The sequence below is a fragment of the Aythya fuligula genome, chromosome 1 (genome assembly GCF_009819795.1).
Source record: "Aythya fuligula isolate bAytFul2 chromosome 1, bAytFul2.pri, whole genome shotgun sequence".
Taxonomy (NCBI): domain Eukaryota; kingdom Metazoa; phylum Chordata; class Aves; order Anseriformes; family Anatidae; genus Aythya; species Aythya fuligula.
This window is the reverse complement of record NC_045559.1, coordinates 195,969,990-196,114,168: the sequence shown is the minus strand read 5'-3', so window position 1 is coordinate 196,114,168 and position 144,179 is coordinate 195,969,990. Positions and strand designations below refer to the sequence as shown.

At 39.8% G+C, this 144,179-nt stretch overlaps 2 protein-coding genes across 2 annotated transcripts; one reads left to right on the top strand and one right to left on the bottom strand.

The window, feature by feature from the left end:
• The first annotated feature begins 42,303 nt into the window (after positions 1 to 42,303).
• DEUP1 (deuterosome assembly protein 1) lies at positions 42,304 to 83,600 on the top strand. Its single transcript, XM_032207552.1, has 14 exons — positions 42,304 to 42,453; positions 43,694 to 43,758; positions 49,778 to 49,949; positions 51,325 to 51,420; positions 56,221 to 56,355; positions 59,274 to 59,387; positions 61,789 to 62,001; positions 66,065 to 66,201; positions 66,840 to 66,945; positions 68,497 to 68,694; positions 69,664 to 69,750; positions 71,725 to 71,924; positions 77,577 to 77,874; positions 83,430 to 83,600. Exons 1-14 carry the CDS (start codon positions 42,304 to 42,306, stop codon positions 83,598 to 83,600), a joined length of 2,142 nt encoding a protein of 713 aa, XP_032063443.1.
• A 7,601-nt stretch (positions 83,601 to 91,201) lies between these two features.
• On the bottom strand, positions 91,202 to 117,065 carry SMCO4 (single-pass membrane protein with coiled-coil domains 4). Its single transcript, XM_032202990.1, has 2 exons — positions 116,970 to 117,065; positions 91,202 to 92,311 (listed from the first exon to the last, which is right to left on the bottom strand). The coding sequence occupies exon 2, from the start codon at positions 92,177 to 92,179 to the stop codon at positions 92,000 to 92,002; it is 180 nt and encodes a 59-aa protein (XP_032058881.1). The 5' UTR covers positions 92,180 to 92,311; positions 116,970 to 117,065; the 3' UTR covers positions 91,202 to 91,999.
• Positions 117,066 to 144,179: the final 27,114 nt, after the last annotated feature.

Here is a 144,179-nt window from a genome sequence, read left to right as displayed (position 1 = left end):
ACTATTGCCATTAGTCAGAGCTACTCTCATCTTGCCTTGTCCCATTTCATTGCTTGTTCCCTGAGACAGCAGGGATATACAGTCTGGATTTCAGTCTGCATTAGGCATTGGTGTTTGTATTGCTCTATTTATCACCCATTTACAGGTCCTATCGAGCAACTGAGGAGGTAAAGAGTCTCTTCCCCTTTTATTCTTGAATTGCTCTAGCAGTAAAGCTGAATTGTGTGACTGATAGTTTGAGATTGCCACATTTCCATACACTATATTCTTCTTCCAACTCCTCAAGACTCCTTATTTCTGTTCAGTTCACTCAGAGGGAAAGAGAATTTGTTTTGCCCTCATCTTGCTTAATTAACACAATGAGATAAGACAGAGCTGGCTTAGAAGTTAAACTGCAGAGCAGAAGAAATATTTAAGGTAAAGAAAGGATGTGTAGCTGTAACTGGTTGTGAATAAGTTTTAGTCTTCAGATTGAAAGAATGTTGGAGGCTGTAAAAACCCACAGTTAGGATTAATAATGGAAGGAAAGGAAAACGAGCCTTTGGTTTTGCCAGGTACAACCAGGATGGTGCTTGATGGCTTCCTGTGCTATGAGAACTTGGACCCAGAGATCCAGGGCAGCCTCTCCCAGTTCCCGAGCTGAATTTAAATTCCTCTACTGAATTTAGGGAAAAACAAACAAACAAAAAAACCTCTCAATATATTTTTGCAAATTTGAAAACCATAAAACACCGTACAAGGTTTAAGAGACCTGAGTGTTTAATGTGGAAAAAAAAAGTTGTGGATTTATTGTATGTATTTAAAATATATATATAAGATTTTCTTTAGTCATTAGAAGAGCAGCATCTAACCTGAATGCCTCGGCATTTCCAATTCATGCCAGAATTTCAAATCTTTGTGAGTAACAGTAACTAAAATCTAGCCATGCTACTGACTGCTGCCACTCTATAAATAATATCAAAGATCACATAAATGCCTGAATGAAGATACAGAAGGGTCTAATTAAATTAATGACTGCAATAATATATAAGGAGAAATAATTATGTTTAAAGCACCCTGTTCTAAATAACAAAGGGAAGCTTTAATATATCATTCTTTTGATTTAAATAACAGTCAGATTATTCCCAGGAAAAACTCTTAAATGCCTTAACGCGTAATTAAACTTATAACAATAGGATGGTATTCACCAATTAGCAAGAGATATTCATGTGAGAGGAACACTTCAATAGAGCCAGCAGCATTAAAAAATCATTTATATACAACAGACCAAGCCAGGCAGTGGAGCAGAGGAGAAAAACATGTCTTTTCCAGGTATAACCCTTTGGAACACACCACCAGCTTTCCTTCAAAGGTGAACGCCTCTCACTGCTCCAGGGGATAGTTTGTTAGAAAAACCCATTACTCTACAGCCAGCACAGCTGCCTAACGAGCACAGCCTTCTGCAGTCTCACATTAATTTTGTTAATACTTCTTGTATTAATACTTCCTCATGCAAAGTTTCACAGCAGCTGTTACCAAGAAAGTTCAGGCTTTAAAAGCTAAACCTGGATCAAACTTGCCTGCAAAGCATGGCTGTAAAAGTTACTACGTGTGTAATAAATTTCCCAATAACTGGTTATTTCAGCCAAAAGGGAGGGGGTTTTGTGACTCCAGTAGGTGAACAGCTTGTCCATGACTACAGGATATAAGCAATTTTGATGTGCCTGTGCTCGATTTACAGCTGTAATATATTTGTAGCAATTAATAATGTATTAACCCTTTAATAAGCCCTCAATTAAGAGAATCTGAAGCCCTAGGCAAGTTTAAAACTCAGACACTCTTGGCTATGATAGTCACGCCAAAGGCTTGTAACATATTTTCCAGATTCCCCAAAGACTGAAATAAATCATGATTCATGGAATTTTAAAAATTCATCGTGCGCTGCAGTCATAGAATACTTTTAGGTCAAAAAACTGTGTCCAAGAGACCACGGACAGATTTTCTCACACAGAAACCTATTCATAACCCTGTCTCAACGGAGTGAATAAGCAATTCAGAGTTACTGGTGACTAGCACAGCAGGTACCTTCAGAGTGCTGAAGTTACTAAACCACAAATAAACATTAAAAAAAATAAAAGTAAAAATAATTTAAAAAATAAAGACCTTAAAAGCAAATAATTCACAGTCCTGAATGTCACTGCTATTCCTGTTAATTCCCTCTGTGGCCCTTACAACAGGTGAAACACCAAAGACCTGCTACAAACAGAGGTATAACTGGACAAGGAGTTATATGCCCATCTATTTACTTCATTGATTTCCTTAAGAAAGTCCTTTTTATTTTAGCTTTATTTCCTAGGTTTTGGGTGTTTTTGAAAAAATGCAAGATAATAGAGAGGCATATTGAATCTAACTTCACAAGGAGTAAGCATCTTCAAAAATTGGCTTGCCATGGAAAACAGTAGATGGGCTTTCTGGGAAGGGCTGATTTTGTCCACCAGGATGTTTCTGTCCTGAAAAGGTGACATCAGAGTGCGTCAAGCAGAGACCAGTGCAGCTGACATTTTGTCCTTTTCTTTCAGTTCACAAGAATAGACATATTTACAATGAAGACTAAGTCCATCTTTTTAAAAACTATCCTTTAGCCTGGCAAGAAAACAGAGAGCACCTAATTAGCAAGAGCAAACATTTCCAAGAAGATGACACTAATGCTTACATGTAAGTCCCATTTTCAGATGGGTGTCTGACAAGACTTGAAAACACTTACACTACTTCTCTTACCAAAACCTTGGAACAAAGGCAGAAGGGCAGCCTCCACTGCAGCTCTTGCAGCGTGCCAGGTCAGTTCTGTCCACACCATGGCTGCCGGGTGACCTGCAGGTGCTGAGCAGGAGATGGGGCTGAAAAAGTCACGGCAGCTGGTAGAACTGCTCTGGTTTACAACAGATAATGTTTTCTTCCAAAAGCTGACTTGTCTCTTAGGAAACACCTGCAAATATAGACCTAATCAAAGCACCGGCTTGCATACAGAGCAGTGATTATCTTTCAGAAAATACTGCTTCTGCACTTCTCTGTTTATTCTCTCAGAAATGATAAACATTTGGCTATTCTCTATTTACAATAGCATATAGGAATTCAAAGCAAATCATTTGTACTGAATCATTTGTACATATCATTTGTACTGAAAACAGGCAAAATTCACCTGAAATCTGAAATATTTCCTCAAGCCATTTTTTTTTTTTAAGAACATGGGCTTGAGTTAGCATAAATCTGGTCTCATGTGTCAGTGGTGGAGATTTCATCACCTGTAAAAGACATTATATTTGTGTGTCCCAGTCTGGGAAACAGGACTCTGGTGCTTGAGCCTGAAATATATTTACACTATATTATTCTTCTTAAAAGCCATTTCATCGCTGTGAGGCCTAATTTGTTTCCATTCTGTCATCAGTAATGAACAGAAAACTGTAGTATCAAAATTAAGATAATTCTGAGCGTGTGTAATAGAGGAGAGCTGTGGGATGCCCACCGGAGCGGCCCCCGCCGTTCCCGTGCTGCGGGCTCTGCTGCCATCAAGTGGAAATCAGAGCAAACGTGAAGGCTCAGAACTCATCACCCTTACCCAGCCTCAGTTGTGGGACAGTGGTCCTAAGAATGGAGACCCCGCAGGGTGCAGTCAGCAGATGTCCTTTGTGGCTGATGTTGAATCCAGCTCGCCAGAAACGCTGCACCTAAGGGCAAAGGGTGTCATCATCAGAGAGAAGTTCAAGTCGGGAGGGTCATTCCTTATGTGTACGTATGAACACACCTAAAATTGCCTATAGATTGAGATAGCCATCTGGTGTCAGTCTAGGAGCAGCTGTGGGGTGATGGTGGTGGGTTGAAGCTGAGCTGCTTTGCAGCAACGTGTTCATGGGTGCTCGAACCAGCAGTACCAAGTGTTTCATCTTCTTTGTCTCCCTCTGGGCACATGGATTTCTGCTACCTCACCTTGTTCGTGCAGAGTGCAACTTCTCTGCTCGTTTGTACCATGTGGAGACCTGCCTGGCTGGTTTCTGTGTGCTACAAGAGTTACATTCACCCCAAATCTGTGAATTAGCAAATATAATAATAATAATAATAATAATAATAATAATAATAATAATTATTATTATTATTATTATTATTATTATTATTATTATTATTATTATTATTATTATTATTTAATAATGATTCTGGTTTTTAGACTTTTGATACTATTATTTATTATATATTGCCACTACTGAAGAAGAAAACATGGTTTTAAGGACTGAAAATTGCATGAAGATCTTTTCTGGACATCAGCCAACGTGTGCAAGTAGACCAGAACAGCTTTTCTGCTTCATATTTGTCCTGGATTCAATTCATCAGGGATTCAGTCCAGCATAAATATACATTTCAGCAAAATACTCATACATACCATTACTGACATGCTGCATGGCAGTACTGCTATGATCATTTGACCCATTCAATGCTGGCTTTGTAGCAAATGTTGAGCACCGAGAGAATTGAACCCTTACACCTCCTTGAAATGGGTACAAGGCACAAAAAAGTTACCAAATTCTGCTTTTATGTATATATTATATATATAAAGTTATATATATATCATTAGATATATCTAATTCTGCTATGTATCATATAACAGCTTTTTGGGCTGCTATATCATAAATCCTAAATCTTTCATAAACTGGTCAGCTTCCATCGTAAATTCACTTCTCTCTGTTCCCTTTAGTTTCCATAAATTTGCTTCTCCAATACTTAGAAACTTTCCTCCCTAAATTATTTCATATTATGTTTGTTGGTTTGTTGGGTTTTTTTATTTTGTCAAGTTTGTCTTTCAGTTTAAATCATCTGCACTCAGTGAATATTTCTCCCTTCTCTCACATGTTTGTCCTGATGTACTTATTCACAGTAATTGCATTTCTTGTTGACCTTTGGTTTATAAGATTAAAGAAGCCAAATTCTTCAGTCTTACCACATCTTTCTCCATTAGTAATATAAAACCAGAATGTACTTACCTTCCATTGCACACACATAAATCAGATATAAAAAATGATAGTTGAAAATAAGGATCAGAGTTACTGGGAAAAAAGGAAAGCCACCGAGAGCCCTGTAAATAGAGATGGGCATATGGCAAACTTCTCTGTTCCGGAGCCATATGAAAAAATCACAACTATAATTTAGTCTGAAACAAAATATAACAGCATTTCTGTCCAACTGGTTTTACTACATAAAATGGGAAGAAAAGTTTTGGTCTAAGTGGGAATCTTATTAAAGAAGTGTTTAATTTGATTATGAATTAATCAAATTAATTCATAATTTGATTAATTATGAATTAATTATTCATAATTAATTATGAATTAAATGAAGTGTTTAATTTGATTATTTTTTATTATTTTTTATTATTATTAAGTCTTTTTATAGGTCTTGTTATCTACTTTTCATAAGCTCTTGTTTGGAAAAAGAAGGACTTTTTTAATGCCATTTAAAAAATCCAAAACTTTGTAGGTTTCAGATAGATAATGTCAAAACAGAGTATTTCAGCAATACACAATATTTAATTCTGATGATGTTAAAACAAAATGTTTTGGCATTTCCAGAATTTATCCTTTTTTTTTTTTTTCTCTCCCAGTCGCAACTATTTATCAGATTTGATGTGACCTCACAGTTTGCTTAACTGAAATTTTCTATTTTCACAAAGTTTCTAATCCTCAGAGAAAAAAGTGGCCAGTATCTACCTACTGGATCTGCTGCATAGAATCACAGAATCATCTAGTTGGAAGAGACCTCTAAGATCACCTAGTCCAACCTCTGACCTAACACTAACAAGTCCTCCACTAAACCATATCGCTAAGTTCAACCTCTAAACGTCTTTTAAAGACCTCCAGGGATGGTGACTCCACCACTTCCCTGGGCAGCCCATTCCAATGCCTCACAACCCTCTCAGTAAAGAAGTTCTTCCTAATATCCAACCTAAAACACCCCTGGCACAACTTTAGCCCGTTCCCCCTCATCCTGTCACCAGGCACGTGGGAGAATAGACCAACCCCCACCTTGCTACAGCCTCTTTAATGTACTTAAAGAGAGCAATAAGGTCACCCCTGAGCCTCCTCTTCTCCAGGCTGAACAAACCCAGCTCCCTCAGCCGCTCCTTGTAAGACTTGTTCTCCAGGCCCCTCACCAGCTTCGTTGCCCTTCTCTGGACTCAGTTGAGCACCTCCATGTCCTTCTTGTAAGAAGGGGCCCTGGCAAAAAAAAAAAAAAAAAAAAAAAAAGGGAGTGATACAGGTTTCTGCAAAATGAGGAGTAAAATGGAGGTTGTGAACTGGGTTCAGTTGTCCTCTGATTCTGATAATATTAGAGCCAATAAATATCAAATGCAGGTAGCAGGTTCAAAACAAAAAAAAATTGTTTCACTGCAAAATTCCTTTCTAGAATATTTTTGAAGGCTTACATGGACTTGACGGATACAATTATGGAAAAGAAGCCTTAGAGGATGACTTAAAACTTAGATATCATTGCTGGCTCAGGAAGTCCCCAAGCTGCAAACTGCTGTCAACCAGAAGAATATTTCGGCAAATAATCATCGTGCTTTCTCCACTCCCTGTGGATGTACTTCTGGAAATGTTATGAGGAAGGATACTGAGCGCCATGGACCTTTGATCTGACCAACTCATCTGCTCAGCAAGTAGTGCAAAGAAGCAGACTTAATGAAAGAACCAAGCCTGGCTGCTCTGCCTGTTGAGCACAGCTGTGCTTCAGTGGTGCAAGCTCTACTAAAAACGTCACATTTGATGTCTGAAATGCTCTTTTGAGTTCCTACTGAAAAGCAAGTAGCTGCCCTTCTGAGAGGCTTTAACAGGCCAGATATTACCTATTTTATTTCCCTTGAGGTAAGCTTATGATAGCTTGTCCTATCAAGCTGTTTACTGTACCATAGTAGTCAATTTTATTTCCTTTTGTCTTGTGTAGGGATTCAGATTTGCTGAAAACATGGCATCAATAAATAAGCAAAAGGCAACATGAAAAGATCTTAAAGCAAAAGAACAGACATGGAGAGGGGAAAAAAACGACATAACTTTGTTTAGACATTAGCTCAATTGCTTCAAGCCCATCAAACCCAACAGCTTATATTTCCCTTCATTCTGCACAAACACGTAGCACAGCATGGGGGAGAAGCTGCTCCTCAAGTGCAGCTTTCCCCACTCAATCTTGATTTCAGTGAATCCATTACAGAATGCTCTGGCAGCATTATTCTGCTTTCTCTTTTAAGATGAGAGGAGCAATTAAACTGATTAAACTTTTTCGGAAGCCTCAGTCCTTTAGATGGGTTCTTAAACGTCACCGTGACAGCTGCTGGTCTCATGCAGCCTTGGAAAAGTACTTGAAAATCTGCTCTGTTATATATAAGCACCATGTGGGTATAGCTATGTTGGTGGATTTGAAGAGCCAACGCATGGAGCACTGCAAGAAGAGTCAGGCTAAGCAAGGGAATCTCTGTTTTTTAATCTTATGAGAGATTCTTCATTAATTATTATTCAAAAGAATAATTATTTTTGCCACTTTCAGGAGCATATTAAGAGTCTTTCCAAATAAAAAGCTGATAACGTCATAAGTAAAAAAGTGAAAGAGTTTCTCAAGCCTTGGTTCATGGACCACTTGTTAGAAGATTGTAGAGGTAAAATGGCAACATTGGTACCTTCTGATTCCCAGTTGCATTAAATACTGCAAATATTTTCCAAATATTCCAAATATTTCTAAACAGCTGCTGATGTTGTGAATGGAATTATAGGGTACTTTAACTGGGAGTTTTTTGACTATGATGGTAAAGGGAGTGACAGAGTTCCCAAGAGATTACATGAACCACATGACAAAAGCAGGGTAAGGCTACAAAAGAAAGGCTGTGCAATGACTTGTGGCTTAAGGACTGTGTTATTACAATATTAATCAGGGGCTGAGATGTCATAGAGAGAGATGCTAAGCTCACTGAAATTTGTGGCCTCATTTATAGCTATGAACCACTTGTGAATGTGCCCAGTGAGACAGAAAACATGGCACTGAAGGACCTGGGCATAGTTCTTCAACTCAGTGCATGCTACTGCATGGAGGGAGAGAAAATGAGAAAACAAAGTCAGAGTGGAGAAAAATGGAAAAGAACAATATACATCCGTAAGCATTTATTTCTTGGGAAAATGCTACTGTTAAATGAATAGTGAGAGAGGGAGAGATGTGGGAAAAGGAGAAAGGTGACCACTGTTAGTAGGGAAGTGCCAGGGAAGGGTGAACTCAAGGCAAGGCAGCCCACTATTGCCCTGTCCACCTGCAGGCTATCCCTGCCTCTACACAATCATTCTCCTGCCATGCCAGCCACCTGGGCTGGGCTTCCCCCAGTAAGGCTGGGATTTGTTTTCATGCTGAAGAAAAGGTCTAAAATAAGTTGGGTGTTGGAGGAACAACTCTTGAGCCTGTCCTGGTGGTTTGTTCAAAGGCAGAGGGCTGTGTTGATAAGGCTTGCCGGAGGTGTTCAGAAAGTCCTACCTGGGTCCCTTGTTTCACCAGGCCCCTTCTCTCCTCTCTGGTCCTCAGTTCTCATTCGGGAAAATGCAAACAGCACTCCACCTTCCTAAGACTTTTGTGTCTAAAAAAAACACATGGACATTTGGAAATGACTGAATGACATGAAGCAGTATACATGTAAAATGCAACACGGAAAATCTCAAAAGGAAACTAATGGTTTTTCTTTTTAGAGCAGGTTTTTCATGTTTTACAGTAATAGGGAATAAGGATCACTCACTGAATGAGGGAAAATCAAGGTGAGGTTGCACCTGGAGTACTATCTTCAGCTCTGAGCCACCCAGTACAAGAGAGACAGGGACATACTGGAAAGAGTCCAGTGCAGGGCCACCAAGAAGATGAAGGGTCTGGAGCACCTCTCCTGTGAGGGAAAGCTGAGAGAGCTGGGACGGATCTGCCTGGAGAAGATCGATGCTCATCAATGTCTACAAATACCTGGAGGGAGAGTACAAAGAGGACAGAACCAGGCTCTGTTGGTGATGCCCAGCAATGGAACAGGAGACAATGGGCACAACCAGGCACACAGGAGGCTCCCTCTGAGCACCAGGCAACACTGCTGTGGCAGAACATGTGCACAGGTTGCCCAGGGAGGATGTGGGGTCTCCTCCTTAGAGATCTTCAAAAGCCACCTGGACGTGGTGCTGGGCAGCCTGCTCTGGGTGTCCCTGCTTGGCCAGATGACCTCCAGAAGTCCCTTCCAACCTCAGGCGTTCTGTGATTTTGTGATATTGTATTGCTGATGTTGAAGTCCTGCAGAGAAAGAAAAAAAATTATTTGATAATACATGTGATAATTTAAAACTATGTAGCAATGCAGGTGGACAAGGTCTGACTTATGATTGCATTGTTTTATTTTTTTAGTGCTATTGTAGCAATTTTAATAACATTCATTTACTTCTGGCTGTGTAACACACATTAAAGAGAACTCAGATCACTGAATAACAGAGCGTTCACTGCTTAATTGATCTAAAATATGCAGAAGGTCTTCACATGTGGTAAGATGTGAAAGAAAGCACTGCATATTTCCAACCACATACGAAAAAAAAAAAAATGTTTCAAAGACAGGAAAGAGTTTGCTTCAATAGTAGAGAAGAGTTGCCACTGAGGACCACAGTGATCAGCAGCAGGATGGTCAATCTTCAACTGCAAACAGCAGAACAGGGTAGGCAAGGCTGGTGCCATATAACTGGTCAGAACAGCCAAAGCAAGGACCAGCTGCAAAGTCACTGAGGTCCTTACGGCCCTGAGTGGCTGGCAATGTAAAAAACCTTTTTTTGAAGCACATAGAAAATTAGCCATTAGCAGAGGTCAGTGGTGCCTGTAAGACAGATATATTCTAATCAGTGAAAACACAAAGGTCATGGTTGGGTATGACGCTTTTATTTTTTAAGGTACTATCAAATACTTCAGAGATTTTTTACAGCACTGAAATTACTGGTTGCTTCACTGTAGTTTTGTACACCGGCTTTCTCACGAGTAAAAGGGTAGAGTTGACAATTCCATCTCAATTTTTCTCCTATGTATGCATATGTATACAGGCTCACAAACACGTACATGCATGTGCACGCACACACACATACACACACCCTGAACAGTGAGCACTCTGTCATTGTAACAATTTGCCAGAGTCTCTCTTGTTGGGAGTATTTCATAGTTTCAAAAGAATCCCAGTGATGTCCTCCTGCACTTTAATTCTCCTTAAAAAAAATGTTTGCCTTTGCCACTTACCCCAGTTTGGTGGCATCTGTAAATCTGTCAAGAAGGGACATTCCATCACCTCCTCCAAATGCTGGTAAAGATGCAGAACTTGACAGATGTCACCCTTCAAGCCAGTCACACAACCAGCTTCATACCCATGCAGTTTTACAGGCATCCAAACCACTCTGCTGTGACTTGAATCACGTGTTTCTGCTGTACACGCTCCTATGTACTGACATCAAAAGTCTTGTGTAACGAAGGTGTGCATAGGAATTTGTGTTCTCCTAAGAGACAAAGTGTGTTGCATCCTGAAAATTGTCCTTATGTTAACCATAAGTAGTCCTATTAATGAGATGATTATAAGAATGCTGCGAGATGGAAAAAACAAAAACATATCCAAGTTCACACACACACACACACACACACACACACACACACACAAAAAAAAAAAAAAAAAAAAAAAGGAATATAAGAGGATGACAGTCATTAACAGAGACACTGAAATAAAAAGATTACTGAGGAAAAATAAAAAAAAAAAGCAGTAAATGCTAAATCTCTGCTGCCCATCATTATTTCAGGGAAACTGGACTCTTTCCAAAAGCAGGCACTTTGTGCCTAGCTATGCAGCAATGAAAGAGCCATTTGGGGTCAGCACTAACTGTAAAATAAATGGACAGCCAAGGAGCCCCTCATTAGTCAGCTTGACTGGAGACAGAAGAATATTTGATGATCACTTTTATATGCTGTCCCTGAAGGTGAGCACAATTAAGGCAAGCCAAAACGGTGATGGCTAATGGGATGCCACTGAGATTCAAACATTGTGTAGATTCCCATGGCATGTGAAATCAGAGCCAGTAACGCAATTCTGTGGCCTAATTAAAAACAACAGTGGAAATTTAATGAACACTGTGTTAGTGCAATGAGAAACATTTATATTTTTTTAAAAAAATTGTCCTAACAAGAGGAGATTGAACGTTTGTGAGATCTGAAAAAAGCCCAGGTGGCCAAAGGATCAGAAGGTCAAACATATTTCACTAGTGCTTTTAGCTGCCTGTAGGAATTATAAACAGAAGGATCTCTGAGAAACTTGGTGCAAGAAAAATAGCTTTAGCAGCACCTGAACTATAGCGAGCAAAGGTATTTCAATGGCATTCATTGTAGCCTGAAAGAAGAAATTGCTCACTTCTCTGGGTGAAACGTATTAACCTCCAGCAGGCAATGAGTCAATAAAAATGACTTAAGACTCCTTTCTGGCCTTAAAGTCTGTGAATCTACGAATACCAGAACAACACCTGTGCGACACCAACTGCTTGTCATTCATACCGTGAGCTCCTTTATGTTTCCTGTCATATTAAAAGGACAATGTTCTTCACTATTTTCTCACTTGCACACCTTAAAAGACTTTGTAATCATATGCCAGAGACTTGGTGAGTTGCTTCTACCCTCTGGATGACCTGTTTGGAAGCTGGGGACTTGGGATACGTGTGCAGAATTGCAGCTACCAGCACCTGATGAATGTGATGAGACAAATAGGCCCAGGCTTTTTTTGTTTGCTTATTTTTACCAAATCATATCCTCCAACCTAGAGATTTCACGTAAATCCTGAATGCAGGTCTGTAGCTCCCACAGCTCTGTCAGTAGCGACTGCAGAAGGAGAGCCCTATTTTTACTCATCACAAGACACAACAAGGCAAGAGCGTCTTCTAATGCAACAATTCCTTAACCACAAAGTTTTGAGCACGTGCTAACATAAAAAGCTCTTCTGTGAGGTAGGGAGCAAAACATCAGTGCCCCTTAGGGAGGCTGTAGGAGAAGAAATGGTTTTCCAAAAGCCAAGGCAGATGGGAAGGGAGATGAGCAGAGAGAGGAGGTGGCTGAAACATCCTCTCTTGGTGCTCAGGCATCACTGTCAGGGAAAGCAGCCCAGGTCTCTCCCTGACCGCAGCAAGCAGAAAGAGTCAGGGCAAGAAGGGGTTCACTGTTCTGCTGCTGCCCCACTCACAGGAATGCCACAGCTTGTGCAACACCAAGGGCTCTCTGGTTGCAACTCCACAGCCTGTCCCTTGCAATGCTGCAGTCTGCCAGCCACTTTTCTGGATGGCCAGTCACCTTCTTACCTGCTAGGGCAGAGCTTCATACCCCTGTATCCAAAGCGCTGACATCCTCCTGGCTTTGCGCTCCCTGTTCTGGACCACAGTCGTGGCTGTTGTATTGGATTTCTTATGAGAAGCCATTGCCAACACTGTGTGAACCACCTTTTCTGGCATTCTTTCCCTCTTCACCCTTTGTAGGTTTTTTGCCTTGCCTGAAATGTCTGTTCCCACATGAGCTGATGCCCCTCAGTTCTTTATATCATCATATCCTCAGTCATGTCCAGACATACTCTTCATAAAACATCCACGTGAACGGTGTTGGATAGAACAGTGAGGTAATCATTCACTTTGGTGATTTATTACTCGTGCATAGGGTGCCTAGGGCTTCCGTATTTTAAGTTTGTAATGATTTCCTCTGAATTAATGGCTACCAAGCCTAAAAGATCTTGATTCTTGTTGTCTCTTCTTTTTGCATTTCATCCACAAGATGCTGTGTCTTTATCTCTAAGACAGATATTTCTACTTTCAAAAACATGGCTTCTCTGCCTCTCTCGCTTTCATCTAGCAGCCTGGAGGATACCTGGGGGATCACCACTGTCTCAGGAGTGCTACCCTTCTTCTCTGCAAACTGTTTTATTACCCAAAATCCCTTAAGCACATGGTTTTAGAATAATTCCTTATAGCATATTTGGGCGATGAAAAATGTGGCAAGAGTCTTTCTTTATTAAGCATGCTTGTAAAACTGCAATATTTTTAATATCATCTCCAGCCTCTACTGTACTTTACCAAGGCTACAGTGGGAAGCAGCATGCAGCAGTAGACAAGGCACTATACCTTGATTCAGGACTGCTGGGGTCTTTTCTGTCTGCACATCTCCCCGTCCTGTGGTTTGGGGCAAGATATTCTTCCTCTGTGCCTCAAGTTCTTTATCAACGATAAAGAGTGTTGATACCAGCTTCCCACTGCAGTCTGTCAGGTACAGATGCAAAGAGTATGTCATATGGTCTTTTTTTTTGTTAAATCCATCCTTTTGACAATCCATATGAATAAATAGGTGCTAAAATTAGATCACTGTGATGCCAGTTTATTTTATTTCATGAAATTTAGGAACTTGGTGAAAGCAGAGGAGGGAATCTGCTGGAAGATATGTGGAGCAGTATCCAGTCAGGTTCTGTTCCTGTTCTTTTATACGTTTGATGTGAATGGAGCATTTCTGATTCCCAAATAATTATTATGAGTGTGATTTATTTCACCTGTTTTATCCATCTATAAAGTCTAAATTCCCACTATAGTTGAGAGAGAGATTCCTTGAAGAGCAGTTCATCCAACAGTTAGGACGCTACACATGTACAAGGCATTTTTATTTGCTACTTTATCTACTAAAGACACTACATCTTTATCTACTAAGGCTGATCAGGGTAATTAAGGCAATTAAGGCCTTATATCCTAGAATTGTATTTTTAGAATTGCATTTCTTTGGTTATTCATAGTCTTTCTGTGAAAAAGTAGTCTGCTAAACCCCTTCTTCTAAGTTGTTTTCAAGTGATGTACTCTTGGGTAACAGCAGAAAATCTTTTTATTATTCTTTAAATACATGACTTGGCATTTTAGGCTGTTGATTTTTTTCCCCCACTTCTAGTACTTTGAATATAAAGATCATCCACTTGCTTCTTGTTTTATGTCTTCTGACTCCTTTATATTGATCACTTCTCATAACACAATATCATAGGTAGATTTTGTCACCACATTTCCACATTTAATCCCCAAATGAAGTGAAAATATTTTTAAAATCAGTCACTAGGCTACTTTCCTCTAGACAGTGCATTCCCTTTCAGAAGTACTTACTGCTGTTTATTCTCTAACTAATTCCTTATTCACCTGAAATTTCCTCTGGTAATTTCCATCCTCTGCAATTTCCCACATGGTATGGAAGACCAGACAGATGACATCTGTGGCATTTCTTTTATCTAGAAAATCAGCTAGCAAAGAACAGTCAGGTTATTTAAAAGCAATTTACATTCAGTAAACCCGAGCTGCAATTTATCTCATTCTCCATTTTTTCATTCTCTCAGGTTTCTTTTTCCATTAAGATGTCAGTGTCCTGAGGGCACTAATAGGCCTTAATTGCCCTGATCAGCCTTGCCTGAGCCTCCACCCATCCTTTCCAGCTCCTTCAGGAACTGCCAGCCTTCCCTGTTCCCTGACAATAGGTCCTTAAATTTCTCATACTTCTGAGACCATAATAATGGGCCTGTAGTTACATAAATAACACTTTTAACCATCCTTAAATACCATCACTGCATTTTCATGATTTCCCTGACTTGAGATATGTGTTGGAAGCACTGCTATTAGACCAATAACTTCAGGACTTTGAGAAATCTTTAATGGAGATGACGCACTCTCCCGGATCTGAACTCGTCAATCTCTCTGATGTTTTTGTGTGTACCACACTTTTGGTAATTTTTATTTCTGTATTCTTAATCACAGAGCTGTTCTGCCTTTGCCCATATGCTCAGCAACAGCATCTTTGCTAATGACTAAGAAGTACAACAACCGTGTTTCATCAGAAAAGATCTTTCTGTAGATCCTTATTCAGTTAGGTTGTTAAGTACATGCACAATTTAGTTAGTGGCCAGCGGGAGAATTTGCATGTTTAAACACTTCACTATATTGGACACTTGCACCCAATTGCCAAGCTCGCTGTCACAAGATTAGTGACTTCTGCACTTTAACTCACATCATGTAGTCTTCAAGCATTTCAAGGAGCTGACACAGGTGTCAAGAGACACTTGCTAAGGCTAAATATTGGAGCCTGCATTTTAATAGGGTACTTTATTACAGGCAAGTATTCCCCTCCAGCAGCCATGCACCATATGGTTATCTAGTTTCACACAGATTGCTAACCCCAGACTGCCTTAATGCAAATAAATCATGGCATTCTCCTAATATATTGGCGACTGCATCTGTTATCCTGCACCTGTCACTGCTGCGGCAACAGAATGATTTATGGTTCTTAACTTCGGCTCGTTACCAAACAGCACATGGATAGACACACATGCCACCAACAGGTTGGGGGACAGGTGGAAGTGGCAGTGTCATAGACTTCACGCATTATTTCCTGACAATGTCAGTGCTCTCTGATGGACAGTTCATCTGAAAATCTCATCTAGAAACTGGTTACTCACCAACATCTGTATGCTTCTTTGATAACTGGAGCAAAGCTTAAGGTCTACTTGTTTAACTTGTTATATGTTACATGAGCATCATCCAAAATATTTGTCTGCACTGGAGAAATGAAGGTCAGTACATGGGTTTAGAGTACAAAAGAAAATAAGTCTTCTAAATCTTTTTTTTTTCTTCTTTTCAACTTAATTTAAAGATGAATTTAAAATATTTAATTGCATATATATATAGTGTATATATATATATACTATAGTGTGTGTGTGTATATATATAGCTGTGGTGATTTCACACTGATGGCCAGCTCAGCTCCACCATGCCACTCTCTCATTCTCCCCTCGAAAAGTACAGGGGGAGAAAATGCAATGAAAAAGGCTCATGGCCTGAGGAAAGGACAGGGAGATCACTCAGCAATTATTGTTATGGGCAAAATAGACAGCACAGGGACATTAATATAATTTATGACCTATTACTAACAAACTAGAGCAGAGAGAAACAAAAACCAAACTAAAAACACATTCCCACCATTCACCCTCTTCCACAGTCCCTCTCTGCCCCTGCTCCCCATGGGGTCCCTCCCACGGGATGCCATCCTTCCCAAACTGAGCCTGCGGCAGCTGCCCACAGGCTGCAGCTCTTCAGGAACTGCTCCCACATGGCTCCGTCCCACGGGGTCCATCCCCCAGGAGCAAACTGCTCCAGCACGGGTCCCCCATGGGTGGGCGGCAGCTCCCCCCAGACCCCCTGCTCCTGCGTGGGCTCCTCTCCACGGGCTGCAGCTCCGGCTCGGGGCCTGCTCCTGCGGGGGCTCTCCATGGGCCGCAGCCTCCTCCAGGCCACATCCACCTGCCCCACCGGGGACTCCTCCACCCATGGGGGGGCTGCAGCGTGGAGATCTGCTCCATGTGGGACCCATGGGCTGCAGGGGGACAGCCTGCTCCACCAGGGGCCTCTCCAGGGGCCGCAGAGGAACTTGTGCTGTGTGCCTGGAGCACCTCCTGCCCTCCTGCTGCACTGACCTTGGGGGCTGCAGGGCTGCTTCTCTCTCAGCTCTCACCCCTCTCTCCCAGCTGCTGTAGCACAGCAGATTTCCCCTTCCTTAACTCTGCTCTCCCAGAGGCTCACAAAGCATCTCTCACGGCTCGGCTCCGGCCAGCAGTGGGTCCCTTTTGGAGATGTCTGGATTTGGCTCTGATCTGACCTGGGGCAGCTGCTGGGCTCTGCTCACAGAGGCCACCCCTGCAGCCTCCTGCTACCAAAATCTTGCTACATAAGCCTAATAAAATAGCTTAGAGAAAACAGACCTACTACTTGTGTAAGAACCAGTAAAGAAATATATTCATAAGTTGATGAATAAAAAATGACTGCAATCTTGTTTTCACAGTGCTCTTTTTTAGACAGGATGAATTTCACCTAACCTTATCAATGTCGTACACATGTATGTCTCTTGTGGCCCTGTGGACATTGAAAAGCAATTCCTCATATTTTAAAAATAGATGTCAGAGATAACTGCCTCTTAAGGAAGTGTGGAAGATCTTTTTACATTATATGCCCAAATTTAATCATGTACAAGGAGATCAGTCCAAAAACTTTTCTCAACAATGAAGTTAGCAATTAGCAGGCTTGCTCAGATGAAATGAATGATCTGTCTGCCTTCCACATTTTTTTTTCACAAGCTCCTTGCCCTAGCTGCCACCTACCAGCTGACTGTACTGTTGCATGTTACTAAGAAACTCTTATTGGTATCTGGTCATTTCAAAGTGTTTAAATAGAACAGTAAATACTTTCACTTACAAACTGTTTGAAGGCTATGAAAACAATTCAAACAGCCTGTAATGTTAGCAATCACCTTGAAGATATTTGCTTGGGAAAGTCTTCTGTTTTGTCCTGTTATTCCATTTCAGCTTTCAGAATTATCACACTACATGCTTGGAGGCCAGCAGAACGTGGTTTCCTTCATTAGCACATAACTATAGCACCTTGGACAGCAAGATGAGCTGGACCAGAAGTGCATTTCTGCAGTCTTTCTCCTCTTTGGTCTTCTCTGACCAAATTGGAGCAACTGAATTTCTAGTGTCTAATAGTTTTATACGTCACTACAGGAGTAAAGTCTCACTAAAGGGAGACTGTCTTTAAATGTGCTATTCATTCATACCAAGACTACATAAATACACCTGATCTGATCTGAAATTTTCCGTAACAAATTGTTGTTGTAGAGTCTTTCATTCGCATCACTTTCATAATTGCCTGGTTACATGCCAGCTTGCCTGCTTCCACAGCACTCCCACCAAGAGAACCAAACTTCAGAGGCTTCAGTTTCTTCTACTCTTGAGCTCTGTGACTATGGAGGATTAAACATGACAGCTAAACTCACTTTCTTCAAAAAATGGCTAGCTGTCTAATTAAAGCACACACACTTGAGTAGTTACCTCTCCAATCAGATTCTTAGCAGCTCTGTCCTGTCCCAAATAAGAAGTCGTGCTGGATCTCCAACTCCAGAGCTCTTAGACTCTTTCATAGGTCACCAAGCTGCATATTGTGAAGTGGGATCCCTGGAGTGTGCCTACAATTAAACATCGAGGAATTTTGGCTCCATGAAAATATCTTCGGTATTAACTTTATGTCCCAGTTCTCAAAACATATTTATTTTATTTTTTTAATGAATGTAGAATTTGCTTTTTCAGCAAACTGGGTGAAATAGGCACCTTGCACAAACAGTTCACTAGAGTTTTTATATTTCTTTGATGCTGTACTAAAAGATTTTCAAGTTTTTTAGATTTGCAAAATTGCAAGTAGGACACTTAATAGGATTTTAAAAAAGGCCTGTAGACACCTAATTCCACTGATTTCAAAGGTGTTTTCTCACTCTGCATATTGAAAACAAACATTTATGAAGTTAATTTCTTATCTCTGTGAATAAAATGATCTGTAACAAAGGACAGCAGTCCCTAGATTAGGGTTTTTGTAGTCTATATACTATGAGAATTAATGATGTTCCAAGGTTGTGCCTTAGAGCCTAGAAGGCATTTAAAATGTAAAATCATTGTCAAATAGTTAGCAAAATATTACCATTCCCTAAAAATTGCAAATGTAGATTTCCATGTATGAATGGAACTGGTCTTTGAGAATATGCATAAATAATCCTTCAGATATTGGGCCAAATTCTGCCTTCACATAAACACAGTAAAATCTCAATATTTTAATGAGAAATCATAAATTGTAAATCAAGACAGTTTGGCTAATGCTTGGCAAAATAAATTTTAAGAGCTTTTCTTGGAGGAGCTGTAAGTCACAAATTCCATTTTTCTATTAAAATTGAGCTGGCTTAGACAAACTGCAATTCTCAGTCAACTGCTTCTCCCATATGAGAAACAAAAAATACTACGCCAACCTTATGCTTTCAAGTGAAAACACCTCATCAGCATTATTAGTTATTTAAGAATGGATCCAAAGCCTGTGGAAGTGTGCCATTTATTTTAATAGACTTTTGAACAAGTTTTTTCAGAATGATAAACAGATTAACAGTAAATAGAAAATACCACAAAAAGCAATCTCAATCTTCCTTCATTGGTTTAGATCTCCTACAGTTGGAAAACTACCCTGTACAAGCTATGAACATTTTTCTGATGAATGAAACTACATATGCAGTTGAATCTGCATATAGAAATCAACATTTTTCATGTTTTATCCTTTCTTTTTTTTTTAACCTGCTTTTTATATATAGGCTATTTCAACTTGAAACATAGCAGGCTGAAAGGAATTGGGAGAGTTGGTAAAAAATGTGTCTTATTGTTTCAATACTCTGAATGAAATACAAAAGACAAAGAAATCATTGTTGTCTATAAGAGAGAAAGCTATCTGTGGTTGATTTTAAAATGTTTCTGTAGATTACTAACATTTGTATAAAAATAGACTTATTTAACAAATCAACAGCTGTCAGATTAATATTCTTTAGGAAAATGAATAATGTTACCAGTTTTCTAAATTTGATCATAAATTTTATGAAATTTAATGCTTTCCTTAGAGCTCCGGATGCTTTAAAGACCGTAATAACATAGCCATTCCAGCCAAACTAAGTTTCTAATCCTTAGAGCTAAAGAGAAAGGAGTGTGCCAAAAGACTAAATAAATAAATAAATAAATAAATTAAGCCTGTAGGGATTTTTATCCTACATCATTATTATTGGAACTACTAGGATTTACCAGCAATGAACTACTGTTAAGGTTACTGTTAAGGTTGTGTGCATCACTTTAGGTTTTATTATACTCTCTTTATATTACGGAGTCACAAAATGCTTGGGTTGGAAGGGACCTTAAAGCCCACCCAGCTCCAACCCCCTGCCATGGGCAGGGACACCTCCCACCAGACCAGGTTGCCCAAAGCCCCATCCAGCCTGGCCTTGAGCACCTGCAGGGATGGGGCATCCACAGCTTCTCTGGGCAGAGCCTGTTTCGGTGCCTCACCACTCTCTTAGTAAAGAATATCTTCCTTATATCTAATCTAAACCTATCTTCTTTTGGTTTAAACCATTACTCCCTGACAAAGAGTTCCCTCTCCTGCTTTCTCACAGGCCCCCTTTTGGTACTGTAATATTTTATAATGGCTCTTTGACCTGTGCATCACAATCCTAGCATTGAATGTGCATTAAGGGAAAAAGAGGATGAGCACGAAGATTTTCTTCATATTCTTGATAGCAGGGGAAAAAAAAAAAAAAAAAAAGAAAAACAAAGATAAAGATAAAAAAAAAAACAAGTCAGTGCAAATTTGAATAATTACCTAGACTCTTTGATTTGCCAGGAGTGAAAAGACCAAGAAAGCAGAAAAGCAGAAATTAACTGGTGACTTGCAGTTGCTTTTTCCATAACCTTCAAGTGTGCATTTTGTCATAACCCATCTGTAACGCAGAAGCTCCCACATCCTAGAGGAATTAACCCACAACTTCCATTCAATTAAAAAAAAATAATAATAATCACTCTCTTTTTGAACCACACTGATCCTGTCCCCTTCTAGACACTAATATCTAATTTATACACTCATTCAGAAGTTTCACATAAACAGTTGCATTACAAGACTTTAAAATAAAGGGTTCATTATGCCAAGTGCCTAGCCTATAAATAAACTTCTGCCAATTGTAACTCCCCTTTTCAGTGCAACCTCAGAAAAATCATGGAGTTGTACGCTCATTTATACGCTCCTTTTACCTGCAGATATCAAAGTGCTTGCGAAACTTGAATTATCCTCACAACAGTCCAATAGAGTAGTAAAATGTTAGTGTGATCTGTTTAAACCACAAGAAAAATGAATGGCAAAGATTAAACCACTTTCCTGAGATCATGTATCAAATAATTCTTTTCTACTCACTAGGTATTGCTTCCTCTTTAACTGTGATGACACCATCATTACCAACCAGTCAGCCTCACCTCAGTGCCCAGGAAGATCGTGGAACAGATCTTCCTGCAAGTCAAGTCAAAGACATGGCTTCACCAAGGGCAAATCATGCTTGACCGATCTGGTGGCCTACTACAGTGCAGTGACTGCACCAGTGGACAATGGAAGAACAACAGATGTCACCTACCTGGACTTCTGTAACACCTTTGAGATGGTCCCTCACATCATCCTTGCCTCTAAATTGGAGAGAGATGGATTTGATGGATGGACTTTTAGATGGATAACAAATTGGCTGGATGGCCACTTCAAAAGAGTTTCAGTGGCTCAGTGTGCAAATGGAAACCAGTAATGAGTGAGAGTCATTACTCAAGGGTCCATACTGTGACCAGTACTATTTAATACCTTCATTAATTACATTGATAGCAGGATTGAGAACACCCTCAGCAAGTTTGCAAATGACACCAAGCTCAGTGGTATAGTTGACATGAGAGATGGAAAGGATGCCATCCAAAAGGACTTGGGCAGGCTTGAGAGGTAGGCCTACGTGAACCTCATGAAGTTCAACAAGGCCAAGTGCAAGGTGCTGCACCTGGGTCAGGGCAATCTCAGACATCTGTACAGCCTGGGGGATGAATGGATTGAGAGCAGCCCTGTGGAGAAGGACTTGGGGGTTCTGGGGGGTGAAAAACTCAATGTGAGCTGGCAATGTGAGCTTGCAGCCCAGAGATTCAACTGTACCTGGAGCTGCACCAAAAGAAGGCATGGCCAGAAGGTCAAGGGAGATGATTGTCCCTCTCTACCTTGCTCTTATGAGGTTGTACCTGGAGTACTGCATTCAGCTCTGGGTTTCCCAGCACAAGAAGGACATGGACCTGTTCGAACAAACCCAGAGTAGGTCCCCAAGGATGATCAAGGCTGGAGCACCTCTCCTGTGAAGACAGGCTGAGGGAGTTGGTGTTCTTCAGCCTGGAGAAGAGAAGGCCCCAAGGAAACTTTATTGGGGGCTTTCAATATAGAAAGAGGGTTTTAAGAAAGATGGAGAAAGACACGGCCTGCAGTAACAGAGGTAGATTTCAACTGGACATGAAGAAAAAAAATCTTCACTATCAGGGTGTTAAAGCATCAGAACAGGTTGCCCAGAGAAGCTGTGGATGCCCCATCCCTGGAAGGGTTCAAGGCCAGGTTGGATGAGGCTTTGAGAAACCTGATCTAGTGAGAGATGACAGGGAGGTTATAACTAGGTGATTTTTAAGGGTCTCTTCCAACCCCAACCATTCTATTATTTTGTAGTTATTCGTTTATGTCAGAACTGTGCTGAAATAATTCCACTGCCTTGCAATAAATGATGAAATAAAATGAGAATGTAGTCCATCAAGAGTGGCATTTCTATTTCTGTTGCCATTTGCCCTTTGTCACAATTATAACACACAAATGTGGTGTTTCATATACGTCTTATCAGATTGAGCTTCCAGACCGTAGGGTTCACTGAAGCTGAAAGTAGAATGCCTCACTAGGGAGACCCAGACTCAATGGAAACAGTAAAAGGTCACCTGAAAGGTATTTTACTTTCTAAACTGCATGTGGAAATTATATTACTTGTGCAGTACCGTAATAGGATGGATCTCCACTTAAAGAGGTAACTATATAGAAACCTCATTGTGCTAATACTCAATTTCAATTTCAATAATGCAATTGCTTCATTAAATGAAGCACCTGCTTTTTTTAGTTAAAATTAAGGAACAGAAAGGATTGAAAAATGATTTATTTGCTATCCACCTGCATATGCTTAGAAAAACAGAAACGGATTATCTACAGGTTAGGTAGAAAACTCATTATGGCAAAGAGTCTTTTCACAGACAGTGATTTGCAAGTTTGACTTCTTTGGCTCCCATTCGATTCCATGCAGAAGATAAAACACCGCACTGAATGCTTTTATTAATGCAGTCTGTTACTACCTGGGATGTTACACCGCCAGTCTAGACATACAAAGTGTTATGAATGACAGAATAGAAAATAGTTTTCTCAAAACAGTTTTCAGGGTTGTTTTCAAATAGCTTTATATAAATGAAAGTGTATCAGCCACAATTTCATTTTGGTGAATCCTAATGAATCAATCTTTACTAAGTTTCCATTTAGCTGACTTCAACATCTTTTTGTCTCTTGAACAGTTTTCAAACTATATTAGGTTCCTGAATTACTGTTGCTAGACATTATCTATATCTATTGCAGCATAAAAATTAAAGATTAAAAGCCTAACACTCGTATTTGTCATTCAGTATGTTTAAAATTTCCTGTCACTCAGGCGTGATTCTGTTTCTGAATGCTTTGACAACTCCAGTTCCAAATTGCCCTAACAATGAACATAAAATAATTCTTGGACAACATTTCACTATAAATGACATCACTATTAACATTTTTGCTGACAATTTAAGATACGCATTCTAAGCTATACCTGAGCTCCTTCAGATTCAGCCAGCCATGTCCTGTTGCCTTCCTTAGCTGACCCTGAGCCATGACGCTCCATCCTGTGTCATCAGCCTGTCATATAATTGCAGATGGGAACAGATCCACAGCAGACAGGAACAGACCCTGGTTCCTCAGAGGCAGCTGAGTGCCTTTTGTCCACCGAGCAGTAAACATACAGGAGGCTTTGTCCACCTCTGCTTTGCCTCTGTTGACATGATTTAATGTGCAAAATAGTTACAGTTACATGGGATCAGTGGCTTTCAGTGTGTACTCACCTGGCCATCTCTGGACAGCTTCTTGGAGATCCACATAAGATAGTTAAGCAAATATATCTTAAGTGTCTTGAATTCGCTTTATTGATAAGTTTTCATCTGAAAACCATGACAATTAAACTAGATCCATATATTCCTTTGCAAAAGAAAATGCAGCAAATCAAGAGCAGCGAGCTAACTCTGTGATACTTTTTTTAAAAATGTAGCTTTAAACACATACTGCTGTTTGTTACTTCATTTCTGAATTCTTTGCGACTTCTTTTTTGATATTGAGGTGCTCAGAACAGTTCATTGTTGTGGCAGCCTCTAATATCTAATAGCCATTTAACATCTCTGTGCACTCTGGTCTCCTGTACCTTTTCTCAGTCGGAGCTATTTTTTCTTCCTGCCCCAAAGGCCTTAAGTAGACTGTCATTCTTTTTCTCATCTTTTGCTCACTTTTTCTAGCAAGCAATATGATTAACGTCTCTTTGAGAACTGTCAGGCAGCATTCGCTCCACTGTAAATCAACTATACCAGTTCTCTTCCAAATTTATTAAACAAACTGGCCCTTCTGTTACTGCCACCACTGTTAGCACTCGTTAGCTGTACTGCAGGAACCCTACTGCCTCAGCTTCATCCTGGCAGGCACTCCGCTAATGCGTGACAAATAATGGAACCTATTATCAAGAAAAAAAAAAAGGGGGGGGGGGGGGGACAATAGATAAGACAAGTAAATAAGAGGAAGTGCAAACAAATCATAGGAAACAAATTATGCCAAATTTATCATCCAGGGGAAAATAGAGAATAAAATTAATTCTGACAACATGTGAGCTACTCTGTATATGTAATTACAAACACGATAGGAAAAGGCAAGCCTGGAAAAGGCAGTCCATCCTGGAGCAAAGGGAGAGGGTGAATCCTTTCTCTTCTGCAGACAGGAGGGCTTATAGCAAAGCTTTCAACCTATTTGTAGAGTCCTTTTACCTTACATTGTGATTTTAATTACCAGATCTCCGTGCATTTCCAGTTCTTCGTACCCAGCTTGGCATTTGGATACTGTGATCTTGTCAAGAGCATGAACAGACCCCTGAATCCTTAAATGTCCCTGTTGAAATAGAATTTCACTCGTTCTAATATTTCCAGGAATTCACTCTTCTTCCTGTGTCCAATATCATATGCCCTCTGGTGCATTCACAATTCATCTCTGAGTTGTGAGCACGGTCATAATGACTGAAGCGCGGTAACATCCTGAAAACTAATATTCTGAAAAGAAACCTCAAATGGCACAGGGTGGATTCATCTTTTATTGTCTCATTGGTCCCTCTAATACAAGCTGTTTACTCTGGAATATTTGAAAGACTGCATTGTTATTTGTCCTAAAACTTGCTGTAGATTGATTTGATAATCATGCCAAGTCCTTTCTATTTCTGATGTCTTCAGTCCTAATAATTCAACTCATTTATCAGCAGCAGCAAAGGAAAGGAATGCATCTTGCTGTGCAGCGCTCACAGAAGTAAGAGTGAAAGAATTTTATTGGTGTTACGTGTCCAGAAAGCGCTATGAAACACTCAGCATGGTTCCTAGATGGTGTACTTCTGCGTTCACACATCTGCAACCATTCTATTTTGTCCGTATCTCTAACCTTCATTGTACTTTCAGGGTAGTCCTTGAAAGAGACATGTTCAGACTGCTGAGGATACAATGTTCTAATGTTCACATTGAAAATCAGGTCACCAGAATCAGAATGATTAGTTTTAATAATTTATTAATTATAAATCTTCAATCTGCTTTTAAGAAATTAAACTTGAGGAAGACTCAAGATTGTGTGGTCTAGAAATCTACCTGCACATACTCCCTGCAAGATTTAAGTGATATTTCAGGTGAAATTGTCACAAACGTAGATAAAAAGAGCCAAGGCTCCTCTGGAAAAACTCATTACGTGGTTACCATTTGCATCCATTTTCAAACTTCGCAGCTCCTTGATGAATTACTCTTTATATTGCATTGGACACATTCCGAAACAGCGTGACTCATTTTCCTGTGCTGGAGATCCTGGCATCTCACAACACAAGAGCTACTAATCCCAGAGTCAATACACAGTTAATTTGGAAAAGGAAATCAGCTTGCCATACGACAAACTTAACATGGGGATAAACTTTGAAGAGAGCCTGAAAGAACAAATAGAAAAAGCACTTGATTGAAAAGAGCAGCTGATCTGGGAGAAGCTGTGCAAAACTAAGCTGCTAACACTGGAGTTTGTATTCTTGGAATTTGGTGTCACAAGGACATCATTATTTTTCACGTTTACCATAATAGAAGATAGTTCAACACATGACAAAACAACACAGCTACCAAGGTAGAAAATGTACTTCTATAGTTTGGCTACCTTTATTTAGGTCCTACATCTTATATACCTGTGTGGCAGAACAATTTCTGCTCTGCAGCAGTGGTAAAACCTACAGAAAATTTATTCCTTGTAGTTTTTACAAAATTAAAAAAAAAAAAAACTGCACAGCAAAAACATTAAGCAAAACGTGGATTCATAATTTTCTTTGATTTGTATTCCTTACTCTACCTCCTCATCAAAAATGGGTAATGCTTTTTTCTCTGTACTCACTATGCCTGTATGTTCATAAAGCTGTGAATTGGATGCAAATGTTACAATGTTCTTACTTGTATAGCAATTAGTATGCATTTCCTCATATACATATATATATGCTCATTTTTTTTCTTTTCAGTCCCACTTCAGTGCTGAACACAGAATCAGATGTACTGATGTAAGTGAGGTCTGCTATAAACCACTGTGAACAAAACACTTGAATATTTTGATGTTTTTAGGACTTAGTGAAACTAAAATATAAATGCATACTAAAGTTATGGACTTGAGCCTAGATATTTCAAAGGAAAATGGAAGAGGAGCTATCATAGGCAGCAAAAGACAGCTGTCATGTTTGAGCACGATGTCACAGAAGATAAGGATCCTCACAGCCTTTGAGGGAATTCTTTCTTCACAAGTTGACTGTGACTGCTGATGCTACCAATGTCCTGTTTTGCCATCCTTTGTACTGCAGTCTGTTCATACTCTGTCCTACTACAAATAAAGAACATCCTGTAATCTCTCCTTTATTTATTTATTTATTTATTTGAGCAGAAGCAAAACTAAACATTCAAGCCCTCTGTACTGTTTTAGTTTCTCTGATCACAGCTGGGTGGCAATAGAGACTAGACAGACTAATGACTTCTAAAGAAGAAATATTCCTCACACGTTCAAACACACTTACCTATAATTTTGCCACATTCCCCAAGTAAAATGAAGAAATCCAGAGAGCCTTTTTAGAAAAGTTCATTCAAAAGCAGATAAAACAGAAGCTGAAATCAGCAAGCTCCATGTATCTGTCATACTAATGAATTGTTTCACATTTTCTTTCACATCTTTGTCTATTCCACCTGTTTAGATTGCACTGTACCACTGGACTGTCATTTCTTATATTTAAAGAATATTTACATTCCAATATTAATATTCTGTAATCCAATTATAAGATTTTGGGAAATCATTCTTTATTTAAGTGAAATTTGTTAAAAATGTATTAAGACAGGCAGCAAGGATCAGGATACATCCAAGACTCTTCTCCTCAGAGCAAAGTCTTTTTTCACCAGTCTGCAGAACACAGCTCCTGGTTTTGATTTCCTTCAGTCTCATTGATGTTGAATTCTTCTACACACAGAGGCTTGAACAAGCTCCAATAAAAGTGATAAAAGATAATTTTAAATGACTTCTAAAATCCTCTAGCAGTTATATCTCTCAGTCTTTTTGTACACAGAATTAATTCATCAGCAAGAGGAGATAATAAACTATTACCAAAAGCTTCAAAATGCAATAAAATGTGGCAGCCATTGAACACAAAGATGTGACAGTGGGCCGTATGCCATAGGATATGGGCCTGGAAAGAAAGAGGGATCTAAGAGAGCCTGTTGATATTCAAGAATTACCATTTCAACCTCTTAAAAAAATCCATCCTGACTAGCAGGAAATCAAGTAAATGTGACAGAAGGCCTGCATGGGTGAGCAAGGAGCTCCTAACTGAACTCAGATGTAAAAAGAAAGTGTGCAAGAGGTAGAAGCAGGGACTGATGACTGAGGAGGAGTACAGAGTTGCTCTCCGATCTTGTAGGGATAGGGTTAAGAAAGCCAAGGACAACCTGGTGTTGAATCTGGTGAGGGATGGGAAAGGTGACAGGAGAGGCTTCTACAAGTACATACACAGCAGAAATAAAACTTAGGAAAATGTGGGAGCGCAGCTGAATGGTGTGGTCACCAGACAAAATGGTGACAAATGACATGGGAAAGGTCGAGGTAATCTATGATTTCTTTGCCTCCATCTTTACTGGTAATATTGGCCTTCAGGAATCCCAGGCCTCTGAGACTAGAAGGAAAGTCTGGAGCAAGGAAGAAATACCTTCAGTGGATGAAGATCAGGTTAGGGAACACTTGAACTGGACATCCAAAAGTCCATCAGGTCTGATGGTTTGTATCCATGCGTGCTGGGGGAGCTGGCTGATGTCATTCTGAGGACGCTCTCCACTATCTTTTAGAGGTTATGGCAACTGGAAGAGGTTCCTAAAGAATGGAAGAGAGCAAATGTCACTCCAATCTTCCAGAAAGGCAATAAAGATGCTCCTGGGAACTATAGGCCAGTCAGGCTCACCTCTAGCCCTAGGAAGGTGGTGGTGCAAATAATCCTGGAAACTGTTTCAAACACAAAATGGACAAGAAAGTAATTTGGGATGGTCAGCATGGATTTACAAAGGGGAAATCATGATTAATGAACACAGTAGCCATCTACAGTGATGTTACTAGCCTGGTGGATGAAGACAGAACAGAGGGGGGTTGCATATTTCGACTTTAATAAGGCAAGATACTCTCTCCCATAACATCCTCATTGCATGGCCACAAAGATGGTTAAGGGACTGGAGCACCTTTCCTACCAGGAGAGGCTGATAGAGCTGGGGCTGTTCAGCCTGAAGATGAGAAGGCTCAGGGTAATCTCATCAAGGTGTACAAATATCTGGTGTGAGGGAATGAAGAGGAAGTGGACAGGCTTTTCATAGTATTGACGACTGGCAGGACAAGAAGTAACAGGTACAAATTAATAAACATGAAAAAAAAAAAAAAAAACAAAAAACAAACAGACATTGAATTCCTCCCAAACTCAAGAAAACACTTTCTTTTTTTTACTGTGAGTGTGGTTAAACACTGAAACAGGTTGCCCAGAGAAGTCACAGAGCCTGTGATCCATGGAAACATTCCAAAGCCAACTGGAAATGATCAGCTTGCTATCACTGACACTGCTTGAGCAACAGGGTTGGGCTAGATGATCTCAAGAGGTCCCTTTCAACTTAAAACTTTCTGCGATTCTGTGACAAAACAATGACAAAAATCAATGAATTTCTCCAAAAGTGAGTAAGTTCATGAATTAAGACATAGTAAAACATGCTGAATTCTTTGTTCCTGTGTAATTAAATAGCAATTTGGTCTTACAGAAAACCTATTATTGCAGAGGACTGAAACAAAAGCACAATGTTTCAACAGAAACACTCTGTAGCTCTGGAAACGAAAATCCTCTGTAGAATTATGAGCATCAGTCATCTTGAATCACATTTAGAACATATTGTTGTGAGAAAAGATAACAGACTGTTAAATCAAAGTAAATGCAAATTTTACTCTCTCTTAAAAGCCTTACTTTCTCATTCAAGAAAGCCTTAAGAAAATTCTAAGCTTAAAGAAAGTATTATTATTGAAGTGAAAGATACCTAATGGTAACTGCCAAATGGTCAGGTTGAGAAGAATGCTAAAAAGTATGCATTTTTAATGTATCTACCTCCTATGATGTTTGTCTTAGATAAGCAAAGTTAAAAAAAGTCTGGTCTGTGAACTAAGAAAAATTTCTATGCCTTCTGGTTCTGTTTCTCTGTTTCTTGATTTAAAGGTTTAGAGCAGAGATCTCTGTATATTGTCTGAAAAATGAGGGCTCAGATCCTTCAGAAGCCACCACAACACAAATAAGTAATTATAGCATGGAGGGGACAAGGTAAGAAAGAGATAGAAGAAAGAAATAATGGAAATAAAATTTATGTGAGTTAATCACAGAATTTCTAGGTGAAAATCAATTTTAGAAAAAAAAAATCTCTTAAAAATATTACATATCTAAGACAATTCATAGCATACTGTATAGAAGATACACCTCTTTTTCTTAGATCCTGCCTTGAGGAAAGACTATTATGAAGTTAAGTCAGTCCTTCTGGATGGAAAAGCAAAAGGAATGGCAGGCTGGTGAACGAGCCTCAGGAGAGCCATAGTATGCTCAGCCCCAAGCTGGAATATGAGGGTAAACCATGGAGCTGTAGAGGCACAAATCGAAAGGCAGAAGTGATCTTTCTATCAACTTGAAACAGCAAAAAACAGTAAAACCTAATCCTTAATATTGTAGAAGCTAATGATTATTCAAGATGGTAGAAAGACGCTCATACATAACATATGAATTCTTGAAAAAGAACCTAAGGATTAGGACAGAATTATCTAAGGCAATGATTATTGGTATGGCTGCAACCTTGGCAGAAGATCTGACGATAATATAACAGAAAGAGTGACCAGTGACTGTACCAGCAAAGTTATTATTGAAAATTCACAAGTGAAGACTTACACAGAGCAATGAACTGTAGAACTCTGATGGATTTATTTCCATTTTTCTTTTAATTAAAAGTATTTCAAAACTATACAACAAGAATAAAATCTAAAGCTTCCAAAGCAAAGCATAATGGATAAAAAAAGCTGAAAGTTCTTTTTGCATAGAGAATGTACGCCTCAGAGTGAACAAGAAATTTCAACAGATAGAGCTCACTGTCCCACTCTCCAGCCACTGTTCTCTGATGAAAAATGTTATTCTGAAAACAACGACATCTTGACGTGGTCCACATCATTCAAAGCAACCAATACCAAGTTTACCAAACACTCAGCAGGTACCTATGGACACTTTCTGAAAGTATCAGAAAAGAGAATGTGGAAATGATAGAATGTAAAAATACCCCTGAGAAAGTCACACAAGCCTATCTGCAACACTATCTTATTTTAATCAGAACTATAGTTGTGTGATTTCTAAAAAAAATATTCTAAGCAGGGAAAGTTTCTCCTTCATTATGTTGTTTTTGAAACAATCCAGTAGTCTTAGATTTCAAAAGGATATGTGTAAAAATAAAATGTCAATAATTATCTGGCTTCAGGGTCCTTTGAGAGGTTACAACTCTCTACAGTTAAACCAAATAAATGAATACTTGAATAACTTGCTCCTAGAAGCATCACAAGGTTACTTTTAAAACTGGGATAACTAGTTACAGCCGCCTGTTCTCCTGTAGTCAAAAAGCAGTATTTAAAAAAAATCCAGTAAGTCAAGGAATCAAAATTCTACTGAATCACATTTCTTCCTGCCTGAGACATTGTTTTGACAAGCTTCCCTACATCATTTCATTAGCAGCAGCATTTTTAACGAAAGAAATGTCACATTAAACAGCGGGACTATATATTTAAACTGCCTGTGCAGTATTTGCTGCTATTCTAATTACTTTGGTTGGTGGAAAGTATCACATTGATGTGAAGGGTGTTTCCTGAGCTTAGGATTCATTTCACTTAACTTTGGACAAATGTAACACAGAGCTTTACGCGTGGACTTGGCATCCTAACTTTCCTTCACAATTAATGACAGAAATGAGGACTCTAAAAGCCAAATTCATCAACCCCATCTTTGATACATGCATTAGGAAGAGATGAATTGTGCCTAGAAATGCTTGTTTCTTCTTACGGATTGTCAAGGGACAGAAAATCATAAAATTCAGCTATAGACAACGGCTGCAAAGAGACTTGTATTGTTTTGAGTCCTCGATCAACTTAATTTGGTGTAGGATAATATAAAAGCAGCATTATTTAATCAGATTTGAAGAACATATGACTACTATTGCATACCTAAATGACATCTAGGTATTTATGTTAATTGGAGTTAGAAAGGTATACATAGGTACCTTATGCACTTATGTAGAACATATTCCTGCACTCAATGCAACACATATTTTATAAAGTTGATACAATTGAAAAATTGTACACATTTTGACTCTATTCTTCTTCTTTACTTCCTGCATATCGCTTGTCTTAGATTCAAAAAGATAGTGGAAAAACTCTTTTTTTTTCCTCTTTTTCTTGTAATTTTTCATGACTGTTTAAGGGAAAAATCTCTTACCGTAACCTTCCTTTAATTGTGGGCTAAACTAGCTTAAATTACTTCAAATATGCAGCATATCAAGAACAAAAAAAGTTGAATTTACAATGAACTAGCTGCTATACAATGAACCAGTTGCTATATGATGAAACAGACACTAGGTCTTACCTTGTTGAAATGTCTAGAACCCAACTTGGCACCCAGAACCTAGCACTATAGAAAAGACATTTATTGGAATAAAAACAATGTAATTGAACCTGATTTGACTGAAATAAAAAATGATCACACGCTTGGCTCCAAAGAACCATAAAACAGTTTAAAAATCTATGCTTGGCCTTGTGCAAGTTAAATAGCTACTTACAAAATTATTTTTTTCCTGTATTTCATTGCAGAGGATTATTGAGATGCAAAAGGTGATACGGAAAAATCCTTAATAACAACAGGCAATCTTTACTGAAGCAAACAGTACAGGGGCTATATGTGGAAAATGAAAGATAATAAAAAGGGATTTGTAACGGGGACCTGCTTAATAAGGAAAGAATGCATTATCAACTGACCAGGATTCTTTCACACATTTTTTTTTCAAGTACAATTGATTCAACTCCTTTTCTTGATTCGGAGACACTTTAGGCAGTTTCTCTCTGCATTACACCAGCATTCTATACCTTACACATGCTATATGCACGCTATACCTTACACAAACTATGCACATATCAGATATGCTAACAACAGTAACTGGCTTTTCACACAGTAAGAAGGATGCAGAATTTTAAGCCTGAGAACTAAAGTGATAGAATATAACTCAAAATGCACCACTTGAACAAGAACATATGACAAGATTTATAAATTTGAAAAATAACCTAAGAGACCTTGAAAAGAGGCAGGAGGCAGAAACAGAAATGCTCTCAGATTTGGCTGCATGTGGCAGTAACAGATGACTAGCCATGTGGCTTGGGAGTTCTCTTAAGAAAATAAAAAATAAAAATATCATTCACTTCCCAAAGCTTAAGGAAAGGAGAGCAATGTTGTGAATCTTTTTGGACAGCATACTGTAAATTTGCAAATATGGTTATTCTCTATGGGCTGATAAAGAATTCAACACCTCAAAAGAACAGATTTTTTTCCCAAGGTTTGAAAAAATGGAAGGAAAACGCAAAAAAAAAAATCTTTATCAGTATGTCAGTTGACTCTTCGAATTTTTCCAGCAGAAATCTCTGAAGGAAAAAAACTTTTATGCTCTACAAGAAGAACCATCAAAGCAGCTTAATCCTAAATGGTCCAAACTGGCTGCTTACAAACACAAAGATGCTAAACAGCAATTAAGACCTATCTACAATGTTTCCACAAAAATGAACTAGTATTTAAATAAAGAAGTGGAAAAGCATGTTAAAACCCTAATTTCTTGACATGGCAATGCTTAAAAGCCACATAAAAAAATCCAGTATCCCACTGATTCTGATAATGTGAATGCAATCCATAGGATTCCAATACACCTCTAGCAGTTGTTTTGTAAAATGATCGATGAAATGTGTGAACCTCTGTGGAAAACAGGATGAGAATGCGGAGCACCTTTTTATTACAACGTATTAACAGAAATGTTAGTTTGTCTTAGAAGATTTATCTTTCTCTATCAGGCAAGACAAAATTTCATGTAACTACTTTCGCTGAAGTGAGTAAGAACAATCTGTGAATGAAGAATGCATATGAATAATTAATGTCACGGCCCCTGTGTTATTAAATCCCAGCCAAGAGAATTCTTGGATGTAACAGGACTTGCTAACCAAGCCAGAACTCTGTTTCCTGAATACTTCATGTACAATAAACAGGACATGGTCATTGCTGCAATAGGCAAACAAGATTTTTTTTTTTTTAACAAGAATAGAATTAATATTCTAATTGATTTTCTATACCTGAAAATTAATCCAAATGATTTGCTGAAAGGCTTATGAAGCCTATGACAAGATTCAGAGCTGAATCCATAACTCATGAGTTCCCAGAACCACCCTCCTTCTCTATGTGCTAATGGTTACGGCTGGATAGAGCTGGCCTTCATAGTTTCTTTATTTTTTTTTTTTTTTTTTTTTTTCAGTAACTACATATAACAAGTCCTAGAGTGTGAACAGACTGACTGCTTTCATGCATCCCCTGATTCTTTAGGAGATCAGTTATCCTACTGAATAGTTCTATTCCGGGAAGTGAATGGTTTTGGCATACCATCACTGTAGAAATACTTCAGAAAAAAAATTGCTGAAAGGTAGGTGTGGTTGACCCTGCTGCACTGGTCTATACATTATGTGGGAAGAGGAATTTGTTAAGAGGGAGAAGTGACACTAAGTGAAAGAAAATGTTGGATAAAGAACCAAAAAATACGTACAGCAGTGAACTCTACCTACTTGTTGAAGAAAATCTCCAGAAGAGTGCCATTGTTTCAGTCAATAAAATCTAGCCTGGATATAAAGATCATTAGAAATGGCCTTTAAAGATCACTGTGGTCTTGAGAGAAGTAGGTAATGCAGCAGGTTCTTTATAATGCTGTGAATCAAGGGGGGGAAAGCTATTTTTAGTAATTGTATATTTGGTTTTTCAATTTAAACTACTGGGAATGTGGAGAGCTGAAAATATTGGTTTAATATCTCCCCAGCTGTGGACTTTTTTTGATAAGATGGAAAATACTAATATCACCTTATATATATGCAGCTGCCTTTGTCCCAGAGGATCCCTAGGACATCTACAAACTATTCATAAAGGAAAGCACATTCACTCAATCACAGATTGCAGCAATCAGATGTTGGGAGTAAAAAGCAGCACAACAGACTAAACAAGGGCATTTCGGACATTGGTAATCTTATGCAAAATCCTGTGCATATGGAGTACCATCAGGCAGTATTTAAAGTCAACAGCTTAATTATTTTATAGTTGGATTTAAAAAGTGGCATGAGAAAGGGGACAAACGTGGAGGCTTTTGAGGTGGTAGAGGATGCAGAAAACAGCAATCCTAGTCACAGGTAGTTTTTGATCTGAATGAATAAAAATCTGTGAGGGATTGATAGAGAAGATGCTGAAGAGATGGAACTGGAATTGTTCTAAAGCAGAGGGAGAATATTCAAGAAGTCTGTGAAAGGATTGCTATAGAGCAATTACATGATGGTTCCCTTGTTACTAAACAACTGTTATCTAGCTATTCAGAAAACAATTAAGTTCTTAATGAACCAAGATCTTCCCTGCAGAGCTATGTCCACAGTACATCTGTTATTAATGGGATGCTAGGAGAGCAGCTAAGGAAGTTCTGGAAATAAAAAGAGTATTCACTGTTCAAATCTTCTCCTCCATACCTGTTAGAAAAGTTTGAAATGAGGGTTGAATTTCCTTTTCGTAAGCACTCAGTCCCCTGTTTCAGCTGATCCATTACCCTCTCCTGCTCCAGAGGCAGTGTACCTGTATGCACTAAGGACTTAACATAACAGGTACATCATAAAACTGGGTCACAAACCATAACCAAAAATAAAAATAATTTATATTTTTAATGCTCCTTTGTCCTGCCTCAGGGTGTGGATATCTAGCAATTAACATTCCAAAGAGCCCCAAATATACACAGATGAATCTGGTCTGTACTAAATACATCCTGTCTATGCTGTCCATGCCAGCTCTGCTCCCATTCCTCTTATCCTTTCACCTACCCAGTTTTTCCTCAGCCTTTCTCAGTTCTACCTTTAACCCTGGTGTTTTTCACAGACCACTCTGATGTCTGTGGAGGCTGATACAGGTCCATTTTCTTTCTCAAGTCTTGTGTTTCACATAGGGAGGAGGAAGCAGAAAATAAATCTCTTTCCTCAAAGGCCAGAGAGAGAAAAAACAGGGCTGAGCTCTTTCCTGTTTTCTTGTCACCTCTTTTCAGCAATGTTATCAGCTTATAAAGAGTGCACATGAGAGAACAACAGATCTAATTGCTGTTTCCTACAAAGGGCAATGGAAAAGGCAACCCACCAGAGGTTGAAGTTCCTGAAATTCAACAGTGATGCTCCTTCTCATGCAATTGAAAGACTGGCACAAATCCTTGCCAGTCATTCAGGAGGAAAAAAAAAAAAAAAAAAAAAGCCAATGCTTAAGTAAAGTCAGCCTTTGATACTAGTAGTATAAGAAATCTGTTCCCTGGATATACACTGCCTTTGCTGTTTGTATCCTTGTTGCTTTGTCTGGAGACCTGGCCGAGGCTGGGTTGGAACACGCAAAGGGCAGAAGGCAGGTTTGAATGTTCCAGTCAGGAAAAACAGAGCATCTGGCCCAAAAGGGAGTTCAGTGAGAGCAGCTGCTCCAAGGAGAACTCCACCTAACATCCCACAAATGTCCAGCAGCAACTTGGCCAAGCAACCCTAAAGCTATCCAAGGGTAGAAGCCAGAATCAGGTGTAGGATTTGTTTTGCTGCACTTACGGAGTAGGGAGATCAGATCCTTCAGGAGTCATGCCTCTCCAGCTATATTTTGCTGTGGCCAATAGCCCAGTACAGGTGTAAGATTTAGTGTGCACTTCTCTGTGTGTCTGTACATGTGTGTGTTTGTGTGTCTCCATGAATCCTATACTTTTTTTCCCTCTACTTTGATCTGCTACTCTCAGTAAAAGAATAAATGGAATGTGGCTTGTATCTAACCAGTTAGTTTTTTGGATGACAGTGTAATGCTCACGAAGTACTATTTAGTGATATCTGAGATGTAGTTGTAATGCGGCCTTAATGAGATGGTTGTGAGGGAAGGTCAAGGTTAAGGCTCCATGCTTTGAAGATGTCTGGCTCTTCTGCTGAAGAGTGGCAGAGCACTCTAACCCTCATTTTCAGCTTTTAGAAAGTGTAGCTTATTTGTTAGCTGAAAGCCTTGCTTGCACTTGCTTTTTCCAGCAAGCTGAAGCAAGATTTCCACTGCAGGTGCTGAAGTTATATCTGAACACAGTCAGCCCTGTGAGGAGCACTCACATTAACTGAAGTTTCATCAGCATTAACTGTCAACGGTTAAGCAGAACTTGATATACAAGTAGGTGCTGCATTTGCTCAGCCCGAACTCAGCACTGAGCATGTAGACATTCAGGAGCCTGCAAAAGGCAAAGGAGAAAAGCAAATGTTATGCTGTTATTTCTGCTATAAAAATAATGACTTTCCAGGTCAAAAGGCTCGCTTCAGATGTTGGGTTGTTAAAAAGCACTGTTTTCTGCTCCTAGAGACAAGCAAGAGAGTGACAGAGCTATTACTGTATCTGCCTGCCACTGAGTCCCTAAGCCAACTGACCAAAAAACCCTTTACAGTCAAGTCAAAAGAGGACTTAACTTTGACAGACAAATCAAATCGCTCATCATGGGATGCTGTAGAGGGCATCATAGCAATACATTTTAATTGCTCTACAGTTGTACCCCAACACTAATTCTAAAAATAGAAACATTCAAGTCATTAGAAAACTAAACGCATGAGTCAATGGCAAAAGAAATAAACCCGGTTAGAGTGCATGATCATCCAAGCATAACCTGCAAATACCATCTTAATATAACCAATAAAGGATCGCACTCTATCTGAGTGCATTCTTACGCAAGTGAGTAATGTGAGCTCCCATGTCATCTCCTCAGCTGCTAACTCTGAAACCCTGGAATGACATCTTAAATGTCAGCATTGTTAATTATTCCTCTGCAAGTTATTTCAACTGAATATTCGCTTTGTGCGCTTGAGTCAAAATACTAGGCTTGCTCCAAAATCAATGCAAGGTGACAAAAGTTCCAATTATCCACCCTTCAGCTGTCAAATTCAAATGCTACCAAAAGCTACCTCTACAATCTTCATCGCATTTCATACCACTGAAAAACAAAATTGTAGGGATATCAAATAATTTGAATTTAAGATGAAACAAAATGTACAATTTGTTTCCTGTAATCCCTTCAGACAGTACAAACTGAAAATTATGCCTTGGGTAGGTGATATTTTTCTGTAACTTGCCCATTTTAACTAAAAAAAAAGTCTTAGAAATCCTCACTTCATCGTAGCACTGAAGCAACTGTGGCATAATACATAGCCAGAGATGAAATGTTCCCTATGAAGTTTCAGTCTTCTCTCTTTTTTTAATTGCCACTGATCACAGACAAGAGATCATTTCATTTCATTTTTAAAAATAAAAACCAATTAACCAAGAAATATTCCTGCCTATAGAGTGCTAGAAACCATACCCATGTTGCTAAAACGTCAAGATTATTTTTATGCTGCAGTAGCAACAACTACAAAGGAAAGACTGTGGCATGCTTAAAGATGTTACAGTAATGCTTGACATTATCATGAGTTTCTAGAAAAACATAAGCAGAAAGCTTCAAGCAGATTTTTCTTTTGTGCATACATTATCTAGCGTTACTTTTCATCAGACACAAAAAGATGAAATTCTAACTGTTACAGCAACAGGCCAAACGGCACCTTTAACCCCTTTCTGCTTTCTCTCAGAGCACTACCCTTAATTATCAGATTTCTTGCTGTTATATGTTACTGGATAAATTCTGACAGTTCTCCACTTTTAGAACAGGTCCCAGCCTACGGTATGGCTTATCAACCAGTTTACCTGGCAAATCCAACTAAATCCAAGCTCTGTCTGTTCTTCCCTTCAGTGATCTCATAAGCTGCTTAAGAACAGAGTACTTTTCAGTTTAAACTTGAAACAAAACATTTAGAAACAGAGCTCTGCCTCTATGCCTCTGTTATGCTGCCTCTATTACCTCCTGCTAGTAAATTAGGTAGGTAACTTCAGAATTCTCAGGCAGATTTTATGCCCAATTTTCAAAAACAAAAAATCCCTCTTGCAAAGGTTCTTTTTTAAGATGTCATTCTTCTCTTATTGCTTATGTCTTAGGGATTTTGCCACAGGTTTTATTGGCTCAGTGGCTTGTGTGCATTTGTTCACAAACGGCCTATATTGAGCTATTCATTTTCCTTTCCATCTGTCTCTTCTAACAGCACTTCTATAAATTTAGTTGGTAAGTTCATAAATATCCAAACTGACTAACGTATAGAATGTCATCATTATTAAACTATTTTAGAGCTACTATGAATCCATCATGTAAGTTTTCCAGTGCTTAGAGGGCAGCTGCATAGAGGACAGAGGCTCTCTCTTCACAAGGAGCCACATGGAGACAAAAAGGAGCAACAGGTCCTGATATAGGGAAGAAATTTTACCAGGGAGAACAATCAATTTCTGGAACAACCACCATGGGGATGTGGGAGAACCCCCATAAGTGGAGGTTTTCAAGGCATGACTGGATGGGGTGCTAGATAATTTCATCCAGGTACCCTTTTCCTGGAAAGATATCCTTTTCCAGCGTGGGCTGTTCTCTGATTCCATGATTCTGGGTTCTAAATTCTCAGAATAATTATTAGACTAAAAGCATTACTTTAATTAGGACTTCCTTAAAAGCTCTTATTAGAATTTGTTGGATTTGTTAATGTAATTTAGCTTTCCTCTCTTTCAGCAATGTCTCATAAACCAGCTACACGCTTCTCAAATATTACTGACAAAAGCTCAACAATGTAATGTAAAGCCCACACCACTGACAAAATACATCCTATACAAAGAACCTTGCTTTCCATTGTTCTCTCCAAAACAGGAACATTTGTGGTATATGCTCTGTTCTGTTAGGTGGACAGAAAGGACACCCTCCCACCAATAATGTGTTGCAATGCGACATAAAAGAAAAAAAAAAAGGAAAAAAAAAAAAAAAGCTAAAAATAAACTCATAGTTGCAGATACTGAAAGATCAACATTTCTTTTTATACTGCTTCTTGCAATTTTTCTACTAGAGCTGTTAGTCTCATCTTGGCTCATGAATCCCAGAACCAGACTGAGCAAAGGGGTGTCCTATTGAAGGTGTACAACCTTACATCCCCTGGCTTGCTATTTGGATTTCCCTATACTCTTTTGTTACCAGGTAGTTGTGACTGTGAATATATTTCCAGCTAATTCCCTTTGTTTTTAGAAAAATATCGATGTTGTATCTTGCCTTGTTTGATGTTTGGTCGTATCCAAGTCCCTGCCCTGATTTACTTCCTTTGTTTCTGCAGAATTGTGCTCATAGCTTTCCAGTAATTTTAATCTGTAAACTGGTTTGAAAGTAGTTTCCTTTACTTTTTTTTTTTCTTTGCTGACTACTGTAATTTGAAGCATGTGTAAATACCCATCACAAAATCTTTAATTATTCTGTATTTATTGTGCATATTCTCAAGCTGCTTTGAATATTACTAATTACCTCTTTAAAGTCAAAAAGTAAAAGACTTGGTTCTCATAAGACAAACTCTAGTCAAGAGATAGAAGTTGATGAGCAAAAGCAAATAGAAAATGTCAACAACTTGATATGGCATTTTTTTTAATATAGCGAATGAGATATTCAAAGGCACATCAAGGAGCTAGAAACACAACTCTGGTTAATTGCAGTGGGAATTTTCCTTCAAGAAAGCTTTGAAAACATTTATATGTAATTTTAAAATTATCTGTGTTTTTTTTTTTTAAAGTTGCACCCCAAAATTTTATTTGGTCATGACAGATGGAAGCTAAAATTCTGAATAACTGATTACTACTGAGAAAGGATGAGATAGGGAGAAAATTAAAATGTATACACTGGGTATATGGCTGAAAAGTTAACTTCAGTTGCTGCAGCTGAACAACTGGAAATTCACTGGAAGCTACATTAGGAACTACTTTTACAACATATTTTAAACCTTTACATATTTAAGTATTTTAAATAAATCACTCTAAATTTCAGCATTAAAAAAAAGAAAAAAAAGGAAGAAAGAAAAAAAAATTAAAACAGCATTCCAAATAGAATAAATTATATTTGAAATATTTTGGGTATTGATAATCAAATGTTTCAGTGTGATTTCTTCACAGTCATTCTATCACAGTAAGTGAAGATGTCAGTTGTAATGAAGAAAATGTTTTCAGGGTTCTGTAACCTCCTCCCCCTCTGCCCCTTGGGTTTGGCTGCCTGTCCTCCAGGCCAGCTCTGACATGGTGCAGTGATAACCTAGAGTTAACGCTGCTTGCTACCAGACAGAGCCATGAGACACTGTGCTGGGGGCCCTTAGACCAGGATTTCAGCTCCAGGCCATGCCCCTGAGCCTTGTCTGAGCAATGCTGTAGCTGTGTCTGTGCTCAGAATGGCACCTCACTGCTCCTGACCTGCTGCTGACTTGCCTTCTGGTGTCATCTCAGACCTGCCCATCACTGCAGGCTTGTCTGGCCATCTCTTGGCTGTGGCTGACTGCAGGCACCATATGAGCAGTGCCGTGGCAGCAAGGGCACTGCTCAGCTCCCTGCCATCACCCTCAGCTCCCAGCTCACCTGCCCTCACCTGCTCCTGCTGCTGCTGCCTGGCAAATAAAGAACTGAAATGTTCCTGGGACAGTTCTGAAATGAAATACACCAATGAAAGAAAAAATGTAAAGCAAAAATAAAAACGCTTTACTAATTTTTAAGAAAACCACAATGGGAAATTACTGCAGCACTTTCTAGAGTTAGTACACAAACTTATCAGGAACTTTCCTGAAACTCCGTGTATAACTTTATTTTAATCTTTCATTTTAAAAACATTTTCCATAATTCATAGGTTGAAACAGTATTTCTGCTGACATGAAAACCATCTGCCTTAACACAGGAGGTAAGAACCAAGCAAAACAAATTATTCCCTGGAACTGATATTAAAAATGCAGTTCACTCAGTTAATTTAAGTAAACAGTCTAAGCAAAACAAAGCAAAAGGTTGAAATTTGGTGTAAATAAATAGACTAGCAGCTCCTGAGAACGCTCCATGTGATTTCAGGACAATAAATCCAAAGTGAATTGTGCTGCCCTTGGAGTCTGAAAGGAGCTGTAAACCCTAAGTTTGGAACCGCAAATTACTACTGAAAGAAGTCGAAACGGCTGCGATCCTTCACGTTTTGCTGTTGAATATGACAAACCGAAGCGCACAGGGATGTAAAGGTGGCACCCAAGCCTGCACCACTCACGTAATAAGCAGAGAAATCATCTGAGGGAAGCACAGTCGGTCAGAAAGAAATGGGTAGTGATCACATCATGGAGTGGTAATGGCATTTAAATAAATAAATAAATAAATAAATAAATAAATAAATAAATAAATGGAACTGCCTAGTGTTTTCCTAAATTAAGTTAAATGTTATTGAGCCCCGAGCTGCCTGAGAAGGAGCTCCCAACGCCTGCCTTCAGCCCGGGCTGAGGTGCCCTGCGCTGCCAGAAGCGACACCGGGGCGTCCCGGGACCGGTCCCGCGGGGTCTCCCCGCTCCCTTTCCCCCCTCACAGCCCTGTCACACCCCATCCCTCTCCCAGCCGTCCTCCCCTTCCCTCTCCGGTCCCCTCATGGCCCCGCTGTCCCCTCATGCCCTCCCGCAGCCTGCCCGCCGCCGCTTCCCGCCCGTCCCCTCATGGCCGCCGCCCGGCTCCCCGCCTCGCCCCGCGGCTCTCGGCGTTGCCGCGGCGACTGGAGAAGCCGCCGGGCGCTGGCCGCAACCGCCGCGGGGCGAGGCGGGCGGGAGCCGGGGCGGGAGGGAAGGAGGGAGGGAGGGAAGGAGGAAGGGATGGGGGCGAGGGGCTGAGAGGGCGCACGCCTTGCTCATGGCGGGTGCGGAGGGAGCGGCGGGAGGAGCGCGGCAGGTAACGGGCGGGAAGGGGACGGGGGGGGGGGACGGCGGTGCCCGTCGCAGCGCGGTGTGGATCGGTCCCCGGTGCTGCCCCGGTGCCTGGGACACCTCGGGTGTCCGTTCCCTGTGGAGCCAGTGCCACTGTGCGTGTGTTATCCGGGGTGTCTGTCCCCGTTAGAGCCACAAATGGCCCCGTGTCACCTCAGGTGTCCGTCCCCTGTGGAGCCAAGGGAGGTGGTCCTGTGCCTGTGGCACTCAGGTGCCGGTCCCCTGTGGAGTCACTGCGCCTGTGTCACCTCAGGTGCCACACAGCGGTGTCCCCACACACCTGTACATACAGGTATCTGTCCCCTTGAGAGTCATGCTTTTTGCCCCCCAAGGAATTAGGGCTGTCTCATGGCACCCTCCCTCCCGTGCTTTGCCCTCACACCCATCACAGAATGGCCGAGGTTGGAAGGGACCTCTGGAGATAGCTGGTCCAACCTCCCTGTCCATGCCCTACATCCCTGTCCCACCAGCCCCACAGACCTGTCCCAGGGTCAGGCTCAGTCAGATCTTTCCTTGCTGCTACGGTGAGTGAGTGCTCCATGGATCCATGCTGCATTTGCCAGACAAGGGAGTAAATAGTTCACATGAGTCTGAAAGTGTGTTTGGGAACCATCCTAGCCTGGCTATAGGTTAATTAGAACATATGGAGGTATGAAATTTGGCCTCCACTCCATGGCAGTGGAGAAAAGGCTGCTGACTGCACCCACAGATCTACAACAAATTTACATTCATATATTCCAGAGTGCCTTGGTGAATCATTGATGTTACGTGACAGAGAATGATCCAAAACAAACTCTTCCTTGTGGAAATCCAAGTTTATCCTCAAGCTAGCACCCCTTCTAGTATCTCACTGTTGCAGCAAGTGCAAAAGCTGCTGACGGAGAGCTGAGCTTACTCCAGAAGTTTTCATCCTGCCCATTTCAGGATGTAATGTAGAGCCACATTTCCCTGCTCCTGTTGTTCGCAGTGGAAGAATTACAGAATTTGAAGGGAAAGCACTGAATGATTCAGTATACACAACTTCACTATGCAAATGTGCATGTGTAAGAATATGAATTACTTGATTTGTTGTTTCAACAGGTCAAAAAGACTATCAATAACATGGAACAGTGCTTGGAAGTGTTTCAGGAACAAGCTCTCGCTAAGTGAGTAAAGAATATCTGAGAGTTGAATACATAACAGAATTGAATTTGTGGGTTTATTAAAGATGTAAAACAAAATATTAATGATATGAGAAGCAAACATTATTTTTCAATTTCTTTGGCTGCTTTCTCTGCAAACTGTGAAGAGGTTACTAATAACTAAGACAACATGGCTTATCACAGTAATACCCTACTGACTGTATCTTACTTATTTACTTTTTTTAAATCTGCATATCTAAACAAAAGAGAAATGGTGAAACTATGCAGGGTTTTATTAAGATGTTAAGCAATTTTATTTTAAATGTTTTTCAAAAGTTGTTGCTAGGCTACAGCAGTATAAACACTGCTTTTAAAACATTCTGAAGCCTTAAAAACAAGGCTATTAATTGTTAAAGCTATAGTCCTATTTTTCATAGGTAATAACCAAAATTGATCTACCAAGTATGAGGTGCACTTTTCCTCACAACAAAATAAACTTTTTTTTTTACATAATCCAAATTTAATTGTTACAGTGTTTTAGTACAGCACAAACTATGGGGGAGATTTAAAAGTGGGCCTCATAACATCCAGCCTCTTCAGGGAACACAATGATATGAAGAGTACGTCCTGATATGATAAGCTGAATAGAATATTTATCTATTATAATTTATGAATAAACTTAATACCTCCTTTTCATATTAAATGGTTTCATATATCATTATTACCAAGAAGCAGCCCTAGGTCATATGGCACATATTGAGTATAAAAGAACTTAAAATAATAGAGACACACATATTCAATCAGACCTGGCCCAGGAAGGCTTTAATATGATTTGAAAGTGTGCTCTGTTGTACTGAAGAACAATGTGTGCAGTTTTCATAATGGAACAGAAATAGTATGCAGCATTAAAATATATTCTGAACAGTGCGGCCCTTTTTTTGGCTCAGAGGGCCATTCTTTTTGTTAGTGATATGATTGGTAAATATCATAATTAAAATTAGAATTTAAAAATATCAAAATATTGTTATTTAACACATCAAAAGCTCATTTTAAGAGTTCACCTCCTGCTGGCTTTAGTTGTAATTGACATATGTGAAATTTCAAGCCACTGCAGATGGATCTAGAGAGTGATATGTCCTATCATAAAACAGGTATTCTAGATAGTTGTTTATTTCCATTACCAATACAAAGAATCTGGAAGAGTAATTTAGGATACACATCTGATGATAGGAGATTAATGTTTCAGTCTGTGCTGACAGTATTGCAGAGATAATGCAGATAGCTTTCAAATTTGGGAAAAAAGCTGAATAATGGTGGCAGAAATCATGACAATTATCTGCCAGCTGCAAGATCCCATAAATCAAAAATTATCCATCCAAACGTGTATGACTGTGTATGGATGATAATTGTTAAATAAATTAATTGTAGTTCATATACAGGGTAAAACGTATTAGTGGAGTGCTATATCACAATCATTTTATATATTTCTTATTTTTAAAGCAACTTTTAAGAAGGGAAAATGAATTAATATTGGCTCTAGAAGCTGGGTTAAGGATCAAAAAATAATTAATGTATTCTATTGAAGATGAAAATCTTTGTTTACATTGTTCTGCATAAGTTTTGCATGTGTTTTTAGAAATATGGTCATACGTATTTTTCTATTTGTCAGCAAACCTGAGAGTAAGGACAAAATGCATGAACTAGAGACTGATAGTATGAACTAAGCATTTCTTGAAATTTCAGTTTCTAAATTAAAATTTCTTTCTAAAGAGTATGGACAAGAATATTCTTTCATATGCATTTTGGTAACTGTTACCCTATGGTTGATATTAAATGTTAAAATGGCAGTGCTAACAGTTTTAACATTAAAAGGCATTACGATTTCTGTAAATTTATAAAACCTTTCCAAGTTCAACAGGTTTGCAGATTTGAGTTCTGTAATAATCATCAAAACATGGCATATGCATCACTTAAGCGCCAAGAAAATGTGTTCAATAAACACTTTTCCATGTTAAGGAACTATTTCTTTTTTTTTTTTTTTACTGTACTGCAGTTAGAAGTTGAGCATGCAAGATACATGGAATGTGTGGGGCAAGCATTTCACTTGAGCAGATCCTACAGACAGGGAACTTCAGTGTGTCTGCATGGGCACTGGGAGGGCAGGAAACTGGGGAGCTGGCTGAACAGCTGGGATATGGAAAATTACCAAAAAAGAAAGGAAACATTTTCCACAGGGGCATTTTTATCCATGGCATTTGCCATTTTGAACAAGGTTGTTAACTTGAAACAAGTGCTGGTGTTTACCTGAGAAGGTGGTATCAACCCCCAGGAATAAAACATGTGAGTACACGTACTGTGCTCTTCAGCGATGTGCTGGCAGCACACCCAGCAGCTGAAGTCTCCCTGGCATTAGGGGTATTACCTCTGAGTGCTTGCCTTGCTTTGTGCTTGAATACGTGAAGTTCTGCTAAAATAGCATTCCTAGTTGCTTGGTACATTCTTGGTTGCAGTGACGCCCCCCCCCAAAAAAATAAGCCAGATTGTAACGTACATGACACAAAGCAGCAGCCTGTGCTAATTTAGGATACTGAAATCCTCTTTGATACTCCCTAGGACTGAGCAGTTACAGGCACGTTGCTGTGTGGTTTTTCATTAACCCTGTTGTACTTTACTGCTACATTATGCAGATGCTGCACTGTCTTTTGTCTCTGTGTGACCATCTTTATGGCAATTATTTCATAAATAGTCAATTTACAGGTCCAGGCAGAAGGAGAGGAAGAAAAGCTAGGAAATACTGAAGAATTAATAAAAGAAATAGTTAAGGTCACTCTAGCAAACCATCATGCCATAGAGGTATTAGAATGACTGCAAACTGATAAGTGATCATGAAGGCATGTGCCACACAGATGTATGTACCATCAGCAGTAGAGAGAATATTTAACTTTTAAAACTGCATAAATTAAAGCACTATACCTGCTGACTGTTACTCTTAGTTGTTTTTTTTTAGAACAGGTCAGTAAGGTAAATGATACTTTTGAGAGGAAAATATAACATGGCAAAATTCAAAACAATGACACAACATTCTTAGCTTATTTTAAATCAGAGATGTCTATCAGAAGGCTAAATATATTCTCACGAAATGTAATAGGTTTCAGTACATTTTTACATCATTTGAGATTAACAAATTTATGAAAGAATACAGTTGCTGGTTTAATCAACAGGAAATTCAATGTAGGCTTGTAGCCAACCCCCCAAAAAAGTAATAAGAGGCTTGAAAATCATGCAACGGTATGAGGAAATGGAAATTACATTTAGATTAAACTTTAATTGTGCAATGAATAAGCACTGTGACAGATTAAAAAAAAAAAAAAAGGTGAAGAGAAAACAGGCGTACCACTGTTTACTAATTGCATATTCTATTGAGATAAGAGGGAGACGGTTAACACTGAAGAAACAGCACAATGTAATTTACTTTTACTTTCACGTAGGTGTGGTAGTTTCATATTTCATGTAGATATGACTGATGTGGATTGGATACACTAATCTGTAAATTGTTGTGGAGGGAAAATATAGAAATTTTCACAATGCTCAGATAATACCTGATAATAATGAGGGGTTTAAGTGAGATTTTTTTTTTCCATGATCAAGATAAGATTGCAGTGACTAAAGGTAGCACATTTCAATACTTTCCAGTATGTGATAAAGATAAGATAGAGATAGGTATTCTAAATAAAATAGTAGAGCTGTATATTGGGGCAATTTATGAATATAATCTCTTATTAAATCAAGCAAAAATATTTTAAAGCAATTAAAACTAGAACAGGAAACAAGGAAGGTATTAAAAAGTTAAAAGAAGAAGCAGATAAGAAAGTTTATTAACTAATATGAGAAGGAGATATGCAAATAAAAGATGCCACTAAAGAAAATTGCGAGGAAAGCAGATGTTTACTTGCTGAAAGTGAAATGAAAGAGATGTTGTTCCTGAAAAGTGTAAAGATTCAATACAGTATTCCACTGGTTAAAAACAATCAACGAAAGATTTTCTTTCACTCTTGTGAGATAAATGCCACTTAGTATAATGCCACTTGGTACTTAGTATAAAAGTATCTCCATCTCACATCCTATGGGCTCTGAACACAGTAAAACTGCTTAGAAGTTGTGGGATTTTCAAAGAAATACAAGGTTGATAAATATAGTTTCCTTTCAAGAAATGACAAGAAGTGAGCATTACAGTGGTGAGTAAGTCTGCCAAAGACTTTTATCAAAATACTGCCTTAACTATTTCTGATCTGGTATCTCAGTTTAAGTAAACTGAGGTCAAAATGAAGTTTTCAGTGACTTACAAATACTGATTTTTGGTGATGTGTGATTACTCATAGTGATAGAGGATAATCTGATTGTTTTTTCCTATATAACTTGATGAAAAATAAGTTTTATAGAAACTTTATAGGCACTCCGACATAGTTAAGGAATTTGTTCAACAGCTAAGTTTTCTTTATAGCTGTCCAAAACCAGCCCTGAGTGTTAATGGAATAAAATTCCCTTTATTAAATGGATAGGAATTAGGCAGGAGTGTACGTGGTCTCATTTCTCTTTTTCCCAAACCCTAGAATCCTAGGTTAAATGGATAAGAAGCTGTGAGTCAGAAAAATAAAATAGCTAGGAACATTTCAATAAACAAATGAATTATCTTGTGATTTTCTTTTTCCTAACTGGAGTATTTCACTGCAAATTTTATAGAACCATGAGTTCTATAAAGATTCTGACTTTTAACGAAATCATTGCAATTCTGCAATGCCAGATATAATTTCACAGATTGAGTGAAACTCCCAGTTCAGAAAACAATTGAGTTTATTGGGCAATAAATTCTCCAAAATACTTACAGAAAAAAATCTCATATACAGAGAAGAACAGTATAATTTAGACATAAAACAGTCATTTCTACAAATAAAAAGTTTAGAGTGCAGAAATAATTGTTCAATTTCTTGCATAAAATGTATCCAGAACCAAATATTCTATAATGTATATCTTACTTCAATTTTTTCTTACATTCATCATCAAATGCAATATTTGAATTTATATGGGATAAAGAAAGCTTCATATTATTCAGATGCTTTTTATGTACCTGCTAAATGGTGTATGCCATCTGATTGCAACAGTTTGACACTGTCCAGTGTTTAATTTTGTGAAATTAATATGCTGTTCCTCCATAACAGTAAGTATAAGAGGGCAACTTTGACTGCGTTATGTTTCTGATACACCTATATATTCTGTTTATATTCTAATATATATATTAACTATATATTTTGATGCTTATGACACATCATATTTCTAAGGGAGTGACACAAAAAATATTCCATCACTGGTGATGAAGTTATAATGTAAGGGATGTATTACAAATTCAACCTCAGAAGTTTGGAAAAATTCTAACATTTATATTAAATCCAGCACGTGGTCTCTCAAAGATAAGTTCAATTTCAAAATGCACTCACTTCAGTGGTTGCTAATAGAATTAAACCTTACTAGTATCATAGAAGTTGTCTTATTCCATTTTCCACAAAGAGATTGGGAAAACAGAGTGTAAAAGTAGAGCTAGCAATCAAGAACAGTGGCTAGCTTTCAAGCCAACTGTTTAATAACTTCTTCCAGCAAACTGCCTCTATCCGTAGTGGAAAGTCCTGTGCCCACGTGCAGCTTAATATTCAGATTGTCCTACTATTGTCCTTTTAGGTTTAAGCTTGGAAATCTTCTACTTAACTTACGCTCATTTGACAGTTCCTACCTGACAGACTGAGAGGATATCAAACAGCCTTTAAGCTAGGCAAAAGATCCACGATGTACTAAATATTCCCATTTGGACTTCGGACAAATTTAAGATTTAACTTTTGAAGGCATAATTTAGCTTTTCTATTTCTTTCTATCTGATGTTGAAAAATGATGATCTTCATCAGAAGTAAAATCAAGTCTTACCAATATAAATAGAAATTTACTTTCCGCCTTACTCTGTGTTTGAAAAAATAAATCCATTTTTTATTATTACTAGAGCCTCTCCGTGTGACACTCAACTTCAGGAGTTACTGCATCAAATTGACATCACAGTAAACAGCAAAAAAGTGGAATGGGAAAGGAAGATGAAAGCTTTGGAAGCAAAGATGGATATCCAGGATCAAGAACTAGCAAGAGCCCAAAGCAAACTGGATCAAAAAGGTCAAGAGGTATTTTAAAATGTCACATTCTATAAAGTATTTATTCTGAGAGGTAGTTAATAGTACACTCAAAATGTTCTATAAGTAGGCTTGTTTGTTCTATCATGTAAAAATACCAAACACCCTTTAAAGGTCACTAATTACTCTTACTGTTTTGTTTTAAAGTGTGCTTCTGTTCTGAAAAGTATTTGTAAAAATGTCATTGAAAGTCCCGTGATTCTTCTATTTCCCTAAAGTCTAAATCAAATAGTTTAGTTGAAAAAAGATATTGTGTTTTTTTTTTTCCTAAATGCCAATGCGTCTAGTTTCGTCAGATATTTTAAAAGGAGATGTACAGTTCAAAAGCTTGACAAAATTATGTATTTGTAATTCATGTTTATACTCCGTTTTTATAATTTTACATTCTGTACTGGCTAAATGGTAATTTTATTATTAATAGTGGAGATTTGAATTATCACCACTTAGAATTGCTTATCAAACTGAAAACCGCAGCGTACCTGACATCATCTGTACTTCCCAGTCATGTCTGCTGAATATTCATTCAGAAGTATTCGTGAATCCTAGCATGACATTCAGCTCTAGTTCAAGACATCTGAAGTTAAGTGTTTACACATAGGTCTCCTCTTGTGAGCTAGTTGTCTAAACTGCCAGTGGGAGTCTTGAAAATGCTATCTCACTCCCTAATGAGCAATTACAGGAACTTGCCCTTTGTCATTGCAGTCAGAGGAGCCAAGAGAATAACTCAGCTAGCCAATCCCCAAAACATCAATTTATTTGCCCATGCACAGATGTTATCTGAAATATTTTAGCATATTCCAACTGGCTTCCAGCTGCCTCTCCAGAAAAACTTAGGTGTCATGTGTGCTCTTTGTCATATTTCTCAGATGTTTGTGAAAATCTCAGATAATTCAAGATATGTCAAATAGCACTGTACTTAGGGAAATGAAATAGGTCTAAAATGTCTCCTGATAATTTGAACATAAGTAACTGAAAGTAATTTATATGATTATATAAACCATTCAAACAAAATTGTCACACTGGGGCACAGCAGTTCATTTATGTGGTTGGTTCAGAAATGCTTTCATTAAAAGGTCTTGACAGACATACCGTATTATCATTAGATCATAATATAAGCATACAATGAGGTTTTTTTACTATAAAATCCCTATCTTGATGTTGCTGCCATCTGGGTTTGTGGTGTCCAGATTTATTATTAAGTTACTGAATGAATAAGTATTTTTAATATTTACCTTTTATGCAACAGTCTTTCAAAATTTCAAATGACTTTCAAAAATAATGTAGATTACACTTCAGAATGTAGTTTCAAAAATAATGTAGATTACACTTCAGAAAAGGTAAAAGTGAATGCTTATTCTAACTGTAGGTGGGACTACTTCAGCAGAAACTGGAAAACTTACAGAAAAATAAGTATGAAATGGCTCAGAGTTATGAAACGCAGCTTCAAGCACTGAAATCTCAAGTAAGGAAAATGTCAGTTTCATTATTTTCTGATTGCATTAGAAAAAAACTTATACATGCCTAATGGTATAGATTTTATGGATTTTATAAAACCTTTATGGATTTGGCAAAGATGAATTGTGTCATGCTAATAATGATGACTACAACTTCTTACTTGGCTTCATTGTCATTACTGTACTGACATGTCCAAACTCTTTGGATGGATCTTGATGTGATTATGACTTCTGTTACGAAGACAAGTATTAGGTTTTCTGATCATGGAATAATAACTTAAAACCTTGGTGAATTAATAGAACAGATGATTAGATTCATGCTAATAAGACTGGGATGCACATTAGGGATTTGAAGACTTAAACTGCTCTCGTCACATCTTTGCTATTGATTTTTTTCTGGGTTTAGTTTGCCTGGTTTACAGGGATTATTAAAGGCTTGATCATTTTCCATAAGTGAACATAGTATCAAAACTACAGCAACCTGGAATATTGTTACTGTGGATTTGTTTTGCCTTTATTTATTGGCTGTTTGCTCTGTGCCTGTGCTTTTGTTCTTCATTATTTTTTGCACTTCAGTTACAAATCTAAATTCTTAGCAAGCTTGAGCCTATTCTAATTATCAGATTTAACAAGTTAACATACAAAATTCTATTTTTTTTTTCCTGCTGTTCTACTGTTTCCTTCACTGAATTCTCCTACCAAACATTTAGTAATTAAAATTTTCCAGCAATCACACTTACCACAGAATTGTCTTAGATTGTTTAAATTGAAAATCATTATTTTCATTTAGAGGTGCTAACACTTCTTGCCCACAATCCATCAAACCAATAAATGTATAATTTACTTTAAAGATTGTGTTTTCTTTCATTTATTTTTTCTTTTATATGTGGAAACTGATTTGGCAAACAGTTCTGGGAGTAAGCAGAGATTGTTTTGGTTAATATATAATTAACACGTTTAATCATTTGGGAAAGTGGCTAGAAACAAAAGCTGTTTTATAGTTTGCACATATTACAGAGAAAGAAAAAATGTCTAACATGGTTGTTGAGAAATTAAGCATTAGACAACGAAAAATGGTGTGATGTGCCTTTAGCACTACAAAACTGTCCCCAAAACTGTAGCAGATTGCTCTTTCTTCATCCTTCGTCACATTTCCTGCAATGTATTTCACTTCTTAGATTTTTTTTATCTCATGCTAAAAATGGCTGCTTTTAAGTTACATGTTTTTGCTAAGATCTTTGCTATTCTTTATGGAATTTAAACTCTGGGTCATTTTTCATAAAGCTTTTGATTTTGAAGTTGTTACTTACCTTACGTGTCCTTCTCAGGAGCAAATACAATTTGTTTTCTCTTTGTGTTTGTTTGTTTTTGTTTGATTGATTGATTGTTTTAAAGAATCTGACACTTTACCTTCAAGTTTCTCTGTGTAACTGGTTGTGCTTCTTGCTGAGATTCTCCTTTTCAGTTCCTATTCTGACCATCTAACCTTCCTGTGAGTGCCCAGATTGCTACTCCTTTCATCTTTATGCAAGAAGTTTTGATTTCTGGCTCTTAATATACATCACTTTCCCAACCGGTGTCATCCACCACTTCTTTGTCTTTCAGGCATCCTGTTTTATCAAAGGCTCTAGCACGGATGCCATTTGCATTTCATTTTCCAGTGCCTATTCCTCCTCTTTCACCCACCTTAATTCTTCATGAGGTATCCATCCTGTACACAGTGACTGAAGAACTGCAAGTGCCTAAGTTGGGAAACCTTCCTAGATTCTCTGTGAGACAAACAGAAAGTTTATCTGTCAAAACAATTCCAAATGCTTATGCTGGGCAGTAGGACTGTCCCACTCTGCTGTTCTAGCTTTCACCAAATCTCCTTGTTAAGCTTCTTTCTTAAATGACAGTGCTGCACAGTCTCCACTGTAGAATTACTTTAATGTCCCCAATTTTAGGCTGCACAAAGTCATATCTAAAATATCGAGCTCCACTGAAAATATTAATCTTTACCCTGTGTCCTTTGTCTCCTTTCTTTTGGTTCTTATCTTCACTTGAAAATTACACCTTCTCCAGTATATATTAAGAGCTACAATTTAATGTTGCACATATGGCGTGTTACTGTTTACCCAGTAGCATTGTGTTTTCCGTGCAGATGTTTTCTTATAATCCCTCCCAGTTTTTCTTCCATCCTAATCATAATAGAAACAGTAAGGATTGCTTTTTCTAGCTCTAAGAAAGTTAAGGCCATTTAGAACAAATTTCTCCACGATAACACTGTGTCTGTGGACCTCAGTGCTTTTTACCCTTGATACTAATAAAAGCAGCTGTTTAATGAGTAACATTCCCACAGAATTCATTATGTGCTTGCCGAATGCAGTAAACCCCTTTTTTTTTTTTCACTGTTTTTTTTTTCCTATTAGGGAAATAATTCCTGCTATGTAACCTGAAACTCTTAGGCCACACTGTTGCACTCATCCAAATATACACGTACAGCATTTTGTCATAATTTAAAAAGCAAAAATTTTAGGGGTTTATCTCTATTACTTTATTCTCTCTCTTTTTTTTTTCTATAGAAATACTTAGTAGTCATTCGCACTTTGAAAATGAGAGAAAACCTTCAGCAAAAGAAAAAGAATCTATTCTTGCTCTAAGCACTTCAACAACTAAGTGCATTTAAAAGTTAAATGTCTAAGTCTGAGCTACCTCAGAATCGATGGAAGGAATTGGACACCCCTAGAATATAATGCATTCCATTGTCTGGTGAGAATTTAAAATAGCTGAAATGCCTAAGCATTTGGAGATAGCTCTTTCTAACTCAGAGTAGCTCAGGCTTGGATGTCTAACTTTCAGAAATCTGAACTTAGATGAATCTCACCCTCTTAGATCTCATCACTTAGATGAGTCACTAAAACTCATTCCTTCTCTGCCCCCAGATGGGAGGATTCTTGGCTTTTAGTCTAGTTTCTGGTCAGGATAACATCCAGACTATAATCTTTATTAAATAAATATCCACATTTCATTAAATTAATCAAACATGAAAACTCATTTTTTCTCATTTTGTGTGTTCCATTTTAGATTGATCTGCTGGAGTGTTGAAGTCCTACATTTCCTAGCCTTTTTAGCATGACCAGTCTAGTACCGGTCTTCATCTGGGTTTGCTCTTCCCAGGCAGTTTCCATATGCCATCGTATATTCAAGAGCAAAACTCCTGTTAGTTGAAAACAGATATCTTTCTTCCAAAGGCAGTGAGTTCCATGTTATATGAGCTTGGATGATCTGACACATTTTAAATCTCACCCTTTATTCCATCTCACCTGTGTTCTCTGGCAAGGTCCATTTCAAATACAGGCAGCGTCTCTACAAGACTTTTAATTTAATTAAAAGGTGAGCTTTCAACTCTGTAAGTCCATGTTATAAGATTTCTATTCAGAAATTCCAAGTTGGTCAGATCTATTCCTGGATCTCACCGTTTCATGACACTTCCTGGTTTATGACTGTCTACCTGCTGGTCATCTTTTCAATTCCTTTCTCTATTCCCTATTACAGGTTCCTCAAATTATTTCAAATATCTCTAGGAGGTTTCCACATGATTTCTTCACTCCCATATCTGTTTTTCTGGACCTTCTGTGCAGACCTCAAGTACTCATTCATTGGTTCAATAGAATTCCATTTCAGTTTTGTTGTTTTTCCCCTTTGGGAGTTATTTCTTTTCCAGACAGTGGTTTGCCTTAGAGCTGAACAAAAACATGAAGTTTTTATGGATTTTATTTGAAAATCATGTTAGAGTCAAAATTTTTAAAGTGAAGCCGTAATTATTACAAAGAATGTAAACTATCATGTATACCTGAATTTAAAAGAGCCAAAAAACAAGAGACATGAGCAGTATTCATAGTTGTAAGCTTCTTTTTTAGTCAACATTCTTTGCAAAGTTCTTTCACTTAGCTTTCCTCAAGATCATATATTTAGTGTTTCCTTTGATGAAATCCTTGGTTTTCTTTTTTTTTTCCAAAACAGGATATACATATCTTTGAGCAACCTGATGTGGTGGGAGGTGTCCCTGCCCATGGCAGGGGGGTTGGAATTAGATGGTCTTTAAGGTCCCTTCCAACCCAAACCATTCTGTGATTCTATGACCTCTACCAGACAATGGCAATCTCTATTATATCAAACCTACATGTATAAACATCCACTAGCCCCTTTGTGTAGTGCTGCAAACTGTTCAGAGTGGCCATTCTTCTGAAGAGGCTGGTACTTCTGCTGGTACCTTCACTTTTTTTTCCTCTGAGTCCAAAGCCACGCTTTCATGGTAAGATCAATAGGCAGAACACTATTTAGGGTCCAATTCTCACAGATGCTCTTTGGTACTTCCTGATTCCAGAAGAAAGCAATCATCCTATCCATAGCATGTCAACAGTTTTCGCAACAGAAGAGAAACATGCAAGTTTAAAATATGTTAATGATAATCCTTCATTCTGGTTAGTGAAGCACCCTTTAAAAATGTCAACACAAGATGGCAGTAAACAAGTGTAAAACATTTCATATAAACAGCAGAGGAAATGACACGATGGATAATAGTACCATAAAAAACTTCAGCAGAAGTAGCTGCCAGATGAACCTATCTGAACAGTTAGTTAACATTTATGTGAGATCTTAGTCTTGTTCAGCTAAGAAATTAATTTTATTAATTGATTCTTTGTTGTATTGATTAAATATTTTGATTGTTGAAGCTGCAGTTGGCAATTCTAGTATAAAGAAAACCTTGCCCACGTGGTCAGCCTTTACAGATTCTGCATGTTCATTTCTGCTTTCATTTTTAGTTTTCAAAGCTGACACATAGTTACGAAAAGCTACGGTTACACCAGTTAAAACAAAAAGATCTTCAAAGTAGAGGAAAATGTGAGGAAAGCCTAGAGACACCATTTGAATTGAGTAACTTAAGCAAGAAATTGGAGGTAAGAATACTTTGCCATTATATTCTACTTTTAATATCCATTTAGAAATAATTTGTGGATTTAAGTCAAAACTTTAAATTTCTGCTTATTCTACAAAAATTATAAAATTGTCTTCAACTGGCAAGAGAAGGTGCGTAGTTTGATATCCAGGTTTTGTTCCCTCACTCAACTTTTAGTAATGTTTTTAGTAGCTTTAAGAGGTAATAGACAGAATTTGCTTCATAAATGTATCTACAGATAAATTTTACTTCCTTCCTGATTAATATATTTAAACTGAATAGTATCCATTGAGGCATCAGAGATTTCACATATGCAGGATATTGTCACATGATACCTACCATTAATTTAGGTTTATAGACTTCAGGACAACTTTGATTGTGTAGGACTAGATAGAAAATGGATTTAGGTTTGAAAAATTGCTTGTTATACACATATCTTGTCAGCACCTATATGCCTGAGGCAATCCACAGCCTAGGTCTCAGTATCTGATTCTCCTAGGTCACACATTAGGAAGCATAAGGCACTGAAAAATACAGTCCACAGAATCCAATATACTGAGTGGGGGACTAGATAACGTGTGATGCTGAGGATAGGATTCAGTTATATTTCCTATCCATCCAGACACAGAAGGGATTTTAGCTGACTTATTCATGGATACCAGAAGATGCTGATCTCTGATCAGAATTCCCAGCCTTGACTTGTCATAGTTTGCGGTTACTTTGTGACCTGTGGAATAATCAAATATTTACTGGGCCAACAGGAGAATTAGCTAGCACAGAGAAATGGCATGTATAGACTCTGCCTCTATACGGTGGCTTCTTAAATACTGATGGGTCCATTCACTGGCTCAGAAACTTGGATCCAGTCTCACCTCTGATAACTGAGCAATCTAATCTCTAGCTGTACTCATTTTCATTTCTTCTTCCTTGCTTATCTAATAGATTTTCTAGAATCCTATGCAAAGTGAAACTTCAAAAGGAGGAATTCCAGAGCTTGATGAAAATTAATATATAGTTTATTATGTAGAAAAATAACTTGGGAAGACTCTGTTTCAGATTCTGTTTGGAGAGATTTTGGAAGATTATTAAACCAAGTCTCCCCCATATTAGGAGAACAGTCTAACCACTAGTCTCATGTAGCATAGAAGGATAAGGAAAAAAAAATAAAAATTCTCTGGCTATCCTATGCAGAGAGCATGATAAAGTACTGTGTGCTTCAAGCATTTACTACGCTGTGTCCTGTAGGGAAAGTAAGCAGATGAAACTAGTGGAAACTAAGCATGAGCTAGTTACCTAGCTGTTAAGCATTGTGAAGACGTAGAGGCTCATGATTTAGATTTATGTAAATTTATGCTGTAGATAGTATAAATACTTAGAAAACTTCTCAATCAAAAAAATTAAGATCTAATAGATTTTAAGTACTTTCATAATACTTAAGCTGCAATTAAGCAGAATTTTAGGATGTATATTTTGAAATTGCCTATCTTCTCTGTTACGCTGTAGTATATAGGACACATAAATGTTGATGTCTCTTCCACATGGAAGAGTCCTTGTCATCAGAAAAGCTGCTAGGCCTTGGACTTCAGCATAGCTGCCAACACGTGCTACTACAAGAATAATAAATGGGTTATACATCCATTGTTGACTAAATATATCGCTACTGTGAAACTGTCTGATCCAGCTAATTTGAGAATGACCTTATTCAAGATTGAAATGTGAAAATAATGTAACACAATGCTATCATTTGATTAATTGTGCAGTATGAAAAATGAGTGCTTGGAATATATACAGCAAATTCTAGTATTCAGGAAATAATTACGGTGCTGAAAATCTACTAAGCTCAGCAGTGCTTTAGTAAGGCCTTGAATCTGCAGTCCTCATTTAGTAGTCTGAAAGTCCTTTTGTATCACGTTTTGCTAAAAGGGGAAGATTTTAGTTGGTTTAAAATACCAAAGCAGATATTAGGAAAGCTAAGACTTGTATTAATGTATGTTAGCAAGCATTTGATTTAATTTCACTTGCAAAGAAATTCTTATTTTTTAAAATTCAAGGAATATGCCAATTTAGGCATAATTATAAAAACTCATCTACCTTTTTGGGACCAACAATTCCATTGTGAAAAAGGAAATTTTTATAAAAGCATATTAAACAGTATACTTTTATTTTGGTAATTCTTCATGCAAAGAAAAAGAGCAACAACTTTAGTAATTCTGGAGTTCTACTTGTTTGGTACAATACTGCCTTAAAGATCAGTCATGAACATACAAGGTCTGGTACGATATAAAAGGAAATTCAAATACAGTATAAATAGGAATGTAAATACAAATACAAGACCTGTTATACTAGAGCTTGTTAAACAAGTTTTTATTTAAACTAGGTGAACTTAGGTGAAAAATTCTGAACCTGAAGCAGCAATTGAAAAGAGAGCAAGAAGTAAAAATTATTCACTGTAGTTGTTTTCCCCCTTGTTCAAGAAAAAGAACAAAAAAGAAGGCACTCAAAACGTTTGTCTGAATATTAATATTAATCCATGCTGATTACTCTACTTTACTTCAAACTCACAGGAACTACCCTGCAATAAAATTGGTTGTTTACAGTCACAACTCTAAGGTCTACCCTAATTTTAAGTGACTTGAAATATTTTGAATATTTGAATATTTCTATTCAATGATTATGTTTACCACTGAAGTTTTTCAGATTAACAGCCCTTAAGACTATTTTTTCTGGTGACGGTGGCTGGTGGCTGGATGGCTTTTTATATGACTGTTCTTTTCATCTTCTTTATGAAATTCTGGAAAGACTATGTATTAACTATAAAACTGTATTTTTCTTAGAACCATACAAATTACAAAATTATTTAGATTAAGGAAAAGAAGTAATTCTTCCTCTATTCAGTAACCTTGTTTTGCTGTCTTTCAGGAATTTAAAGCAAAATCAAGAGAATGGGATAAGAAAGGGACAATCTGCCAAAATCATCTCATTTATTTAGATGCTCAGCAAAAATTATTGTCTGAGAAATGTAATTTATTTCAGGTAAAATAAGAAGCTTTAGAAGGAAGATGAGAATTAAATGAGCAGTTAGTTCAGCTAGTATTATTTACAACTTATTTTTAAAAATTTAAATGTACTACTAAGCTTACAGTATCAAAAATTAATATGGATACATTGTTTTAAGGCAAATCCATACCAAAAGATTTATTGATTCATACAATTATTTTTTTCCTCATTTAATGTGAATAAATATCATGATGAAAAGTAGAATATTTCTGATAAAGATAACTGCAAAATGCAATGTTTTTTTACTTTTTTAAGTATACTCTGAGCATACTTTTATCTTCTATGCTATCTATTAATATGCAATTAATTGCAATGACAAGTTATTGATAAGTATCTTACAAAGTAAGCAGTACATGCCACTCCTATGTTGGCTGGAAATATAAACTTCCCTCTAATCTAAGGTATCCCTTACTTTTTGAAGATCATAAATAAACAGTATAATTTATACAGAAATTTGAATTCCTATGTGCTGTTCCAAAATCACACTTGGAAATGTTTGTTGGATCACTTATCCCTTTTTGATCATATTTTTCAGCTTTCAAGTTACCGTTCAAGTTACCATGGCTGGCTTTGTGATCCTTTCTAACTTGCCAATTTATTACCTTTTTTTTTTTTTTTTTTTACATTGCCTATTGATCTAGCATTTTTTTTTTTTTTTTAAATTCCTTCCATTCCAGAATGAAATATTGATTTCATGCTTTCTTGATAACATATCCTGCTCTGAAAAAAAAATCAAGAAATAACTAAAAAAATAATAGGTCTACAAGACAGCTCAATAATGAAGTACAGGGAAGCCAATTACGTTGCTGACTGGTAATCCTCTTTTCCACTGGGACTAAGTTCATTGGATCTTAATCTAGTGAAACACTTTCTTAATGATTCATATGAGACTCTTTACCCATATCCAGCATTTCCAAGGATGACAGTTACATTTCATTTACAGATGCTGAAAGCACTATATTGCAATTATTGAACTTTCATACAAAGGTGTGAAAAAAAAGCAAGGCTTTGACTAGACAAATCTACTGACTGATGTATGTGGAGGTGATTATATAATTAGACGAGTCAAAGTAGATTGCACAAGATGATCTTTCTTTCTTTCGAGGTTCACATGACTGTCATCAGTGAACTTTCTTTGAAGACAGATTTCATTGTAACTGCAATAGCACACTGGCTAGTTTATTAATTACAAAGCTGATGGAGTGTTACAAAAGCATTAATTTGTCCTGTGTCTTTGCCCCAAATTCCTTTTCTGTGAGTTTTTGATTTCCAGATGGAGACGTGCCCTTTTTTTCACAGGATTCTTTGACATTATGGTATGTCAAACTCCATAATTTAGATTTCAGGGGACCTTAATTTATTATCTGTATAAATTAAACTTACCTGCCAATTTCTTTAGGCTTTTTATTTAATACGCAGCCAGTGGCCACTTCTACTTATGTGTTCAGCCAACACAAATTATGAGAACATAGTGAAATCAAAAGAGTCAAAAGAATGCCTTTTTGCAGTCCCAAATACAGTATTTGTAGCATGACTGCTTATGTTTAATGTAAATCTTCTTGCTCAACTTGATCTCTGCACTTGATATATGTTTTGTAGGTTTTATTTTGTTGTCATTTTTCAGCTAATTCTCAGTCTTCTGAAAGAGTACTGCTACTGTGTCCCAGTAGGAGTATCCATATGGATTTTTTAAACAGTTACTATAGGTATTTTGGTTCTTCACAATGCCCATGAATTCACAAATACCACCAATAGCAATTTTCTAAAGTTTTGTTTTTAGGACTCTTTAATCAGTACAAGAAACTGAATGGAGTTTGTGACTGCTTCTAGAGATGCCGAATGTGCAAATGATTTTTGCACAAGATTAACGATAATGATATCAAGGGAGTACAGTTACTGTAGTAACGGAGCTGTTTATACATAAACTATGTAATACTAGCCTTCTAGTCTAAAGTTAATTCTGATCCTGAGGCACATACACACAATTCCTACTGAGTTCATTGTATCAAAGAGCAACATTTCTCCCCCCAAAATGTTATAGTTAACTGCTTTGAGTTAGATCATCGTAATCACCCTTTTACATTTAGGGCTACTATTAAGTGCTAGGAAAAAAACACAACAGAGGAGAAAAATCCTTGAAAAGTCTGTAACCTTGTAAGTGTCTGAAATATTCTCACTGAAGGTAAGGAACTTGAGGCTCGAGGAAGATAATATCATTTCGAGAAGTAATGCAAACTGTTCTATTAATGACATCTTTTCTAAGAAAAACCTGGTGAAGAAAATGAAAATAGCTTTGTGATTTTAGTAGTAATGGTTTGACCATAGCAATATAGATGTAATTATTTAATTTCATTAAAAGAGTTTTACTGTTTTATAGAAGCAGACCAAGAGTTATCAATTCCAGATAAGCAATAAGAAACAGAATCAAGAAGAGGTAATTACATATGGCCATCCTGCAAGTGAAAAGGATGAGTTAATTACTGAAAAGCTAAAGGCAGCTGTGAATGAAATAGCAATACACAGGAACAGACTACAAGAGGAAAATCTGAAACTCCAGGAGGATCTAAAAATGTTCCAAAAACAGTGCCAGGTAATGATAGTTTTTCTTTTCTATAAATACTGTGGTATAAATGTTGGAGCATTAATTACTTACAGGTATACTTTCAAAAGTGGTACTGGCATGCCTATATAAAATATCTATACAAGCATCGTATATAAATTTTTTGCAGGAGCACAGAATGAGCTGTGAACAGTAAATTTTTATTGAGTAATACATGAAAACAAAAATGTTTGATATACAGTAGCACATTTTATTCATATCTGTTTATCTAGGTTTTTATAGCTTTCCTATCCCTGTAGCAGACGGAGAGTGAAGTGTTTACTTCACTTGGTTCCTTGTATAAAAATTACTTCTGTAAAATTTCTTTATCTTGTTACCTCTTTTTGTACAAACTGTCCTACTAAACTGACTATACCTACTAAATATTTATATTCAAAAGCCTATGCTATACTTTATTGTTGTAAGAATATTTTTCAGTGCAATGAATTTCTAAGTTGCCAACCACGTGAAGACCCATCAGTTTTTATCTTAGCCTACTGCTTTTTTGCAGACGATATATGAAGACAGCTATTTGGGCCTCTTCTTTTGTTCATAATCTATGAATTTTGACAAGATTGAGATAATACAAGATCTCTTCAGACTTTTTATTAGTGAAGTTTGAAACAGATCTGGAATAAGATTCTCATTTCCATATTTTTCTGGTAACATACCCCTGCTTATTTATTTAAGCACTTCAATATTCACTAATATATAGAGAGAACTGTAGTGACTTTAACTCTTTCTCTTGAAAGATAATCTATTTCTCTTAATAGACAACCTTGCTGAATTTTAACTTCAGTTGCAATATACAGTAATTAACATATACGTGCTGGAGATTATTTTCAGGTGTTGTCAGAACAACCAAGTTTTGTACACATGATGTTTATACATTTAATTCACACATTAGTTCCCTGAGTCATTTGCTTGCATGCAAGTTATCGGTATGCAAGCAAAAAAATCTGAGGCCTGTTAAAAAGGTTCCAATTAATAGTAGCAGGATTAGATATATTTAGAGTGGAACAAAACATGGAGATTGGAGCAGGTGGGCAGATGTTGTAGACAGTACATGGCGTCATGCTGTAGCCTTCTTAAAGAAAATCTCCAAGCAAGAGGATTTTTGGAATTGTGTGAACAGAATGTGGAGAGATTTAATTGGAAGTGGAGCTAGATACATGTAACACTATTGGCTAAAGAGCAGAAAGCTGCAGAATAACTGTGGTCTTCTTGTGAGATAATTGCTGTGTTAGTGAGAAAAGCTGCATTTGCCAACAGCTGCAGAAGAGGACATTGATGTAAGTCAATATATGGTGAAAATAATGTCACTATGAGCTAAGTGCTAACAGCTAAGAGAAAATATTCTTTTTAGGAATGTCTGCATGAGAAATAAGAAAGTGCAGGGTCTGCCGTCAGCCAGGAGTAAGCAGGTTTGTGTGAAGGAATGCTGGGTGGAGGGTGAGGATAGTTGGACCTGATGTGGATGAAATTCGGAGGAGTAGATGGGCATCTTGGTGGGGAGAAGGCTGGTTGCAATGCCTCACGTCTTCCATGCCTGCAACTATTTCATTTGTGCTTCTGCCTATTTCTCTCATACTACTGAATAGCAAGAAAGAAGTGATAAAGTGAACTGTATGCAAGACCAGTTTACCTGCTCTAGAGAAAAAAACAAACTTAAGACTATTCAAACCGAGACTGCAGAGTATTTCCTAACCAGATGAACTGTCTGATAAACTTGATTGCAGCCATGCGTGAGAGGCAGCTTGAGAGCATCACACGAAACTCTCAGAAAACCTGCATTAAGTCAGTGGACGCTAATTTATATAGAAATATAGCATATGATTGTATTAGAAAGGTTGAACAGTGTTGAGTACAATTAGAACAGGAACTGATCTCTAAAGTTTTGAGACTTCCTTTTGATATCAAACATGGCAATCTAGTTAAAGCGACATGTTCACAGAGGAAAAGAGAACATTTGGTATTTTTTTCAACTTGAAACAGTCTCTGAAGATGTAATACTTCACTGGATGTTTTCTAAACAAAACCTTATCTTTTCTTGTTCAAAATTAATTTTCGTTTTGTTTTTTTAACAAAATGCAATAGATATTTCTGAAAATAATAAATTATAAGTATCTATTTTTATATAAGTATCTATTAATAGTATCTATTTTTATATGAGTATCTGTTGGGTGACGGAGCATTGGAACAGACTGCCTAGGGAGGTTGTGGAGTCTCCTTCTCTGGAGATATTCAAGGCCCATCTGGACGCCTACCTGAGCAGCCTGCTCTGAGGAACCTGCTTTGGCAGAGGGGTTGGACCTGATGATCTTTCGAGTCTCTTCCAACCCCTACAGTTCTGTGATTCTGTGATCTAATTGACTTTTTTGAAGTGATATGTGAAACTCTTGACCTGAGATTCTGTTTCAATTATTATTGCTGCTACTGCTGTGGCTGCTGTTATTCCTGGTACTATTGTAATTCATAGAAGAAAATACAATTTAAGTAAATATGCCTGTTGAATGCAGCCTGCCACAGATGCTTCAACTTCCACCACACAGTTGTGCAGCATTTCCCTTATCCACCACACAATCGAATCAGAGGTGTACACACACACACACCCTAAAAAATAATATATTATAAACTAATTGTGGCTGTCTCATAAATGTTAAAGCCATTAAGCTGATCATAAGGAAGTTTCTGCAGAGAATTTTAACAATTTATTACACTTTATTTCACTAAAAATATGGCCACACTTCTATTTCTGAGTTCAAAAGCTCTCTCAGCCTTCATTTAACAAAGAATATAATGACTACATCTGTATTTGCAGCCCCTAAAAGAAAAAAAATTAAAAAAAAAAAAAGTTTCATATCTGTCTTCAGCAGCCCTTTCAGCCACAGGAAAACCACAGGCTTCTTGGAAGGAAGGTCATTCTAATATGAGGCTCTAAGGGAAATAAACCTTTGAAGTTCCTTGCTTGTGGAGTCATTTCTGTATTTCACTTTTTAAAGTTGTCTTTTGAACGTTTAAAAGCCTTATTTTTTCTTTTAAACATGGAAACTATATTAAAATGAAGAAATTATGAGAAATACTTGTTTTTAGTGTAACAGTTTTAAAGGCAAAGGATCAGCATACTTGGAAAATCCTTTTATCTGGAACATGCTTTTGGATCTTGGGTGAGAGGAAATAAATGTTCTCTGAACATTTCTATTGTTATTACAAGAATCTGATTACTGTTGCAACTTTTATTATTTGGCAGTTATAGTTCCAATTTCTTATCTTTAGTATGATCTTAGTATACTTTTTGGTAATTGCTATAGGAGCTCAGATTTTATGATGACAAATATGACATGACGGACAACTTGCTGATAGATTATCAGTCAGAAATGAAAGGTAAATTAGAGACAAGATTGGTGGAGTCCCTAAGGAAAATATTTTATGATTGTGTGAAAATTTGGTGATGTTCATCTACCCAGGCAATTACCAACATGGAGACAGAATTGTTTTGGAGGTGATTGAACACACACGATATACATACTTATACACATGTACATAAGTCCACAGGTATCTGCTCCAAGCTTCCAGGCAACGTTTAATGAAGATGTGCACCTAACCCTGCCTTTCTATAGCTTTGTAGTTTCATGCTTTTAAATTTGGAAACGCTGTTATCAAAACGCAACATAGAAGTTACTTACGGCACTAATTCTTACATATGAAGCATGTTCAAGGGTGTAGAAGCTGTTTAATCAAGCAAACTCTGCATTTTAGGTGTATTTCGTGTGATAAAGAGCTTCTAAGTGGTGTCTCCTATGATAACTTCAGAGACATGTATCGGAACATTGCAAGAGCTAAAGAATATTCGATATCTGTTTTTTAGATGGCATTTCTGGAGAAAGTAGCTGATGTGGAAGCAATACCTTCTTCAGAAATAAAGCTAAGAATATAAGTATTTATATCCTTTCATACACATTACTCAGGTGTCAGAAGTGATGCAAAATACAGCATTTTGAGCTACTACTCTCTCATTTTATTTGGCTATTTGTGTATTTGTTTTCTTCTTTAGAACATGGAGGCCAGCTTTTCAGAAATGAAAAAAGAGCTGCAGTCACGCGATGCTCTTTGGAGAAGGATACATCTGGAATGCCAACAATTGCATACAGAATTATTGAAAATCAGAGAAATGCAGGAAATTCAAATAAAGTATGTGTGCTAAAGACAATGTTTAAAATAACAAGTACTACTAAGCTAATCTTTTTTTTTTTACTTCTGATTTAAATCAAGTCTGTTGAAAAAGATAGTTGGGATTCAAGTGTCAGACTTTTAAACAATTTTTGAATGAACATTTTCATACATGACAAGATTAAAGGCAGTAGGTGCACCCTCTGTTAAAAGGCCTTTATGTTGCATAGATCTTTGCAAGTCAATGTATTTAACCTATTTTATTTATATGCTTTAAGTGCCTCTCTATTTCTTGGCATTAAACACTTTGGAAGCAGAGCGATTATGATTCTCCCTAACCTTCTATGAGTAAAATGTTCATCTTGTTATGGTTTATCTAATCTACCATAACTGTCAAAGAACACATGAAATACTAATCAACAAGAGATTTCAGGATTCTTTCTGCACAGACTTCCCTTTTCTTAATCTCTAGAAATCTCTCAAGATCCAACCTTTTTTAGGCCAAATCTCGTGGTGGTTTTTTTTTTTTTTTTCATCCCCAAACAAGTTCCCAGTTTTACCCTGGGAAGAAGATTTTTAAGTGAAAGATTATTGCACATTCTGCTTATTTCATATTTTTTGTTTTGTTTTGTTTTGTTTTTTTCATTTCTTATTTAAAGACATCAGTCATCTTCTGAACAAATTACTGAGCAACCAGAAAATAAAAATTCAGACTTATTACTACTGGCACAAGGTCCAGAAAGCCAACAAGAAGTGCTAAACAAGGTACGTCATACTGTTAAGTATTTCCAGGTCTCACACTGCAGTCTAGGATTTAAAAAAAAAAAAAAAAGGAGAGAGAGAGATCAAAGTAGTGAGCTTGGACATGTAAAAAAGAGAGCAGAAGGATTAATTGAGGGTATAGGAGAGTATGGAGTTTTCATATATGGTTGCATTCCTGGAGGTAATTGTATAGCTGTGCAATTGGTATTCTGACTCTGTGTACTAACAACTGAGGTTGCTACCTCGTGAAAGTAATGGAAAAGCCCAAGCCTAAATATTACTGTGATTAGGTAATACCTTGCAAGTAATAAGTCCTCCAAGGCTATGGGTAGTTAATAGGCTGTAGGAGGTAAGTAGCAGTTTGTAGGTGGTCTCAGACATGAGAATAACAGATCAACCAGTAAAATCACTATGGCTGGTACCCACACAAAGCTACTTTATCAGTCATCTGCTGCACAATCCAGGGCAGTGCTTCTTTCTTTGAGTTTTGCATTGTATTGCATTGCACGTTTCAGAACTGCTGTGTGCAAGCAGTTGTGGCATGGCATTGTGGAATGACACATGGCTTGGCAGGTTAACACTTTGAGGAAGAGGGTGCCTGGAACTCCCCTTACAGACGCGCTGTGTTTTTTGCTGAGTAGCAATGTAAGCATGAACATCTGGAATTGGATGCAGCTGACTTGGATGCTGCAGCAATTTTGGCATGATAATCATGCTCTAGCTGTCAGATTTTTTGCATCTATATCTATTTGTTTACAATTCTAGTATTTCTGTGTAGTTTGCATAAATAAATATGAAATGCCATCTGTTACTGATTGTGTACAGTACTGTGAAGAATTATTAAAATGCATTCGAAGGTATTTTTGCTGTTTTTAATAGTAATGTTTCTTACATATTACAAAAATCTATCAGTACTACAGTTTTGGTTATTAGTTGAAAGATTATGAAAACAATCTTTGTGTTGATTCTTTGGAGAACCCTTTACATGGGAGATAATGGAGAAAGCTTGACCTTAAATTTTATATATAACGGCAGAAAAATTCTCATAAAGTGGTTTACCATATATATTCTTCTATTTCTATCATAGTTTCTCATTAAGAGGTCTCTAGATTGATTTATTTATATTGCTCTGGAGTTAATTTTGGTTTAAGACATGTTTAATGCAGCCTAAAATAACTTTGGAGCGTTATAAATAAATCATACTTAGGTTTATTGAAAAGATATTTCCTTGGATTTTCTTTGTCATAATTTCCAATTCTTGAAATTAACATTATTATTATTGCATTCCTTTACAATTTTAATATAAATAATTTATATTTTGTTCATTTCTAATACTAAATTAGCAAATGAGAAGGGTTAAAAAAGACATAAAAATAAATAAGACTGTGCACTGCCTCATGAAGACATTTTATTATAAAATCTCAAAAATGTCTGACTTGGTTAGAAGAGTTGGTGTCTTGGAAGCAGACCGTAAAAAAGTCAGTAGTATGTGGTTAGTGATTCAGTCATATTTACTGCACAACATTTTTTCTTATTGAAACGTATTTGCTACAGATAAGAAACCATCTTTATCGAGAGGAGCAGTCCCATTGCTCTGAGCAGGAAAGAACAAGGACAGAAATCTCTGACCTGACAGAAGAGCTTCATCAGAAGGAGATCACTATAGCAACTATCATGGAGAAAGCTAGTCTTCTGGAAAGACAGTTAAAAATGGAGTTACAGATAAAAGACAAATTGTTAGCAAAACAACAGGTATGCAAGCAGGCAAAACCAGCCTAGGCCATTTTACTCCACACTATTGATGATGACATACATTATCTGGTAAAAAAGACATTACTTTTCTTTCTGTAGTTTTCATCTCCATCAGCAGTGACGTAGTAGTGTTTATTAAATAGTACAGCCAAATATTATAGCAGCCAAATTGATACTGGAACAATAAAGCACCACTAAATGTCAACTGTACATCTAAATTGCAGATCACCCTGACCATCAATTGCAGTCACCATTTTAATATGCAAAAGATCTCAACAAATTTTTTGTTGTTATTGTATGTGCTTTATCATTGGAATCATTTATTAGATTATCTAGAACATTTCCTAATTTTTAAGCCTTTTTTAAAAAAAAAAAGCTTTGTAAAGAATGTTACAAGTATGCTCAGAAAAGCATGGCAATTTGAAAGCTGAAAACTGTAAAATACTGATGTTTTTAAATGGTAGTAGTAGACTCAGTAGACTGAGTCTATCAGTAGACTGTCATAATACTTTACTTTTGACAATAGGAAAGTTAGTGTTTGGGAAAATGTGACACTGCTGCTGTGTGGCACTATTTACTGGGCCATATGTTAGATGGTATCATTAAGAGTGAATGTGGTTCCTAGGCTTCATGACTAAGGTTTCAAGCAGTTTCAGTGGTCTGCAAGGTCTGTCCTTCTTGGTATTTTGTAACTGTATGTCTACTCCCTTGTTTTCATAACTGATTACTTCTTTCAAAAAGGTAAATAAAACTGGTAGCAGATCATTTGTATGCCTTTCATAGATAGCTGAATATTTCTTTCTGGTTTAGTACTGATGTATTTAAAAAAAAAAAAAAAAACTGTATCTCATAGATAGGTTCATAATTACTTATGTATACTTTGCAAAATTTAACTTATCATACCTATAGTCAATATTTTTTCAAGTTAACAGTAATATTCATATGTCTAAGAACTTAATCTTTTCCTAGGTGTTGGATTTCAACTACAAAGTTGTCAAATCTGAAAACACGCATCTAAAAGAGATGATAGAAAATCAGGAGTGCAAAAGTTGCATGGTAATTCTTGCTTTTTTAATTTAAGCAATATGAAGAGCAATTACTTATACTTACTGTAAATGGAGATTGAGATCATGGCAAATTTAGAAATTTCTGGCTTGTGTAAAATAAATAAAAATAAACTGTGTGACATAATCAAAGACAGGTGGTATTCATGCAGAGCCTAAAGATGGGTATAGCTAGGAATAATTTTAACCTTAATTGTAGTAAGCTAGAAGCAAACAAGACTTTTCAGTTATTTTGTCTAGATACTGAATTCTTGGAGCCTATTTTTTGTAACTGACCACTTATCACAGCTGTTTTTAAACAGTTGTCATTTTCACAGATACAAAAATATGTCCGTTTTTACTGTTTTCCCCTTTTGTTGATCTGGCATTTAAATAATGGTGTAAAAAACCTGACACAACACTTTCCCCCACCCAGCTTATTTTCAGAGTTTAGTAATTATTTCTCTTCAAACAGGGAATATTTAAAGTTTAATTCATAAAAATGTGACAATATAATGTGGAATTACAGTTTATACAGATGTAATAAACATTTCATACACTGTGTTCTACAAAGAGCTTTAAAACCTTCCCTCCTTACAGAATATCTGCAGTTATTGTGTGTGTCACTAGAAAAACACCAAAATGCAGTTTGTAAATACTGCTGTAAATACGTCTTTGGGGGATTCATAGCCTGGTAATTGTCTGACTGTAAACTGGCAAATGTCACCTTTTCCATACCCTTAAAATGGCATATCAGGACGTATTATTTATACATCCATATATAATGTTACAGATATGTGTGTGTATATATAGCTGTGTCAGCTCAGTTGTGGGCTTCATGCCATTATAACTGCACTAGAGCTGGTTCTAGAGCTATCAGTTTTAGGGTGACTTAGCAGCCACCTTTGTCTCTTCTGCCTCACCTCTCTAGATGCGAGACATAGCTGAGCCCCTGCCTCCATCCTTGGACAAAATGTCATTTTTTTTAAATACTTTCTGGCACTTCTGTGGCAACTTGGCTCATAATTTTGTCATAAAACTAGCCGAGCAAGGCAAGGTTTATAGGAAGAGATAACATTAGACCAATTAATCCAAAAAATAGGCAAGCTTTCAGGTGCAGGAACCCTAGCTGTGCTATCAATGTGCTAAAAACAAATCTTTAATACTCATGGATTACTGGGTTCCAAAAGAATAAATTAAACTGGAAATATATGAAAGCACTTCATAATAAAGTGTATGGGATTTTAGCCTTTTGTGTACGATCTGAGAAGTCTTGAGATGATTTTCTGTTGGTGACAGCTTGCTGCTATTGCTAGTCAACCATCAGAGCTAATCTTTATCTTCCACTCTTGGCATCCTAGTGGATGGGCCTCTTCAGCCCCTGGATGCAGTGCACACCTTGTTTGCACTTCCATTATTTTGACTTGTGTACTCTGTGGGTTTACCCAACTAAGAAGCAGGATTTAGTAACACGGGTGGAGACCGCTGTGATAACGTGGCTCTACTGCTTCTGAAGCTGAAGGTGACTGTCTATCAACACAGATATTAAATCGTGCCTGTAGACATACACTGTATCTAGTATAGTAATGAGCTTACATAATTTGTCTTGTTATTTTTGGTGCAGTCATTACTGGAGGGAGCAATGCAGTCTATAGCTATAGCTGTTATGGTTGCTTTTATGTCATAAGTTTTACAATGCTAGTGATGATGAATTTACAACAATAACATTTTGAATGCACTGTTCGTTGAGAAATTTTAATTTGTTTTATTGTGTTATAGAGGCTGTAATCCTTTCCCATTTATCTACAGTGTTGTTTTTTTCTGGAGGCAATTCTCTTGGTTTGCTATAAGTGCTGCATGATTATATGTGGTAGCTAGGTCTTTCTTTAGCATAGAACATTGTTTTGTGTTTGCTTGTTGAAAATACTAACACCCATTTATTGTGGAAAATATGCCTATTTAGTGATGGCTTTATCTCCTTTCACAGACTATAGATTTATCTAACAAAGAACATGGAAATTTCACAGCTTCCATTCACAAACTGGAACATGAGAATGTAAGATTACAGAATAGTCTTGTTAAACTACAAAATGACACAGAAACATCAATACTGGGTGGCATGGATATAAATGGAGAAACAGAGCACAGTTACCAAGCCGGTTCAAAGATGCAGGAAAAGGAAGAGAGGTAATATTTAGATTGTACTTATATATGAAACTTTCTATTAACTTCCTGGAAGTATGTAATTGGACCCAACTTGTAAGGATTTTTTTTTTTTTTTTTTCATTCAGAACTCCCACCAACCTAAATATCAGACTCAGTAAAGTTTTCATACATTTTCATGGCTAACTGAATTTGGCAATAAATGAAGTCTCAGAAATGTTTGCCTATTTTAATATTTTTCATGTGAAATAGTTTTAAAACGTTTTTTACGCTGCTTAAGTTATTCTTAGCTCCAGGTTTTGCAAAACAGGACAGAATGAATTTTTACTGCCAAATAAAAACAAGACAAGGAAAGGATATACAAACCAACATGAGAGGTAAACTGCTCCACAGGAGGTTATCTTAATAAGCAGTTTGAACTACAGCTCCTGCTGAAAAGCTTTGTGTCCATTTGTTGGAAGCTTCATTAAATGTATTTTAATGCCTTGTAAAGTTTTGGTGTTCTTGGGTGATCTGTTTTGTTTTTTTTTTTGTTTTGTTTTTTTTTAAAGAAACATAAATTCAGATGCCCTGAATAAATTGTTATCACAGTAAACTTGTTAGGGAAAAGTAATGTGACTTAAGAACACTCAGTCTCACAGAAAACGTATGGCAATGATGTCTTTACTTCTTAATTCCTTGTATTCAGTGAAGCACTGAAGGACCTTCAAATGTGTTATCATCATGGCACTGCAGTAATAAAAAGAAAATTAAACTCTCTGCTAAACAATATTTCACACTACAGGAGATTAAAAATTAATAGAAATCCAAATATTTTGATCATTTATAACAAAGAATTTATGCAATAGCACTAATGTAAAACAGTTCTGTGAAACAAAAGTTTAAATAAAGTAGAGCCAAAATTGTACAGGATAAGATTTCAAAGTCATACATTCCAGTTTATGGCAAACCATAAAGTGATTTTCTTCTGTATAGTAGAAAGGCATTGCATTATCTGTTGATACAGTCTTGCCTAGACTTTCCTTTTAAATATGATGTTTAGTGATGGAGGTAGTATTCACGTGGAAATAAATGTATATATGCATATCTGTGTGCATATACAGGGATATATGGAAGCAGCAGCTATGTCTGTTTTGCTACTAAACTTCAAATGATGTTGAAGGCTTTGCTGAATCAAAGATTGACAAATTAAGGTACAGACTGTTGTGCACCTGTAGATCTCATAATTCCACTAAAGATGGGTTGGTGCAATTTTTGCTCATGCTTCCACTCTTCTTAAGTGAGCAAAAATAAGATTTTTCCAATTTTATCAGTAATTACATTTACTGTACATGAGGAACTGTGAAACTTCATACATGTGAATTCAGTGTAAAGAGAGTTATGCAGGTAATTTGCAGGATGTTGATTTCATAACTATTAAAACCCAATGTTAAACCAAAACAGGGAGAGAGAAACCTTCCTCACAACAGAAATCCCAGTCACCCCTACTGAACACAAGTTAAATCACAATTCTAATTAATCTGATGAAAACGGTGTATTGGGCCTGTTTTTCAGGTTCTAAAATGTGTATTTAAGTTCCTAAGTTAAAGGCTTTTTTTTTTTTTTTTTTTAAATGCATATAGAGATTACAAGAAAGGGCAAATTCCATGTGCAGTGTATGTATACCTCAGCCAGCAGTCTTTTTAAGATTGAGCCCTATGTATACTGTTGGTTCTCTGTTCCCCAGATGGGGAACTACCCCAAGATTTTCTCAGAAAAAGAAAATTGAATTTTCAACCATCAAATGTGAGCACATAAGCCAGGCAATTGATGTTGGTTTGGTTTAACTCTGGGGTATGTTTTATTTTATTGTGAGCATAAACCATGTTATTTCTGTTTTAATTTGCAGTTCTGTTTCCATGGTAATTATGGTACTGGAGAAAGGGCAAAAAGACTTTTTTACACAGGAAAAAAAAAAAAGGAAACACAATGTTTGTGCAAGGTGGGGAGGTTGTGTTTTAAATGGTAATTTTCAGAAGCTGTACTTTTTGTTTGTGCATTCAGAAACCTAGAAATATTTGCACAACGGACAAAAATGTCTTTGAGTGTACCCTGTAATATTTTTCTCTCATGATCACTACTAAAATCCTAGGCATGGGCACAGACAGACAGGAGACCTCTAGAGAAAATACAGATAATTGCAGGAAGGTTGGCTGATGATTTAGGAAGAGGCATTTTCTTCTTTCTTTAGGTGTTCAGTGACATTCTAAATATCACAAAGTAGCACATGGAGAAGTAGCATCTTTGTGCTAAAGAAGACTGAGGCCACATCCTACCTATAACCACTTCTAATTAATTACTGTTCTCATATATGATAATTGATTTTATTAATATTAAAATAAGCATTCTCTACCCCCAAAGTTTTAATCGCTTGTTCATACTTTGTACACATACAGTTGGTTTGAATTTTGGCCTGACTGAAGAGGATTTTCTTTGATAAATCCAGTGTGCTTAGCCTACTTCTTCAGAAATTAAAATGAGCACGTGAGTTTTGACACAAAGTTACCACAAACACATACACAAATTAGGTAACTGGCCAAGCCAAAGTGCACTTTTGCACTTTGTGTGGAAAAAGTGAGAGGTAAAGGCTAGGACTGAATGCCTCCTGAGGTAGCTGGAGGTCTCTTAAAGGATGTGTGGACGGTGTCATGTCTGTCAGAAAGAAGTCTTCACCACTCTTTGGACATCTTACATTCTTAGTCATGCTCACCGCCCTATCAGTTATTGCAGCAGATAAACTGGAAGCAGCAAAAACAATCTCTTCAGGAAAATACTTAGCAGCAGTTTTTTAAAATCAAGTTACCAGTTACACTTGCAAGGTAAAAGCAACAATAATCCCGCAGGCATCCTGGTCTTTAAAGATCTGTTGTTCTCTTTCTCAAGAATAGTTATGTCAAGCAGCACGAGCTGCGTGAGGAGTTTGTTTTGCACCACGGAAGTCGCTGATCTCATGGGGACCTAGCTGATTTTGTATATACCTGAGTATGGAAAAATCTATTTTCTCTCAAATTCCCTTTGTGAGGACATTGTTCTTTCATTTCTTGTCCCATATGTCTCCATGCCAACAGTGACATTATTTTTGCGAAGTATGTGTATATGTTAAATGCTCTATAACCCCACTAAAAGCATAAGTCATTCAACTGCAGTTACAGTGAATTCGCATTGCCAGTATTGACAAATGATCATTTTTTTTACGAATTTGCAGATATTTGCCTACCTTTACATTTGTACTCAACCTAGAACTCTGTTTTTAGATTTTATTTTGGACTGAACTAGCAGAAATTCAAGCCCCAGCTGTGAAATTTGTCTTGAGTGAAGGCATAGCATCTATATCAAAACACCTAAACGTAGATGGCATGTTTTTCCAAGACAGCAAACAGCCCCAGCAATTTATTGAATACAGTAGGAAGTAGAGCCTTTAAAAAATCAGGTCTTGGTGGTGTTCTTTTCTGGGGTGTGGGGTATGTCTTTTTACTATGTGAAAGCGACCATAAATGTAGGCACGCAAGTCTGAAAATTCTGGTCTTAGTGAGAGGAAAGCTATAAAATAACAGTAATAACTGTTATTAAATACATATAGAACCAGTTCTGGGGAAAAAATGAACACAGATCACATGGAGTTTACTAGGGGTTTTCAGAGGAAATTACTTCCAAAAAGGTCAGAACACAAAATGAAAAAAAAAAAAAATCTGCGATTTTGTCATTCGTTGCCATCTATCTTCAAAGGTGTCAGTTTTTTCACTGTGGCCTTCATACAAACAATAGGCAGAATAGATTTAAAATAGGAGAAAAAATAAATAAATGCATTCTCCTATGCCCAGAAGGGCAGAGTGTATTTATTTTAATGAAAAGCATGGAAGAAAGGAGAAATTTCTGCCCCCAAAAAGATAAACATTTTAGGTCATTTAGAGAACTGGAAGGTTTGGTACATATTTCCAGAGTTTTGTCTTTGAATGCATAATAACAATATCATAGTAATAATAATATTATAGCATCATGCTTATAATTTGCTTTTTTGTAGCATTCGGAGTAACTTAATCGCTACTACTTTATAATCCGAGAAAATATGTTCTTCATCAGGTTTCTGGGTTGTCCTGCACAGCCCATTTATAGAGGATTCAGTCTCACGTTTCAGCCCCAGCATGCCTATGTACAAGCAGGAGCCATTAGGGCTGCACTTACTTAGTGCTTCTCCCAGCACTAAATATTTAAACCGATGTTAGAAAATGATGGTGTGATCTTTCTGCAGACAGCACTGCCCTTTCCCTGTGCTTGGCATATTCTTCCTTTTTTATTAAAAATAAAATCTGTTTTCCTTGGATCTGAGTAGCACTACATATTCTTAGATATAACAGTAATCACGTTTTAGTGGCAGAGAACTTGATCTTTAAAAGCTTTTATAGCTGCATTTCAAATTAGTAAAGCGTTTTAGGATCTTTTAAACATCTTTCCAGACATCTATCATGTTTAAGTACAGTAGTTACCTCCCAAGAGTGAAATTTCTATTTCATCATAAGCACAGGCCTCCCTACAGTGGCAATTTCTACTATAGCCAGAAATGTTGTCACAGAAATGTAATAAAATGTGAAATAATTGAATTGTCTTTTTTTTGTTTGTTTGTTTCACGTTTTGGTATATAAAGCAAGTAAAGATCCATTTGAAAATTAGACATCTGGGCAAACAAGTCTCAAAATTTTCTCCTCTTTAATCTATGTGATTTCAGAGTTATTCGGTTAACTGTCAGAAGAAGAAATTTCAAATGGGAAGCAAGATTTTGTTGTTGTTGTAGTTAACCATAAAAATTGTTTGCTTCACAGAGCTACAAATGAATGCAAATATATGCTCATACATCCATTCTGATCACTATAAGCAGGATACAAGAGTTATGGAACATCATAATAAAATACTTGAAAATTCAATAAGCTTGAAGATTTCCCTTATTGTTACAAAAGCATGTTTATGTGTAATTTTAAAAAAATTACTTTAAAGATTTCATCATTTCCTTTATTAATTTCCAGTGCATTTTCTCTTATTAATTTCCAGTGGGTTATCATTAAATCAGTAGCATAATTAGTGTTGCAGTAAAGATTTAGGATCAAAGTTTCCTGTACTATCCTTTTTATTTAACTGATTTAAGCATTTATTCTAAATTCTAGCTATTCGAATATAGTTCTTTAAAGTTATATTAGATCAAAACTGACTAATTATCCAGACCACAAATAATCTCATCTCTCTTCTAATTTGATATTTTATTTCTAGTATTTGTGTGGCTAAGTTCTGTCTATTTCTCATCATACCGAAGCCAGTTTGTGGTTTAGATTGTATCCTGCAAAATTATATGGCAAGGTTACTCAACTGAAATTCCGATGGGAGAGTTTAAATCAGTGTGATTCAAGTTACAGCTGAAGCAGACAAAGAATGCACACTCAGACAATCACAGTAACTTAGGTGGAAAGTTGCTAAATTGCTGCAGCTTGGTAATGCGTAATCTTATGTCCATAACCGGGTGCAGGAAGCACTTTGAACAGTTGAGTAATCAAAGTCAAACAAATGAACAAAAAGCATGGCTTTGCTCTGATAGCTCGGAGTTTCAACTGGTTTTCATATTTTGATTTTATATTTTTATTGCTATTTTAGAACTTCCCAAAATGAAGATGGATGGCACATGAAAGCTCAACAGACTGCTCTGCTCACAGCCAGTAGACGCCACAGAAACCGTAGCCCAACTTCATATGGCCAAGGCAATATCACTGGCTCAAAAAGTGATATCACTTTATCTTATAAACTTGACAGAGGTCATGAAAAGGAACTGGATGATAAATCTCCACCACCACCAGTGGGGTATCCTTTGTGCTTTGGCGGGCTGTTTTCTGAAAAAGGCACAACAGGCGGTTTACTAAGCCATGCTTACGATGCAGAAGAAATCAAATTATCAGTAAGTAACTGTTTTTCTATAACGTAGATATTTTCAGAGCTTCTTTTAGTGGTCCACATCTATCTGTGGACCAAATGCAATCCTGAAGGAACCAAAAATTAGATTATTCCTGTTGTCACTGTTATTTATTCAGTGCTAGCCCAGCAAAACTGTAAATACCTTATCCTAACATAACCACAGTTTTTTTCTGAAGATTAAACATCCCCTACTGGGCCATATCTCTGTACTAGTAACGATGGTGATAATTACCTGCCATTATGTGACTGCGGGAGAGACTTCTACATTTTAGCTCATTGCCTTCTATATTGGGGCACTCTGCTTCATATTGCCTTCTGTAGGGGCACTGCTTTAAGTGTCTTTCCATAATACCTGCAAACTTCTGCCTTAAGTGCTGTTAGACAAATCCGGTTTCCACAGCATTTGATTGATGGATGAAATTAGAGGAATTGCAGCAACTATTTTCTGTGTGTTAGCTATTGTATTTGAAAAGGAACAGAAATGATAACTGCTGTAATCCTTATTTTTCTTGAAATGAAAGAGTAATAGTGCAGCATTCTTTCTTTCAGTCTTCATAGGGTGCAGATTACCAACCTCCATTGACAAGTGGGATAAATCTCACCTTGGCTATGGCAACTTCTTAGGAAAAACTTTCCAGAATTCTTCAACTTCAGCTCTCTCTTTAAATTTGAGCTTTATATTCTTCCTTAGTATCTTTTTTCCATCCTTAGGCAACCACTACAGGCCCCTATTTTGGTTTTTTCCACTAGAAGATTTAGCACTCATTTTCCAGACCTCAAACCACACAACCACACCAACTTTTAATAGAATTTACAGATTATTGAGGAATGGACTGTGGCCATCTCTCTGTCCAACAGTGATGTGTGCATCTTTGTACCCAGAAGATCCTGAACTGTTTGTGCCTGAATCCTATTGAGAGAAAAAAGGGAAGACTAGGTCAGCTTTTAATGGGGAGGACCAGTAGGCAATGTTCTTGCCACATGGCATGTTAATTAGGACAGAAGAGCATCGTGACACCAACAGCCATCTTCAGGCAGGTTGCACTGGTCGTGCCCCAGTTCTGCTGTACGCTTCATAAATGTGCACACATCCTTTCTTGTCAGAGATGTGGCTGCTGGAAGATGCTCCAGAAGCTCCCAGTAGACAACAGCACCACATTATTCACAGATTACCTGCCTGGGAAGCAGGGATTGCAGTGCAGCCTGTGCTCCCAGCAGCTGTGTCCCAGCAGTCAGAGTGAACCAGCTAGCCCTGGGTGTATGACCTCATTTCCATGTTTCCATCTCATAGGAATTTTAAGTGAATGGCTTTTGGTTTCTCATTGGCTTGGAAGTTTTCCTCTTTGAACTGCTAGCAGCAAAAAGAATTGTTTGGACTTTTTCAGGAAAAGTCTGGTAAACACCAGTTCTCATCCTCTCTTCTGTCAGAAGTGTCAGACAAAGATAGCAGGGCACAAAGCTTCTATTTCCAGCCAGCCCAGGGAAAATGCCCATTCTGAGACACTTTTGCAAGCTGCAGGGAAACTATTTCCCAGCTGGCACTCAGGACAGGGTCGGTGCCAAGACAGTTGACTAGATTGTAAGGAAAACATTGCCAGCTGGTGTGTGGGCAAAGTACAGAATGAAATTATTAAGCAAGGGATGTTTCTCAAGCATAGTCTAAGCCCAAAGGAGAGGGATCAAAGCAGGTAGGAGTTCAGAAGATCAATAAAATCAAATCATCATTTATATACATACATATTTATTCAAGAAGATTATTGGCAGGTTCAGAATTGTCTATTTCTATATAATTTCTCTATATTAGCTGGAGCAAGCAGTTATGTACACTGTGCTTCCCAACCTGGATCTTTATTTGTGACTTTTAGTCATGAATACTTTGTCATATTTCCCTTCAGGTGATGGACACACATCACGTGCTCTTGCTTTCAAGACTTAGTAGAACAGGAAAGACTTAGGTTGTAGCAAGGAAAATTTAAATTAGACATTAGGAAACTTTCTAACTTTAAGGACGGGAAATGACTTAATAAATAAATTGCAGTGGATAGTTGTGGAAATTCTAGCACTGGACATTATTAGGAATGATTTTGACAGTCTTGATCCTACCCAGAGGCACACAGTGGTCCATGCCTTTTAAGTAATACTGTTACCTACTTGCTAAGGTATTTATGTCCTCCAAATGCCTTCCTATGTGGCTTGAAGTTATCCCAGGAATCTCAATTTTCATATACAAGCAGAAGCACATTCTTCTGAGAAGAAAGTCATCTGTATCTTCTGCCTAAAACGTACTGCATTGCAGGGTTAGAGGAAACTGCACCCTGAAAATTAAAATTAGGCAGACCAATTCGTAGTCTTGGTGTGACAAGAACTTTCCAGAGTAGTAGAAGGGCTAAACATGAGAAGACTTTAATGCTCTGTGAGCATGATTTGACCACTAAACATTAGACTATCCTGAATGTTAATGTTTTCTTGCTGCACTGCTAAATGTGCATCCAGAAATGTTGGACAGTTCATGGGACAAGAAAGAGATTAGCACTAGTAAAGTTAATTAGGCACTCTGCGAGAGAATAGACCTGGCTTCCCGCAGCGCTTCTGCCCAGCAACCCAGTTTCATAACTCATAAGCATTTTGAGTAGTTTCTGTTTAAGGAAAAGACATATTTAATATGTATCACATATGGAGATATGCGTCTATATATCAGGTGCCCTCCTTCATTTCCAGCAAATGATGAGGCAAAAGGGTGGCTCCTGTTACTGGTATACAGCAAGGAAATATGGGGGGAGCTGACACTGTAGTAATGAAAAAGCAGAGTCCTTGTTGCCTAACTACCCGGCCAGTTAGGCTGAAATCTTACCAATGAACCCATTTCTGCACAGCTCCAGTTAGAAAACTGAAAGATACAAAGGAAGCGTTATCTGAAGAAAACAAATTCAAAACTAGGGACCATGAGTCTCATCTGAGACAGGGATTAAAGCAGTTTCTTTATAGTTTTCCTTCCTCAGGCACAGAAAGTGAAGATAATATAGGACATAGTGAAAGAACAGACCAGAGGCTGGGAAAACAAAGCTTACTTGCTAACAAGAAATTTTGCCTTTTAGACCTGTTTAGATACAACCTTCTCTCAAAGTGCATAAACACAGTGCATTAGGGACCTATCTAAAATGATAGTCAGTGATGTCTGACCCTCAGGGTAAGAAGCTGCAAGGAGCCACGATCTGCTTGTTCTGTGATAAACATTCCCCTCTCCTCTGAGGAAATTCAGAAATGTCTCATTTGGGGTTCACACTGTATTTCAAGAAAAACACATCAAAGTGAGTACCAATTGAAGCAAAGGACAGTAGCGTTTTAGGAAGATAGCTTCATCGTGAGGCCAGTATGTTTCTACTGACAAGTCAGCAATTGTAAACACTGCAGTAATGAATCTCTGAGAACCTCTTGTAACTTGATGTAATATTTCTGAAGACTGGCACATCTGCCTGGTTTCCTTTGCTTCTCTCTGGAAGTGTTTTATTTGCTCAGTATTGACTCAGTGATTTTAGAGTAAGTGAAACATGGTGTTGCTTTAAATAAAGCCTCCACGTACAGTGGCTTCTTCATAATGCAAAGCTATCTTAAAACACTTCAGAGTAGTACTGCCAACTCTATCACTGAATCCAAACATCACAAGAAAATATTTATGTGACCTAGCCCGTGAGAGGGGAGGAAAAAAATTGCGTGTAGCCATAGCATTCAGAATCTCAGGAAAATCTCTTTGTGTGAAAACAATGGTGATTTGTGGGTGGGGAATCATGCACATGTTTCCAGGGAAAAACAAAAGGCGGGTGATTTCCCTCCAGAGTTTCTCTAGCACTGGAAGATCCCTGCTAGTGCAGGGAGCGATAGAAGAGTGTTGTGGGACAAGGTGAACGAATATATTTACATATTCCTACCTGGCAAATTAAGTCACTTTCTTCCCTGCCCCATTAAAACACTTACTTTTGAGGCACCAAGTAAAGGAAAATTCTGCTTTATCTGTGAATTTCACTTTAGGAACCCTGTATGTCCAGAAAGCCTGGCTCAGTCTAGAGGGTGGAATTACATCCAGAACTTATTTCTGGCTATCATTTACTTGCTGTACTGTGAAAAGTAAGGAGATTTCTTATGGGAAATCCCTAAATTTCATCTCAAGGTCTGCTGCAAACCATTTGAATAGAATAGTGCTTTACAGCATTTCTGTATTTTCTACTTAATATCTTCTGGCCTGAGAAGCTGTTAAGGGCAGTTTTAAACCAGGCTGAAGCAAAGACTGAATCTGCCTGTAGTTGCTGTGGAAATAGGGAATACCCCATTCCGATATAATGGATCCTAGAATAAACATTTACAGGTTTAATAGAATTGGCATTTTCCACAAAGCATTTGGATATTTAAATCATTTGAGGCCCTTCCTATTTGATGTACTGGCAGTCTCCTTTTTATATTCTAGGAAAAACAAAACTAGAGATTCAATGCTAACAATTCTAACAGTTATTAAAAAATATTTCAACACAGGGTTTAAGATGATAATTTCTAATAATCTTACTCAATATGTGGTCACATAAAGACAGAAAAATATCTTTCTCTTAATATTTTACAGATCCTGTTTGAAGTTTTTTCTCAGTTGACTGTTAAAAATTCATGCCATAAAATCATTTTTATCTTTACAAATAAACATTGAATATATTTAAACAAGCAAATTATCTTTAGACCAAGAAAAGGGTTTTGTTTTCTTTTTTTTTTTTTTTTGACAGACATTCCAATGAATAGATCTTAAATATTAGCAAAAGGAATTAACAAAGAATGCTGCTTACAGTTTTAGAACTCATTCCAGCAAAGATTTATTCACGTCCTTTGCTTTATACAACTCTGTGTCCCATGACAACCATTTTAAGACTGATTTTCATATGTTTTATGTCTCTGTCTACTAAATGTTCATTAAATGGAAATAAAATTTTTCAGTGAACTACTTGCAGTGAATAAAGTTTAGTACGTCCTCCAGAATATCAGGACTTGAAGTAGACAGTGCTGAAATGAGTACAGTTTTTCTTCCTTTCCTAAGAAAGCATCTCCTGAGATGGAAGAGAGGCAGAGGGAGAAAATTACAGGAGGCAATCAGCAGTACCCAACACTAGTTATATTCTGTAGTTCCAAAGAACAGGTTATTGTCCTCTGTCCTGGTCTAAATTACACAAATGACTCACATGACCTTTAGCTGATCCAAAGATTTAAGAGGTTCTGAGGCAGCTTAATTCTGTCTAACAGGATATTTATATTTTTTAATGGCAAATCTACATCCCAATGCTGTGAATGTCAGGGGTGTTTAAACATCATGTTCACATTATGGTATTTAGCCACCAGAATGCATTTAAAAATGTATGCCTGAAGTCATATTTTCTTGGAGATGTTTAAAGCTTTAGAGGGTTATTAGCTGCTCTGCCTTAAGATGTGTTTAAGTTTAAAAACTGATTATGCAAGCACGTTGTTGAACTTTGTGTCTTTTACTATTTCTTTCTGTGCATTTCTCAGTCTTCTCCTGAGATGTCCATCCTTGCAAAAACAGAAAAGTTCCTTCAAGAGGAAGAGAAACATACAAAAGAGTTTGAAGAACGTTTAAATTCACACCTTGAAGAACTGCAGAGACATTCTGAAAGCACTCTAAAGAAATATGCCATGCTACAGGAAAGCAGGCATACTTAAGCCAGGCACACAATCAACAAAATAAAACCACGCGTAATCACTCCAGGTTTTCTTAGAACTAAAATCTGCAACTATCTTCGTAATGTCTTTAGGCACATCACGAATTGTATGTATTTTAGCATGAAGGCTTCAATAAGATAATCGTTAACCTGCAGATTTGGGTATATTGCAACTGGACTACGTTACAAAACATTGTACTCTAGACATATTATAAAGTACACAGGGTAGGTTCACATAGTTAAATTGGGACCCCGTTGCAGCACTGTAAATGAAGACACTTTCAATTCTGTGATGTACAGAGGGCTAACAAGTGGAATCATTCCCTTAAAAATTGAATCAGACAAGAAAAATTCTCTAGATTGCACAGAAGAAGAATAGGGGCCTTTGGCCATGTCATAGCTCCTGGCGTAAAGAGCTAATCTTTGCTCTGGTTATTCTTGGCTATAGAAATAGGCCTTGGGACTCTTGAAATGAGGTCTGAGCTTTTCATTTCTTATGGTGTAAGCCATGCCGTTCTGTGGGAGGAACACGAGCAGACAAAGCACAAACATACTTTGAAGCCATCCCTATTACTCCTTTTGCCAGACCCATAGACTTCACTTGGGACCGTGATCTCAGGTGCTTCCTGTGCTTTATATTAATGCTTAGAATTTTTTAATCCCTTCTTCAAAAGCACCTCTTTTGATAGTTATGTTGGCACATTGTTTAACTACATTGGAATAGAGAAAAAAACTTACTTCAGAAAACTTGTGATGAGTCTTAGGAAAGGGCCTAAATTCTTTATATATTTCTGCAACATAAGGGAAAAAAAATGTAAAATTGGACAGAGTTAGTTCAGCTCTATATGTTTTACTGAGAGCAGCCCTGAGGAGAAGTACCTGGGCATGTTGGTGGATGAGAAGCTCAGCATGAGCTGGCAATGTATGCTTGTGGCCCAGAAAGCCAACCAAGTCCTGGGCTGCATCAAAAGCAACATGGCCAGCAGGGCAAGGGAGGGGATTGTCCCCTTCTGCTCTGCTCGCATGAGATTTCTGAAGAAATTCTTCACTCAGAGGCTGCCCAGAGAAGCTGTGGATGCCCCATCCCTGGAGGTGTTCAAGGCCAGGCTGGATGGGGCTTTGGGCAACCTGGGCTGGTGGGAGGTGTCCCTGCCCATGGCAGGGGGTTGGAACTGGGTGGGCTTTGAGGTCCCTTCCAGCCCAAACCATGCTGTGGTTCTGTGATTCTTTGCTGAAAAACTGCATAATATTGAGATTCCTTTTATTTGCAATTCAAACTGGATTCTGTTGCTGTGTAAGCAAAACAAATTACAGACAGTGTTGATGAACCACCAATTTCAGTGAAAGAGATGCTGAAGTGCTGCTTTCCAGCATGAACTGTTGCCAACTTCCTGGAAAAATCTAGATGAAAATAATGCCAGACTGTCAAACAGCTCCAGTGTGTGAGTAAAAGAAGCCTCGTTAATATTCAAGACCACAGCAAAAATGTAAATTGTCTTTGGAAGTTATATTTCCATTATGACAAAATATACTACATCACACTTACACAAAATACCAAGATTTTAAATACCAGTTTGGTTCAGTTTGCAATAAAATGAGCAATGAAAATGAGGACATCAAAGATCCTTTACAGGAAAATTCAGGGAAATTGCTAGACTCAGCTGGGGGAATAAAGGCTGAATAAAAAGATGATGAAAGGACATCTGAACAAACTAAATATATATGTGTCCTCAGTCTAAGGAGAGAGGCATCTGGGTGTTTTAAAAGGACTAATGAGGAAATTTAGGAACTTCTGTAAATAAAGTTTAATTTTAAGATGGGGAAGATTTGCAGAAGCAAGAAGACAGCAAAATGTTATCTTTCAGAATAGCAGAAGAATTAAAAAAGGATATTAGCCTGTTAGCCAGATTCTTTTGTTGCTGCAAGACTTAAACAAGCAAGAAGTCAGTATGCCCCAGAGCTGCAAAGAAATGTGTCTGAGTCCAGTTAACTACCAAGGATCCCTCTCACGATGCAGGGCTATGATTATGTAGAGCGAATAGTTGGAATTATCAAAAAGCGAATAAGATATTTTTTTTTCTAAACCTTTTCAAGACCTGCCCAAGCTCCTGACTTTGGCTAATGAGATAACAGAGGCAGTTTCAGCCTGGCTTTTGTGTAAAGCCGTGTAATAAACTCCACGTGAAGAGCACTAAAACTGCAAAGCACGTGTGCCCAAGCAGCTGCCTCTTTTCCCAGTCCTTTCTGCACAGAGCATGTTCCACCAAAAACGTGCTGAGCCACAGAATCACAGAATTTCTAGGTTGGAAGAGACCTCAAGATCATCGAGTCCAACCTCTGACCTAACACCAACAGTCCCCACTAAACCATATCCCTAAGCTCTACATCTAAACGTCTTTTGAAGACTTCCAGGGATGGTGACTCCACCACTTCCCTGGGCAGCCTGTTCCAATGCCTCACAACCCTTTCAGTGAAGAAGTTCTTCCTAACATCTAACCTAAAACTCCCCTGGCGCAACTTTAGCCCATTCCCCCTCGTCCTGTCACCAGGCACGTGGGAGAACAAACCAACCCCCACCTCGCTACAGCCTCCTTTAAGGTACCTGTAGAGTCAGCACAGGTCACAGGGCTGGCTCGTACCTCCTGCTCGTACCACCTTCCTCTTCACCAGCCCCAACCTGCAGAAGTTGCTAAGCCAGCAGCTGCATTTGTACAGCCTGTGATAAAGAATATGTTAAAGAATGATGGGCAGTAGAAACAATACACCGAGAAATGATATACCTGCAAACAGGGACTAAAGACGAAGTGTCAAAAAAAAATAATCATCATACAGCTCCAAGGCTATAAAAGTCTGAAAGTACCCATAAAAATGAAAAAGCAATGAATTATTAATTGTAAGTTCAGTTGACAGGACAAGGTGCAGCGTTCTGGGGCTACGGATTAGTCAAAAGATGGAGAAGGTTTCTACTTTATGAACAGCTGGCAATGGAAAATTCTTGCAAGCTGCTGGACTTCTTTTATAATTTTTCAAAGCTTCACCAAAAAGCTTTTTTTTTTTTTTTTTTTTTGGCTCCCACTTGAAAGGCTTGTTTTAAATAAAGAGCACAATGGTTCAAACTGCCACCAGCCTTTTGTTGCTGAAGCAAAACCAGAGGTCACGTACACACAGTTGCCAACATGTTTCGGGAAGGTATAATTTCGGAATAGTTGGTGGGAGAGGAGCTGCTAGGCCACCGCCACCCAATTTGCTTCCCAAAACCTGTGCTGATGGGGCTGTCAGTGGACCGGCAGCGAGCAGAAACATCTAAAAGTGACTTAGGTGAAGAGTGGTTATTTTTTAGTGCGTTTTATTAGTGCATTTCCTTCCTACATCATTTTTTACTCTCTGCTGTATGGGAAATTTAGGAAGGGAGGAGCAGCACGAGACCATGGGCACGCCGAGCAATAAACGAGGGATGCAAACAGCAGTGACAAAACGCTGCCAACTCAGCACAAAAACGGGCAAACGTGAGAACTCACAGGCATGGTTTTCTTGCTTTTCCAACGTGTGGACTTAAAACAATGGCTTAAACTTCCCCAGTGAAAGGCAGATAAATTTCTGCTGCGATCAGAGACCCCACAGAAGCCTGAATCCCCTTCTTGCTGCTGCTTTAGTGGCAGTGCAGCAGGGCACAGGATCGAGCCCTTTGCCACGCGGCCATTCAGAGCCAGACCAGTGGTGGGAAGGAGGAGAAGCCATGAACAGAGACTGTCGAACGAGATGAGCCCCGGGGAGTTACGGCTGGGGTGTCTCATGGCAGGCACCGAAGCACGATGCCCCTAGAGCACGTTGTGCAGGATGGCATCCAGGCGGGTTTGGGATATCTCCGCAACCTTTTTCATGTGTTTCCATGTTGGCTTTTTCTCACTCTAGGGTTCAGATCTCAGTTATTTAATCACTGGGCCTGAGGTACTGTTTGATCACGTGGGCACCCTCAAATCTAGAAATAGGCTGTAATTCGATGTACCATGCCTAAATTCCATTAGTGGGTTGAGCAACACTCCGAGACACTGACACACGGTGCACCAGACTCACTTCCCAAAGCAACAAACCCATCGGTTTGTTCCTATTACCTACTCTTAGCCACAATGCTGGGGGCCTTAAAACAGATTTATCAAAAACGTGTTTGCCCACTTACCTTATGAGAACCAGTGTCTGTGCAAAGAACAGTACTAAACCATCCTGTTTCTGAATTTCCTGCAACAGATGTAGAATTTACTGCGTTCAGCTCTAGGGACCCCAGCATGAGAAGGACATGGAAGTATTACAGTGAGTCCAGAGGAGACCACGAGGATGATCAAGGGGCTGGAGCACCTCTCCTGTGAAGACAGGCTGAGGGAGTTGGGGTTGTTCAGCCTGGAGAAGAGAAGTCTCCAGGGAGACCTTACAGCAGCCTGCCAGTACCTAAAGGGGGCTACAGGAAAGCTGGGGAGGGACTCTTTGTCAGGGGGTGTAGTAACAGGACAAGGAGGAATGGTTTTAAACTGAAAGAGAGGAAATTTAGATCAGATGCTAGGAGGAAATTCTTTACTCAGAGGTTGGTGAAGCCCTGTCACGGGTTCCCCAGAGAAGCTGTGGATGCCCCATCCCTGGAGGTGCTCAAGGCCAGGCTGGATGGGGCTTTGGGCAACCTGGGCTGGTGGGAGGTGTCCCTGCCACAGGCTGGAGCTGGATGGGCTTTAAGGTCTCTTCCAACCCAAACCATGCTGTGCTTCCATGAATTTACTTATGGACTTGCCATGGCTGCTTGTACAATCCCAGACAGAGCAACAAATCCTACAAAAGTCCTGGGTCCTTGTAAATACCACCTAAGTACCACAACAAGATTTTTTTTTTTACTTGAAACTTTTCCACCAGGTACAAATAAAGGTGGTGCACAGAGGACAGGATCAGCAAAAGCCTGGACCCACAGCGACGATGCAGACACGCAGCTGGGCAGTGGATGGCCGGACCCAGGGTGGTTTGGTGCCACCGTGTGAGCTGGGACCGCACATCCAAACCTCTCCTGGTAAGGAACTTCTCCACAATGCTTCTCCAAAACTCAGAATGGCAGCGCAGGCTCTGCTTCACCTCTGCCAGCACCCAGGGGGCATTCGAGTCTGTACCCATACCGGCTGGGCACGCAGCAAACGTGTTCTGGAAGAAGGACGGCGCACCCTATTTCCCTGCTGCATTGAAGAGTGCTAGGTTCTGACCACGGCATTTCAATAAGCAAATATTTTCTTGACATTTGATAGAAACAGAAGACGAATCATCAATTTCTCTACGTTCTGAAAACAGGTGTAGTTCTTCCTTCAGAGCATGGGCAGTGCCACTGGCTTCTCTCACTCAGTTTTGGGGACTCGGGCCCATTTCTGCCACAGCCAGCTGCTCACCCGTTGTGGGAACACTTGACACAGTTCCTTTATTTTCCCAGCACTTTGCAGACATGCATAAATCTCCACTCAAACCTTGATCTCTCTTTGACTCAGACGATTTATGCTTTGAAAAACTGGTCTTAATAAATTGCTTCCATAACTTGATTTATCAGAAGGCATTGGCAGGTTTATAATGACTTCACCTGATAATGAGCACTCGTGGAAAACATATCATAAAGCCACTGCTGAAGAAGCATCTCAGCATGAGTTTTCTGGTAAAATGCTTGTAATAAATCATTCAAGTTTGCCCACAAGCTACTGTGTGCTGGGAAACGGTCGGAAACTCTATTTCTAAAACATTTCTGAAGACAACTGACTCTTGGAGTAATACATACAGTTAAAAACCAGACACGGTTACACCTTAAGCAGAGAAGTTCACAGGAGCTGACATTTGGGCAACTGCCATTAATTCACTTCCCGATTACTTCCCAGTGATTTTTGACAGTTTCTGTCTACAGAGGCTTCATACCACTTTTCCAAATGTGCATTCTCCTATGCTAGCAAAAGGGAATGGGGTAGAAAATGTCAGAATCCAACTTCATTATTTACTAGAGAAAAAAAAAAAATATATATATATATAATATTTATTATATATAAATATATTTTAAGATTCAGCCTGTGAAACCAATTCTAACTCCTGCACAATGAACAGCTCAGAATATGTAACACTGTTCCTCTCAATTAGTACTCAGCAAAATTGCATATTTCAGGGAACTGCAGCAGTCTCTTATTAGCATTAAGCTATAGGTTCGTACCAATAAACATTTGGCTCTGAAAAGATGATTACTGTGACCTGAAGAAGTTGTGGATGACAAGAGACAAAGGAAAGGCATAAGAAAAAGCAGAAATGAAACATCTAATTAGAGAAGTAATCTTAAATATTATCAAGTCCTACTGACCTTTTACCTCTTTTGTTGTTATCAGCCGGTTAATTGCTCTTTTGTGTCACAGACTCAACTCTTGCAGAAAATGAAGGGGGGAAAAAAATCCCATAATGACTCTGAACAGCTTCAAGGAAAGCTTTCCAAGTCTATGAAATTATTGCTTGGGCTGATAAATAAAATAAAGTGAAAATAAATGAAAATAAATTAAACTAAACTAAACTAATAAAATAAATAAAATATTAAAATAAAAGCCCTACTTTGGATCTCTCCAACTGGAAGGAGCAGCTCTCAGCACAAAAGCACAGGAAATTTCCAGCGTGCGGCTGGGTGACCATCTTGTCTGTGTCACTTACTGTGCTCCCATCCCAACTGCGCTGCCAACTGGGTGGAAAACAAAACAAAACAAATCCTAATAATTTATCCAAACTCTCCCTTTCAGCTTTAAGCAGATCTCGTATCTCAAAAACAACCCGGTCTGCAGAGCCAGTTTAGTTCTAGGCACTACTAACAGCAGCGGCCATCCCAGCGTAACAACTGGGTACGCGTCCCCTCCTGAGCTGGGTTGGTTGGTACCTGGTCACAGGCTCACCACGCTTCGGGGATGTTTGCCTTAGGGCAGAGCCTAATGCAGGAAGCTGTATTTGCTTGCCTATGTTTGCTGAGTTGGTTTTTTTTTTTGTTTTTGTTTTTGTTTTTTTGCAAAACAGCTTTGGCTACCCAAAGGGATAGAACAACGCATTGAGTTGATGCTTGGGTTAAAACTGGGCAAGAGCCCAGTTTTTCACAGGCAGACCTACAAACAGTCCCACCAAGCTCACTGGGACCACTAGAAGGTGGCATCTGATGTAAAGATGGGCATAGTCTTTGCCTGCCTGCACAGCAGCACGCCCTGCTGTGCTCCCACACGCTGTAGCATCACTTGCTTGCTTGCTTGGTCTGTATTTAAGCAAGAGTCAAGAGTTCTCAAATTCCTTCCTCCCAAGTCTTTCGAAACTTAATGCTTGCTGAGTGCCTTCAAATATTTGGACTAGAAAGGGCTGTAGAAAAATACAGAATTACTCAAGCGTTTTAAACAGAATTTATAGTTTGACTTCTGAGGCTAAAACTGCCTAAACTGTGCTCGAAGCTCCCTTTAAGTCAGGGGAGGAAGGGGATTTCACAGGACAGTGGCTCACTTCAGTAAAGAGATTAGAGTTATACCATCACTTTTCCTTCCCTTATGAAATGTAAAATAAAATGGAAAAAAATAACCAAGGGCTGTATCCAAAACCACCTTTTATTGCCACTTTATGGATTTTAATATTTAACATTCATATAAACAACTCTGTGTGTTTCTGTAGGTACTCGTGATTTCACCATAAATGGCAGAAATGGTAGAAAATCTGTTTTTCCAACCTTTCTGATATTCCTGGATCTGGTGGATCCTGAAGCATTCACGTTCCATGTTTTCATCTCGTTGCGAAAAAAGAAATTATTTTTGAGTGAACTATATAGTGTTTAATGAAAAAAATTATTACACAGTGTAGGCTTTCACAATTAAGCCACTTTTTTCTTTTCTTTTTTTTTTTTTGCAAAATAACATTCCAAGTAAGACTTCTCTCTTTTATTCAAAAAATAAATATATCCTTTCTCAATCAAAGCATTTCATATGACATTAAGTACAAAGAAGAAATGTACTTCTTTGGAAGTTCTGAAATAGACAGACAAGAGCTCATGGGAGCAACATTATCCATAGCAGTGATAAAAGCTGAACGCTGATTTCTTTACAAATTTATAGCAGAACAGAATTTCCTCTTACAATATAGAACTTCAAACAGATTTAAGAAAAACACCATTTTAAAAGTCTGAAAGGCACATGAACTGGACCATAAAACGTACTGGCACATTCACTAATACGTTTTATGTTACATTCCTAAAGAGAAACTGTGGAACCCTAACCAAGAGAAAAGACCGAAGACACCAGCAAGTTCTTTTGTAAAGTATCAGGAGTGGCAGAGAGTTTCTTTTGGCTCTTGATAAAAGCATGAATACCCCGAAGGTAGAAAGTCTGCAACGCCGCATCATTCAGTCGTATTTGGGCGAGTTGCGACATAAACAAACACCACAATCAGCAGTACTACGACAGCCAGCGTGGGAAGCACTACGGTGGTGATCTGTTGCCGGGCCTCCTGCATCGCCTGTTTCCTCTCCTTTTTGTCTTTGGAGGTCTCTTTTTTGGGCTTCCCTCTTAGCTGCCTCATTTTCCTCTGAGGATCTTTCGGTTGCCAAAGCGGAGGAGTGAGGGGAGTTGAGCTGCAGAAGACGGGCCAAGGTCTCTCCAAGCAGGGGGCTGAAATATTCCGTCTCCTTCAGCTGGCTGCCTGTACGAGAAACTGCAAGAGAAAGGGGAAAATTGCAAGTCTTCTGAACAAAATCTACATATATAATACAGTTATTAAAACTATTTCCAGCTTCACTTGGTAAAGCTTTTCCCTAACTGGCATCAATATCCACTCGTCTTTTTTCAATGAAACTGAATGGCAGCGTGTTCGTTCACTTCATCGTAGAATCACAGAATCATTAAGGCTGGAAGAGACCTCCAACACCATCTGGTCCAACCAACCCCCTACCACCAGTGTCGCCCACTAACCCATGTCCCCAAGCACCACGTCCAGCCTCTCCTTGAACACCCCCAGGGACGGTGACTCCACCACCTCCCTCGGCAACCTGTCCCAATGCCTGACTGCTCTTTCTGAGCAGAAATGTCTCCTCATTTCCAGCCTGAACCTCCCCTGGCTCAACTTGAGGCCATTCCCTCTAGTCCTTCAATAAATTTATACGAGAAGAGGCCAACCCCCAGCTCCCCACAGCTTCCTTTCAGGCAGTTGCAGAGAGCAATGAGGTCTCCCCTGAGCCTCCTCTTCTCCAGCTCAAACACCCCCAGTTCCCTCAGCTCCTCACAGGACTTGTGCTCCAGGCCCTTCACCAGCTCCATAGCCCTGCTCTGGACACGTTCCAGGGCCTTGATGTCCAGCAACACTTTCCCCAGGATAAACTACAGCAGCTCGTCGTGGTGTGTCCATTCACCCAGGAGCACTGAATTCGCCCTGTATTAAGCTGGAAACAAAGCCCAGCACCATACATTTCATCCTCCCAGGCAAACAAGATAACACAGCTAAAGACTTAATGAAAACAACATGAATTAGTCTTGCGTCAACACAGAGCACCAGCTGCCCCTTCTTGTAAGAGCAGCAGGCTCCCAACCAAAGGTCTGTGGCTCCCCACAAATCTGCAGAACCAGGAAGGGCGAGCAGGCAGCCTGTCATAAGGAAAAGCATTAAGCATTTATCATCCACACCTGGTATTTATGGGAATAAAGGGTACTCGAACAGGAAGGGACGTGGAGAAGGAGCCGCTTAACTTACAGAACACAGCCTAAACCATAACATGACTCAGTGCTCTCCCTCTCCTTACAGCTGTCATTTTTCTATGGAGAAAAAAAAAAAAAAAGAAAAAAAAAAAAGAAAAAAAAGAGCATCCTAAGTGATAATCAGCCTGCTGACAAATCGCTGTCTTAGACAAGCAGTCATTAATAAGCTGGTTGCTCTGGAGCATCAACCGCACTGGTTGTTAAAAGCAGAAGGATCTATCAGGCAAGATGAACAAAAACACCGCACCACGTGAAGCCTTCCTGAAAGGAGAATTAGGAGGTGCTTGTGTTACCGAACCCAAGGGCGCAGGGAAGTTTTTCTCTCCCCCGACACTGCCTGCAGCTGTGTAAGTCACTGCCTGCGCTGGGGGAGGGAGAGGGCCACGGGCTGGCTCTGTTCCTCCTTGCCACATCCCTGCTGCACGCAGGGCACTTGTATGCTGAGCACAAATTGGGGTGGAACAGTTACTGGTGCTGAGCAGTTAATTTTTGGTTCAACTGAATAGGAACTGATGGTTTTCCATCACTCAACGTACCGGGAATTAAACATCTGACGAAATTAGTGGGTGACTGCAACTGCCTCTTTCCTTCCTCTCTTTTCTATCACAGCACAAGCCTGATGTTAGCGTGCTGCTGCAGGTGATGAGAGCAACAAGCAAAGCTGCAACGTGCTCGCAGCTCACCACAGGCACGACTTCTTGATGTGTCATCCTGGTCAACGTTACAAGTTGTCTTATGACTACCTTAAAAAAAAAAAAAAGTGGTTTTCACTGAAAGTGAGATTCTTCCTGCTGATGTTATCACTCAGCCTTGTTCGTCAGCCTGATGACAGAAGCAAAGCCAGACTAAAAAGCCCATGTCCAAAAGGAGAATCCCCACCTATCAGCGAGGTGCTGCTGCAGAAGGGCTCTTGTTCTTTTTTTCATCCCTTCTCCTCGCAGCCAGCTGCCTGTTGTGAATCTCACCCAGTCGGTCAGGTTGGCGAGATGTTTCATTGGTTCGGGTACGATGTGGAACAGCAAACCAGCGGGTCTGTCTGTCTGTCTGTCTGTCCGAGCTCCTCCCTGGGTGCCATCCAGAGGAACAAGTCCAGCGTGAAGGACCCATGGGCACCTGGGGTCGCTCCTTCTGCATCCCATGCGCACGCCTTGCCAGCTTCTTCCAATCTTAAACTCCATAAATTCAACTTGGCCTCTGAATCAAGCAGTTCCTTTCAGTGTTGGTAAAGCATAAAAGGGAAATTTGGCTGGCTGGGATGGTTCTCAAAAGAGGAGACAAAGTTCAAGCCTTAGAAAGTCTTAGAAAGTCTTCCTTCTGCCAGCTGCAGCACTAGAGTTGAAATGCAGAACGTATTTAGAGACCAGAAGCCATCAGTGAACTTCATAATGAGGAGGCAAATAGGAACGGGATGGAGCAAATACATCACACCCTGTTCCAGTCTGTTCAGTCAAGTAGGACTACCTGATTTCTAGCCATTACCTGTTCCTTTCGTCAAATCCTCATCTCTTATTGATTCAGGAGAAAATCTTTGGTATTGCAACTTCTGCAATCTGTGTTTTGGGGGGAGGCTGTTTTTTTTGTTTCGTTAATCACTTCTCCAACTCACTGTTAGCTTTCCTTTGGGGAAAACAAACCTCTGTTTTTCTCCTCCAGTTTCCATTTTCCTCCTACTCTGGTCACAAGCTTTGTTACCGAACTCCGGAGGAACTACTATGCAAAACAGAGCTTTACGTTTATCCCTTGGGATAACTAGAGATGCATTTCAGGTATTTTCATATTGTTTTCCGTCTCTACTGTTAGCGCACGTCAGCGGGCTTTGTGTCTGGATTACTCACAAGACCCAAGAAGTGATGGACAGTGAAATCCTTTGGGACTTTCCACGTGCCATAGTAACAAACAGGAGTTGCCATGAAACCAATCTCTCGAACAATAAACGTTTGCTTTGCTCTACACAGCATCACTTGCTACCCAGGCAGTGGAAACATCAAGTCTCTTTTGAATATTTCATTGTGAAGCAGAATGATACCGAGTTAATTACATACCCCAGCTAGCATCTGATGGCTTGGAACACGAAGCCTTCCTGCAAATGTCAGCGCCACTTGAGCTGCAAGCTGGTGCTCTCCAGTTTGGGAATCTGGCACCCATCTTCAAACACGCTGCCAGCAGACCGGGCTATTTGGCTTTGCTACCAGCAGAGGTGGCCTTGCAGAGAAACCAGCCTAGAGATGTTAGCCAGATGAGCCTCAGGGTTCATCCTACCTGAACCGCAGAAAGGCCGCCAGGCTCTGCGAGCTGCTGCCAGGCTCCTGCTGCCTCTAGGAGCCCGCGTGGTTTCTGCAGGAGTTAACACTTGCCCACAGGAAAGGTCCAGGACGCTGTACAGGTACGTGCAGGCGTGTTCCTGCAGTGCTTACAAACTGTCCAGCTGCATAAAATGAAAGTTTGCAGCCCGTGTTGTGCAGAGTAAGGGCCACGGCCGTCCTCATCCACTTCCAGGCCTCTCACCAGCCACACGTGGGCTTCACGGGCCAGGAATCACCCTGCGCGCCCACTGGAAAGGCCGAACTCAGACAAGGAGGGGAAGGAGATAAAACAGTATTGGGAGGGCTGTAATTAATAACCTAGTTAGCACTGCCTATTTAAAATCTCTCAGATCAAGCTGCTCTCAGAAGGGTGATGAGAAAGCGATGGCCTCGGTGTACTCCAGCCTTGTGCAAACATTTCCAAGCTCAGTGGTCAGCGTTCTCACTCTGCAGGAGAGCTGGAAACTTGCCTTTTCCCCTCAAACAGAAGCTGAGAGTCTTCTTTCCACTCCAAGTGCAGTCACACGCTGTAGGCATCCCCCTGAGGTTACCTCCCATTCTCTAGGAACTCCTCGACCACCTCCAGGGCTGGAAATGAACACCAAACTGGGTCAACCACTGCTTTTGCTGGTCAGTGACTCCCTCAGCTGGGACAATTGCAGGAATACCAACAGAAAAGATTAACAGAGTCCCGCAGAAGTGGAATACCTGCAGCCCACAACACTCTGTCTTTAACTTCACCTTCCTCTTGTGAATGGCAAGCAGTGACTGGGTGTAGCTGCTAGGAACAGCCATTTCAGAGGCCGCCTCTTCTCTCTGATACTGCAGTGCTCCAACTTGACCCTGAAAAACTAAGGTTTCAAGCAGAACAAAACCTGGAAAGCTCAAGCAGTGAAGACAAACCTGAAAATGTTGGTCCTTAACGTAATAGCAACGCACAACTTTCCTGTTCCGGCTCTAAGTCTAGCCAGTGCGATTACAGTCCCCTCTGCCCATCATCCAAGCTGCTTTCTACATGTAAAAACACTTTGCTTTCTAACTTCTGGGTGAAGTTACTCTGAACTGGGCTGCAGAGCCAACCTCAGAGCCTAACAGCACAAGTCAGTAGGCTCGCTGACGTTACTCAAAGCGATGCTGAAGCATTTGGCAACACCTTAAGGCAACTCAAATGTGGTTAAGCAGGGGCGAGGCCGTGGTAAAACCTACAGGGACTGACAGCCTGCAAAACACATCAACAATCTTCCAACCTGAATTTCTGGCAATCCGCTGCCTCCTGTTGTTGTGAAATGAACCCTGGCCAGCAGTGATGTGCAGGTAGAAGCTCCTCACGTGGCTGCTCCGGGCACCAGGAAAGGCAGAGCCAGCTCCGGCAGATTTCGTTTATCGGCTCTTAGTGTAATCACACGTCTAGACATCTGAGGAACTTATTCTCACTGCTGTTACAGTGTGAATGTATTAACCGCATTAAGCTGAATAATTTCTCTCCAAATCCCGAATTACAAGCGTTTGTGAGCCACTTTGGATTAACCTGGCCCCAGGATCCTGCTCCCGACACTGTAACATTTCTGGGACAGCAAATCAGCTTGAAATTCAAACAAACAACCCGACGAGAATTAATTTTTATCGTTTAAATTTCCCCCTAGGGCCACGTATGTTTGTAATGAGCCATTACAAACAAACAAACAACAGAACAGGAGACCAGGAGGATGCGCTGGATCCAAATTGCTTGCCAACGGGAAGGAAAAAGGACACAAGATATGTAAGCAGACAACGCTCTTTGCCTTACTGCAGCATCAAAAAGCCCCAAAACCCAGTAGGTCCCAGTCACCAGGACACACCAGAACCGAAAGCAAGTCAAGAGGAAGAAGCCAAACCCACAAACCTATCGCCTTGTTCCTTGTTTCTGTTGCCAGGTTTGTGACTTCAGGGCACTGCAGCGCCCTGCAAGGAGGCTGGAACAGGAGCAGAGCCCCGGGGATGGGAAGAGGCCACCACCACGAGGAGGTGGCAGCTGAAGGAAACGTGGCACAGGGACCGACCACCTCGGGGTGCCTGCAGCCGGCAGCTTGGCAGGGATAACAGCGTCACGGTTCCGCCTTCGTTAACGTCTAGCTGCTGCTTAGACCCCACTTTATTTCCTGCCTTTGAAACCACACAGACGATTTATTTTTTTTTTTAAATGATTGAACTGTGTGCGGCGTTGTTATCCAAGCCCCAGGTAAAATTTAGTAAAAGCAAGGCTTGTTTCGGGCTGCCCCACGGAGCACAGATTTACTCCACAGCTGATTTCACCTGGAGGTGAAACACCACGTTTTGGCCAGGGGATTTGCTTTCCTGCAGCTCTCAGGTCTGGCCATTGCGACGACAGCACCGGCAAGGTCACCCATTTCTAACATGATTTGGCCAGCTTAAGAGATACAGCGAAATAGGAATTTTAAAATGTATTTCAGCAGGAGCTTGGGACAGATTTACAAACAGCAACACGTGTGCACGGAGCTCTAGATGGGGTCTCCAGAGACCTTGGGTCTGCACGCAGCCCTTCCGACCGGCCAGGCCAAGGTCCAGCTCCGCCACCTGCTTTTCCTGTGCTTCGGTTTTCACAGGTGTGAGAGAAAAATGCGAATCCTTGCATCTCCCCTGCATTCCTTCAGATGGTCACGACCTGGGTGCCCTGCGGGACTTGCAGAAGAGCTCAGACCTGCCAACACCCAGCTCCTGCAGTCAGAAGCCAAAACTGCTCCTGAGTTTTTTGTGCAACACCAGGCACCTCACGCTCCTGCAAACCTGACTCTGAGGGGGGAAATAAAAAAGAAACAAGCACGATTCTAGCATTTTTTATCCAACTGCAGCACTTACTGTCCAGCTACATTCCCAACCACATCCAAGCACAATCACGCTGCTTTTTAAACACTCAGTGTAACATAAGTTTTAAAATCTTTATTATTTGACAGGCTCCGAAGGAGCAAAATGTTCTGTGCAGCCCTTTGTGTGGGTGATGGAGATGGATGGAGCAGAGATCTGTCAATTTGACTGAAACTGCTGAACCCTAATGAGCGGGCCTGCCCAGAAGATTAACGTAAGGCTTTAATCCCCATCACACCCTCCCTCTCTCCTCCCCCAGACCCACTTCCAGCAGCCTCGCGATGAAGTGAGCAATTCCAGCTGCAGGACAGCTCCTTCTGGCGCTGACACGCAGCTCCGGGGGACCATTAACACGGAGAAACAGCCATTATCTGCTCAAAAAATAAACTTTTAACGTGTACGAGCTGTCCCCCTGCTGAAACAAAGGCAACTGAGTGCGGAAGGAGTGTGGGAAGAGCCCACCACAACACGGGGAACTTTGGCTCCTGCACTATGGGATGCTCTGGGTCACCGTGCCCGCTGCTCCCAGACAGAAGTTATCCAGCAGAGCTGGTGAGCAGCCGAAGATAATACTCGCAGTGCTAAATTTGAGATCTTCATGTTTCGGTGACGCTACCTGTCACGACTTCGGAGCGCTAAAAGTGAAGAAAAGCATTACGAGAAAGATTTTGGCTCTGTGAGAAATGGATTTTCGCAGCACGGCGTGAAGCCGATCCTTAATACCGTATGAACCTACCTCAGCCGACTTCACTGCAGCAAATTATGATTAACAAGTCAAAACAACCCCCCTCTTCCAGGGCAAAAGCTTTTAATTACGCACATAATGATACAGAACTATTAAGATGCTGCTTGAAGTCGGTTTAACATTATTTTTTAGTGAAAGTGGGGGGGGGAGTTTTTGGTTGTGGTTTTTTCTTTTTTCTTTTTTCTTTTTTCTTTTTTTTTTTTTTTGCCAAATTACAGCCCTACATCTGTGTCGCCCCGTCATTACTGCAACATCCCATTTACTGCAAATGGAGCTCTGAGAGTCTCCAAACTCCTCGCAGCGTTTGGGAAATGAAAGCCATCACTGAGCACTGCCAGGAAGTCAGGGACTGTGAGGCCGTCAAAACAAAAAGCTGTTTCCATACGATTTTCACAATCCCGAGGACTGGGAGGCAGCAAGCAATCTGTATTAGAAACAAAAAGCCGCGGATTTCTGCATCTGGGGGGGAATTGTTGAAGAGAGACGAGGTGATGGCATTTCAGACTCATGCATCCAGTGCAGAGCAATCCGATCTGCCCTGAATGTGGCAAAGAAACAGCAGAAAACTGAGTAAAAAATAAAGAGGCGAGTCCTTTTGCTCTACAAACAGAGGGACAAATAACCAAGATTTGTCCATGCGGATAATAAAGACTCAGTATCAAGACAGCCTCTGCAAGAGGCAGTCCGGTGAAGAAGCAGGAATCATATTTACCGAAAACACAAGGAAAATAAACATGCAATTTTTGTCACTGCCTGATTTCGGTTCCCAAGGCCGGGCTGGAAGAAAAAAGCTCATCATTCTCTGCATCTACAGCCACGGATGATCTTGCCCAGAGGGGCAGCAACCCACAGCACCCAGCACACGACCTCACACCACGTGTTTGCTCAGCCACTTTCTTGCAAACTTGCTTTCTCAGCTGTTCCTGACAAAAATCCGGCAGAGGTGAGACATTTATCTGTCCGCTGCGTTTATGGAAATCCAAACTGCTTCTAAATAGCCACGTTAAATAAACCCAATAGCCGCCAGTGTCACATTCCTTGAAATTCATGTGCTGCTTTCCCAGGTTCACTTTGCGGCTACCTCAGCACCACAAACCAAGCTGCCACCCCAGCAGCACTCACCCTCTGAGCTGGCGATGGGAAACCCTAAATCCTAAATGGGAAATTCTCTTTTTTTTTAAGTTCCAGACAGGAGCAAGGCAGAACGCCTACAAGTCTGAAGGCTGACGTTAGGGTTTTGTAATGCAAACACAGGAGCTGAGGGACTGTCACTGCTTTTCATTATAACTCCACTGTCATTAAAACTTGGGCACTGAAGAGTCAGTCCCGACTAAAACTTGGCAGGGAAAAAAATCCGTGCCCATAGCAAGAACGGATTGTGGAGCCTAAAACCACGAAAACCCAAGGGATAAGCCTGGAACGATGGAGACTGACCAACAGAGGAGGAAAGCTGAGAGACACCAGGACAACATCTAGAAACAACGACACTCTGTGAATGCTGGACTCAGATTTCTTGTGAAGCAGCCTCCTCGGAAGGCACAAAGGGAAATCTCCCTCTTCTGGCTCACGTTACGAACCCTCCACGATAACAGAAATCAAAATTGATGTATATCTGGGCTCCTGAAAGCCTCCCAAGCCAGTCCTGCAGGGCAAAATGGGCAACTCTGCCCTGACAGTGAAGCTTGCTGAGGTACGAAGTGTGCTGGAACGGGATGCAGTCGAACAAGGGGTTGTGATCTCAAACTCACTCGTTTCAGGGCTTGTTTGAAGTTCTGGTTTTTCAGGCTTTTCTTGGCACAGCTGGGTTTTCAGTAGGAGGCTGAGGAAAGGCTGCTGGCACCAGGCCTGTCTCTCCCTTCTCGTGCACATGCCAGGGGAGGGCTGCAGGATGGGACAGAGGAACTAACACAGAAGTCAACCCAAACTGAAGTGTGTGTGATAGGGGAACCTCTTTCCCATCTCCGCAGGAAAGGAGCCTCCCTCAGCTCCTCATTTTCCAAGCAGGGCAAGCGCCTCACAGTGTTTTGCTTTGCTGTGGTGTGGCTGAGTTCATTTCCACCTCTGCTGCCTTCTGCGCTCCCTTGGCTGATCCGGGTAGTCGAGTTACCAGTGAGTGAAACAAAACCCACCTTGCATCAATACAGCACCACGGGTGAGGCTGGAACTCCTCTGACAGCCAGAAACCTGCAGCTTCCCCAGGCTCCTTCCAAATCACAGCAGTGTGCTCAAACATTGCGACAACAACGCAATCAGGACACCTTTGGGGGGACGGGAAGATGAGGACTGAGACTCGCAACACAGGATGGGTGGGGAGTTTGGTCTTCCTATCACTGCTCTCATTAAAACCTCATTCTGTTTACTTCCCGGCTTAAACCTGCAGCCTTATTGCATTTCACTAAACAATCCCACATTACAATAACGCAGCAGGCTTCCCTGCCGTGATTGATAGACTCTGCTTGCAATTATTTAAGGAGAAGGCACATAATTACATACAGCTGGATTAGGCTGATCAAATCCCTGTTAGTGTCCGTCAATTTGCACATAACAAGACAGTGTGACATTAATGCAAACTAATTCCGATGCAGAAAGTTTAATTAAGACCTAAAAAAAATGAATTAATTAAAAAGAGATGGATGAACGAAAAGTTTCGCGTGCTGGAAGCAAAGGGAGTTTCCCAGCAGAGGCAGCCCCCGGACACAAACCTGGTTTTGCCTCAGCAGTTTTGCTCTGGCACCACCGCTGGCTGTGCCCTCTGCCAGGGCTTTCCGTCTGCTCAGGACACTCAGGACAACTCAAGACAGAAGCAAACGGCGTGGAGCTGTGTGTGTAATGGCAGTCCCTTACCAGCAAGCACAGGTAGTCAAAGGAAGGGGCCTCGCAAGTTGCTCTCGGTGCTCAGCAAGCACCTATTGATTCCACACCAGAATTCAGCCACCACAAATTACGAGTGATCTTAAGCACTTCCCCAGACCAAAACATGACATTCCCTACCTAACAGCGTTAATTCGCTCCCTTCACATTTATTCCTTTCCATTTGGGTTGTTTTTCAAGTACTCTGCTGTGTTCTCAGCACTCTCAAAGTCACCCCCAGCGCAGCGTCCCGGCTTCATTCCCCGCTGAGCAGACCCAAACTTTCCTGTTCCAGAGCTGCTAACCACAGCTAGGTCACGTCAAGGGGTTGCTGTGGCACACAAGCTGCTTTGGAGGGTGCAGGACCCAAGGAGATCTGTGACACCGCCCCACAGCACATCTCATCCCCCCAGGGGCAGCAGCCCCCAGCACCTCGCACAGGCCGGCTCATGGCTCCCAAACGTGCGGGCTGAGTTTCCCACACTGCGGTTTCCCAGTGTGCTCCCTGCCAAATTAAATCAATTTGAGCATCTCATTAAAGAAAGAAAGAAAAAAAAAAAAAAAAAAAGACAGGTTTTGATTCATTTTTAATGGCTTCTCTGCCAGTCCAGCCTGCTGCTCCGAGCTGGTTTACTTTCCTAGCTGCTCTGCTCAGCCACCTCGCTGGGGAGACCCTACAGGGTTTCAACAGCTTTAGAAAGCTCTGAATGCCATATAACCCTCACCAAAGCCTTATCCAAAAAGGCAGCAAGCATTCTGAACCTGTCCGTTTCCCAAGCGTGAACGCTTCCCACAGAATTAATTTTGGTCAGCTAGGGGAAAGGGGAAAAGGGAAACAAGGGCAAACTTGAGCGGCATAAGCTCTAGAAAGGATTACGGTGCAACCTCCTGGAAAATGCATTAAAACTCAACACCACACTAAAACTGTCCAAAAAATTAAGCCCTCCACTGCTCAGTCACATCCCTCCAAACCTCTCAGTCACCCTCTCTGTGGCAGGGACAAATCGCTGCTAGATAACTTCTCCTGAACAAGCCTACCCATTATTCTAACTTGTTCTGGTTTCTTTGGCAGCGCAGGTATTTAAGGCACCCTCCTAAACCAGCTCCTGCAGTGGTTTTTCTGTTCCGTTACAACTCTTCAAGGCATCACAAAGGCAAATTGAATAAGCACCTCAATTTGTGTTGCTTTCTATTTATAATACCGCGGGCACCCGCTGCTGCTGAGACCTGAGCAGGCATCTTTCTTTCTTTCTTCCTGGAGATTGATGCAGATTAATCTCAGGAGTTCCCTGCGTTGGAGTAATTTCAAGAAACTCCTCCATGCGGTAGGGTTTGTGGGTTTTGGTTTTGTTGTGTGTGTTGTTTTTGTCTTTTTTTCTTCTCATTTTTATCAGCAACCAACTGACCTGCTCTCAAAAACGCAGCTGGCTTTGTTTCCTCGCTCACCTCAGCCACATTTCGTAGGCTATCTTCTGGCTAAACGCAAGGGCAGGCATTCAGCAAGCAAATCGCTTCGGGTTTTCCCCTGAACCTGCAACAATTTACATCTGTAGGGCCCATGGGCGGTTTGGGAACCGTGGGCATGCAGGGAATGGCTGTTGGGAGGAGCCTGCCCATCGCCCAGCAGACACAGGGCTTGGATCCCATGTTATCTGCCCTCTCAAATCAGAGATAAATGAGTTTTCTGTCTTATCAAAGCTCCTGTGACCACCAAGAGGCAGCTCAGGCTCTGCAGGGCAGGGTTAAACCCCGGGGCTGACCTTTCAGAGGGAGCCCCAGCCCCAGGTGCCTCTGCTGGGTCAGCTTCCAACCAGCACGCGGAGGAAAAAGCTGCAAGGAAATGCAATTAAGGCTAAAAGATGTGGATGGGAGCCAGGTCATTAAGAGGGACACCGGTTATCGGTCTCATCTCCGCACCGTGGATTTTCCCGGGGCAGCTGACCTGTGAGGTCTGGAATCCTCCTCCAGTTCCCGCTGTGTTCAGGGGCGGTGTTGCAGCATCTCGCAGACAAATTCCCAGGACAGCCCGAGGAGAATTTCATCTCAGGAGTGATTCTGTGCCTCAGGTCCTGCTCCAGAGGGATGCTGTGCTACTTGCCCCTCTGCAGTATTGAACACGGGCCTCAGACGGGACGGATTTTAAGCATTCCCTTTAAAAAACATGCAGCTTTCTCAGCCAAAAAAATAAAAATAAAACAATCTTGTTGCTGTTTTTGATCATCCCAATCTTGCAAAGATTGCTGTTAGCTTAGGAAAGCACGTGAAAATGTGTAAAATGAAGTTTTCAAAAATTTTTTTTACTGCATTTCTTGAAAATTTAAGCAAATAAAAAGGCTCCAAGACACAAACCATCTTTGTAAAGTCCTCGGTATGGTGCTCTCCTTCTTCTTACTTATCAACCACACAAACTCAATGTAACCGTTATCTCAGGAATCCGCAGATTTTTAACTTTGTACCAACACGAATGAGATAAAACAGATTTCCTCAAAAAATAAACAAGGCACAGGGACCTTGAGGGTCATTTAAGAGGCGCAGCTTCCAAATGGGAGTCCCCAAACTCCTGTAACCTTCACGTGTTCTCATCCCCTTCCACAATTACTTCTTATCTCGTGGGGAGGTTGGGAAGTTTCGCACCAGCTACATTCAGCAGATCAGCTATAAACGGGCACGCTGTGGATCCTCCACAATTCCAGGCTGATAGCTAATCACGATTTTGAGCCTTTCAAGCAAATAGGACAACTTAAAATGGCAAACATGGCTCTATCAGCCCATCCATAAATTAGGAGTGACAATAGCAGATTATTACTCATTCACTCAGTGTTTGTTTGGCCCTGGGAGAACTGGCTTTCTTCCAGGAGCTGGCAAACATTGGTTAATATACATGTAAATGTTTTATTTCTCTCCGAGTAGGCAATTTCATGAAATGAAATACCGAATTAGAGACGACCTTAGTTTTTTCTGCTGATGCCTGTCTTGGAGGCAGCACCGCTGAAAGCCTTTGCGAGGGTTTTCACACCAAGCCACCAAGGGACAAGCCACCTTTTCTTCTGAGAGTGAGGCAGTTTCACTGTGGAAACACGAACGCTTTTATATAAATATTAATCATCCAAGTTCTCCTTGAGGGAAGTGGATGGAGAACGGCTTATGTAAGGTTCCAGGGCTGACTTGATACGTGCTGGACTGTCTCTGCCAACTGCTCCACACGGGCTGGTCCTCAAGGTAAAAGCTGCGCTGCCTCGGTGCGAGAGCTGCAGTACCAAAAGTAGATTCAGAGGCCCCCAAATTTAATGTGAGGGCACTTCCAAATAGCACTTGTCAGTTCCTAAGGGTGAAGAAGGGATATCGTGGTAGCAACAAGTCAGCATGGCTCATAAACCTCTGGACATGCACGTGTGGGAAGAACTGAAGATGAAGGAAGCAAAATGAGTTCCTTTCCAGTCTGGCAGCTCGTCTCAGTTGGTACCTACTGGTTTCGGGCAAGTCTCTCCCTGGACACAAGCACCTGCGTATCCCAGGTGGGCTGAGATCCCTGGTTTAGGGAGTTAGGTACAGCTGGCATTAGGATTACTCCTCCTGATATTCTCTGCTTTAAGAGAACCACAATTTACACTTTACAGGCTACTTCATTAACTAAAGCTACTTCTGAAACAGAGCTTTGGGAAGTAAATACAAGAACTGTGGATTTGTTTTAAGCTGCAGAAAGCCACAGAGGCGATCAGAGCTGCAGCAAGCACACCGGCTACTGCGTGACCCCACTCTGCTTTGAACCTTGGACCTCAGGCTGTGCAGCTCTCACACGGGGCACACTCTCCCTCCTCTCGAGCGGCGCCGCTGACCCCACACTTCTGGGAGCTCTCACGAGGATACCTGCTGAACGCCGCGTCGGACAGCGATTGTAACTCATCTGGAGAGCAGACGGCTCATCGGATTTCTGAACGGGCTTCCCTCGCTTTCAGCAGGGCTGATGCACGCAGCACATAGGGTTTGGAAACAGATTTTCCCCCAAATAGCTCGTACAATTGTGCTGCAGCATTCCACTATCAGCTCGGCTCATGCTTATGTAAATACCGCGTGGAAAGGCAGCAGTCAGGTGAGCGGTCACAACGAGGTTAATCATGACATCCAGGCTTTGCCAGGGCAGCAGCAGAGCTGCCCTCTTGAATAAATTGAGCTCGGATAAGGCAGCATCGATTTTCCTAAAGAGGTTTCATTACTGAACTCCAGGCTTGTGATTCCTTCTGACAGGACAAAGTTAAGAGTTAATCCAAATTTACTATTTCTTTTTCTACCCAAACAGAAACCGACTGGATTAAGATGCAGAGACTGCCATAGACCTCCCTCCCTTTCGGTGTTCTCCCCCCTCTGAGAGAAACTGAACTTCACAGGACTTCAAACCTCACAGAAAAAAAAAAATAAAAAATAAAAAAAAGTAAATAAGAAAAGCTCATCTTTATTCTACAAGCCTTTCTCCCAGCACTGAAAACCCAATGCATATTTTCTGCCAACTACTTTTATCTCTGCATTGTTCTTAACGCTTTCCTAGAACGGAGATTCTTCAGCACACGAGTGAAGAGCATTAACGTGGTGAGGGGACAGGGACTGTTGGAGCCCAGCCAGTTAAAAGAAACGAGGCAGGAATGCGGAGGCATCCCATGACCTCCAAATCTTTCTGACACGTATTCTGCTTGACAAATCGCAGCCTCCTATATTTATTTTTTTTTCCAAGACAGTTACATCAGAAGCCAACAGCTGGCCATTACAAGCTATTCCATTCAACAGAGGAGTTGCTTCTTTACCTCCTCCGAGGCTGATAAGAATCCTCCATAAAAGCAAAGGGATCCCCTTCTGATTTCCCACAGGTGCCCTAAAACACTTACTGAGCCACAGCAAGTGCATCCCTGACAAATAGGGTGTCCAACAGACTTGGGGGTTTCCTAACTTTCTGAAATTACCTTTCTGACTCACTCACATCTCTGGGAGCACGAAACTTAGTTAGGTAAGGTCTGAGAAAAAGCAAGCAAGATTAGAGAGCAAGATGAAAAAAATAATTACTAATCTTTGAGGAGAAAAGATATCATTTCTAACTCTCCTATCGTAAAAGCCTTGCCTCTTTCACAGTTAAGCAAAGTTTCCCCAAAGCAGCTATCACCGATTGCACTCGCTTGGAATTTTTGTATAAACAAGCATTGGAATATGAAATGCAAAGTCAAAAAAAAAGGATCTCAAATCACAGGGTGCATACATCCCAGCACCTTGTCTGCATCCCTTCAGAAAGCAAGAACAAAAAAAATAATTGAACATGAAAGAGAAATAAAACCAGACATGAATTGAAACCTGAAAAGCTTTTTGCTTAAGGTCCCTAATGTCTACGAATTTATTAAGAGATGATGTTAGAGCACCTGAATTTCAGAGAATTACTTCAGAGATGGCTCCCGTTGCAGCTTTTGCTGCTGGAATATTTTACCCTGGCCGCCAGCCAAATCTTCGCTATGCTGATGCCAAATAAATGATACCCAATTTCAATGACAGATGCTGTTGTGTTGACACATAATTGATACATTTATATTCAGGGCTCCCTGGAATTCTGTAACAGCAACACTTTATTCACAAGAAATATCACCGGCAGCAGAACTCAGAGGGACTGGCACATCGCTGATGCTGCCACGCTGCTGGAAGCACGAGGCTGGAGGGAGGAGATCTTTAACCACCCTGGGTGGCGAGGACCTGTGGAGACCACGACACTTCTAGGGCAGTGGAAGATGAAAAGAGACAGCCCAGCAGCCAGAGTGGCTCAGCCAGAAACCAGCGTGCTCGCAGAAAAAGGAAACCTGAAAGTTTGCAGCACAAGTTGCACATCCCCTTCCTGCAGAGCCTGTAGCTGCGTAGGAGATGGAAGTCATAGAAACGCCACAGCACTCAAGTAAGAGCCATGGCCATGCCCTCCTTCTCGCCTTGACTTCCTTGGTTTCCCAGGCAGGAAACATTTTAACAGCCTTTAAAAATACATTTGGAAAAGGTATGTTCCAAAGGAAACATCATATACCCGCCACCTCGCCTGTTCACTCTCCCGGAGATAACTTGAAAGAAACTTTCATAAATAATATTTATTTTGGAAAGCAACCGAATCTCCCCAAGACTAAAAAAACTTCAGCCTTTACTGAAATTATTACATGAAAAAAAGCAGGTGACAGTACAAGTCATGCCTACAACCTAACTTTTCTTTATTTTTGGTAACGCAGCATTGTATCATTTTCACACGACAAATGAAAACATTCCCAGAATGAAAATATTCAGCAAAATATGCATCCCCATTCAATTCCCAAAGAAAACAACCCTGCAACAACTAAAATTTGGCACCAAAGACAGCAGCAAATAAACAGCAGAGAGCAAAAATTTCCTGTCATTTATCTAGCTAGCATATGCGGTTCAGCAAACATGCAATGTGGAATATCCTGCCATGATGCCTCTTTTTAATTAAAATAAGGTTAAGCTTAAAAATACTTTTGAATCACATTTTATGGGGATTATCAAATGCATTTGAAGCTTACAGATGAACAGGAATCACCACCTAGAAATCTTTTCAGCCCCTGGAAAACATATTTTGTTGGCTGTTTCTTAAACTGTATTTTAGAAGATTGAGCACAGCCCAGAAAGCTTTCTGCTGCTTGTGGGGCCTTATCTAGCTCTCAGATTTCATCCTCAGTCAACTTTCTCCTCACATCACACGAAACGGGGACTGGAAATACTGATGGTAATTCTTCAGACTCTGCACACTGCAGCTCTTCCTCTTAATTCTTCCTCTCCTGCGCTTCTAAGGGCTGCTAAGGCCAAAACCTGTCAGAAGGCCTCTTCGTGCTGAATTTCTCCTTCACGATCGCGTGGCAAAGAGCAAAGATAAAGTCATACAGAGAAAAACACACATTTATCATCAAAGCACACACCTTTCTCCCAATAAATAAATAATTTGTTTTTAAATGTCATTTAGCTCAGCAACACAGGATTTGTAAATTATCCAGGGCTGTATCCTTACAAAACCACAAAGTGATTGAAAAGGTCAAAGTGCATGAAGCAGAAAAGCTTTCGGGGCCAATGAGTTCTTTGCACTGATGCGAGAGAGGCATTGGAAAACCAATCTTTGCCAAGAAAATGCAGCCAGGCATTAAAAACGTAAGCATCAAGTGCACAGGTACCTTCTCATTGGCAGCTGGGCACTTCAGGAGCAAGTACAGAGGATGAGGAAGGGCCACGAACACCACCGAACAGTTTCCCAAACTTACCGGTTGTGGGGAATGTCTGGTCCCAAATTTTCTCACTCCTGTTCAGAGATCTGACGCAAACCTGCTCCAGTTCAAAAGCTGCAGCAGGTTGTTAGAGCAGTGCTGTGCCTAAGCTAAAAAGGCCAGCCTCTCAGCGCTGCTTTTTCAATTGAGCACTGAAATAGCAAAGCTAGGAGGCTTACAGACAAGATCCAACTCCTATCTAATTATTTAGGAGTGTAGACAGAAGTGGAGGTGCGTCTGCAAGGCATGCAAGGCACTGTGTAGCTACCTGCTGTCGGTGTTGGGAGGAGGATAATTAGCCTGGGAGGAACTTCATGTTAATAAATACAGACTGACTTGAATATTTCAGCCTGCAACTGAATTTCCTGCAAGGATTTATTCCTACAGCTTTCTTTGGGTGTTTGAAACAACCCCTGCTCCCCCTTAAACACGTAATAAATTTAAGAACTTTCTTTAAAATCAAAAAAAAAAACACACCACGTTCAGTAGCAAAAACCCATCCTGTTTTTAACAAGGGCGAGGGTCCACAAAGTTAAACGGATTCTCACTCCAACTGCTACTGCTGGCTTCTGTGTTTTACCCTGGACACAGAACAGAAAGGTCTCACTTTCTGATTCTCCCACTCAGGAAGGCAGTGCTATAGCTGGAAGACATGGACAAAAAATGAAATGCTCGTATACAAATCTTTCAGTCCCTTTTCCCCAACTTATGTCATTAAGGAAGAAAAAAAAGGCAGAAGTGTTTCTGCTAGAAATTACTGTACAATGAGTTAACATGCAAAATAAACTAGCAACAGACAAAAAAAAGAGTGAGCTAGTTCCAACTTTTAAATGTGTAAAAATCTTAGAAGTAGTTCAAGGCAATCAGATTTCAGGGCAAATCTTACTTTCACAGAGTGTTTTCTATCCTGTCAAATGTTTCTCTTACCACTGTGGGAAAGATTTGAACAATGGAGGGAAGCTGGCTAAGGCTCGGTCTGCAGACTGAAATAATCTCAGTTCTGCATCCAGGCTCCTGAGCAGCAGTCCCAAACCGAGACGTTTAGGCAAGATGTTGACCTGCACCCCCTTCCTCCAGGCTAAGGCCCTTCCACACAAATTACTCCGCGCCTTCAAACACACCTCACAGATCATAATACTGCAGCTACAGGCCACTCCTTTAAAGTGTCAATTCAGTGAACCTGTTTTCGTAGTGCTATGCAGTGTCACCACCTAACCCCTTCCAGCCATTTAAGATCTGCAGTTTCTGTCCTAAACTACCCTGAAATTTAGCACCGTGCTTTCCCACTGCTAGGGAGGTGGCACCGCAGTGCCAGGTGGGGTGGGGTTGTGGAGAGACCCAGTACAGTAAGTGCAAAGGTCTCTAGGTCGTAAAAATGAACAACTACAAGTGTATTCCTCAAGGTTCATCTGAACCATTCCTTATTTCTGTCATCCTTTTATTTGGGTAGCAAGACCAAGCACAAGGTCTTTCATGACACAAAGACGCTACATGAAGCAGAAGATGCTACAGCCATCTAACAACTAGGAGGCAGGCAAGCTAGGAAATGAACTTTTTTAGAGGCAAAAAGCTTCAGTGAGTTTTAATAACACATTTATACAGCACGCCTCCTCTCCGGGCCTGATACGAAGCACTGTATCGTGGTCACAGAACTGCTCTCTGAGGATACAAAGCCAAGGTGTCAAAAAAAAAAGAAAGAAAGACATACGGTGGAAAAGCAGCGAGACCAATTTATAAATAGAAAGCAGTCTGAGCGCAAGATGAATACACCCCGAGGTTTGGTACATCCAAGGCATGATTATCTAATAGCTCTAACACGGTACAAAGGCCCACATCAAGATGGGCTGAACACGAGGGTTTTATAGGTAGCAATATAAGGCTCCGGGAGCCTTATTAAAGACACTTAGACCCTTATCAGAGAGCCTAACTGAAGGCAGGTGCTACCTGGACTGTTAAAGCCCACCCTAACCTGCTTCATTTTTTCTCCTAACTATATCATCATGCAGCCATAGCTCTTCAGCCCTTTAACCACAGTATATTTGCACTCTTACTAATTTTTTTAAGAGCTTTAAGGCTTTTAAGGGTCTTATTTTTAAGGGTCCATCAGTATTTTTAAGGGTCCACTTCTTAAGAGACTTATTTTTAAGGGTCTTATTTTATGTATTTATTTATTTATTTGAAGTTTTAAGGGGTTCCTAGTGCCAAGTCCAAGGGATGCCCATGTAAGTAAATCCAATGCTCCAGCAATCTGCAGTCCTCGCCTCCAGCTCACTTCAGCCTGGAGAAGTTACTCGTGCCTGCAGCAGGGCCGGCCACATTTCTGCTCTTCATGTGACAAAGGCACAAACATGTTGGTTTAGGCAGAAGCAGCTTTTGCACTGATGCTGCTCTTTATTTTCCACTCTTTTTGTGAAATACTGAGACAATTTCTGAGCAAAGCCTTTGGGGAAAGAGCTCTACTCAAAATCACTAGTCCTCTGTCTAGCACAATGAGAGCAGAGAATGCAAATTAGTTGCAATAAAAGCAGCTGGCAATCAATACAAAAGGGCTGGTCTCCAAAAGTAAAACTGGCTCCTCTAAGGATGAGAGTTAAAAGGAGAAAAATATAAGAAGATGAAAGTAAAGGAAGAACTAATGTAAACAACATTGTGGGAGGGAGACACAGAGAGAGGGGAAAAAAAAAATCTAACGATACGACTAAAAATATTAGACAAAGTGACAAAAAAACAGCTGGGGGTAAAAAGGGAAGAAATACAGAGATAACTGGAGTGCAAAGAAAAGGATCATTAGAAAAAGTCTAATGGCAAACATGTGCAATCCAAACAGGAGATAAACTAAAAATTGTGAAAGGGAGCAGATAAGAGGCTAGCTGGCACTGAGGCTTAAGGCAACAGTCACGGGTTCACGTTCCAGCCCAGCTCCCAAGCACTGATGAGTCTGATAATGAGTTTCAGCATTTCTTCCACCACAGGTTTGGCCACTTCACAAAACCTTGGGCTTTTGTCTCCTCACCTTCTGCCATAATTCTCTAGCAGCCAATACCCACCTGAGTGGGCCAGAGCCTGCTCACTCTACCTGCATGCAGAACCTCTTTTTAAACCCCTTCACCTCAGGAAGTCCACAGGCAGCTGTGAAGGACGGAGAAAAGCCCAGCATTATCATTACCACCTGTTTAAAGAAAAGGAGAGTTCCTCAAGATTGACACTTCCACTGAGTCTCCCTATTATTTTGTCCAATTTTTATAAGCCGGTTAGAGAAGGAATACATTACGGTCACAGAAGCCTTCCCTTGCAGCTATTATAGTGAGTGCTTGATATAAAGGCAAAAAATAAGGGTATTTTTGGCACTGTTAGCTACCTCTACTCAAGAGAAACCAAAAAAAATGAGCTTCCTGCACATTGCAGAGCAGTGCCACAAATCACTCTCGGTCTTTCACGTATGCACCTAGTCCTGGTTTCATCAACCATTTGGTTTCAGCAGAGATCTGAAGTCACTCGTTGTCTTGCACGTGTCTTTAATATAGCAAATTAGCAACAAGGAAAAGGTTACTTTGCTCGAAAGCCTTTCGGCCCCTAGGAGCATCACTAGTTAACTACACAAAACTCCTTTGGCCCCAGTAAAGGTGCTTTAACAGCACGTAATAATTACACAGGGTGGACAGTGGTGTCTTCTGCTCTCACACAGAACTGCAGGGAACATGCTATCAGTGCAGAGTATTTATTTAGCTTGGGTTTTGACCAACATACTGATGGACCAGGCAGGGAAGCTTCTGCCAAGTTGCTAATATACTTAAAATTATGCTTAGCCCTTCAGAACTTTAACACAGAACAATTCAATCAGGGCATGCCCTGCGCTTCATGAAATTCTCCATGATTTCTAATGATAACAGGTGGCCAGAAACTTCCAGTCACGTTGACATCTAAAAGCAAAGAGCTCACCTTTTAAAGGGAGAAAGAAGTGACCAAGTTCTTTGCAAACTGAAAACACTGTAAAAGAAATCAAACAAAGCAGGATGGAGAAGAATAAAAAACCCTGAGACCAAACCAGGGGTAGGGCAAAAGACAACAAAGAGAATATTATCACACATTCTCATCCCCTCAAGATACACGTGTGCCTAAAGGGCTCACAAATATCCATCTCTGGCTGTCTGCCACATCCAGTGTGCAGAGCCTCCTTCCTCTACTGCCTACAGCAATTATTTCAGGCTTTGTCTTAACAAGTAAAATTCTCTCTCACAAAAAAAAAATAAAATAAAAAATAAAAAAGTAGGGGTGGAGGCCTGCACTGTTGCAGAGATTTACACCGACAACCTCTGGGACTGCCACTCCTGCTAAGACAATTACAGGATTTTAACTGCACCTTTCCCCAAGGTAGCAGCAGTTAAGACCTTTATACACTGAAGGAGATGCCCTTCCACATTAGCGTGGCCTATTAGCCACAAACAGGATTAAGAGCTCAGCAAATCCTCACAGAGCTCACATCTGTCAACACAACTCCTTCCCGTATGGGCTGAAAGGAAGGTAACTTCTCGGCTTTCCCAAGCACTTACAAGAAAGCTGATATTGCAATAGTTATTAAAATAATAATAATAATTTGGGGGCGGGGGGGAGGATGGACAGAAACATAACAATCAGAGAGGCCCCTCAGGACCTCTTATTTTGTAAAATAAATAAATAAATAAATGCCACCTGGTTAAAGAACCCATATAGCAATTAACACCAGGAGATCTCCTGAGAAGACAACAGCCAAGATCTCTTTGCCAGATATTACAGAAATCTTTCTGTGCTGTCAGAAAGCAAACAATTATCACAAAAAAATAGAGCAGCTCAGATCTGCACGCAACACAAATCGCTATGGGACAACAGGACATCAATGAATCCACAGATACTTCTTGCAGTGCTTGGAGAAACTAGCAGGGAGACAGACAGATCATTTTGCTCCAGAGCACACAGACCTAATAGCTGAATCAAGAAATGCCAGATCCATTCTCAAAGAGCTCAGACTTTTCGGGAGTAGCTGGGACACACAGCTGTAAGAGTAAAAGCAAACCCAGCCAATTCAGCAGAGAGAATTCGTGCTCAGTTCTCTCAAGCCCTGATACCACTGTAAAAGATTAATTTATCTTCCTTTAAGTGCAGTCCCCATGACAGCACTGCTACCTGCTGAACCAGGGCAAGTCTCCTGCGACTCTTCACGGAGAAAACTCTCCCTTTTCAGCTTCTCTACAGCACTGCTTCTAGGTAAGGCACACAGCACCAGGCCAAGTCTCGTTGGGCTTCAAAGTAACACACAAGGCAGAAAGATGAGGGAGAAAGAAAATTTGTAACAAAAATGAACAAATAAACTGTTACCTTACGCATTAAGTGCCACAGCCAAAAGATCTACTGTGGAGTCTATGGACCATCCCCTAAGATAGCTCATACCACCTAATTAGCATGTATATTGTATAGATATGCAAAAGCACTTCACTGCCTATTTAATGCATGGAAAAACATAATTAGTTTAAGTATATATATAAAATTTTGCTAGCATACTGATAAGGCAGTGACCAGGAGATTGTCTACTCTCTCACCTGTTGCTGTGCACACCTCCACAAGAGCAGCTAGGAATGTGACTGAGGGCAGCTGCCTCACACAGCGCAACCTCCGCTCAAGCCCAGCACTCTGGGATCACCTCACAGCCCAGGAGCTCGTCCACAGGCATGGACACGCTGACACTGCTAAGATCTTGTCTCAGGCAAAGTCACTCACAGAGTCACAGAACAGCCGAGGTTGGAAGCGACCTCTGGAGATCACCCAGTCCAACCCCTGCCGAGCAGGATCACCTACAGCACGTTGTGCAGGATGGCAGCCAGGTGGGTTTGGGATATCTCCAGAGAAGGAGACCCCACAGCCTCTCTGGGCAGCCTGTCCCAGTGCTCTGTCACCTCACGGTACAGAAGTGCCCCTCATATGGAACCAGAACCTCCTGGGCTTCAGTTTGTGTCCATTACCTCTCACGGGGCAAAACAAGGACAGTTCTGTTGGCCTGCGAGCACTGGTCGCACCCCTGGAGAGTGATCTGCTAAGGACTCCCTAGAAATAGGGCTTTCTGACGGCCACCCTGGCAGCCTCTGAAGATGCCCAGAGCTCTGTAAAAGGCTCATTTTTACCTCTGTCTGTTACAGTGCTGTCCATGCTCTTCTATATCACTCTGCATTTGCAGTCAACAGCTTCGCCAAAACCCTCTTGAGGAGCAGAAGATAACAGTTGTGCGAGTCCCTGCTGGAAAGAGCACTGAAGAAACAGGTAGTTCCTAGAATTTCCTACGTTATAAAAAGTATTTGACAACCACACTCCAGATCCCTGTTGGTAAACGTCCCTTCTACATTTCCTGCATATCATGAGGGAAAGTAACAACTAAAATTGCTATAACAACGAGCTGTTCATTTATCTGACAAAGATGAGTGAAATTTCTAGCTACAGAGCTTAAGAACAGTCTAAAACCTGCTTTCTTCTTAACTTCAGTCTAGGAGGTCTGTGTGGTATAAATAGGCCACTAAAGGCAGTTAGAAGAGAGATAAAGTTATTAAAAATGCACTAATTAGAAACTTTTTTTTTTTTTTTTTTTTTTTTTTTTAACAGAGTGTCAGGGAATTACTACAAGACTTTTGTTTCATTTAAAGGAGACAATTTCATCAGACCTAAAAATAACACACAATCAGGTTTTCCAAATTGAGAGGATCATGAAAATCCCCAGGAGGCCCCAGTGCAGCCAGGCACCGCTTGAGCCCGCAAAAACCTGACACAAATTTGGGGCAGGACCACGGAATGGAAATATGGAAATCTCCACACCATGACAACATTTATTTTCCCTACCGTCTTAAAAGGTGTGAAGCATAACGGCTTTAGAAACACAGCGGAAAGTAAATTATTTTTTAAGGTACCCAACTGTACAGAGACCCGAAAAAGGCTACAAATTGAACTCACGGCAGCACACGGCAGGGACAACACACGAACAAATGAATCCAATGCACTTAAGGAAGGGGTAAAAGCAGCATATTCGCATTCAGAAGGGATTATCGTATTTTTCTTTCCCCTGGGTCACCTTTTAATGCTTTCCCGAGCTTACTTCCCCCCTCGGCCGGCTGCTTAAACACAGGTCTCGGTCCTTCCTCACACACGCTCGCGAATGAGGAAGCGAAATTAAAGAAATAGACGCCAGATGAGGAAGTTTCGAGCCTTTTGAGGAGTTTTTTTCCACATTTCCAAGAGTTATTTTCCTCACGGATCCCCCCTCCAGCAGGGTCGCCGTTCAACCCCGGCGGGGCCGGGCCGCCCCCGGCGCCTCACAGCCGGGTCCCTCCTTCCCGGGGCCGGCTCCCCGCTTCCCCTCACTTCAAAACTTTCCGCTTTTAACCTCCCTGGAGCACTCGGAGCCCCCCTGGAAGTCCTCGGCAAGCCAACCGGCCCGGAGTCCCTCAGCTCGGCGGCTCCCCCCGGGAGGAGCCCGGAGCGGGCTCCCGGAGCCCCGACCGCTCCCCGCTCAGCTCTCCCTTCCCTCCCCTCCACCTCCTCCCCGGGACAGCCGCGAGTCCTTACTCGGAGCTGCGCCCTCCTGAGAGCAGGGACGGGCGGCCAGCGAGGGGCAGAGTCCGGGCTCCCCGCCGCAACTTCCCCCGCTCCGCCACACGTGGGGCTGAGTGAGGCGCGGGGCTGGCGCCGCTCGGCGCAGAGGACGTGGCAGCTCCCTCCTCCTCCTCCTCCTCCTCCTTCTTCTCCTCCTTTCCTCCCTCCCTCCTCGGCCGAGCCGAGCCGGAGGCTCCTCCCGGCCCCTCTCTGGCGGAATTCGGGGCGCCCTCTGCCGCCCGCCGAGGCTCCCGCTGTCCCCCCAGCTTCGCCCCGCTCCCCTCATGGCGCGGCGCCCCTGAGGCGAGCCCTGAGGTGAGGGCGGGCGGCCGCCGCCTCAGCGCTGCCTTCCCCGGGCGGGCACCGGCCAGGGGAGCCCCTCGGTGGCTTTTTTCGGTAGAATAGGGTGAAGGGACCCCCGCCGGTCCCCCACCGGACCCCTGGTCCCCTACCGGTCCCCTATTATCCTCCCACAGGACCCTCACTGTGTCTGGTCGTACGGGACAGGCGCACGGCAGCCGGCTGGAAAGGCTGGCGCAAAATCATCGTCTGTTCCTGAGGAGATGTCTCTGTCTGGTGTTGCAGTAAAAGGCTTATCACAAGTGCGTTTGTCTGTTCATTAAATAGGGGAGTGCAAAAAAAAAAAAAAAAAAAAGTGGAATTAGAGCAGCAGGTACTTTCACAGTATTAGGAGGGAAGTACTTGTTGTGGTGTGGAGTTGGTCACACCCCGAAATGATCATCCCAAACACACATAGAGGGATCCCTGCTGTCCTCCAAGTGAACAGGGACAGTGTGAATGTGAATTCACTGAGAAACCCTATTGAAGCCACCCCAAGCTGCTGCCTGCACCAGCAGGACCCCAAACATCTGTAGGTGCTGCATGGTTTCCATGGCTTAGGCTGGCTCCACCACGGAGATGCTCTCCATTCTCACCGAGAAGAAGAAATCCCTTGCTGTGTTCCTGAAGAGACAGTAGCCACAACTGGTAGGCAATAAAAGATCCTGGGCATCTATTTGCATTTTCCTCTTTGCGGGACTGTGTTTTGAAAATAGGAGACGTCACCTGGGCTTCATGGTTTCCGAATGCCTGACACAGAGGTTTACACTCAGAAGGTCAGCCGGGAGGGATCTCCCCCTTCCCCCAGGTTAATAACAGCTACAGAGCTGCTCCCGAGCTTAATGGTGTCATCCTTCTCCTAGTGCTTTTCTCAGAGTTCAAAATGTTTCCTGCAAGAGCATTCTCATCAGGCACCTTTGCGTAACCTTAATATACCTCCTAATTGAGTGATATTGGAGTGTCATGTTGTTACTTCCTATTGCACTTCTCTCTGCTGAAAACATCCATTTCTTCCAGTTGTGGGCAGATTTTTTTAATCTCGAGGTGTACTGCCAATTTGAGATTTGAGATCTGACTTTGAAGTTGTAAAGAAGTGCTGTTCCTGATGTTCAAATAACACTGAACTGCTTAAGGCTAAAGCAAAGAAGAAATAAAATTGTGTTTTTCTAAAACATCTCTCGCACCGTGGTTATCTCAAAGGGCTTTACGAAGTAATGTCAAGTAAAGGGACACCTTTAAGCAAAGCAGCCATTCTGTGCATGAATGTACCTTTGGACATAGATTTTTTTTTTGGCCAAGACACTGGAGTTATCCATAATCATTTAATAGGGCTATTATGTATGTTTAATGATCACCTGCAATGGCATGAGAAATGTCCTATAGTGGTCATCACTTAAAGCCATTAAGGAAATATAAAGTGTGCGTATATCAAATTCATCCTTGGGCTGACTCTACTATGCAAGAACATGCAGTTCAGTCAATTTAGGATTACAGTGTACATGTGAATTTTTCCTACCTACTCCAGTAAAGATATTACCCTTATAAAGGACATAAAGTGTTAGCTATTAAGTTATGCATTTATGCTGAAGTACATGAACAACAAACTACATCTGAACTTGTTGCAGGGAGAGATCTGCCCCATGCTGGGTGGCACGCAGGTAATTACTACTGTAATCATTCTAGCTTCAGCACCACTCTGTAACAACAGGACATTGCCCTTTAGGAAACACAGTTTCATTTCTAACCTTTAAGCAGAAGGATATATGTGGACCATATAGGATTTTCCCATTTGCATCTGTCCACAATAGATATGATTAAGTGCATTTTTGTTTAGCTATTGATTTATTCACCTGGCTTCCTCAAATGTCAGATATATGTATGGTTTTTTGTCCAAGAAAAATAGGGCTGTTTGGAGTATTGATTGCAGCAGCGGAGTCTGCGGTACAGCTCGGTAGAAGGTTTGGTTCACATTTTAAGACATTGCACTGTTCTTTAATAAACCTGTACCTCCTTTGGATGTAGATGTAAAATCTGCTGCCAGGATTATATTGTAATCTTTATTACTTTATTTTTAATCTAGAAAAAAAAAAAAAAAAAAGTCTTTTCAGATTGTTTTGAATTATCGGTATGCAGTAATCCTCCCTTAAACCTGCTTAGACTTTATAGATTTTTTATACAGTAGCATAAAAGGATGGGAAATGCTATTATTAAATTCTGATTTTTTTTTCTTTTTTGGTATGCTACCTCTGTGATGGTAGCAGCTTAGTCTTTTAATATATACATATGCTTTTAAAAATCCGTGTGTACGGAGAGAAAGAGAAAAAATCACACATAAACAGTAATCAAATTGCAATGACTCTTGTAGTAGTTACAAGTTCAAATACAAACTACACTTTTATGGGTGCACTATAAACACTACAAGAGCCTCTTCAAGGAGAATCTTTTCCTTTTCAGAGAACTTACAGTGGCAAAACCTTCCAGATAATATCTTTCCCAGCTAAGAAACAGATGTGGGTTGTCTAGGCTCTTTGCATTTTATTTTTACAGACTACACCAGTTCTGAAACTCTTTTTCTCCAAAGGGTGAGGGAGCAACAGCAAAACCACCCCACCTGTATGCAGTTCCACCTCTGGGTTCTGCTGATGTCTTTACCTTTCATGTTTTTTTCAAAATCTCTCTGACCTTTCTTTGAATTCTTTCTGGTTCCACACTTTCTGCAGATTGACTCCGGACTCTTGTTTTCTTTACTTTGTTCACACCATATTCCTGTGGGACCCTCCCTGAAGCACATCACCTGAGTTTTCATTCTCTTATGTTAAACACATTCCATCTCTGAGCATCCAGGAGGCCTCCTGTATTCATATCTGATACCCTTGCACTAGATGATATTCAACTGTAAAATTTAGGATAAGAGGGCTACGCCACAGAAGTGCCTATTGATGTTTTCCTGGTTATAAAAAGTACTCGAGAAGTGGATCAGATTTTGACATTTAAAGCTGGGTGAGATGAATTCCATTTTATGAGACTTCTCTGTCACTAGTGAAGCCATAGGCAAACTCTGACTAATTTCAGTAGTGAAAGATAATGTCCTGAATTATTTTTTTCAGGAGGTGTGGTTGGTACCTGAGGTGATGGACAACAAATGCCTTCTTTTCCAGCTCAGCAGCTACCTCAGAAGGCGAATGACCATTAGTCATTACTCTCTGAAAGTGGTTTGGTAGCCTCTGAAAAATGAGAGAATCCACTTAGCTCTTCATCTGTATTCTCAAAGATGAGTTCATTATAAATGTCGCTCACTGAACTGTCCCAGAGATTACATTACTCTTTTGCTCTCTTCTGGAGAGAAGACACTCTTGGAGCTCAATCTAACTCTGGTAGACCAAGTTTATCAAAGAGACGCTTGTAGTAGTGAATTGGCTGTAAGCTGGAAGTACCTATGTGGGGAACAAGACTTCAGAAAGAAACACTTCAGGCTCTCAGATGAAAATTAAAACTAAACATATTCACAGTAAGAATGAGAATAGAAAGAGGTAAACAAATATATGAGAGAAATGTACAAACCAGGATGAACTGAAAAGTTCTAGCAATACCAACCATGAATAAATTCCAACTGGATGTTTTCCTAAAAAATTGCTGTATTTCCCACAAGAATTGAGTCCAGAACTTGTGATGATCTCTATATACAGAAAGTTGGAGTCAGTTATAACAGTGCTTTCTTCTGACTTTACAAAATATTGGATAAGTTCTTCAAACAGAAAGTATGTCCATATTGACAAGGACACGAAGTGGTTTGCACTGTCACCCTGCTGCAAGAACTCTTTTCTTCTGAAGTCTGGAAAAGAAGTTGCACAATCTCTACAGTTTGCTCAGTGTAGAGACTAAAATAACCTTTAGAAGAATATGTCAGTTGTGATAGAAAACAAAAGACTGGATTCATCTGCTGCTATAACTTGGCATGGCTCCACTTAAGTCCATGAAAATATACTGATTTATACAAGAAGGAATTCTGATCTATGAGCATTTGAAGCTAAGATTGAAACAAATTGAAATGCTATTCCTTCTCCCTAAAACTCCTGTTTACAGCAGGACAACAGAGTCCCTTTTTTATTAAAATAAAATGTGTAAAGTTCTGAAAGATACTATAGAAATGTGACATCACCAGAACTTTTGTTGATCTTATCTGAAAAGCATTAAAATGTTATTCAGAAACTTCTATGAGCTAATTTACATTTTATGCGTTGGATACACTGCAATAATGATTATCTTTCACGGGCTAATTCTGCAGTGCATGTTTAGTCTTTTTACATTTCTTTTGCTGTCAAAAGTGATCAAATGACAGGAAAAAATTTACTTGATAATAATTGAGTATGTCATCTACTTTCAATGGCTCAAAATTCCAAAGCTAAGATAGACTGGAAGAGCAGAAATGTATGGTGTTACACTATACTTTATCTTCCAGGTAACTAAATATTGTGACTAAAAGTCAGATTAGACAGTTACATCTGTATCATGTTTTACAGAAGTAGAGAAAAAAGTCCTGGACATTGACAAAGCTTTCTTCAGTACAGGCTATTGATACAAATTGTTTAGGAGCTCTGCCTATAATTTTTCACACTTTCTCTTGTTTTGGCACTGAAGTATATGAAATTTACAAAAGCAGCACCTCCAGGTCTCTAAATCACAAGCATTTTGAGAGTTGATGTCTATGTACAACACTTCCACAGTCAGTCATCATCAATATATTAGCAGTTATGTGACTTGTGGTGAATCCCTGTAGATGAATGCCTGAGAAAAGATTTTCTTTGCTTCAAGATTTCCTTCTTTCTGAAGAACCTGTCATACCAGCCAGACTTTCAAAATCTGCACTATATAAACAGACTATAGATAGACAGATAGACTCTGTATAGATATATAGACTATATATATAGACTGGGTCTATAAACACAGTCATGTAGTGCTGAGCAACTTCCTCCAAGTTACTAAAAGCTTTCAACTCCTGTTGATCTTTAGGAACTGAATGCATTCATCTATTTACAGGAAGAGTTGAGACTTTTAAAGAATCAAGTGCAAATGAATTGTATTAACTTACATATCTGTGATTACTTTGGGGTATAGTTTGACTTAATGTGCAAGCACCTACTGTTGTTCCTTTTACAATTCTCACACCAGTCATAATCTTCTTCTGCTGTTGTGTTTTCTTTGGTATGCTATTTTCAGTGTTAGAGGACAAAAAGCTTTTGGTTTTAAAAGTTAATGTGAAGCTCCATGACTTTCAGCAGCTTTTTTGCCTCCCTTATGTATATAAACATAGTAATGCTGTGAGCTTTTCTGTATTTTTCCTAAATTGTAGCAGCCAGATATCCAAAAGGCTGATTCAGTTGAGGACTTTTTCTCTAAACAATCAGCCTAATTCCAGGCCAGAGCTGTTGACTGCTCAATGATCTGTTGAAAGGTCCGGTAGCATTTGGCGCACAGATACTGTTTACAGCATGCCCTTTATTCTTTCTGGCACATTACGGAGCCTTCTGCTTCCTCCTGCTTCACTGATGATCATCTCACAGTGACCAGGGAAGCAAAATAATATAATTAGTGAGTGTAGGTATCCCCAGACAATGTTAAAAAATCACATAGAGATATTATCCAGCTTTGTCCTTAGCATATTTAACAGAGAGAGGGGTCGTGTGCTTTTTTTGACATAGGTGTCACTATAATTCTTTACGACAACCCTTCACATTTGATGACATAGCAAAAAGCAAAAGCTTTAAGTCAAAGTGGGATCGATTCAACTCTGAAATAAAACACAATCTGTGAGAATAATTAAACAGTAGGATGCCTTAGCAAGGAAACCGTAGATTCATATAATTTAAGTTTTTTTAAAAGTAAGTGTTAATATCCTCTTTATAAAATATGCATTAGTCATCTGGAAGAAATGTACAGCCTGCGTGCTGCGGTTATGAGCTGGAGACATTGCAGTTCCTTTTGGTCTCAGAAAATATGAATCTGGGGAGTGTTTCTTCATGGGTCCTTACATGGTGAGCAGAATTGTGTGTGTGGTCCTTGCTGTGCTCATGGTACAAAGTAAATAATTTTCATACCTTGAGTCTCGATTCCCTGAAGTGATCAGGAAGTTTTCTCTTCCTTGCCCCCTCACTTGCCTGTGCAGAGCTGGGCAGATGTAGCTTTATTTTACTTATCTTTACTTTACTTTTTATTTTACTTATCTTTTCCTCTTCCATCAACACCATCAAGGATGAGATGCTGGATTGCATGGACTGGAGAGGGAGTCCATGGGAAATGATTTCAGACTGGCTGGTTGGTACATCTTGTTCACAAGCCAGCTTTGGACTTAGGAAGAGAGATCATTCAGGCTTGGACAGCAAGGTGGACGTGGGTGTTTCTGTCAGAAGGGAGGGTGCCAGGAGATTATGCTTGCAGTTGGGTGGAGGAATGGAGTAGATTCTAGCTGTAGATCAGCTACTTCTGGAGATATCACTGATGATGGCACCATAAGACACTTGCATACGTATAATGGTCTTTATCTACCTAACTAGCACATTTCTTGAAAGCTTGGGCAGTCTGAGGGTTGTACTCTTGTGCAAACGGAACTAGTCAGTAAAGACCTGTCCCTCAGAAAACTATGCAAGTTTAATTCCACACTTAAAACCTTTTTTATTTTTTAATGTCTGACTTTGAGATTTTAGGAAAAATGTAATAGATTCCGTCTCATTTAATCAGTTTTGCCTGAACTCATTTCTAAAGTATTTCTCCATATTATATCATGGTTGTAATATCTGATATTATATCTGTGAATGTTCAGTCCTGAGGATCTCAGAGTCTAAGTCCATAACCTTTCTTCCCTCCAAGGTTTTATATTTATAATGCAAAGATAGATATTGCACTTTATTGCAACGTTGAAAGAAATGAAGGGGGAAGATACTCCTAAATCCCTTCTCCTTCAATCTAATAACTTGCATGAGTAGGTGCTACTCGGCTACAGGAGCAATCTCAAAACGGCAAGATGGGTGTGAAATGCTGTTTTGAAACTAGACCCATGTGGAAACTCACAGTCAGGTGCAAGGGTATTTGAAATAGTGCATTGCTGGCGGTTTCAGGTTTGTAGTTCTTGTTTGGGATCTTTTCCAGTGGAGTTAAGTATGATTATGCACCCTAGCAGTTGAAATAATCTCTGGTTACATTTAGATTCATTGCTATGTATGCTCTTCATACGGAAATATTAGAGATTAGTTCTTTTCACTTCCATCTATGTAGCTGGAGTGTTATACTGTTGTGTTATTTTTTCTATAAAATTCAATAACAAGAAAAAATCCAATGCATTTATACTCAGAGAAAACCAGTCATGCAAAGCATTCATTTATGAACGAGATATGGTTACACTGAGTCAATACTAACACAATTACCTACTTGAACAAGCTCAGCTACTCTATGCATTACCTAATTCTTTCTCTTTGGATTCTTGCTGGTTTTTTGTTTGGTTGGTTGCTTGTTTTGTAAGGTTCTTGTCTGTATTCTTTTATTCTTGTGTTTTCAAGAACCACCATTACTGGCTAGAAATGTAGAAGTGCACGCTGTTGTCATGGAAAACCTGACTTATCTATCTATACAGATATCTTGCCATCACTATAAACAAAAAACAGATGCAAGATCTGCAAACTGTATTTACTGCTCTGAGACACAATAGCCTATTTCTTACAGTTGGCTGGGAAATGCTTTTCTCAGTCTGTAAATCTTGAAGGAAACTCTTCTTTTTCCCAGTGGGACGGAAGTTTTCTGTATTCCAAGAGGGATGAGGGATTTTTATTTATTTCATTTTATTTTTTATTCTTTGATCAGCAAGGAGATGAGGGGCTAAGAATTGTCTCTGTTAAATTGTTAGGTAAAAATAAATTAATTGATTAATTGTAGGTGAGTTTAGATGTCTTAACTTAACCTAATCCAAATCTTTTGTTTCAATTTAAACTTTTCTTATATGAGCTTTGTTGCTAAATGGCAAAGACTATTGAAGATAAAAATCAACGTGTCTCATTTGGAGAATACTGAAAGAGGAAGATTTCAACTATTTCCTAATAGAAATTGTTATGAAATTGATAGTTTCACATAAAAACTCCACTTCTGTAAAAATGGCACTTTCCAAAGAAAATTGTTTCAATAAAAAAAATGTAACTAGTCTCGTCTATCACTGATTCTCAAAGATGAACTCTGCAGGTTTGGAGTGGGTAATTTCTGTCAGCCTCTGAAACCAATAGGAATCTTTTACTAATTCCTGAATATTGAATCAATCATTTTTGCAAAGTGTTATAACTCAAAATCCTTGTGTCAAGATCATTAAAAAAAAAAATTGGAAATAAGTTTCACTTTTTAGAGACCTATTGAGATTTGGCATATCCCGGTTTTATTGCCCAGTAATGTAACAGGAGCTAATTTAAAATGCTTAAACATCCCCCAGTACATCCAAGGAGCCTGTAGCTGCCTCGTTCTTTCGCTGTAGTCAGAGGAAGGTACTCCTCCAGCACACTGACCATGTGCACTTGTACTTAACCCTACAGAAATGGGAATTACCCAGGAGTGTAGCACTCAACACAGTTTGAAGTTACTTTAGGAGACACCAGATCCACATCAGAAAAGCAAGTAGAAAAGATGCTCCTGTACCACAGCAGTTTGGCCTCGAGTAGTGTTATGACCAAATTTAAGCCTGTGTCATTGTACATTTCCTATCTAGCATTCATCGTAAATGTTCAGTCACATAGTTAGTAAATTAAAAGTCATACATTTCCTGGAGAACAGATAAGAAAGCCCATCCCTCTCCAAATGCTTACCTCAATCACTACATTTCAGAGCCATAGTTTCTCAGATCCCAGTGAATGCTGATTATTTTCCACCTAGAGGACAGCAAAGGTGGTCAAGAGAGACGCTCAGAGTGCTCTGTGACCTGGTCATTATGGCACTTTGTGGGAAAACAACCTCAAACCTTTCAGTCAAAAGAAGCAACTGGGCCGTTTGTGTCCTGGACTGAATTCAAATCCAGGCTCCTTATCAGAGAGCTGTTAGCTAGGAAGGACTTATCAGGACCATCCAGCAGAGCTTAGCCTTGAATCTAATCTAAGCAGCCTCCCAGCAGTACGTTAGTCACAGGACCACTGCTGACATTAATATTCCTTCCTCTGGTGTTAATCGTTACTTAGAAAAATCACTGCAGTATATATATTTTTTTTTTCCAAGCAGAAGGAATGAGGGTAGAGCGCCCCTAAAGCTTGTAGTGTCGCGAGGGAGATGTGCAGCAGTAGCTCTTTGGGAAAGCACACTGCTGGCAGCCTGCTTTGGCTCCATCCCTCTGCAGCTCACAACTGTGAAATGGCCTGTTTTGTCGAGCTTGTCAGCAATCTGCATCATTCCGTTGACAACACAGAAAGCTTGGGTTGGCTCACAGCACAGCAATTTCCAGTTGACGAGCTGGTTCGATTGATACATTCACTTTGGGAAATAAAGTAAGAATATTCTCAGTTTGAGCGAAGCTAGCACTGCACGAGTATCCCCCTTGTCTAAAAGAGACATGATGACAGCGTGTACAGGACAAGGCATGATTAGCAGGAGGGAGAAGGAGATGCAGTGTATCTTTTGGAGGGAAATGTTACATTCAATTTTCCTTTATCTTTTGAAAGGAGATTTTCTTTATTGGTCGTACGTGCCATTTGAAGCCAATGAGAGTCAATGCTTCCACCTTTTCCCCAGTTCCCTTTTCCCACACTGCCAGCTGGGGATATAACCCAACAGCTGTGTGCACAGAGGATTTCTTCTCCAAAGGAGAGGGATCATCACTTTGTAAATATAGAATTAAAGACTCCTGAATCAATGACTTTCTAGAAGAGTCAAAGAAGTGCAGCTGGACACAGGAGTCACCAATCCTCGCAAAGCTGCAGGGTACCAAAGACAAATACAATCTCTAAAAAAAAAAAAAAAAAAAAAAAAGATGCAGAAGAACAGTAGTCAGGGATCAGAAACCTAACAGAAAACCTCACTCCATTGCTTGCATTCTGGCACCTTCCGGAGCAGGTTGCTTTTGAAGTTGCATGGTATAGCATTAATAAGAGCAATTCGAGGTTTAGCACTGCTCTTCTAGGCACTGCTTCATCATTTTTCGATGCAGAGAAAGACGGAGCTCAATTTTTTTTATATTTTATTTATTTATTTATTACAAGTGTGGCATGCACAAGAAGAATTCCTCATGTTTTATGTAATCTGTTGCTGCTAGCTTTTTCTGCCACTGGCATTTGTTCCCCTTTCTTATTGCTACATTTGCCATAGGTCTGAGCACATAATAACAATGCAGTACATGTTAGCAAAAAGATCAGAGTGGCCTCTCACTGTATAACTTGCTGCTACGGCAGCTGCAAACCCCATCTTCTATTCCTGGTTCTGCTTGGCAGAAAACCTCTCCTGAAAACCTTTAAATAAATTAAACATTCCCAACGTGCAGCATTTAGTGTCAAACTTTCCTCTTTTAAGATGATTTTTCTCCTTCAACTTTGTTCAGAGTATGTATAATTGGTAGTCTTACAATCCTGCAGTGCTAATCATACCTTGAACACAGTAGGCTTGTTTTGCTCCTAGTATAGATACCGATCCTTAATTACCCCGCATTGTTTTAACTACCTCATCGCATCCTTATCTGTGTTGATGCACTTCGCTTCACATTATATATTTACAGTTGGAGTCTTGACAGGAGGCAGCAGCAATCAAACCATATTGTCTGGCATAACGGTGGGGAAACTGCCATGCCTCTCATGCAAAATATTAATAATAGACCCGTGTGCTGTCTTTGCACAACACAAAACATGTCTTGTTTAAACCGCTTAAAAGTTACCTCCCATGTGATGCTGTCAGTATGGGCGCCCAGCGTCAGACATCTAAAAGAGTTTTAATCTTTGAAGAAGCAGCTTTTTTTTTTTTTTTCCTTGTAAATCACACTGAAAATCCCTGCTGCTGATCTCAGGGCAAGATGCTTACATTAAACTGTTGCTGCAGATAGGGACAAACTGTTGCTGGGCAGAGGATGAGAATCAGCTCACATGGGAAGGGAACAGTCTGCTGCTTGCCAGACGAGGGAGCTGTTTAAGTGCAAGCTTGAATTTTAGATCCAGACTGTCTCTGTGCTGTAAGGAGCCTAAATGCATTGCTGCTGCTCTAAATACCTGTGGGAGCCACACACTTAATTGCTAGATCTGGCAAGAGCCAGGAAATACTTGCATAGGTGCTCTCTCCATCCTGCTGAGCTTCATTTGAGGAGATAGGGATGCATCCAGGACAATTAACTGGAAAAAAAAATTGGAGGTGTAGTAAGACTTAAGAGGCAACAAATGTGTATTTAAAAGCCATATTCACAGAGTGGTTAAGAGATACTTCAGAAATACATGAAGCCACTTTAGGGACTGATTTCCATTCCAGAAATATAACTACCTCATATTGCATTTGCTACGATCCATCTTGGCCTAAATATTTGAATCAAAGGTAATGTGGCACCGCAAGACTGGATGTTATTAATCTCACAAGAGAAAAGGATAAACAAAACAAAACAAAACAAAGATTGCAGGTGGTGGGGAATAGCAAGTCCTGGCAATATGCATGCAGGTCATAATCTTTGTTAGAAAATTCAAAGCCTGTCTGGTTGGCGTGAATCCTAGCCGTGTAGCAGTTTGTTTAATGGTGCTGGAATGCTCGCTCTCCATTAATTCCTAATGGATTATTGCAAAATGTTCTGTAATGATGACGTGCTTGAGCTGTTAATTGATTATGAAATGCCTTAAGAGCTTTATGAAAAGTGTAAGATAAAATTATTATCGGATCATGCCACTCATTAGCTTTAAAGAAAATAGATGTGCTTTATTTCCAGCTAGCCCCTAAATCTCTTTTGTTTGGAAATTGATTCATGTCGCCCTCCTTTTCTCTGGTAATATCGATACCTGCTGCTTGTTCAAAAGGAAATGTGTTCAGAGAGATTAAGGGCCTGAACCAACCTCAGCGAAGTCAACTGGAGTTGATCCCACTGTCTGCAGAAGGAGTTGGAGCAGCCCTTGCTTGGTTTGCCTCAGTACAAAACAAAGGTTTGTGGAAGAGCTGGGATTAGGACCCACATCCTCTGACTTCCCTGCCTGCACCACAGCCATGGGACTCTTCGAATAGAGGGGATGTGGAAATTCTTGGTTTTGGACTGGAGGCATTACTTTATCCAATAAGAGTTTCAGACTCGCAGCCATCTTTTGTTGTCAAAATAAATTTTATCTAAGTGGTGAGATGTAGGACATTAGGACCACGTTTGCTGTGATTCATTCGTTTGGCTGCTACTGCAGCAGTTGTGCAAGCAACCATCCTAGAGCACTTTATACTGTATTTCCCAAGGAATTTGTAAGATAAACCATGTAAGGAAACTCACCTTGGCAGCTCGAATTTTGCTCAGTTCCTGCTCTGTGCTTTTGAAACCCATAAGGCCAGCTAACAGAGCACAATTCTGAAGGAATGCAAATTCTGTAGTCTTGGTTAAGCACTGGCCTAATCCTGTCATCTCCCAGGCTGACGTGCCAGTTTCTATTATGCCAAACCCCTGCTAGAAAGCAAGCTTTACAGGAGGCTGAGTGCTTTAAATGTTGGGTGAATACAACCCCTGGATAAGTTATTCACACTGCACATCTGGTGGTATGCTGAGCCTGAAAAAGGATAGTCTGCTGTGATGTAGGGCTGTGAGCTGATCCACCTCATGCCTCTGCGAGCCGTGCCAGGAGAAGGCAGAGAAAGGACAGCGCTGGATGGGGTCACTTCCCCATCATGTAAGACTAAAAATCCACATATAAATCACAGATTTTCCCTAGGGAGAATTTATCTCATTCTCTGTATTTAGCACCTAAAACCCATTGTGCTTTATTAGCACAATTAATTAGAAATAAAGGTGAATAAGCAAGCATCAGCCAATGAGACAGGATTCACCTTCTAGGCTGTTTAACTAAAACCAGGAAACCCAAAGGCTTTCTACACCATTCTATAGCAAGGTTGTCATTACTGTTTACAAAGGAAAAGTCTTCCACACAAAATTTTAGACTTGCCAGCATCTCTCATGCATTCAAGTGCTGCATGCAAGACAGATAAAAATCCCACCTGATGATAAGCTGTATTAGGAAAGAGGCACCTCTGACAGAGAAAGAAAAGCAGCACTTATGGGTGATAGAAATAATGAAACAGTGATAAGTATTTTCCAAAATCCCTTTACAAGTTGAGGTTTTGAATATTAATTATTATTCTAAGTGAATGCTTTGGCAAATTTACAGCAATCTTCACTTACATGAGCATAAGTACTACTATATGTAAGTACTACTATAAATCAATATATACTTTTAAAAATTCTGCATTTGATTTTTCAGATTATTGGGGTTTCCTCGCCTTATTGTCACCTCTGCAAAGTTTTGGAAATAGACTACAGTCTCCAGAGTTCTGCTAAAATTTGATTGGATTTGATTTTCTGACTCAAAGTTGGTCGTGCAATGACTTCAGCATAATTTGTTTTCTTGTAGGCTTACCTTTGGAAGGAGTTTCATGTGAGAAACAATGTCTGAATAAATAAATGTTTTATTTCCTATTTAGATTTTCAGATTTTAAATATCAATAAATATAAAGAATATTAAATCCAATTGAAATATTAATTTGAATTTCAGCAGACCAGCTTCTGTATAAATTTACATATGCATAGAGTCATTGGTGTCACTGAACTGTTTCATACAATTTGGCCTTCATGTTGGTTTCTGATGCAGAAAGCAGTTTTGCAGTTTGCAGATCCAGCATTATTTCATCTCAAATACTCAAGAATTGGTTACAGTTACCTTCCTACCTAATTTCAAGAAGGAATTTAAATGCTTAGGGTATGACTTGGCCATGGCAAGGGGAGAGACCAGTGCAGTCCATGACCATTCAACCCATAAATGCCACTCAGAATAAGGAAAATAGTGAGAAGGACATAACCTTGTTTTGAATAAGGCTCACGCATGAAGCTCAGTACTGATCCTTGGTGTAAAGCTGAATTTCAGCTCTAGTTCACAGGCTTGCAGTGAGTATACTATAGCTGCCAGTTAAGCATTTTTATAATGTATAAATTGGCAATAAATTAACTAGGAGACATGATAGTCGTAGTTGTAAGTGTTTTCAAGTTGTGCTGCTTCACAAATAATGCTGTTACTACCACTCACTTGGAAATGAACAGATATTTTGCAAAATGGTTTTCTATTTTTGCAGAAACAGCGAAGGCTCTTAATTTCTGCAGAGCACTCAGTCTAGAGGAGTCAGCACACTCCCACTTTACTCCAGACCTCAAATGCTGACAGGTACCACCAGGGCCTGGAATAGCTGTAAGTGGAAAGTGAATTCTCGGTATTCATATGTAAATCGAAATAACTGATGTCCCATTGTGCTTTTGCTTTTGAAAAATGGAAAGAAGAAAAAAAAAAAAGGAAAAAAAAAAACATAATAAATTATTTGCATATAAAAAGGCTTTTAACTCACATTCTTTGCTCATTGGCAATCTTCAGAAGCCCATTTTTCTTTGCTGCTGTTAAATTTACCTAGAAAAACATTCACATTGCTGGTCAAGTGGAAGTTCATGAAAAATAATTTATTCTTCATTTATTTCCATAAGATGCAAACCTAGACACAGGGCAATTATTTCTAGGCACAAGTGGTAGAACAAGGTAAGATTCTGTTTTTGTTGTTGTTTGTTTGTTTTTAAATTATCCTACCTAAAGGTATAAGGATGCTATTTCAGGAGCAAGCCTTATAATAACAGGGAAGGAAACAAGGATGTCTTGAGTTTCTAATCCTGAGTGTGCAGCTGTGTGACTGGATAACCATAAACAAATGGCTTAATCTTTGGGGGACTACTGTTAGTATTATTTCTACTGGTGTAAATGTGGAATAACTTCATGGAAATCAGTGGAGTTGCAATGCTAATCCAACGCTGCCTCCTCATCTGTAAAAGAGGTTAATGACATTGTCCTCTCTCTGGGGTTGTGACACGGATATTTAGTTATGTTGACTCTTTGCTGTGCAAAATGCTAATAGGGTGTTACTGTTAGTGCTAAATTTGTACTGCACAGGTGAAACAAACAGTTAATACACAAGGTACTCATGCTTAACCCACTCTGCTAAAGACATATCGTAATATATCGGCTTTCATTATAGCACCTCTAGCAAGTTTCCCATGACTGCTTTCATTATGGAAGGAAGACTGGTCTATTATATTGGGAAAGCACCCAGATGCATATAAATAAATTAACACCAAAATATTATTACGTGTGAAATGTGCATATATCCTCCACTATCCTCCACTATGCTCTTTGTTTGTGACAGGTCAAAGAGAGCATCGTAAGTTTAAAATAAGCAGCTTTCATTCCGCAAAGTAATTTGTTGTTATATATACGGTGAGGAAGAATAAAATATACACAGACTAAATGGTGGTCTGATAAATAATTACTGACAGAAGTGATCTGTAGCTTTCAGGCAACCCTTTTAACATTTTCCTGTCTCATTATTTCTGTATATAAATTAGAAATGTCTTCGGAAGAAGTAGCAAGGATACCAGGCATAAAAGCATTAGCAGGTACCTATCCAGTGCAAACCAGAACACAACTGTTTAATTACTACTACCTCAGAACTAGTAATTAATGAAGCAACTGTGGCGAGGACATAATGCCTTTGTGTTGTAAAACTGTTACAAAGCAAATAGTAAAACTTATGAAAGTAAAACTTCACTAACAACACTTTGCATTGCTGTTTGAGGTTCATGCCAGTAGTTCTCAAAGCATTTCACAAGACTGGGTGTATTATTCCTATTTTGCAGCTGTGGAAAGTGATCCCACTAGGACAAATGCCTTGTCAAAACAAAGTACCTGGTGAATGAGCTGGGAGGAGACCACACAACCGAGTGCAAGGAAGAGAAAGGTAGAAGCAGAGCTGCCATTTCTAGCAGCCGTCATCCCATGGAGCTGCTCCCATCGTTGTTCTCACCATGGGAAAGTTGACCTGCCAGCTCCCATCATCTATTCACTGGCATTAGGTGGAAGGTAGAAAACCAGAAAGGTGCCACATAAAACAGCATCAGCCCATTAAAGAACCCTTCCTTTTGAGTCACTGTCTGAAGCATTTGTGTCTTTTTTTTCTTTCCAAATGCCACTCTTCTCAACTGTGTGCTAAGACTGATTTTTTGCACTGCATCTTCAACTAATAACTTACAGGTCTGCTTCTTTGTCCCCGCTGATAGTACTGCAGTGACAAGGAAGCCAAATGAAGTCTCTTATCTGTGTGGTTTTCCATGGTCTAAACTTTCCAGAGGTTCAGCTATGATCTCTTGATTTACATTTGTTGTACATAGCACGTTCCAGCATGGGTCAGCTCAGGCTCATTTAGCTTGCAAGCTCTAGTGCATTTGGGCTGTGTGGATGAATCTTCCTTCTGTCTGAGCCAGTATGATTGTGTCTAGTGATATTATATATTTATTTATTTATTTATTTATTTGCAGAGAATAACATTATTAAAACTGTCTGGTATTAACCAAGAATGTCTTCACACTGAAATCTAGAGCTGGCAGTGTAGTTTGAATAGCTTGGGCACCAGCTGCCAGGTACTTACACAGGATCTCAGGCTGGTTTGTACAGTTCATTGCTACTCATTCCCACATCATGCTACTTAGCTTGGTTTTATCAACATGATATAAGAATGTACTTGATAAGCTAAAATACGCTTTGTTGACAACATGTTTTCATTAAGAAGCAAGGATACTACAACAATCACTGGAAATCGCACAACGGGAAAAGTTTTTATTTCCAACATTAGGTATTTGTATACTCACATGCTGAAAGAAAAAAAGAAGCAACAATATTTCTTAGAAGGATTTAATTTAGGAAAGAAATCGATCAGGTGACTTTTACTGTAGCCTCTATGAATTAACAATAGCACTGCTTCGGCCAACTTGTCCTGAAAATGAGCTCATTAAATCTAATTGGACATACTGTATAGCAAAGAATCATATGATAAAACTGTGAATTTTATGTCCAATTAGAAAAATACTCTGTGGTGTTCAGCACTTGATTCCAGTGGTGGATGTCTGCCAAGATACATTTAACTAAAGTGTATGTGTGGGTTCGATTAATACATTTTGAGACAGAAGCAGCTCTGACAACAGGGAAGTCATCTATTACAGGCAGTAATTCAAAGATCACAGCAAACGGCTTGTTAAAGGAAATCATAAACTTGGGAAAATATGAATGTTTATTAAAATTTATTATATCTTATTTAAATAGATGGCTTAGTAGAAGAGACGAGGATTTTTTTAAGAGCTTGTAACTTGATGATAGTGTATCAAAATGATTGAACACGTGTCTTGCAAGTAGAAATATGGCTTATATCTCCCTAAAGTCAAAAGCAAAGGGAATATACACAGATGAGATGCAGAGCACCAGTGTATGCACTTCTTATAAGCATCACAAATCTGGTCTGAGTGGGATGAATTGAAGAACAGAAAATACACATCCAAGATCCATATCCTCAAAGAAAAGAATTAGACAATTCCCAGGGTAGCACAGAATGCCACATAAGGGCTTGGTGTCCAGCCAGGATGAAATCCTGAGGGTTCTGTGTCCAAGCACTTCCCTTCTGCTGGACTTGGGAGCTTCTGCCTGCTCAGAGTGCACAGCACAAAGCCTTCCTGGAGCAGCCTAAGTGAGCACAACCTATTCCTTCTAGAGGAATGTAATGGATGAAGGACAAGCCTAAACTGTGATCTCAACTCCCTCATTATCCTTGAAAGTTCATCTCATGCTTGCCTAATGCCAAATGTGTTGACAGTTCAGAGCACAGCGGAGAGCTCAGTCTTTGCCTGACTTGCAGGTCCCCTCACCCTTTTCTCCATGTGTCTAGAACCTGGCAGCACTTCATTTTCTTTTCAGTCTTAACGACTGTGAGTGACTAAACCCCTAGGGATGGAAGGTGACTCAGTGACTAAACCCTACCATGGAAGAAGGCTCAGTGGAGATGTGCAAGCGTGATGGGCCCATGGAGCTCCAAGAATAATGGAGGGTGAGACTGACCACAGCTATGGCAAAGAAGTTGGCGTTGTCTCAACATAAAGTGAAAGAGAGGGTGGCTTTTGTTTTAGATAAACAGCTGGTGGTGTAAATATTTCTCCCCAGTTCATTGGAATGCACACTAAGTTACTTTGTAGAGCATATAAAACTGGGAGGAGCTCTTGACAGGCCAACCATACCATGGGGTGCATCAGGCATGGCATTGCCAGTCAGTCGAGGGAAGTTCTGTGCTGGTGTGGCCTCATCTCAAACACTGTGTACAGTTTTGGGTGCCACAGTATAAGAAGGACATGAAACTATTAGAGTGTCCAAAAGAAGACTGTGAAGATGGTGAAGGGTCTAGAAGGCAAGATTTATGGGAAGCAGCTGAGTTCCCTTGGTTTGTTCAGCCCAGAGCAGAGCAGGCTGAGGGGAGGCCTCATGGCGGCCTGCAGCTCCCTCACGAGGGGAGCGGAGGGGCAGGCGCTGAGCTCTGCTCTCTGGGGACAGCGACAGGACCCGAGGGAATGGCATGGAGCTGGGACAGGGGAGGGTCAGGCTGGGTGTTAGGGAAAGGCTCTGCACCCAGAGGGTGGTCGGGCACTGGGACAGGCTCCCCAGGGCAGTGAGCACAGCACCGAGCTGCCAGAGTTCAAGAAGTGTTTGGACAACGCTCTCAGACATAGGGTCTGATTTTTGCGTGGTGCTGTGTGGAGCCAGGAGCTGAACTTGATAATCCTTGTGGCTCCCTTCTAAGTCGGGAAATTCCATGATTCTGTGATTAAAAGGGTAAGTATGTCTCTCTCAGTTAGTTAGACCATCACGGAGGGGAATGCATATCTAGCACAGCCCAACAGTGAGTATAAGACCAAACAACTAGCAAAAGAATTTTGGAGAAAGCAACTGGCTTGAGCTGTTTTCTACCTGCATGGATTAAATGCTGGCGGAATGGCTGGCCCTGAGAGTAGTAGTCAGTGACACAATACCTTGTTGGAGGGCAGTAACAAATGGAGTATCCCAGGCATCAATATTGAGTCCAGTCCTGTTTAACATCTTTATTAATGATCTGGATGATTGAGTGCACCTTTAGTAAACCTAGAGATGACACAAAACTGAGAAGAGTGTCTGACTCTTCCAGAGGGCCTTGCTGCCAACCTCAGCAGTCTGGATAGGTGGGCTGACAAGAATCTCTTCAAGTGCAACGAGTACAAAGTCCTGCACCTCGGGAGGAGTAACCCCCCAAGCCAGGGGTTGGACCAATGACCTCCAGAGGTCCCTTCCAACCTCAACCATTCTGTGGTTTTAGGAAACTTCTTATTAAATCTTCAGTATATGAACAGAATGCTTTAGAATAGAGCTTAAAATACCATAGCCAGTATGAAAACTAGGAAGTGAACAATAAACTTCTATTTTCTATAAATCTGGGTATTTGTGCATCTCCCATCACTATGCTACCTAAATGAATCATTACCCATATATCTCACTGCTATTAACCTCATTTTATACTTGGGTAAACGAGGCTCGGGCTTTTTGAGTCCCAACTGAGTGACTTTCAGTAGCTCAGGCATTCTGTTCTTATTTATATGTTGTCTTTTTTTTTCCTACAAATGTTGGTTTTACAGGTAAGAGAATTTAAAAAGAACACCAAGAACATAAATGTTGTGTAAATTCTGTCTCTTTTATTGTGAAACAACTTCTTGTTTATGAGGAATCAGATTTAGCTTTTAGCAGAGGCCTGAGCAATAGACCTCAGCACAATAAGTGCTGATTGCTCTCGGGTGCATAAAATTTAACCTTGGTCAATCTCTTTCAACCAGAATGTATCACTGTGTGATGCTGATGCACGCCTAGCTCTTCTTTGCCACCTGCAGTGGAATGAGATGCCTGACCAGCCAACCCAGTCTGCGTGAGAGGAAGCTGATAGATAACGTGCCATAGAGGTTTATTTTTTTCCCCAGTATGTGTTTACTCTGCATCACAGAAAATCAATTTGTCAAATATTAATTGAATTCTCCAACATTTGGCATATTTGCATAACTATTATGAAACGAAGCATTATCTCCCTTGGTATTATACCCATTTCCCTTAGATGGTGTCTCTTTGATCCATTAATCATGTTTCCTGTATACTCCCACAGAAGCTTAATTGCTCACATCCTGCAGAACCCCCTCACAAAGCAAGAAATTAGCTCTATGTAAATCTAAGGTTATTACCTTGCCTCTATAAATGTAAAACAATTAAATTATCCTCTAAAAAGGACAGTGATAAAAATCCAGATGAGCATTGATCACCCAAGGAAATAGATTGAGGTAATTTTATTGGGCCAGTGGGAAAAAAATGTTTTTCCTTTACCAAGGACATTACTGGGGCAAATAATACTGCTACCTATGTCTTTCTCCACTAATGCTTCTGTCCCCTTCACTGATTTCAGTATTATTTTATTATCTGAATCAAAGGGACTAATTCAATAGAAGGCTCCACTTTTAGGGCTGATATAGGATCACACTGGTGGGTATGTCTGCTTCCTGTGCAGCATCTAGACATTATAGGAAACTCAAGGTATGATCTAAGGATGGGAGAACACTTTTAAGCAGCCACTTAAAGTCAAAGCTGCAGCTACCTACAACTAGCTGATAGGAACTGCTAACAAAAGGAATACAGCTTAAATCTCAGACCTGTAGGGATATACTTTTCAGAAAATACACCTTTAGCCTCAAATCTCTACTAAATATAGGAACCCATGTCTTAAAAAGCTTTGCTCCTTTTTTTTTTTTTTTTTTTTTTTTCCCCTAAGAGAAGTAGATGGTAGGAACTGCATTATTTAACAGCAGTTTGATGGCTACAGCCCTTGTGGAGGAAGTAGGAAAGACTCAACATTTTTATTCAACATTTTTCCATACAACTCAGTCAACTCTCACAGAGATGGTCTAACCATCAGGTATAGCTCTTTCTAGGAAAGCAGGCTAGTGAGGATTGTCCGCCTTTTCCTGTCACTGTGCAAATAATAATCCAGTATTAATTTGGCCATGGAGAGATTGAGCAGATGACTCTGTAATCAGATTTTTCAGACAAAAGCATGGAAAATGGGAGGCCTGGTCTCCAATCACTTCTTCTACCCAATCACAAAGGAATACAGCAGTATGTTTTGTGCAGAACCTGTGCAGTTGAAGTGTTACCTGTGTTTTGAGTATACTAGGTGTCAACCTACACCCCCCCCAAAAAATGTAATTCCTGATCTCGTTCAAGTTTAGGTTCTGAGTTGTTCACCCCCACCCAAACAGCTGATATCAGAACAGCTTGAGCATGTAAAGGTGAGCAAATCTAGAAGCTCGGGGACTTTTAGGATTAAAAAATGCTGTCTTCTAGACTTCATCAGCTTAGCTAGGCTTCTGGGTTCTGGGCTTCAGGATTCTGGGACTCAGTTGAATTTATCAGATCAGGTCCTAAGAACCAAGATTACATGCCCAAAAATCTATGGTGTCACAGGAAACTGAAGCTCAGATTCCAGTTTACCAAACCAGCATCTAAGTCATGAACCAGCTTCCCTTCCACATTGTCTCCTCCCAGATTTTATTCTAAATTTACCTCCTTTCAGTCACTAATGACCCTTTGTTCTTTGATCCCTCCTTGGTTTCCCTATTCTTTAGTAAAATCACGGCAGAAAATTGTCTCCATGTCTGTAGAGAGATTGGTTTCTGTCAAAAAGAGCAAAATGGGAGCAAGAAGAACTAATAAATCACTGTTCCATGTTCACTGATTTCTTCTAAATACTAGTTTGTTCACCCTTTGCAGCTTTTTCCAAGTGCAAATTCATTCTCACCCCTTGTAAATTTTTCTTTACCAACTTTTTCTTTTGTAAGTTTCTCTTTGAAATGCATTTCTTCCATAAAGCCTCTTAATGACTCCATCGATATAATCAGTTTCTTTCTACTGAAGAAAACATCAAAGCTAATTTGTGATAGACCCATAATTTGGTACATCACAGGTCTGTCTGATCATATAGTCTGTTTGATTCAGACTGTAAAGGACTTGATCAAGCCAGGATCCACTCTTACCACTGTTAATATTCTGCTGGTATTTCATAAAGAGTATTATGATATTTTAACAGATATCTGAGGATAATGTCATGTCCATTTTTTGAGAGGAACCCATATTTTATATCTTACTTTGCATGTCACTCAGTGCAGAAGTTGTCAGAGATGGCAGAAACCAGCAGTTAGGAAAGGGAGCACCTAGGACATAGGGTTAGTTGCTTTATGCCTAAATGACAATTGAGACCTCAAAAGCTATTCTGATTGAACTCTTTCCATCACTCGTTATACTGGCAGAACTTTTTTTTTTTTTTTTTTTTTTTTTTTTTTTTTGTAATGATTTCATCCAGAACTTTTAACTTTTCCTTCAGCAATTGGTAGACTTGAAGCCTTAAGCTATTGTTCAAATTGTTATTATATGAATTTTATTGCTTACTACACAGCATTTGGATGCACTTCTGAGAGAATCTGAAGCTTGTGGAAACTTCAGCAGACACTTTTCAATATATGCTCCATGTGCTGGATGATGCCAAGAGAAAGTTCATGCCAAAAACCATTCTCCACTGGCTGTTTCTGATTGCTTTTGCTAGTCTTCCTCCATGTAATAAATACAAGCAACTAAACAGAGGAGGCAAACAGTACAAATCAAGCCAAATTAGGTTAGAGAAAAAGTAATCATTTTAAAGTTAGAAAGAAAAATAGTTTTCTCCCAGTTTCATACATAGACATTCTGAAAATATGCTGCTTACTGCTGACATAGGACTAAAATAAAGAAATTTAAATAAACCAAACAAACATTTTTAATTATATAAAGAGGTCGTTTTCTGCAAGGTAAAATTTTAAACTACTCAATACATCTTGCTGGAATAGAATCCACTACTTAATGAAAATACCAGAAAACTCAGCACTGTTCTATTTTCTGCTTGAAAGTACCTGCAATAGCGCAAGTAATGTTCAGTTTAGGCTCAGAAATTGCATAAAAGTAGATATTACAAGAATAAACAAGTGAATTTTAGCAAAACAAGATATGGCAAGGTAGTTAGTAAAAACTGGCAAAGACCAGCTGTAAACTCGTAATTGTCCCATTTGTGAACATAATTACTATGCACATTGTAACAACTGCAGCAAATTCTATGCATGGTTTCTGTATATTTTAAAAGGCTGAACACAGATTACAGGAATTTTAGTAAAACGAATGTGCACGTACCAAGCTCGTGCTGTAAAATTCTGCATATACTGGTAGTTCTGAGTAACTACACAGACCGGGTACACACAACAGTAAATACACAAGGGTCCTGTACAGAAACCTGAATTCAGCTCTGCTCTGTTGGCTTCAAACTTTGAGAGAGATCATTTGTTTGAGAGTTTGAGAACTCATTTTAAAATGATCTCGTACAGCATCAAGTTTCATACATGAATAAAGGCGTTCTTACACGTTTTTGGTACTAATCCTACCATCCCAAGACTGGCTCTTTTTCCCATTTAAGAACTCTGGGTAAAGTCCCAGGGACAGATATTGGGCATTGCATACAGTTCGTGTTGGTTTTCTAATAAGAACTTTTCCTTCTCCTTCTCCTTCTCCTTCTCCTTCTCCTTCTCCTTCTCCTTCTCCTTCTCCTTCTCCTTCTCCTTCTCCTTCTCCTTCTCCTTCTCCTTCTCCTTCTCCTTCTCCTTCTCCTTCTCCTTCTCCTTTCCTAATAATGGAAGCTACTCTTTCATGTCTGTCAGGAAAATTTATCTCCAAAAACAGTCTCAGTCTCAGGCAGAGACTATAATAGGCTGTGCTTGCATGGGCTGAACATGGTGTATTAGTCAGTCTCTAACATAAAGATCAGGAAACATCTGTGTTTGCAAAGCTTCCATGTAAAAATTGCACTTAATGCAAACTGTTTAACAAAAGCAAACTTTGGTTTTGAGACCTTATATCTGGAGGGTTACAAACCTTTGTTAAACCAAGTCCTGCTAGTTCCTGGTGGTCATTATAATTACACATCCATTGTCAGGTGCTAAAAGAGATAAAACAGCATGAGAGAAGCAATCACAGATCGCAACAAAATGAACCATAGGAAAACATTTAAGACCACATGATAATAGGCTATGTGGCATTGAGGAATACTGAATGCAGAGAATGGCCTATTCAAACTGAGAGCAGCTCTTATTTTATTCGGGTATTTCAGTAATCAGCAAGAAAGCTGTGTTACTGTCTAATGAGGTGCTGGAGCACCGAGGGCAGGGAGTGGGGGGGAATAGTGTCTAAATCTGACACCTTCTTTAAAGCTCTTCCTTCAGAGTTTATCAAGAAGAATACTTAATTCTTGCAGGGTGCCGAGTCCTGCACAAGGGTGAGCTGACGGGTGGTTTTACTGTTCCATTAGTGGATCTCAGCAAACCTATAAACCAGTGCTTCCCTGCTAAAGATGCAGAAAAGCCTGCAAAGCCCATCCTTCCCCTGTAAGGGAGAGAGACATGAGCATCCAGCAAGGAATTTCTAGTGAAGAAGGGAGCAAGCACTCCCAGGTGGCAGTAAGAGAGATGCAGGTGCTGGTGTATTCACCCTGCCCATAATCCATTCAACTCAAGGCAACTCCCTTCTGATTTTTATTTCCAGGCAGATCTTATATCCAGACACAAAAACCCACAGAGCACACACACCAAGACAATATGCCTGTGCCAGCATCTCTCACAACGGGACATCTGCTGATGAACAAGCATTCTCTGTGACAAGGATGTTTGGACATCCTCAAGATTTTGGGGGATTTTTTGTATTGTCCTTTCAGCTCCTCTCAGCAGGCTGCTTCAGCCATGGATTTCAGTCATACAACCCCTCTTCAACTTCAAACACACAAAATAATATATATATATATATATATATGTATATGTATATATATATATATATATTATATTGTGTTTTCAAGTAGATTCACTCTGCAGGACATGTTTTTTTTTACATACAGAATGAATTCTGTCTTGAAAATATATTCCGATTTTCCCCTAACTATTCTGAGAATTTGTAGATAACTCCTCTAAGTATCTTTCTTTGCCCCCAAGGAGAAATATGACTGGTAGCTGAACCACAGGGGAGCTACGATCTCCAGTTTTATCTATGCCTGGCTAGATGTGCCAATATCACTGCATCACCCTTCACCTTTTATAAAAGGAGCACATAGACTTCATAAGAGGAAGGAATTAATGGAGGCCTGTAATACTGTAATGCAAACAGGTGTATTAAAAAGTGGAAAGTGTCACCATATTAAAATGACTGTTTGCTAAATACCTGTTTTTATGTATGTAAATTAGGTGGCAGCAGAAATAACTCTGCAATATGTTGACTAGAAAACACCCTTGAAATAAAGTTCTTATCCAGCACACGTAGGCTTCATAAGCCTTTTTTCCAATACCATCATTCTAGAGCATATATTTGACCTCTTTCAAGTCTCCTAAGTAGAGGACTCTAAAATCTATAATCTCAATTACTCTCTTAATAGACTGTCTTCAATTGTTTTTTTTACCTGTTGACCTGCAGGATAAAGCTATTTAGAAGAGATGTTATTGTGGAGAGCACTGCCATAATGAAAATGCTGAAGGACAAAAAAATCCAATAAGGAGACTGGAAAACACATTCGGAAGCACACTGCTCAAGTTTAATTTATTCACTGTGCATACTGTGAAACATCTGGGTGTCTTTAATGTACAATCAGGTGTTAACTTTGTAGCAGCTATTACAGTCAGCAGTTTGTGGGAAGTTTGATAGAAAGCAAATTGTCTGCCTAACTGATCCCATAGCACAGAAGTCTTTGAATCAGAAGACAGTTTAGCACTAAAATGCAGAAGACAGGGAAGAAAGCACGTTTAACTGCTGCATAACCTTCCTATGCTTGTGTCTTTTGTTTTGCAATCCTGTAATTTTCAGAGTATTTCATGTGCAGCCATGCATCCAAATGCACCACAGCATTTAAGTTTTACCAAGTAATCTCAGCTTGCCTGATTTCAATCCTGTAGGGCACAGTATAATGGTTTACTATGCTGGTTAGCTTATAGTAAAAAATTACTTCTTCCTTTCTCTAGAGGAAACTGACACAGAAAGAATTTGTGTATTGCACTAACATTTAGAGGACTACTGGAAAGATGGGGAAGGACTCTTTTATGAGGGAGTGTAGAAACTGGACAAGGTGTAATGGCTTTAAACTAAAAGAGGGGAGATTTAGGTTAGAGGTCAGGAGGAAATTCTTCTCTCAGAGGGTGGTGAGGCCCTGGCACAGGCTGCCCAGGGAAGCTGTGGATGCCCCATCCCTGGAGGTGCTCAAGGCCAGGCTGGATGGGGTTTTGGGCAACCTGGGCTGGTGGGAGGTGTCCCTGCCCATGGCAGGGGGCTGGAGCTGGGTGGGCTTTAAGGTCCCTTCCAGCCCAAACCATGCTGTGGTTCTATGATCTCAGCGTAAGACCATTTATTATATCCGTTGTGATCAGTCACTCCCCTTCTTGCAGCAGCAGCTCAGACCTTAGGAAAATAAAATATTCTATGCAAGGAACTACTCTTGCACAGCCCCTCTTGCTTCATCCCTGAATTGTTTCTCTCAGTGTGAATAACAAGTTGTTCCTCATAAATCACAGGTATCAGATGACTTTGCTTTCAAATCCCAACTGCTCTGTCTCACACATATAATAAATGGTCACTCTTATGAAAACTAAAACATAAGGATGAA

Bases quoted from the DNA above. Each gene is read 5' to 3' on its own strand.
- DEUP1 (XM_032207552.1), top strand. From the start codon at position 42,304: ATGCCCTCCCGCAGCCTGCCCGCCGCCGCTTCCCGCCCGTCCCCTCAT. The intron at 59,388-61,788 runs GTAAAATAAGAA...ACTGTTTTATAG, and splicing joins AGAAATGTAATTTATTTCAG to AAGCAGACCAAGAGTTATCA. The intron at 71,925-77,576 runs GTAATATTTAGA...TTGCTATTTTAG, and splicing joins ATGCAGGAAAAGGAAGAGAG to AACTTCCCAAAATGAAGATG.
- SMCO4 (XM_032202990.1), bottom strand. From the start codon at position 92,179: ATGAGGCAGCTAAGAGGGAAGCCCAAAAAAGAGACCTCCAAAGACAAA.